The following is a 144,179-nucleotide window of genomic DNA, read 5'->3' as shown; positions in this document are numbered from 1 at the left end:
TATGTGAAATTATCTCTATTCAAACCACTGGTATGGTTTCTGTCTTCTGAGTGGATTCTGACTGATAAATTAGGAAACCCCCACTCGTTCAGGAAACAGAGCACCTGGAGATTGTGGTATTTGAAGCAAAATCTTATGAAAGACTGACATATTCCATCTGTACTGAGGGAAGACATCATTTTTATTTCAGCAGCTGGTATCATCCTAGGCCAAAGATGTAATTTACATTCATGGGAGAAAAATGGAAAATCGAGAAACTTCCCTCCACCAATTTTTTCTCTTGAGGACGTAGTTGCTAGAATTTTATTTTGGCAGGGAATCACTTTGATTCAGCTCAGAGGAACTCAGTGTACTTTAGTAGCAAAGTTAAGATTCTTTACCTCCTCCTGTTTTTGTTTTTGTTTTTTTTTTAAAGATTTTATTTATTTATCTTAGAGATAGAGAGCATGCAAGCGGAGTAGAGGTGAGGAAGAGAAGGAGAGGGACAAGCAGACTCCGTCATGAGTGCGGAGCCCCACAAGGGACTCCATCCCATGACCCTGAGATCATGACCTGAGCCAAAATCAAGAGTCTGATGCTTAACCGGCTGAGCCACCCAGGTGCCCAGATTCTGTTTTAAGAGATTAATCTGTGGGTGCCTGGGTGGCTCAGTGGGTTAAGCCACTGCCTTCGGCTCAGGTCATGATCTCAGGGTCCTGGGATCGAGTCCCGCATCGGGCTCTTTGCTCGGCGGGGAGCCTGCTTCCCTCTCTCCCTCTCCGCCTGCCTCTTTGTCTACTTGTGATCTCTGTCTGTCAAATAAATAAATAAAATCTTAAAAAAAAGAGAGAGAGAGAGATTAATCCCCCAATCACCATGCTGCCACACACATAATGGGAAGGTAAACTGCAGCCCAGGCAGTTATTACAAGTTCTGCCTCCTATTCCTGAAGTTTAAATGTAAAAGAGTCTGCTGTGTTCTGAAACATCTTTGAAAAACAAGAAGGCTACTTGGAGAGAGGCAACAGTGTGTTCTGAGACCAATGTGGAACTGAATTCAAACCTTGTTTTCCGGCTCAGTCTTTTTAATTGTGGCAAATTGTGACTTCCTGTTTTTTTCCGGGGCAGGGACATGGCTAATGAAAAGGCCCCATAAGGATACTTGGACATCAAATGACTCTTACAAAAGAGCATTTTGATGATTTAAGTATAAATAAATTAGAAACATACTACAGTATTTGATGTCTTTTAAAGTCCCCAGGAGGTTAAAAATGGAGAGCCAGCAAAGAACTCAAGAAAATGAGAAACTTAGTGACATGAATTGTCTGACATGAATAATCTTAGATTATTTGATGGATCTCCAAATACAGGCAGATTTGGGTAGTCTTAATTGATAGTGAAATTGTCTCAGGTTAGTCCTGATCATCACATAAAGCAAGTAACCGTTATAGTTGGAATCTCTTTTATCAAACGAGAATGTAAGTCATTTTATAAGTAAGTCATCCTATGCTAATTAATAAATTTTAAGTTATATGTAATGTTTCCTACAATTCCTAAAGGAAGTATCTTGTGAGGAAAGTGAAAGCACTTTTCTGTAATATGGGGCTTAGACGGGAAGAAGAAGGGAAGAAAAAAGAAGTGATTCTATTTGTTGGTTCCCAAAAGTTCTTGGGTAGTGGAAGCATTTGTTTCAGTGGATCAATTTCTAAGTTAAAACAAAGTAGATTATGAAGACCATTCCCTGTTTCATTTGTTAGCTTTTACGTCAGTACTTCTCATTCTATTAACACTCCTTCCCTGATTTCACAGAGGTCAATAAAATCAAGTCTCTTATTCTTTTTCTTCTCTAGAAATCCTGTCAATAAAGACACTTGGCGCTAAATCGAAGGTGGAAAATGAAGGAAGCCGTGTATTTTCACAACACCTGGAGTAGGTTTATGACATTAACCGTGCCCTTTCCCTTTCTGGACCATTGTGTCCTGTTCTTTAAGATGGCAGCCTGGGATTCCCTGGACTTTGAGACTTCCAACCTCTGGCATCTTGAGAGTTAAACATTTTACACTTAGAATTTAACACCCTTTACTTTCTCCCTGATTTCCTTTCCTCCTCATACATGGACTTTATTAATAGAATCAGATTAAAGGTATTAATAGTTTGGCCTAGTATTTGTTATCTTTAAATAAATTTTTACAGTTGCTTTGTTTTATAGCCATATTTATAACCTTTTAACTGAGCTCTATGTTTGCTACATTTCAGGAGTTAGCACTGGTCCTTTTATATACCCTGATGTCTTTATTCTTGGGTTCTTAGTCTTCTGTTGATTGGTGTAGATCTTCAAAATATATTTTGTGAAAAGTACAGATTTTCTGAGAACATACAATGTATATCTTTCTCCTGTGTTCACAAATGAATGAAATTTTGACTTGGTGTAGAAACTCTTGGTCAAAATTTTTGGCCTCTCAGTATACTTGTAGCCATTGCTCTGTTGTTTCTGTAAGTTTAATGACATGTAGAAGTTTGATATTATCTTTTTATTAATCTAATTCTTTTTTACTGTTAACCTAGAATTCTACCTGAACATTTGATTGATTATTTTCTTTGTGGTCACAATTTTAAAATAGCGTCAGAGTGTGTCTAGAAACAATTACCTTAATTTTACTTTTGTCTAATATGAGGCAACTGGCTTGATTTCTACTGAGAATAATGTGTGTGTGTGTGTAAGAGAGAGAGAAAGACAGATACAGAGGCAGAAAGAGAGACAGAGAGAGAATGTGTTTTAAAATTTTCTCTAATTCTGGTGTCCTTTTGAGAAAACCTAAAATAACTTTTTGTAGATAGTATTTTTTCATATTTATTACCTAATATCTTACTATTCTTTTTTAATTCGTAGTTTTACTTTTCTAAAGTTTTTGTCCACAAGACAGATTCTGTATGCATACTGTACATACATGTACTCATGTATGAGTTATGACCCCTTTTTGCTTCTACTGTATTATAAAAAAAATTCTGTCTTATTTCTTTGGCTCACCCTATTCTTTTGTCTCATTCTTTTCTCTTTTCATCTCATCCTATTTTCTCCTTATAGGCTTCACCCTCCTGTTCCCCCAAGCCCTTTCGCCTTTTGTTTTTTAAAGACTTAGTTATTTACTTTAGAGAGAGTGGGAGAGAAAGAAGGGGGGAGGGGCCAAGGGAGAGAGAGAGTCCTCAAGCCGACTTCCTGCTGAGCCCAGAGCCGAGATGTGCAGTTGGATCCTAGGACCCTGAGATCATGGCTTGAGTCGAAACCAGGAGTCTGAAGCTCAGTGGACTATGCCACCCAGGTGTCCCACTTGCCCCAGTTTAAAACAATCTTTTTTTTTTAATCCTGCAAAAGAAACAAAATACCTTTTAAAATTTTTCTTTTTCCCATCATAAATCATTTTAAGGAAGTTATCTATTTTCTGAGGGACACAGTTAATATTCATTTTGAGCTCTTCTGTAAAATTTTTCAACAGGACTAAGTTGACTTTTTCTTTGAAGTCTCATAAGGAAAGTTCCACACAGATATAGCCTCTAATGAGAGCGATTCTGCCCCACTGGGGTATAATGCTATCCTCCCTCACCTCATGACCATTGGCCCTTGGAACTGATGGAAGACATGGCCTTCCAGAGCCCAGCATGCATTGCTATCTGGCTCCTCCCCTTCCCCCCCCCCCCCCCACAACACCCACTGTCTGAGAGAGTGTGCCTCCCTTCCCAGGTGCACCATGCCGCTAACAGACCCACTCCCATGTTCTGACATGTGATGGCTTAGATTTTTAGCCCTCAAATAGGTACAAACCAGCGTTCTGATTACTTCAAAAAGCAACACTCATGCTACAGAGTGGGGTTTCCAAGTTTTCTGGTTGTTCCTGTCAGGCTTAATTTTCAGTGTTGATGGAGGTTTTCCTCTTTTTCTCTGACTTCATGTGCATTTTAATGGCAGCAGCTCTGGCTGCGCCTGCTAGCCAGATGCCATTGCAAAGCAGAAATAAAATTATTGGGCCAAAGAGTCTGTGCACTTAAAACTCTCCACACATATTGCTGAAGAAACGTTGCACTGGTCGGCTCCTCTGTCAGCCAGAAATGGTTTTTCCCAGGATTGCTTCTGGATCTAAATTACCGATGTTTCACAGAAATCACTCTTTTGGGCAAATGTTTTTATTATCATCTGCCGCATGGTCAGTCATGCTTGGCATTTGTATCTTAAAGCATCTAACTGACAAACTAGTCTTTTTGTTTTGCCTTTCTTAAATAGAGCGCCAATGTGCTTTAATGTAGAAAAAGCCCAGAGTTTGTTATCACGAGTGTAAGCCTCAGTTTCCCCATTTACCTGCTGTGTGATCAGCACAAGTTGTTCAAGTTTTTTTCTGCACCTCGTCTACTGAGGGCTGATTGACATTCCTGCGTGCATAGTTGTGAGGGGCAAATGCCTAGAGAGGGCTGGGAAGGTGCATTGTACCTGTAAATTCTGTAGGAATGTTGGCAGAGCGGTTGAGTGAGCAGGTTCCCCAATCAGAAAGGTCTCCCCTCAACTCCATCTTTGCTTCAGGGCCCTGGGCCAGATTTCTAACCTCCCTGAGATATGGCCGCCTCCTCTGTCAAAATGGTGAATAAAACACGTACATGGTGATAAGAAAGCGATAAAATGGTTTTAAAAACATATGCATGCCCATAGAGTTGCTGTAAGAATTATTAAATTAATTAAACAAAAAGGCCATTAGAAGGATATAGCTCTATTTCTCTAATGCCTTGGTGGCCTATGTAAGCAAACCAAGATCTAAGCCCGTGAATGCTTCAAGGTTGCAAAATCAAAACACAAAGGACAACCACTCACAGACGGCCAACTGGGCTGTAAGCTACAGCCTCTCAAATTATTGCCTTTCTCTGGTTCCTGAACTTTACATATAAGCCTTTCCCCTGGCTTCTGCCGGAGGAGAGTTCCTAACTATTTCCAGCTTGGCTCTGGCCGATTCCAAAATTTTGCTCGAATAAACTCTTAAAATGTTTAATCCACCTCAGTTTATTTTTTAATAGGATTAAATGGGGGAAATGAACGTAAAGGTCTCCGCAGAGTAAATGGCACAAAATAAATGCTCAGTAATGTGAGTCATTGTAATGATCATTAAATTCTATGGCAAGACACGCTACACATCACCCACAGGCACATATCTACAGGGTCAGAAATCTCAGTAAGGTGATGTTCAGCAATTTTATTTACTTATTTCTTTTCTGTCTTAACTGTAGCTCCATAGCTATTCTGGAACATTGCTGTAGTTCGTTTTCTTCTTTCTTCCCAGTCTCCCCGCCACCCCCCACCCGCTTTTGTTCTATTTTGTTTCACAGAAAGCCATCTGATGGTTTGTAACAGTTTACTTGCAAAGGGATTTCCTTTGTTTTCTTCATCTCACTCTCACAAACAATAAAACCAAAAATTCCCAAAGAAAAAAATCCAAACTTCCCACCCCCTTTCTTCTACACAAGATTCCAAATAATTCTTTAAAAAAATGATCCCACCGAAATATTTCGTTGGGTTCTCCTTTTTTAATCCCTTTGTCACTTGGCGGCAGCGAGATCTTTTTTTTTTTTTTTTTTTTTGCGAAGTTCCTTCTCGAGTCCCATGCTAGGAAATGTGTCTTAGCAGAGTCCCTGCCCCGTGGAGGGGGCTCACCTAGGATGCTGCATTGTTCTGTTCCTGTCCCTGAGCGCAAGGGATATAGAGCTGTGGGCACCAAGGCATCAGCTGAGGCCTCTGTTGGTGATGTCACTGCAGCCCACGTTTCTCCACTGCTCCCTGCAACTTCCTTCAGTCCACCATGGGCACTGAGCCTTCTGGCACTCTCCGGTCATCTCCCTGCAGGCAAATCTCTGAAGCAAGCTCTGAGCTGGCTTCTCAGGGAACCCAACCAGCAATACAATGCTCTCCTCCATAAAAGCCTCCGTGGGCTTTCTGTTGACCCCAGTCCTGAAGTTCAAGTTCTTTACCAAGTCCTTCAAGGCCCTTCTCAGTCTAATTCCAAACTACTTCTCTCACATCCTCCCTGAGAATGTTTCACTTCTTTCCTTGAGCAGCAGGTCCCCTCTCCCCCTTCCCCAATTGAATACTCTTGTCCTCTTTGCCTTATTCCATACTTTTCTTCTGCTGCTGGCTTTTTAGCCTTTATCTACCTCATAAATGTATTTGAAATATCATTTTTGAACTTCGAGTTAAAAAAAATATTTATTTATTTTTAAATTTTTTATCAATTAATTATTATGTTCAGTTAGCCACTGTATTGTCCTTCATTAGTTTTTGATATAGTTTTTAGTGATTCATTAGTACCTACATCACCCAGTGCCCTCCTTAACACCCATCACCCTGTTACCCCTCCCCCCACCCTAAAACCCTTGGTTTGTTTCCTAGGGCCCATAGTCTCTCATGGTTCCTCTCCCTCACTGCCTTTTCCCCCTTTGGATTTCCCTCCCTTCCCCTGTGATCCTCTGTGCTACTGCTTATATTCTGCATATGTATGAAACCCTATGATAATCGTCTTTCCCTGCTTGACTTACTTCACTTGGCATGATCCCCTCCAGTTCCATCCCTGTTAGTGCAAATGGTGGGTATTCGTCCTTTCTGATGGCTCAGTAATAGGGTTAGGGTTAAGTTTTACGTTGTTCTGCTAGAGTATTTTATGCTTGCTTTGGCACCGCACTTCATGTTAGGGGATGAACTCAGGCGACCATGACCTTAATCTACCAGTGACCCGTCCACCCTGCTGTGCAAACCCACTAAATGCTGTCCGTGGAATTTAGTGTTTGCTTATCCATCCTCCTTCCCTTGCCCTCGTCCTAGCCAGTCCTCCCAGCCCCGGTCGTGAGATTGTCCAAAGCTTTTGGTTTCTCTTGTTCTCTGCCTTAGTGTTGAGGATTCCTTTATCTTAGATTTGGAAACCAACCTTCATTCATTCACAGCAACTGCTTGACTCAAGCAGTTTTTGGGTTTCTTTCTACCTCTTCAGTATCTATGTTTTTTTTTTCTTATTTTTGGCTTTCCCATTCTGTCTGTATTGACAATTAGAATAAATCCCGTTGCCATTCTGCATCTGTTATTGGGAATAGGGGCCGTTTATAGTGTCTTGACTTCCATGTGGCCGTGGACTCCCCGAGTGGAGGGACTCTGATGTTTGTATCTTTGACCATTTCCTAGCTCAGGGTCCCAACGACCAGGTACCAGCATAGCGTGTTTGTGGGTTAGAAGAGCATCAGGTTGTGGGTGCTCCTCATCAGCTGTGGTAAAGTGGGGACCTGAAACAAAGACATTTATGGTGCTCACTTAATTGAACTGCTTGGAATCCAATATTCTGTCTACGAGATGTGCTAGTGCCGCACAGCATCATTGTGATGCAAGGGATATTCGGGGCAATTGGCAGTAAATGGTTCCGCGAGAAGGGTGGCCCATATTTCAGACACTGGGCTGAGTGTGATGGTGATTTAAAAATAAGATCTACAGGGGTTTTATGCCCAGTATGCTATACAGTCTTATATATATAGCCTTTTGCGGCTGATAAGAACTCCATCAGAAACTGGTTAGAGAGCTGTTAAGTTTTGAGAGAAAGCTGCTGGTCATGTGACCTGGGAGCTGGGAGAAAGGAGAGAGGATGGGGATCCAGGAAGAAATGGAATTGGGACTGAATTTTAGTTCATCACCAGACTCACTGCTCTGTGCTTCCCCAAGGCAAAAAGCATGTCTTATATTTATATGGGCAGTGCCCCCTTGCACACCTCCAACTAATTCCCTAGTAGAGAGCCTGGCAGGTGGCCAGGTTATCAAAAATATATGGTGAAGGACCATTGAAAGGCTAGGACTCAAGCTCAGAGGATGGACAGGAGTCCCAGAGGACTAGCAATGGCCGGCAGCCATGGGAATAGTCTCCTTAGGCCTTCACTGCTGGTACCAGTGGCCCTGAAACTTCAGGTCTGTGCCTCTGGGTTATCAGTGCTCTTGCCTCCTTTGTCGATAATGTTCTAAGTGATGCTGCATCTTTACATCACACCCCTGAGATTCCGACTTCCAGAGACGCAAATTCCATCCTCTGATTGGTGAGGCCAAGCCTAGTTCACATGCTGATGTCCCAGCATATGGGGGTGGCCCGTAGGAAGAGATGTTGATTTCATGGTAGAAGCAAATTCCTGCCTCTCCTGGGGACTTATCCTGCCCTGATTCCCTCTCCTACAGCCATGCCCCCAGAGAGAAAGGGCATCTAGACGCTGCCTGGCCAAAGATGACAAGCATTCATCCAGGGATGACAAGTTATGAGCTTAGGCTTTTGGGCAACTTGTGTAAATTTTCTAATTCTGCCAGTCGACAACGGGCTACACCCACAGAAAAGGCTTAGAAGTGGATAATTAGTTTCTCACATCTTCACCAGGGCTCTGACAGTTGGCAATATTTAAGTACTTTTAAAAGAGTGATCCATGAAGTTTGTCTGGATCTTTTTCAGATATGAAAACTAAATCCAGCTTCTTCCTGTTTGCCCACACATCTGGGCTGTGCAGTGCACAACCACAGAGACACCTTTGTAGTGTGAAGAGGTTTCTCCAGGGAGAAACGCACACATGGGAAACAAGTGAAAGAGCCAACGCTCAGTGGGCAAGATGGTTGGAATTTGGCTTCACGACCACCCTACACCTTCTGAATCACTGGAAGAGTCAGCTTCTAGTGGTAACAGACATGGTCAGCTGGTTATATCCTCCATATAATGTACCTTTCGTATGGGATTAAACATTTCTTCATATTAAGAGTTTATGCCATGTTTTCTTTGGAGTTCACACTAAGCCTTGTGGATTTTTGTGTCTCCAGTGAAACAGAAACCATTTTCAAGGATCAAGAAGTGGGTTATTTCTCTGGGAACTGATCATTGTGTGCAAAGACTCATTAATGAGCAAAGACTCATTAGTGAGCATATCAGCAAGTTCAGATTTTGCTCATTATGTTATGAATCATCCTAAGCAAGGACTGTGTTTTTATTAACTTCTCATACTGGGTCACATTGTGACGTGGGCTTTTTTTGTGGTTGGCGTCTGTACAGAGCCCTGCTTTTCGCATCTAACACTCATCTGTTTGGTCCTGTGAGGCAGATGAAGTGCCATACTATTGGACAGGTGGAGGAAGGATGCCTCACAGCAGTTAAAGGATTCGTTAAGGTCACCTTATGGGTACGGGGCAGGTTTAAGTCTAAATCCTAGATTTCTTATCTTCCAAGTGGTAGCTTTGGTAACTAACATCATAACAAGCCAAATAAAGTGACTGGTCATAAAATGATGTTTGGGTTGACACCTCTCATTTTATATTTTTACAAGGACTTAATGATATCTTTTACCAAAAGATGTTTTTTGAGTGCTCTTGGTAGTGTTTTGATGAAACATTACCGGATAACTCCTCTTTCCCTTTCACAAGTAGTGGAATTGGTCAAGTCCAGGCATTTGCATACTCAGTCACTGGGATAGACCAAGAAAGAACCTAGTTTTACCTTGTTTTACTTTGGAAGAAGCAAAGGCATGTTGGTGATCCTAGAGCATCAAGGATGCAAAGCAAATTTAGGAGGTCCCTAAATCACAAGTTCTACCTGGTTGACTATTTATATAATTGCATACTTAATAATGGAATATTAAAGATGTCTTGTTCATGTAGTCACTTGAGATACAAAGAATAATTTCATTAAGCTATTCGGTTGCTTTTGAGAAAGTCACAAATATGATTCTATGGTTGATATCAGCTTAATTAGCCATGAGCAGATTCAGCCAAGTTGGTTCCTTTCACCAACTCAGAATTACCTAAAATTGTAATAAATATGTTTACATACTGAATTATGATCTAAATGGGTGATGTGTATCTGTTACCTGTTGTGGAAACATAAATTAGTTCTTAAAAATTAAGTTAATCTTCGGAAATTATACAATGCGTACGGTCGTCACAGCCTGCTGGTCACCTGTCATTGTAAGCATTTGTAAATTAGCTGGAATTTTTTTTTTTTTTTCCTGTGATCATTCGATGCTTGCATGTTCACTGACTCAGGTGATTCTGTAAAAGCTACACTCAGTTGAACCTTAGCCATGAACATGAAAACTATAAAACTGAACTTAAAAGAAGTCTTTCTCAAGCATTTTATATAGAGGCCCTACTTTAACTATGGCAACATTCAAACTGTTACAGAAATATGAATGTCTACTTCCTTTCTTTAAAACTTCATCATTTGTTTTCAATAGCCACTGAATAAAGAGGTTTTTGCAGATACATAGGTGGTATACTCATCCCAGTACCCTGCTGGTACACTAGGAGTGCTTTTGCTCTTGAGCTTTTCCTGGCTCTCCAGGACTATGACTTGTTTTGAAACTTCACATCTATCCTTCAAAGTGCAAGACAAAACAAGAATCCATGCATTAGTCGCTCTTGGGAATGGTTTGGGTTTCATTCCCTCCCCGGGCTCTCCTCGTGCAGGGCAACACTGATTCCAGATGGTCGCAATGTATGTTGCTCTCCAGTGGTCTCAGGTGATGTAGGTCATTCATTCATGAAAAAAAAAAAAGTAAGAAAAGAAAAAGTATTTGAGTACCTACTGTGTTCACTGTGTTTGAGGCACTGTGAACAAGACAAGGGCTCTATTAACAGTAGAGTATATCGTCCACTTAGTTGCAACAGACACAAAAATAAAGTTAATGTATCAGGGGGTGAAAATTCCGTGAAAGAAAGTAAATCAGTATAAGGGGATAAGGAATGCCAGAAGGAAGGTGAAGTGACCAGGGGTGACTGTGTTAGGAAGATGCTGTTTGATCATGGGCCTGAAGGGAATGAGAGAGTGAGCAAAAGTGAATATCTGGGGGAGGGGTGTTCCAGGCAGAGGGCAAAGATCTTTGACCTCACATTTTCCCTTGGTCATTCAAGGAACAGAGTGGCAATGCAGGTATGGTTATGCACACCAACAACATGGTTCAAATTTTAGTTACCAAGTTAGAGTAATTGTTGGTAATTGCATAAAGTACAGACTTTGCTCCTACTTCTTCATTCCACAAATCACTACATCAATAACAGATGCTTCTCATAATCAGCGACCCATCACATCACTTCTTTCAAAGGCTGTCCGCGGTTGGACGCCATGAATATGTGACTTAGTTTACGTCCAGACAACAAGGTGTGCGGTTGTGCTGTTGTGCTGTTGTCTTGTTCCCCGGTGGTAAAACCATGCACGTATTACCATAAAAACCTCATGAAATTACAGGAAGACACACAAATACTCAATAGCATTGGAAGTCAAGGGTATTAATCTTCAACATAGATGGGTGGCTTTGGGAAATGGTCGGGCTGGTTCATGTCTAGAAACAGAACAGCTCCACCAGCCAGAAAGGAATTAGAAATTTCTCCCCCACCTCAGTTATACACCTCAGACGTGGAGACAGTCTCAGACTGGAGGATCTCACAGTCATTCCCAGGTCTGGAGGGAGTGGCCTTTTGGCGCAGCTGCAATTACAGCCCATTACCTGCCCCGTTGACCCGTGAGGGAATTCTTGTATTTGGTCAACCCTCCTTAATCTAAGCTACAACCACAATCCTGAGATAAATGTTATTAGTCTTTTACATTTGAAGAGTTTAGGACCCAACATAGTAAGCAATGGTATACTTTTATCTTTTCATTTCTTTGTTCATTTTTAAGTCTTTAACCCCTTAAAAGAAAACTAATAGGAATATGTTAGGAAGGCAAAAGTGTTAGTGTATTATTTTTCCTCAATATTTTAATGAAAAGGGATGCCTGGGTGGCTCAGTTGGTTGGACGACTGCCTTCGGCTCAGGTCATGATCCTGGAATCCGGGGATCGAGTCCTGCATCAGGCTCTCAGCTCCATGGGGAGTCTGCTTCTCTCTCTGACCTTCTCCTCACTGATGCTCTCTCTCACTGTCTCTCTCAAATAAATAAATAAAATCTTTGAAAAAATATTTTAATGAAAAATGTTATATAAGAAGTTGAAACAAAAATATAATAAATGCCCATATATTCTTAGATTCACCAATTGCTAACATGCCATTCTGTTTATTCTCCTCCTCTCTTGCTCCATAAAATTTTCTGTACCATTTGAAAGTACATCATGACACTTTTAACCTCTAAATACTTGGAAACGGACATCTAAAGAGATGGATAGTTTCCTACATAATCATAATACTATTATGAGTCAAGAAAATTAGCAATAATTTCATAATATCATCTAATATCCAGTCCAGATTTAAATTTTCCCAATTGTATAAAAAACATTTTTTGGAACTTTTGAAACTTTTTGGAAACAGAAACCAATCTAGGGTCCCACATTGCTTTCGGTTGTTATTTCTCTTAGACCCTTTTAAGATGGAATCACACTCCATACCCTACCTCCCATACTGTTTTTTGTTGTCGTTGTGGTTTGTTTCCCCGTGACGTTTTACATTATGGTGAGCCCAGGCTAGCTGTCTTACAGAATGTACTGCATTCTGAATTTCTCTGATTATTTTCACTTGGTGTCATTTAACTCATCTTTCTATCCCTTTTATTTCCTGTTAAATTGGAAATTATGTCTAGAGGCTTAATTAGATCCAGGGAAAACATTTTTGGCCAGAACACATCATAGGTAATATTGCATATTTCATATTGCATTACATCAGGGGGCACAAAATACCAGGTTGTCCCACTATGAGTGGTTAATCTTAATTAATTGAGTAGGTTGGTCACTGCCAGATCAGACCAACACTGAAGCTGAAAATATAGTACAAAGAACTCTTATGCCCTTCACTTGGATTCTCCAGATGTGGGTATTTTTAAATATTTGCTTTATCGTTTCATCTCTCTTTATATCTATCTATCTATCTATCTACCTTATGTAATATTTTTTTCCAAGCCATTTGAGATAAGTTACAGCAATGTTCAATTATTGCTGTATGTGCTATATGCTTCAATGGGCATTTTCTAAATTCAAGGGCATTCTTTTATATAACCACAGTATAATGGCCACAGTTAGAAAATTAACTGATACAGTATTATTATCTAGCCTACAAACCTTGTAATTTTACCAATTGTCCTACTAATATCCATTAAGAGCAAAAGCATGTATTTTTCTGGTCTAGGATCCAATCTTGAATCATACACTAAACTTGATTGTCATGCCTCTTTAGTCTCCTTTAATCGGAAACAGTTCTACAGTATTTCTTTGTAAGCATGGCCTTCACGTTTTTGAAGCGTACTAGTCAGTTGTTTTGTACAATGTCCCTCAATTTGGGTTTCCCTAATATTTTTCATTATGAGATTTGGGTTATGCATTTTTGGTAGCAATACCACCGAAGATATTTTTGTGCCCTTCTCAAGAAGTGCATCATATCAGGAGGCGTATAATATCTACTTTTCCAATTACCAGAAATGTTGTCCTTGATCCCTTCATTAATGAAAGTGGGTTTTGTGAGCCTTCTTCAAGAAAACCCTGTGGCCAGACTATTGGAATGCACTGATTGGCTAAGGCCTAGGATACATTCTCTTTCCCAAAAGTGGGTGTTAATTCAACTCTTTCCAATTCATTATTTTAGATTAATATGTATATTTTGGGAAAGTACTTGAGAGCACTGTATAAATATCCCATTTTTCTTCAAACTCTCACCTACTAGTATTAGCATATTTCAGTGATTTTTGTATGAACCGTTATTACTTTGGTGGTCGTGCAGTACTGATTTTCTAATTAGCTTTTTCCTTTTCAAGTTTTATTTCATCATGCACTTTATGTAAAAAAAACTTTTTTGCTATTACTGTAGTGTGACAAATGCCTGAAATGTTATTTTTATAAGAGGTAAACCACTAGAGTGATGTCAAATGTGCTTTACTAACTTATTTTAATATAGTCTCCCTATACTGTGAGCTCAGTGAGGGTCAAGATTTTTGTCTTATTTACTGATGGATTCTCAGGGAGCCAAACAAGCAGTAGGTGCTCAATAAATATTTTTAAAGTGTATTCTGTAGTTAAGGAAATGGAGACTTAAGGGGATAAAGTAACTGTAAAAAATGTCAGAACCAGGATTCCAGCCAAGCTGGCAACCTGTCATTGACCTCATTACTACAATAAGTGGGTGATGTTTATTTTGCACACGTTTCCTGAGTTTTAAGAGGCCACTACATTGTGTTTTGTTTTGTTTATTTATTTATTTATTTATTTATATTTATTTTTATTTGAGAGAGAGAAAGAGTGAGAAAGTGGGGAGAGGGGTAGAGAAAGAGAAACTCAAGCAGACTTCCCACTGAGCAGGGAGCCTGTCGCAAGGCTCCATCTCATGACCCTGAGATCATGACCTGAACTGAAATAAAAAAATCAGACACTTAACCCACTGAGCCATCCAGGTGGCCCCATTATGTTTCGTTTTAAATGACATTCTTTTTTTTTTTTTTTTAAAGATTTTATTTATTTATTTGACAGAGAGAGATCACAAGTAGACGGAGAGGCAGGCAGAGAGAGAGAGAGAGAGGGAAGCAGGCTTCTTGCTGAGCAGAGAGCCCGATGTGGGACTCGATCCCAGGACCCTGAGATCATGACCTGAGCCGAAGGCAGTGGCTTAACCCACTAAGCCACCCAGGCGCCCCTTAAATGACATTCTGATGCTTACGGACTACACCAGGAATAAAAATTAATGAGACAGAATCAATCATGTCGATTAAAAAAAAAGCAAGACTGGGACGCCTGGGTGGCTCAGTTGGTTAAGCAGCTGCCTTCGGCTCAGGTCATGATCCCAGCGTCCTGGGATCGAGTCCCACATCGGGCTCCTTGCTTGGCGGGGAGCCTGCTTCTCCCTCTGCCTCTGCCTGCCATTCTGTCTGCCTGTGCTCGCTCACTCTCCTCTCTCTCTGACAAATAAATAAAATCTTAAAAAAAAAAATAGTCAAAATCTGTTAGTCCTTCCCTTTATTAAAAATAAATAAATAAATAAAAAAATAAAAAAAAAGCAAGACTGTCTTACATAAGCCACTGGTGGATTATCCCCATTGTATTTCATGATGCCCGTAAAAGCAGCTGAGACAGGAGGCTTCTCCATCATGGGAAGCTTTTGTGCCTAATAGTGAGATTTCAGAGCTGGGTGTGCTTTCTGAGCACTAGATGTGGCTTAATGTAGAACAAACTCATGAGTGCAACACATTCCTGATTTCTTTCTCAGCAGAGTTGATGCATTGCTTGTGAAGTAAGGCAAAAGAGACAAGATCTAAAGAAACCGGGGGGAGCCGTAGGGCATATCCGTTGTAGTTACCGGTGGTGTACATGGAGTTGAAATGGTTTCAGCTTAGATAATGTAACCTCAGAGGAAAGTCCTTGCTTATATTTGCTTAAATTTATGTAGAGAAGGGTACAGGACTCCAGTCTGTCTTCTCCATGTGACCAAGTTCTGCGGCAAGACACAGTAGCTGGCTGGAGAATGGATCTCAGGTGGCTGTGACAGTCTGTCCGTTCTCTTGGACGTCTTGGTTCTTTACCTCCCATTGGTCTTGACAAAAGTGAAAATTAAGTTTGGGACAGAAGAGGAGTCTTTAAATTCAGAATCTTTAGGCCATGATAAAATACTCTGGGAATGGTAGTGTTCAGAAGCTGGTTAAATTTACACATTTTTATGCTTCCTGCCATGGAGCAATGGTTTGCTAGATTATAACCTATTTTTACTGCTTCCAAAAGAGTGAAAAAAAATCATCATAGAAGAATTTTTTTTTGTGCATCAGTTGATTTTTCAGATCACTCTTGCTATAAATGATAAAACATTTCTGATTTTAATATTCTTGATGGAAATTTTTTTCTAAAATTTGTTATATTAAATCATTCAGGGGATATACAGAATTATTTTGGCCAGTAAAATGAGGATAAACATAATTTATCGTCTTTTTTTTTTTTTTTAAACACAACCAACTTTTGCTCTTTCAAACCTTGTTAATTAAGATAGATACTCTGGAAATACATGGGCTTCAAGTCAAACTTGTGGTTAGCCTCCTTACTAGGTATTTGCTTGCTCTGCAAGGCATTTGAGATAGATTTTGAATCTGTGTGGGACACATCAAGCAAAGGATTTATATCAGTTAGGACCTCTTAGTTGCGAATGATAGAAAAATTTCATTAAACTGGCCAAAGCAAAAACGATTTATTTACTTACACAATGGAGAAGACAAAGGGTAAATGTGGTCTTAGGACTGGATATAGGGACTTAAGGGTATTAAAAATCAGTCTCTCCCCCATTTCTTCTCTCTACTTCTCCTTTGTGTTGATTCCATTCCCAGTCTCTCCCTCATAGTGACAAAATGGCTAACAAGATCTCTCAGCTCCTATCTATAAACTTCTGAATCTTGAGAACCTATTCCACAAATAGTTAGAAGAAAAAGTTCTGGGGCCCATTTTTACTGGCTCGTATTTGGTAACTTTTTTATCCTTGAACCAGTTCCTGTGTCTGGAGTAATGTAACGCACTAATTGGCTAAGGCCTCTGATACTTTCCCTTTCCTGAAAATGGGTACTGATTCAGCTCTTTCCAAATCACAGAGTATAAGAATGGGAGAGGAGCCGATTCTCCCCCGTAAAACCAGGTCAACAAAAGAAAGAGGGATAGATGAGGGATGGCCAGTGAACATTAACCTTTTATATCAGGTTGAACCCAAATCATAACACAAGTAGTTCTACTTGGTGTAACATTTTACATGTTTTGGAAATATTTTTACAGATGTTATTTAACCTAACCTTCAGGACAATTTCATAAGGGAAATTGAAGGGATCGTTAGTCCCATTTTATAGGTAAGTGGTTCGTTTGGGAGACGCAAGTGTCCCTTCCTGTCTGTAGCAGCCATATTAAGATCTCCTCTGATCAAATCCTTCCCTGTCTGCCAAAAGACAGTGACTGCTGTTTAGAGCAAAGTTTCTGCTTTGGTTCTATTTTGGTAACAGGGCATTTGCAATCTTTGGCCTCCTCACTGAGCCTGAACTTCTGGTTTCAGTTTTTGTAACAACCACAATACCTCAAAGAGGAATTTTTACTGGAATACGGGAAAGGGAAGAAATCCTCATTTGTGTTGTTTTATTGTTCCTGCATGGATTAAGAGCAACAAAACTGTCTTTACTAAATTAAGTAAATATGATGAATGCCATAGAGCCATTGAAGTCTGCAGCAGAAGAAATTGTTAAAAATCATTTAGCCCTTACATTCCCGTTTTGCAGAGGTGGAGACTGAGGACTTCAGGGAGGTCCTGGGGGCATCACTGGGGACAAAAGTGCCCTAATTCCACAGATGTCGTTAGAAGTAGAGCTGGGGAGGCACCTGGGTGGCTCAGTGGGTTAAGCCTCTGCCTTCGGTTCGGGTCATGATCTCAGGGTCCTGGGATCAATCCCTGCATCAGGCTCTCTGCTCAGCGGAGAGCCTGCTTCCCTCTCTCTCTGCCTACTTGTGACCTCTCTCTGTGTCAAATAAATAAATAAAATCTTAAAAAAAAAAAAAAAGAAGTAGAGCTGGGACTAAAGTCAGACTTTCTGGACTCCTAGCCATTGTTTCTCTCCTACTTGACACTGTTTATCTTTTTCTTTTTTAAAAATTAACATATAATGTATTATTTGCTTCAGGGGCATAGGTCTGCGAATCATCAGTCTTACACAATTCTCAGCACTCACCATAACACATACCCTCCCCAATGTCCCATCACCCAGCCACCCTATCCTTCCCTTCTACCCCCAAGCAACCCTCGGTTTGTTTCCCGAGATTAAGAATCTTTTATGGTTGGTCTCCCTCCCGATCCCGTCTTGTTTCATTTTTTTCCCTCCCTTGCCCCCATGAACCCCATCCTGCTTCTCAAATTCCTCATATCAGAAAGAGCAAATGATAATTGTCTTTCTCTTATTTGACCCTGTTTTTCTTACCAGGTGTATACCATGACGAAGAATTATAGTTCACTTATAGAACTAAACTGCTTTATTCCATTTACAATGGTATGCCCCCTAAAAAGAAAAACAAAACAAAAGAATGTGGAATGTTTTACCTCCTGAATTCTTCCCCATCCTGCTGTCCTCCAAAATGTGCCCCAGGAACACTCAAGAGACCAAGCTTTCCAGCCGTTGCTTTCTCACTTTAGGGTAGGATTATCAAATTAAGCAACTGAAAACATAGAGGGCCCAGTTCAATTTGAACTTCAGATAAACAGTGAATAATTTTTTGTATAAGTATGTTTCCTGCAATATTAGGACATGCCTAAGCTAAACAGTTATTTGTTGTTTACCTGAAACTCAAATTGAACTGAGCATCCTACCTTCTATCTGGTAAGATACTTTGGGGACTCACCAGATGAACTTGACTTTGTTGGGAGGGGAGAGGAGTTCATCAACGTTGACTGATGATAGTGTTCAGTCTCAAGGAAAGAGAAGATGGACTGGCTCAGAAAGACTTGCCTCTGGTCTCAAGCTTAAAGCCTTGAGGAAGAAGAGTTCAGACTGCTAGAGGAACGGAAGTGGGGTTAAGGCAGGATCTCCTAAAAAGAAGTGGAAATTACAACCTGTGTCAAGATGAACTGACTTAGGCAGTGAGCAATCATGGTCACTCCCATGTTTGGGAGAGGGAGGAAGGAGGCTGGCGGCTCTCCCCAGTGCAGCTGGGGTCTACGCAAGGTTGACCAGTACACCCAGCCTCTGCGCACCCACAAGCTCCCCTTGTCTTAAAATCAATGGTGCCACAGTTTATTAGTTTATTTCTTTAACACTTTTCTGATGAAGAAAACCCCTCAAAATTAGAGACTCAGTACAAAGAAGTAAGAGGGTAGGTCACGAATCTGCCATCTAAGGGATCCTGACTCTGTGCCAGATGGCCGTGCCAGCTGTGGGAATGTTAAACCTCTTCTTTCTTTCTTCCTTTTCTCCTTTAGCCTCTCACCTTTCTCTCCCTCTCTCACTTCTTTCCTTCCTTCCTCCACTCTCCTTTTCCTCCTCTCTTATAGGAATCCATCCAAATGTGCTTTCTCTGGATCCTTGCATTTGTCTGTGTTCCTGCAAAACAGCCATTGTATTTTTTTAAGGGGGGGGGAGGGAGGAAGGGCAGAGGGAGAGGGAAAGAGAGAATCTTTTTATTTTAAATATTTATTTATTTGAGAGAGAGAAGTTGGGGGGAGGGGCAAAGAAAGAGGGGGAGAGAAACTCAAGCAGACTCCACTCTGAGCTTGGAGCCCAACATCTGAAGCCCAAAGCGAGGTGATCTCATGATCCTGAGATCACAACCTGAGCCAAAACCAAGAGTTAGTTACTCAGCTGACTGAGCCACCCAGGCACCCCAAGACAGAGAATCTTAAGAAGGCTCCACACTCTGCATGGAGCCCAAGGCAGGGCTGGATCTCACAACCCTGAGATCTTGACCTGAGCTGAAACCAAGAGTCAGCTGCTTAACCAACTGAGACACTCAGGTGCCCCTTCATTGTATAGATGCTTTAAAAATTTGCATAAATATCATGATATTATACATCTCATTCTTTTTTAATTAGCTCCCTAACATCTATTTTAAGATCCATTTATATCGCTGTGCCTACATTGTTGAGGCAATTTGTAGGTTACTTTTAACTGTAACTTGTAGGTTACTTTTAACTGTAACTTTGTTGTGTGTGTGTGTGTATCCTTTATTTACAGTATGTACCTTGAAGGCCAAGGCTGTCTTATTAATATTAGAATCTCTAGGGCCAAGTTTAGAGGCTCGTACTTAAAAAGTGCTGAAGCAAATTTGAGTTGGGCTTAAAATAAGATATGAATGGTAGCGCTCAATTAAAATTTGCTGAATTGAGACGAATGAAAAGCTAATGAAGAAAGCAGCCACTTGTTACAGATATTAAGGATTCTCTTAGGAAGAATTTCCATGTTGTCAGAATCTTTGACGATCATTAGTTAGCATTTCTAACTTCAGCTTAATACCAATGAGCCGCAGTCATAAGTATGATTACCTTGGGACTTCTGAGTATAGTTGAGAAGGTTTTAACATAGTCTTATTTAAAGTACAGCTTTAAGGAAAACAAAGCATACACCCAGCATGTCAATTCCAACTTAACTCACAACTGGGGCAGGACTAGCCTTTAATGGAAATCAGTTAATAGCATTGCTCAAGTCCTATCAGTTGTCATGAAATGCAGATCCCTATTTTGAAGCAAATGAAATGTGGAAAATCCCACCTTCGTTTCCCTCAAGTAGGGTCCCTGAAGTAGGGTAACCTACCCTAACCTAACATTCAGGTGCCCTACTTGAGAGTAGGGTAGAGAAAAAGACAATGACCCTGGCAGTAACCACACAGCAATCATGGACCTAATTAAAGAAAAATAAATTAAAGTGAAAAATACCAACAATATTCGTGGATCTGTGTCTTGTTCCTTTGCAGTCAAATGCTGTTTGTTTAGTGAGGGAGCCCCAACATCCATTTGGCTGGGGAGCCTGTGGAGCTGTCAGCACAGTCATATGAGCTATGTATTGTGGAAGGAAAAACCAGGACATCACTGCATGGGGGCCAAGGGGCCTTTGGGAAGCAGGGTGCTTCCTGGTTGCTCTCCTGCTCTCCCCTGCTTGCACCTCAAGAAGAAAGGAAAGACTCAAAGGACACTTAGCTTGCACTCTGGGACTCAGGGACTGGCGGGGGGCTGTGGAGGGGGACACACAGCCCTCGGTATGAAGGGACACCAGGGCAAGTTCCTGCGCTTTCAGAAAGAAGCCATCTTCGAAGAAAAGGATTATTATATATTTCTTTTCAACATTACAGTAGAGTGCAGTCACTGAAGTCATGGCCTTTGGAGCCAGACCACCCTGGTTTTGCAGAGCTGGTCTGCCATGGAACAGCCAAAGGACCTTGGCCAAGTGGCAGAGCCTCTGTGAGCCTCTGTTTTGTCATCATTCAGTTATCCGAACCACAAGGCTAAACAGGTTTCCTTACAGCAGAACTTCTTAGGATCTTTACTGTGGTAATGCTCACTGTGAATCCCCCAGAGATTGTTAGAGTTGTGTAGGACTTCCAGAAGCATTCACCACAGAGTACTTTTTTCTCAGAACATCTCAGAGGGCTAACTTTCTGAGCCACACATTTGGCAAATGCCACTATATGAGGATGTTCTGGATATTTCATTCATGACTAGACAATAATTATTGACTGAAAGATTGTTTGAGTACTTACTACAGCTCAGGCACTGTTCTGAGCTCTTTGCACACAGTATATTTATTGGTATATATCACCTGTATAAGATAGGTACTATTATTATCCTCTTTTGCAAATGAGAACACGGAGGCACATGGAGGTAATTCACTAGCCTATGGTCACGTAACTCCCTTAGCTATCTAATTTGCTATTCAACCTAGATCTTGACTCTTCAGTTTCAATGGCCATATTTTTCATTTCTACAAGTTCTATTTGATTCCTTTGAAGATAACATCTGTTCTTCTTATCAGCATCCTGTATTTTCATTATAATGTCCATTCCTTCTTCTATCTCTTTAATCATTTATTTTTTAAAATAAATTTTAAAATAAATTATTTTTATTTATTGATTTTTTAAAAGGTTTATTTATTTGAGGCAGGGAAGGGGGGAGAATGTGAGGGGAGGAGACAAGGGAGAGAATCTCAAGTAGACTCCCCACTGAGCACAGAGCTCATGTTCATGAGAACATGACCTGAATTGAAACCAAGAGTCAGGAGCTTAGCCACTGAGCCATCCAGGCACCCCAATCTCTTTAATAATTTAAAGCATTTACTTTGTAGTGCCCAAGTTTGCTTTATAATTTCTGGTTCTTGGAGTGCAAATTATTCCATTTGCTTCATCTACTAAATATCGCAGGGGCTCATTCCCTTGTTCTAATTTACACATTTCTGCTAGTGAGTTCATCTCCAGGATACATGGTTGTTGCGCTAATTGCTGTTGTTTATCTCTGGGGCTTCAGGGTTGCTGAATTTAGCAAATAAAGATACAGAATGCCCAGTTAAATTTGAATTTCAGAAAAAATGACAACTATATTTTTAGTGTACCCCCACCTTACCCCTTAAAATAGTTTTGACCTGATTTCAACTTTAACTGGATGAACTGCATTTTATCTGACAACTCTGTTTGGGGGATTCCTACGTACCGTGCTTTGTGAAGTCCGTGTTGCAGTGTGGTTGTTGAGTCCAGATGAATCCACAGGAATTCTCAAGAGTCAGATCAATTTTTGCACACTTTCGTGGCTTGAGATTCCCATAAAATGTAGGTTGTGTAAATCTGGTTGCCGGGTGGTCATACTTTTAGGTTGGCCTGGGACGGAGGGATTGTCTGAGACACAGGATGTTTGGTGCTAAAACCAAGAAAGGGGGCGCCTGGGTGGCTCAGTCGGTTGAGCAGCTGTCTTCGGCTCAGGTCATGATCCCAGCGTCCTGGGATCGAGTCCCACATCGGGCTCCTTGCTTGGCGGGGAACCTGCTTCTCCCTCTGCCTCTGCCTGCCATTCTGTCTGCCTGTGCTCACTCTCTCTCCCTCTCTCTCTCTGACAAATAAAATCTTAAAAAAAAAAAAAAAACCAAGAAAGTCTGGGGGCAAGTTGGTTATCCTAATACCCACCCATGTGAAACTACCCCTCCTCCCTTTTTTCCTTTTCTACTTTCTGGGCCAATAGTGAGTTCCTTGATCTGTCTAATCTCCATAATTTCTGAACTAGATGTTATTATCTCTATTTTCTAAACCGAGTCTCAGTTTTCCGAGAATCCCAGGCTTCCTGAATCCAAAGCTTATTCTCAGAACCACCAAACTAGGAACAATCATTTTAAATTTTGGAGTAAAAGTCAGAAGTAAGTTAAGTAAAATATTAATGGTGATTGCCTTCAGAGGGTGAAATTGTAGAAGTTCTGCTTTCTTCTTTCATTTACCACAGTTTCAACATTTTCTTCATTAGCATGTTCTTAGTATCAGAAAATAAGTTCTAAATTTAATAAAAATTTATTTTAATTCCGTTCTTTTTCTTTTTTAGAGAAGTTCCAACTAATGGCATTGGTTTTCCTCTTATATTTGTTTGGCTTGAATTTTAAAAAATATAAACAATATTTTAAAAGATAACCCGTACACAAAAAAATCTTCATAACTTGAAACCTTGAAACCTTTTTAAAGGTAAGATTCATCTTTTTTTTTTTTAGTGTACAGTTCTACTAGGGCATATAGTATATAATCAAAATATGGTAAGGTTTGGGGCACCTGGGTGGCTTAGTTGGTTAAGCATCTGACTCTTGGTTTTGGCTCAGGTCATGATATCAGGGTTCTGGGATCGAGCCCTGTGTTGGGCTGCCTGCTCAGTGGGGAGTCTTCTTGAGATTCTCTCTCCCTCTGCCCCTCTCCTGCCTGTGGGCATGCTCTCTCTCTCTCTCTCAAAATAAGTGAATAAATCTTTTTTAAAAAGTGTGGTAAGGCTCCATCACTGTGCCTAAATTCCCTCATGTCCTTTTGTGGTCAGCTCCTCCTCTGACCTCCAGCCTCTGGTTACCACTGATCTGTTTTGTGTCCCTATAAGTTTTCTCTTGTCCTGAGTGTCACATCAATGGAGTCATAGATAATTCATTGCTTCCCCCCCCCCCAATATTGCCTTTTGAGTCTGGTTTCTTTCACTTAGAATAATGCATTTGTGATTCATCCATATTGTTGCATGTATCAGTAACCTTTTTTCTGAGAAATATTCCATTTATGGATGTGCCACAGTTCATTTATCTAGTCATTGGTTTAAGGACTTTAAGGTTGTTTACAGGTTTTGAATGATTATAAATAAGTCGACCATAAACAATCAGGCTCAGGTTTTTGTGTGAACATAGTTTTCATTAGTCTTGGATAAATACCAAGGAGTGGGATTACTGAATTATACAACAATTATGTATTTAACTTTGTAAGGAATTGCCAAATTGTTTTTCAAAGTAACTGTTAAAAATTTGCATTCCCACCAACAATGTATGAGGATTCCAACTGTTTGCATTTGTACCAGCACTTCTAGCAGTTGGTATTGTCAGGGTGGGATTTTTCTTTCTTTCCTTCCTTCCTTCCTTCCTCCCTCCTTCCCTCCCTCCCTCCCTCCCTCCTTCTCTTCACCCCCCCTTCTTCATTCAAATAGCTGTATAATGGTTATCTCACTATGATTTTAACTTTAATTTTCTTTCTTTCTTTTTTTTTTTTTTAGATTTATTTATTTGACAGAGAGAGAGAGATCACAAGTAGGTAGAGAGGCAGGCAGAAAGAGGGGGAAGCAGGCTCCCCACTGAGCAAAAAGCCCCATGTGGGCCTCAATCCCAGGACCCTGAGAACATGACCTTGAGCCGAAGGCAGAGGCTTAACCCACTGAGCCACCCAGGCTCAGTGACAGTGTCTTACTGACATTTAGTGTCTTCATATTTTTGCCATTTGTACTTCTTGTTTGACAAAGTATCTTCACATTTTTGCTTATTTTTTAAAAATTGGATTGCCGGGGCGCCTGGGTGGCTCAGTGTGTTAAGCCTCTGCCTTCGGCTCAGGTCATGATCTCAGGGTCCTGGGATCGAGCCCTGCATTGGGCTCTCTGCTCAGCGGGAAGCCTGCTTCCTCCTCTCTCTCTACCTGCCTCTCTATCTACTTGTGATCTCTCTATATATATCAAATAAATAAAATCTTTAAAAAAATTGGATTGCCTATTTGTTATTGTTAAAGTTTGAAATTTCTTTATATATTCTGGAAATAAGCCCTTTATCAGCTGTGTGTTTCACAACTATTCTATCTCAGTGTGTGGTTTGTCATTTCATTTTCCTTAATGATATCTTTTGAAGAACAGAAATTTTAAATTTCATGGGATTCAATTTATTGATCTTTTCTTTTGTGGATTATGTTTTGTTAATGTATGTAAGATATCTTTGCCTAACAAGGAGTCACAAAGATTTTGTCCTATGTTTCTTTCAGGACTTTTAGTTTAGGCTTTACTTTTAGTTCTATGATTCATTTTGAGTTAACTTTTGTGTGTTATGGATGGTATGTGTTCTGGTTTTCTTTTTGCATATGAATGTCCAATTTTTTTCTTTTTCTTTATTTCCTCTTCTTCTTCTTCTTCTTCTTCTTCTTCTTCTTCTTCTTCTTCTTCTTCTTCTTCTTCTTCTTCTTCTTCTTCTTCTTTTGAGTGAGAGAGAGAGAAAGAGCAAGCTAGCAGGGGGAGAGGAAGAGGGAGAGAGAGAATCCCAAGCAGGATCCATATTCAGTGCAGAGCCAGACATGGGGCTCCATCTCACCACCCTGAGATCATGATCTGAGCCAAAATCAAGTGTCAGATGCTTAACCTACTAAACCACCCAGGAGCCTCTGAGTGTCCATTTTTTTTTCTATATTATTTGTTGAAAAGGTACTTTCATGTTTGCTAAAAATCGAATGTATGAGTCTACTTTTGAACTCTATTTTATTCCACTGATCTGTGTGTCTGTTCTTTTGCTATTGCTACACTGTCATCGTTGCTACAACTTTATATCTTTTAAGTCTACAAATCCGATAATGTACGACCTCCAACATTGTTCTTTTCCAAGTGGTTTTGGTTATTCTTGTTCCTTTGCTTTCTACTGCATTAAATCTATAGATCAATTTGAGTGGACTTATCATCCTAACTATATAGAGTTTTCTAACACATGAGCATAGTATTTCCATTTACTTAGTCTTCTTTGATTTTTTTTTGTCTGCATTTTGTTTTAATATGTAGATCTTACACATATTTTATTAGATTTATTTCTAATACTTTATTTTTCTGGTGCTACTTTAAATGATTTTTTTCCAGTTTCAATTTGTAGTTTTCCATTGTTAGTGTATAAAAACACAACTGATTTTCATGATATTAACCTTGTATTCTATAATCTTACTAAACTCACTTATTCTAGTAATTTCTCAAAAGTTTCTTTGGGAGTTTTTATATAGACAGTCATGTCATCTATGATGAGAGACAGTTTTATTTCTTTTTCTATAATCTGTATTCCTTTTATTTCTTTTTCTTTCTTTATTGCACTGGCTGGAACCTCCAGTACAACAGTGCATAGGAGTGGGGACAGTGAACTATAAGGTGAGTTTTACATAGTTATAACTATAGCAGTTTAAAGTAATTGAAATTAGAATAGAATTTGTGTGTGTGTTAGGGTGACTGATTTTTGGTTTTCTCAAGACATTTGTAGTTTTATTAGTGAAAGTCTTATGTCCTGAGAATCCTGTCTGCCCCAGGCAAGTGCTTAGTCACCCTAGTGGGTATGCTGTGTGTTTGTGCCACTGGACGTGTGTGGGAGCATGTGTGGGGTGCCCAGTGTGAAGGTGAAGAGTAGGGGATAAAATGACTAATTCTCTCTCTACACCTACCTTTAAATCACGTGGTCACCTGTATTAATTAATACTTTCTTTTATTTTATGAATATGTATATAAGAAGAGAAGGAAGCTGGGGACAAAAAGAAGAGAAGAATTTATTATTCAGTTTGGGCACTAGCAAGTAATTATAATTAAACAGTAATAAATATTATCTATGAGTTTGTGTTCTAAAATGGGCACTGCTTAATTGAGAGTCAGATTAGTACAGAAGATTTAGGAGGAAAAAATCCTCTCTGGCTGCACCTTATATTTCATAAATAAACAGTCTCTGCTTTTCCTATTTGGTTAAAATGTTTTTTTTTTATCTTTATGTTTTCTGAGCAAGTAGTCATAAGAGGAAAATTCATGTAGCCATGTATGGCTCATGCCAAAGAGAAAAAAACAACTAATCCTGTAAACTTTTCCAATTTAGAGTTTTGTACAAATCTGTCATATGTCCCAGTGAATAAAATTAATAATTATTCATCCTAATATATGTTTAGTACCAGTCACATGCAAAAAAAAAAGTAGTTTTGGCATAATCTTCCATAATAATCCTTGGGACACTCATGAAAAACATACTCAAAAGTATCGTCTGAGTCATTTAGGTTTTCAATATGATTTGTGGAGTGATGTTAAAATAAATCTGAAATGAAGAAGCCCTTGGTTTTATTGACTACAAATATTATCATAGTAACTCATCTTTGGGGGCTTTTTTTTTTTTTTTTTTTGCCTTTGCATGAATCATGGGCAGTCAAGGAGAGCAGACACAAATGCGACTGAGCAAGAGTACTTTAATCCACCCTGTTTTACTGAGTCTAAAAACCAGACTCACATCTATTTTCCAGCATCTGTAGCAGAGCCTCAGTCCTCTTGTCCACACCATTTGGCCGGTTATTTCCTGCCTCATCCTCCCGATGTCAGGGGCCCACGCTCCACCGTCAACTGTACCGTGTTCTTCCCACCCTCCTTTTAATGGTGTGTCCATGCTAGATATGGCAGTCAGGCTGTGATCATTGTCTTTTTAAGGACATACCTACATCGCACATGTAATCTATAATTATGATTGGTGGGAGAAATTAAATTGAGAGTTGTCCTCTTATGCCTGTTCTTCTGAAATATTCAACTTTACACTTTGGCTTCTAGACTATGATTCAGCAGTGCCTACTTTGAGCCAGACATTGTTTTTCAGACTACGCCACACTACCTCATAATTTGCAGGGATTTAAAGAACTTTCTTGCCTTCCTTTACATCCTTTCCTATCTCCTTCCCTTCCCTGCCCTTGCTTGCTCTGACTTTACCTGTCCCTCCTCCCTGCTCCCTCTCTCCCTCTCTTCTTCCTAGCCAGTCTCTTCCTTCTTTCCTTTCTTCCATTTAATCTAATGCACAACGAGAAAGCCTAATAGCCTATCTATCTGATTTTTAATGCAGAGTTTAAAGAACAATAAACTACACTAATTTCATTTTTAAAGTATGACTTCCTCCTTCCTCATCAGCTCTTCCTCGTATATTCTCAGTCTCAGTTAATGACCCAGATAGAAACCACAAAGCCGTCTTTAATGTTCTCATCTTATTTCCTCCTCAGTCAACCAGATTCCTGACCATTTGCAACTTCATTTCTTCAGTCTGTCCTCTCCTCTCTGTCCATGTACCTACACCCTAATTCAGAAGGTATTTTCTCTCCTAGACCAGAGTAGGAACCATTTGATGAATCTCCCTGCATGTTTCTTTGGGTCACCATAACAAAACCATGACGAACATGGTTGGCTTAAAACAACAGAATTTTTAATCTCACAGTTCAGGAGCCAGAAGTTTGAAATCAAGGTGTCATCAGGGTTGGTTCTTTCTGGAGGCTCTGAGGGAGAAACCATTCCATGCCTCTGTCCTAGCTTTTGGCGTTGCCAGCAATTATTGGCTTTACTTGTCTTATTGCTCCAATGTCTGCCTTCATCTCCATGTTACCTTGTTCTCTCTGTCCTTTTCTGTCTCGGATAGGAGTTTCTCATTAGCTTAAGAGACCTCCCTAATCCACTATGATCTCATCTCAGTCCTGACCTTAATCACGTCTGCCAAGACCTTATTTCCAAATAAGGTCCCATTCTAAGGTTGCAAGTGGATATTAATTTTTGGCAGATAATGTACAACCCATTTATACACCTTGATCTCATGTCTCTTCATACTTTTATAATTTTTTTTAAACACAGATTTTATCATACTGTAATCCCTGCTTGAAACTCTTCTCTAACTGCCTACCAGCCAAAGAGTAATCCTTTAACTTGGAAATCAAGGATCTTTATGATCCAGATACAAACTTCCTTTAAAGTTTTGTTACTTTCTACTCCCTTCCAACTTGAAGCATCAGAAACTTTTGTCCCATCGAGACACTTTCTTTATGTCCCTTGGCTCCTGGTAATCTGTCTGCTTGGCTCTCTCCAGAATTCCCCTTCATGCACAAAATAACCCCAGCCGTGTTCCAGGCATAGCTCAAATGCCACCTTATAGATGAAATCCTTCAAGCTTTCCTTTCTGTTCCACCTCCTTTCCCAGCATTTTGTGCATCTCCACTATCGTATGTGTCACACTAGACATTGTAAAGAGATTACTAGTTAATTATATGATGAGGTTTTAAAGGAGAAGGTTATGTCCTTATGCTTCTCTGCAGTTCCACAGAGGAAGATCACAGTTGACATGTAGGAGTTGCTCTACCATAGCCATTGATTGCTTGGGCTGGAGACAGGTCACCTGGGTCTGAGTTTCTGCCCCACAGCTAGCTATCTGACTTTGACAAGTTACTTCTTTAAGTTTCAGTTTTCTCATCTATAAAGTGGGTGAAATCATAGTGCACACCTAACTGGATTGTTATGAGGATTTAATGAGTTACTCCATCAAATATGTGTAGCGCCATCTTCTACATATAAATATTCAATAAATGCTATCTCGTTATACGAGTTGCTCAGTTTGTTTTCATTAAGGGAGGACAACGTGAGTGGAGGAATGGATTGGGAGGGCACTAAATAAATGCATATATACACACAGGTTGATTTCTCCTTTTCTGGCTATATTTCTGTTAGTAGTTAGTAGTTCTGTTAGCTTTCTCCATTTTTGCCAGGCTTCAAACCTCAGGCATCTCCTCCTTCCCTTCACACGCATATTCATCTATCTGTGCGCAAATGCATCCAAACATGTCTTCATCTATTCATTCCACAAGGATTAGTGACTGACTAAAAGTCCTTGGAAACATCTTCTCCCTCAGTTGGAAATTAAGGGGTCAATTCTTATCTCTCAGCTTTTTGGTCTCATAGAAGGGGTACGTTGATCAAAATAGAAGGTACACAAGTGAGATAAGTACAAATAAAATGTGATCATCATCTGGGGCAGAAGGTAGATGTAGAGTCTCTTCATATGGGAATATCTAGAAACGGGAGTAGAAAAAAGTGATCTCTGAGATTTATTTCTTCATCTCATAAAGTTTAAAACGGGTGTTCCTGGTCAGCAAATGGCTCTCTGATGGCAGAATGTCAGGGACTTAGTCCCTTCCATCTTGTGACTCTATCACCTTCATTGCATGACTCCCAAGGTCGCCATGCTTGTTTGCATCAAATGGGCAGAGGGGGAAGTGCATAGAAGATTGATTACATGTGAGAGATTTTGATGACTTATATTTGAAAATGGCATCCATCACTTCTACTTAAATTGCATTTTCTCAAACCCAGTCTCTCATCCAAGTCTAACTGCAAGGGAGGCTAGGAATGTTAATATCAACTGTGTGCCAGAACAAGGAGGAAATGGTATGGTGAATAGCTAGCCAGTCTCTGTCTCAATGCATGAAGAATACAGAATGGCTTGTGTGTCATTCATATTCTATGGGAGAGTATGTACGTAATAGTTAAAGTAGTCAGCCTCTTGCCAACCAGGAACTGTGCTCATCAGGAAAATGCTTCTATAGGAGCACCCATGAGGAGTAGAAAAAATGAGGTTTTCTCAGAGGCAAGCACCAATGTTAAAGGGATAATACATTTTGGGTGCTAGTTCTAGGCAAGTATATTTTCAGAAAGAGAGAGCAAGTTCCTTTTTTATTTTCATGAAGCTCTTGTACAAATCTTCTGAGAAACCAGTTCATTCAACTAATGCCTATTAGATACCATTACATTAGCATTTCAAAAACATCTCAAACTCATAGTATCAAAAATGGAACTCATTCTTCTTTCCTCTGTTTTTCCCCTGACATAAAATTCATTTCATTTTTCAAAATAAAGGTGGGAAAAATCCAGCTATAAAACCCAGCTATAGATTTTTTTTAAAAACTTTTTCTTGAATCTTAATATACACATGTTGTCAGCGCACAAAATAAACACACCCATGTAACCAGCACTCAGGTCAAAAAGGGGAACCTAAGAAGCATTCTGGAAGTTACCCCGGGTCTGACTTCCTATCTCTATTTATCAACTCCTCCCTAGTCTCCCAGTTATTATCCCTACTTTTTTTTTTTAATTTTTCAGAAAATAGAGCAGAAGTTAACATTTCTTAACTGCTGCTGTGATGTCATGAATCAAAGACAAAATGAGAAAAGTACAGACTAGTTTACCTTACAAATACCAAGGGAGAAAATCCTTAACAATATAGTATCAAGTCAAATCCAGAAATAATCATCAGATACTTTTAATATACAAGTTTGTTTTGACAATCAAAAAATAATCAGTGTAAATCACAGTCTTACCAGTAAAAAGGGGAAATATATGATTAACTCAATAGGTACAAAAAGATGATTTGACCATATTTGCTAAGCATAGATTATGAAAACTATCAAAACTCAGAATAGGAAGAAGCTTTCTCAAAATAATAGTAAACATCTATGAAAAACATTCAACTAATACCATTTTTAATAGTCAAAGACCTAAATGCTTTTCCTCTAAGGTCAGGAAAATGCAAAAATGACATTCTCACCATTTCTCTTCACTAGCCTGAGGTCCTAGCCAATGCAAAAAATTAAGAAAAAGAAATTAAAAGCATAAAGATGGGAGACAAAGAAATAAAACCATATTTATTTGCAGGTGATTATAATTATGGGCATAGGAAATCCTAAGGAATCTGCAAAAAAAATGCTACAAAGTAAATAATTTTGTGAGATTGTTTGACACAAGGTCAATATGCAGAAGTCTGTTGTTTTTCTGTGTACTAGCAAGAATGATTTGCAACATGAAACAGGAATAATTTAAAAGCAATACTGACTGAAAACTACAAAACACTTCTGAAAGAGACCTAAATATATAGAGAAATAAATGGAGAGATATAACATATGTATATTATATTAATATAATATACATATAAGTATATGGAGAATATATGGAGATATATATAACATATGACACATATAATATATAATAAATATATAAATATATTATTATCCCTACTTTTAACAGCTTACTTTTTTAACTTTTAAGATTAGATTGACTTGTTTTTATGCTTCATATAAATGGAATTGTGTAGGATGGACTCTTTTGTGTCGATTTCTTTTGTTTCACATTATGATTGTGAGACTTATCCATATTGCTTTGGGTTATTGCAGGTCATTAATTGATTTATCCATTATATTTCTGATGGATATTTGGGTAATTTCCTGCTTTAGCTTTACTAATAATACTGCTACGAACACTCTGATTCTCTCTAGTGCCTTCTGGTGACCACCTGTGTGCTTTTTCTTTTAGGGATCTACCTGAGAATAAAATTGCTGGTCGTAAAGTATTAGGCAACCTTTCTGATCTTCAGAACCAGCTTCAGATAATTTTATGTATCTGGTTTTGTTCTCTGCATCATCTGACCTCCCCAAATCTAATATTCCTGCTTGAAGCAAGGCTAAAGAGGATTTTCCCACCCACTGTCTTACATTCCTTCTATCCTTCTTACGGATGGGAGAAACTAGTTGTTTCTTAGCCTCCATGGCTTGGAGTGATAGCCTCTGATATCTCTGGATGTCTTCTCACTCAGTCAGGAACAAGAATTGGGAAGGAGAAGGTACTGACTAGCTGATGATAGTGAAATCCCAGTGAGGAATGGGGCCTAATAAACTCTTTTAAGGATGAACCCCTTTTCAAAAGTATCCATCAATTGGTTTCCCATTGTTGTATCATCTACAGAGGTAAAATCCATATGTCTTCCCCTCAAATGCCCTCAGAAGGCGTGACTATGTTGTGAAGTAGTCAAAGAGCAAAGCGGCAGGAACCACAGCAGGACACAGTGCCAGAAAGATTGAAGTGCTGCCCTCTATCCTCTCGCTGCTCTTCCAGGCATCTGGTCACCCGGGCCAGGGATCTGGGAGACAGTCTTCTCTTTGCTTTACTTTCACATCTTATCAGTCATTAAATTTCATCCATTCTGCCACTGTTGTCTCTCAGACCCGTTCTTTCTCATTCATCCTGCCACAGTTCAGTCCCACATCATCTTTCTCCTTATGTCATCATTGTCTTAACTGCCCTTCTTCCTCCATTCCTTGACTCCTCTCATACGCCTTTCCCCCATCCATCACTTCTCTTTATCTGCCAGGAAGGAATGATTCTATTTTTTTTTAAATTTTTTATTTATTTGACAGAGAGAGATCACAAGTAGACGGAGAGGCAGGCAGAGAGAGAGAGAGAGGGAAGCAGGCTCCCTGCTGAGCAGAGAGCCCGAGGCGGGACTCGATCCCAGGACCTTGAGATCATGACCCGAGCCGAAGGCAGTGGCTTAACCCACTGAGCCACCCAGGCGCCCCGGAAGGAATGATTCTAAAATAGAAATCTGATTGAGACATTAGTTTGCTCCCCAACAAAAACTCTTCATTGATCCCCATGGCCATAAGTATAAAGCACAAATTCCTTGTTTGGGTATATATGACAAGGTAAGGACAAAGGATGGATACAACTGGATTCCTATTTCTTCAGCCCCCTGTCTTGCCACTTATCTCTCTTCCATAGAACCCTTTGCTCCAGTTGTACTGAACATCTTATCATTCTGGGAAATACCATACTACCTTGCATTTTGCATACATCACTCCCTCAACCCTCCCTCTGTACACCCTGCTTTCCTATCTATCTCCTTTCTTCTTTAGGCAAAACTTACAATACCAAGTGACTTCCAGCCAATCTCTGACTCCCTCAAAGTCAGGGTGGAGTCTTCCTCTAGACTCTAATAGATTTTCTACTCTCCTCAGTAACAATACATGGCAGTCATCTTTCTACCCCTTTCCTAGTGGTTCTCAAGTTTGCTTCTACTTTAGACTTCACCCCTATGCTTATAATTTAAATAATTATCAATAGGGCCCATCAGTACTTTTTTTTTTTTAAAGCCCTAGATAGTCTCAATGTGCATTCAGGGTTGACAAACACTCTCATAAGACTGTAAGTTCCTCTCATCTTAGAATCCTTTTTAACTAACTCTGTCTTCTCAGGGCCTGCTTAGAGTGGGTTCTCTAGGTCCTCAGTCAATATTTGTTGAATAAATGAGTATAGATCACGAAAGAGGAAGTTGTTGGGGCATATTTAGAGGTTCAGGAAGGGGACAGGTTATTCCAGTCTCCGCTCAAGAGCAAGCATCTGTCCTTGAATACTCATCCCAGCAAAGCCTAGCCAAGCTAAAGATGCTGGAAAGGTGCCAATCCCTTACCAGGAAGATGTTTAATCCTAGGATGTTCCATCTCCATTTGCACCTTTCAACCTCACTGGTCCATCAATCACAAACTTTCTATGCATGAGTGAATCTGTGGAAAGAGTGGGAGTTTCCTAGCTCTGCAGCTTATGGTGTAATACAATAATTAATAGAATAAACAGAGTTTATTTAAGTGGGAAGGCAGGGGATCGTGGCTGTTAAAATTATTTTTTATGGCTCTCCTCTAATCTTTCAGAGTTGCATTTAATAGAAGACATTCCTGTTACTCAAAGAGAAGCTATTAAAGTGGCTTATATCCCCCACCTTATGTACACTACAAATAAGAGAAAAATTAAACTGGTCATCTTAGCTGTGCTCACATTGAAAGCTTGAGTTCTAAACTCGTATTTGTCTCCATTATGTCTTTAAGACACAGAGTCTAGCAGCTCATTTTTGGGACTTCGTACACAGCAAATACTTAAACTCTTTCTGAATTCAGGGAAGAAAGAAAAGAAGAGGCATACATTTTCAGTGGATGCCAGCCTGCAGTTTTTTATTTTCCCTTTCTCTCTCTCTCTCTCTCTCTGCCTGCATGATGAATGCATCCTATTTTGTAATTTAAAACTTTTATTTAATGTTTTCATGATGAGAGTAAAAGCCTTCACTAAGTCTGAAAATGAGCTTGAAGTGAAATGCAGACCATCCAATGAAGACAGCCTTGTTTACAGTTCCGGTCTCCCTCTTGGCCTGGTAGCCTTCTGCAGATCCTGAGTACTGAGGCAGATTAGTGGTACTGTATGAAACCAGGAACTTCAACAGGACACAGGTTGTCATTTCAGGAAAAAGTGGAAGGAGGATAGAGATTTACACTCTCTTTGACATGAAGTAGATATTTCCTGGTAAATACTGCACAAATAAAAATAGGGCAGTGATGTGATGGATGGGTTCCCAAGCCTTTCATGTTCTGTGCTTTCTTTTTTTTTTTTAAAGATTTTATTTATTTATTTGAGAGAAAGCATGAGAGGAAAGAGGTCAGTGGGAGAAGAAGACTCCCTGCAGAGCAGGGAGCCCAATGTGGGACTCAATCCCGGGACTCCAGGATCATGACCTGAGCCAAAGGCAGTCGCTTAACCAACTAAGCCACCCAGGCATCTGGCCCTAGGCTTTCATTCCTAACACAACTTGCTGAGAATGGGCTCCTGTGCCTGAATATCATGTGTGGTTGCCTCTTGTCTTGGGCCCTCTACTATATTCTCCACATCGCTTCCAGAGTATTCCACAGAATAGATGATTTTCCCATTTTCTTGCATTTAAATACCTCTGAGACTCACTGACCACCCACAGGATAGCTACTCAACCTTTTCCTCTGGCATTGAAGACCCCCAAATGTCAGGCCCCAGTAGTCCTCTCCTGGAAGTATAAACATGCTTACTTGATTTTGGAGTTGAGTTTGAGGCCTGAGAAGTGAGTGACTTCCTCAGGATCACAGAGATAGCAATAGAGTTGAGGTTGAGCTGTCTGACTCCTGACCAAGTTCTCTTTCCACCACATTGCGTTGTCTTCACATTTAGCTTCTGCTACCTCATCTGTAAAATGGAGTTAATGACACGTCCCCTGAAATGAGGGGGTATGCCGGTGAGCCTCCATAATGACCCACATTAGCTTCACCTCCTGGCTGTTGTGCTGTATGTAGTCTCTTCCTACACTGGGTAGGGCTGGCCTGGGTAAGCCAATAGAATACTGTGGAGATGATAGTATGTCACTTTCAAAGCTAGGAAAACTTGCTCTGAGGGAAGTCAGCTTCCCTGTGTTGCGACCACTCAAGGAGCCTCATGGAGAGGCCACATGGAACTGAGGCCTCCTTCCAATAGCCAGAAAGGAACTTAGACATGGAACTGATAGCCATGCTAGTGCACCATTTTGGATGGGGGTCCATCAGCTCCAGGCAAGCTTCAAATGGCTTTAACATGGATGACATCATGACTGCAACTTTCTAAGCTCAAACCACCCAGCTACGCCACTTCAAAGTACCCGACCCATAGCAACTGTGAGATAATAAATACTTGTTTTAAGCCAATATGTGTTAGGGTGATTGGTTATGCAGCAAAAGATAATTAATATAGAAGTTAGAAGAACAACCTCTTGAGATCCTTTTTAACCATTAGGTCTGTGATTTTAGGAGAAAATGATGATTTGCCCTTCTAACACAGATAGGAGTCTATCCTACAGCTAAATAAGAAGGCTGCTCAGTGGCTAATGATTGATTTTCAATTCCAGAGACTATAGTTAATTTATCAAATTATCCCCACTTGAATATAGAGGTACTCATAGGCAAAAAGAGTCTACCCAAATTCCTCCTTTCACTCGTGCTCCTCGCACTGGTATGGATACCAGTGGATTCTGTCCCCTAGAGTACTCTTCTCTGTTCCTTCCCTCCATCTCACAGCCACAGCCACAGTTGAGGCTCTTCTTGTGTCCTTACCTCCTGCCTGATCTATTCCAATGACTTTCAAAGTCGTTGCCACTCATTCATCTTGCATGCTGCTGCCATGGCATTCCCAAACCCGGATCTGGTGATTTAACTGCCCTGTTAGAGAAAACTCTCTATCATCCTTAGGCCCCTCAGCCAGTGGCATGGTGGCACAAAGTCCACCATGACCTAGCTCTTGATGGCTTCTCCTTTTTTCCTTCTCTGGCCCTAGGCTTTAGCTTCACTGTGTTATTACCTACATTACTTTAGTTCCATACACTTCTTCATCCTTGCTCATGCTGTTTCTTCTACATGGACTGTCCTTCTCTAATGCCTAAACGCTTTTCTCTCTTTCCTGCCTAATAGTAGGTATGTAGCCCCTTCTCATCTTTAAGGCTTAGATCCTAGGAAAATTTCCCTTGGTGAACCACCAGGTGGTTTACGTTCTCTCTTGGGCCTGTAGGTACCTTGTGTCCCCTTCTTTTGAAGCACTTAACACTAATACACTAGGTAGGAATGCTTTGTTCACAGATCCACCTCTCCACACCAGACTGGGAATTCCAAGGAGTAGTTACTATGTTTTATTATTCATTTCAGTGTCCCCATTTTGGGCCTGGTATGGGACAGATGCAAGGTAAGTTTCTTTTGAGTGGAAGGATGGATGGAAGAATTAAAAATAGTTTCCTCCAGGGATATATCATATCCTTAGTTGTTTAGAGTACATCTGGACTGTTGAATTGTTTTTAGAAGTTGGTCTGCCTCTTTTATTCCCTGAAGCCTTTTGGACACATTAAATTTAGCTTTACTCTGTGAAAGCTACAAAGACCCTAAGTCCTGAAGAATTATTCAGGACGAGACTGAACAGGTTTTACGTCTGGGTTGGGTTTGGCTCAGGGTCTGGTTTGATGAGGAATCTGGGATGTGCCCTAGATTGGCCAAGTGAGGTGAGGCAGGAGCTAGGGATGGTCCTCAGGGATGCCACAGTGGCCAGGAGAATGAGATATGGAAAGAAAAAGGCAAAAATGCAAAAAGAGCCCCAGAGCAGTTAAAGCCTAGAGATATGGAGGTCCAGATTAGTGCATGGTCAGAGTGATACAGGGTGAGAATCCGGGTCAAGTGATGTCTGGAAATACAGCTAGACAGGGAGATCTATTTGAAGGGAGCAAATGTGGCCAAATCATCTAACTTCTCCATACCTTGCTTTCTTTATCTATAAAAAAAATACTACCTACCATTAGGTAGTAGGATTGTTGTGAGAATTAAGTGCATAAATAGCTCTTAGAAGAAGGCCTGCTACAGAGTGAGCATTCACTATCTTCATGGTCACATTACTGTGTAGTAGTATTAATGCAAGGTCCTAAGGATGCCAGTTCCTGGGGGACAAGTCAAGAGATCTAACAGGTTAAAGTGAGATAGAAGCCTACCCCTCAGGACTCAGTTCAGGCACAGGAGAGAAGACAGAGGCCTGATACTAGACCTGAGGCACAAAGTTAAGATTGGGTCTGGGGAATATGGCGAAAGGGCTGTTCTATTGAAAAAAGCAAAGCAAAACAAAACAAAAGAAGAGAGCACAAGAGACCTTTTATTGAAGTCTGCTTCAATCTCCAAATCCCCTTAAATCTCCAAATCCCCTTAAAAAGGTATTGGTAAAAGCGTATAAAATTACCATTTGTGTGAATCAATGATGGTGAAATATTGCTGATTTCATATAGTTCAACCTCATACATCACATGGTATACCTGAATAGTTTGGAGTATGATTTCTAGAATCTCCTATTTCCTAGCTGTGTGACTTGAGGCGAGTTATTTACCCTTAATGCCTCAGTTTCCCCATTTGTAAAAATGAGGAAAATAATACATATTACGCCTTCATTGGGTTTTTGGAGAGGATTAAGGAGAGTCAGAGGAGTACTGTGAAGATTCAATCTGCTTAGAAATGTGAACTGTTGTAAAATAACTTGTTATACAACAGACACAAGGAAACTTTTGGAGTTTACCCCCTGGATTGTTGTAGTGATAATGTGAGTGTACACATATGTCCAAACTCACCAAATTGTAGGCATTAGTTAAGTGCAGTTTTTTGTGTGTTTGTATAGCAATTACAGCCTAACAAATCTGGAAAAAGCAAAAGAAATAACTTGTTTAGAAATGTGCATGGCACATAGTAAGTGTTCAATAATATTATTAGTTTAGATTCCAGAAAACATTGCCATGTATACGATAGACAGTCAATAAAAATGCATCAATGAGTGAATGAATAAATCCATGTAGGGAGCTGTGCAGAGAGCCTGGCTCACTTTACACCCTGTTAGCTACTGTAATTATGTTTTCCCATTAAATCTCACAATGGTTCTATGAGATAGCTATTGTTGTCTTCGTTTTACTAGGTGAGATAAACTAAGTTATAAAGAGGTGAGGTAACTTTTCACAGGACAATGTGGTAATAACAGGCAAAACCAGCACTAAAACCATGTTCGTCTGACTCTAACATCACAATGGGCTCAAAGTCAACGTTTGGAGAGGCCAGAGGGTATTTAATGTTTCCTATTTTTGGCCCTGATTCTGGGGGGCAGGGCCTGAGCCTGGGGATGGGGCTGCATGCCCAGTGGTACATACAGGAAGCCAGGCCAAAGCCTTAGACTGCAGTTGGAGTCATCATTTATTGTCTAAGTTTACCTCTGGAAAAGCATTTTCCTATGAAAATCATTGGAATGAAAATAAAGGGAGGTCATTATGAGACTGTTGCTTCTGGAAGTCCTGAACAGCAGCTGAGGAAGGTTGGAAGGTTCCAGAGTGTACCCTGCCACCAGCCAGCATCTTGGTGGAGGGCCTGGTGTTGGGGGGGATGCACATGAGGTCCAAGCCAGTCTCCGACCGGCTCTGACTCCTGGGGACTCAAGATATGAGCTGATGTCACCAGTGTTCAGGCACAAGGCTCATTTCACCTCCCAGGCTCCTGAGATTGCGCCTAAGGATATGCTTTGTGTTCTGCCTAGTAGCATCCCTTCTCCATCCGAGCCACACAGGTACCTCTACAGTGACCCTCTCTCCCCCTTTGCTGAAACTGCAGCGCCCATCCTCTGTACCTGTTTACAAGCCTGAGCCCACTGACAGCTGCTTGGTTCAGTTATAAGGAATGTTCTTTTTACTCTGAACTCTGAACCTGGAGCCGTGTCTGTAGCAGCTTCCACTCACTGAGTGTGTGCTGTATGCCAGGTACGGAGCATTTAGGAACAAGAGAACTGAAGCTCCGATCAGTTCTTCTCGAACTTTCTGGCGCATGTGACTTACCTCGGGATATTGTTAAAATGCAGATTCTGGTTAAGTGGGTCTGGGATAGAGTCTGGGATTCTGCATTTCTTACCAGCTCCTGAGGGAACCCGATGCTGCTCATGGACTACACTGTGAGCACTGAAAGCCTCGCTCCTCAGTCAGAGTTTTTGTGTTTTTGCAAGATCCCCAAATGAGTCACATTTAGAGGTTGTCTGCCTCCTGACGCCAAATATGGGGTGTCTTTTCCAGCACCAATTCTGCAATTCTACTGATACAATTGGTTGTTCAGGAGTTCAGTTCTGTTCAGACACTACGTACCTGGAGTTAGCATTGGATTCCACAGGTTAAAGTTCTTGGTCCCCCAAGAGTGTCCCTACTTCTGAAGCCACCTGTAAATGAGGTGGGTGCCTACCACCCTCCATCAGTTTCCGTGGTTTGCTGGAATGAGTCACAGAACCCCATGAAAGCATTTTACTTATTGTTACTGAATTAGTATAAAGGATACGACTCAGGCATAGTCAAATGGTAGAGATGTGCGGAGTAAGGTGTGTGGGAAGAGGTGCAGAGATTCCCTGCCATCCCCCCACTCCCTGCACCCCGATATGCTCCCTAACCCTCTCCCTGCACCCCGATGTGCTCCCCAACCCAAGTTCTCAACCTATATTTCAGGGGGTTTTATAGAAGCTTCATTATGTAGGCATGATTGATGCAGTCACTGGCCACTGGTGACTAAACTCAGTCTCCCATCCCCTCTACCCTCCTTGTAGGTGAGGTTGGGGCTGACAGTTCCAATCCGCTAATCATGGCTTAGTCTTTCCAGGGACCGTCCTCCATCCTGAAGATATCTGGGGGCCTCTAGAGAAACACCTCATTAGCATAACCTCAGGTTTCATCTAAAGTAGCTTGTTATAGGGGCACCTGGGTGACTCAGTGGCTTAAGCCTCCGACTTTTGATTTTGGCTCAAGTCATGACCTCAGAGTTGTGAGATTGAGCCCCACGGCAGGCTCCATGCAGGGCATGGAGCCTCCTTAAGATTTTCTCTCTCCCTCTCCCTCTGCCCCCCATCCCATGGCTCATGTGTACTTGCTCTCTCTCTTTAAAAAAAAAAAAAAAGGAGGGGCGCCTGGGTGGCTCAATGGGTTAAAGCCTCTGCCTTCGGCTCGGGTCATGATCTCAGGGTCCTGGGATCGAGCCCTGCATTGGGCTCTCTGCTCAGCGGGGAGCCTGATTCCTCCTCTCTCTCTGCCTGCTGCTCTGCCTACTTGTGATCTCTGTCTTCAAATAAATAAATAAAATCTTAAAAAATAAATAAATAAAAAAGAAAAATATAAAAAAAGAATAAATAAAAATAAGGTAGCTTGTTATAATAAGAAAAGATACTCCTATCAGTTTTATCCTCAAGAAATTCCTAGTGTTTTAGGGACTCTGTGTCGGGAAGCAGCAACCAAGATGAAATATATAAATTTTCTATTATCTATATATTTATATTTATATATAATTTCTATTTCTATTTTATGACACATGTAAAGATAAATTTAAGGGTGCTGCATACTAACTAAACTCTCTTCCTGTTTCTGTGCTCTCTAGAAAGTGCTTTCTCATATTTTATCTTCTTTGCTCCTCACCAAGCCCCACTGCGATGTGTGTGGGGTAACATTAGCCCCATGGGTGTGTCAGTCACATCCCTAGTGTTCAGATAACTTGCTAGGTTGCCATAGCTGTGGATTTTAAAAAGAGCACCCCAAACAACCCAGGCTCATACACACCCCATTCATTTTAAGGAATGGCATTTCTTTAGAAAGAAAGGAGAGTGGAGAGAAAGTAATGAAGTGTGAAGTTGACTGGGATTGGCTTAGTCAAATCTTATAATGCTGGTCAGCACCCTTCCCTTGCCTGCACTGGGGCTGGGAGTACAAGGCTGGAAACAGAGCCAAGAGGACCTCAGGAGCTCAGAGAAGTCATATCTTATACTGATGAGAGGAGAGCTGGCAAATCTTTTCACCAAGGACTTATCCAGAGCTGCTGATTGCTGGTTTCGGTCAAAAGCCAAAAAACCTTTGTCTCACAAATCTCAATTCTGGGTATTTATTTTAAGGAAAAACTATACTCACATGTTACTGCAGCCTTTTTTTTTTTTCAAATTTTTTTGAAATAACATAGAATCGGGAACAAATCAAATGTCCAAATTACTAGAGGACTGAGTAAGTTACAGTATTTCATGAACGCTGCAGCCAGAAAAATTGCAGATTTTGTACCAAAAAATGAAATAAAAACATAACAATTTTATATCAACATGGAAAATATTTGCAATTGAGGATGAAGCAGAACAGCAGATTATAAAAATTTATGTGTTCTGTGATTGCAATTATGTAAACTGAAGATAGGAATGGGGATATAGTAAAAATAAATTGTTTTTGATGAAGTGTTTGGATTAGGGATGATTTTTCTTCTTTAAAATGTCCTTTAGCATTGTCATTGCTTTTGCACAAAAAATATAAATAGTCCTGGGACTCCAAATTCCCTGTATCCCTGAGTACCATACTGTGTCCCCACAATTTACAGTGAGGGGGATGAAAGCTATAACTTTATTCACCTAATATCATCTGTGTGAACAAAATCAATTTTCTGGGTTCTTTTTTCCCCTCGATAGGGTCCTATGAAAATGACTGGATAAATAGTTATCAAATTCAAAACTCTATCCGCGTAGCTCTGACTCAAAATGTCGGCCATGTGGACTCCATGGCCTTCCCTTGGAGAAGTCCTTATGTGGCAGCTCAGAGAAGTAGGCAATTAGAGCCCAGGGGGGGCTAGGCTGGGGACAGAGAAGACAGATCATCTCAGTGAGCCCTGGTCAAGTCTCACTTGACAGATACTTCAGACTTCAGGCCTTGATTAAACTGGGACTTCGGGTGCAATTCTGTGTGTAAAACTGACAATAAATTTGAGCAAGTACTTAGGAATTTAATGACAGAAAAAGAGTGGTGCCAGCAACACCCGGGATGCTGGCTAGTTACCTAATAATCTAAAATATCTTACATACCAAAAAAATGTTTCAATATCACAATTGAAAATAAAAATCCAAAAAATGCTTCCATGCCCTAAAATAGGGGCAGTTAGGAAGAAATAAACTTTTTTGTGTTACTCGTTTTAAGTAATCATTAGTTAATAATCATTTACTGAGGCGATGCTGTTGGAAGGGGTGTCAGCCTCAGTATTTCTCTACTGCCACATCCTACCCACCCAGCCCAAGAGTATCAGCTGATATTTTTACTAAAGGTGCCAACACAGGCCCAGCAGAATATACCAGCTTTCTAGAGGCTCCCATCAAAAGCACGAGTCTGGCCAATGCCACTGCGATCAAGCAGAGACTTGAGGACTGGATCTTGCCTGTCAGGGGCCTCCCGGTAGATCTCAACGACCTTCTGCCCAATGTTACTTGTCCCTTGGCCCCAACCAACCATGTGACTCCATTCCCAAAGCTCTGCCTTTGATTCCTTCCCTCTGCAGCCTCTCTTATGACCATTACTAATTGTGGACCAGTCAGTTTGCTGAGCCTATAAGACCTACGAACCACCATTCAGAAAATGAGATGATGTGTCACACCAAGGAAGGCATTTACATTTCCTTTTCCTTCCTTTCTTCCAGTGGCGAGTGACAGTGATTCTCAAAGTATTGAAAAATGAATATGATTAAACTGTAGCTCTCTGCGGATACATTATTGGTGGAAGAAAGTCTCTGGAAAGGAGACCCTAGCGTTTAACTAGAGATGCCTATAACACTCAAAACTCCCTTTGAGTTGCTGCGCAAGTTGGGGTATCTGGACATGATTTTTAAAGGATCACTTAACCTCATGGTCAACATCTAGCCCTGGAAAACCTCTAAACAAACAGCTGAGATGAGGTCACAGCAACATGTCTACCAGCGAAGGAACTGGGTCAGCTGGAAATAGTGGTGGATGCGTCGTGACGAGCAGGAGTGGGGCTCTTCCCACACCACTTAGAGGTGTTCCCACAGGGGACAGGTGCACTGTCTTCACACACACTATCTCTTCATCTTAGTGGTCCTGTCTTTTGCCGGCTTTGATTATCTGGCTGACACACCCGTTTGACTTGAAACACGCTGCTCAACTCTGGTTGGAGAACACTCGGATTCCTGTTTTCTTTCCCAAGGTCACACAGCGAGGAAGCAGCTGGGTTCACTCTGATTCCAGAACCCGTGGTTTTAAGCTCTGTGCTTTACCACCTTTTCCTTCAGCTATAAATGCTGTGGATTTCTGTGGAACTCCTGTCGTTTCTGTTCTCCGGGAAATGGTGATCTAGCCCAGGCTCCTTGGGGGATCAGAGTTGTCTGTCGGGGTGATTCATCTCTCTCTCTCTCTGCTACTTCTAATGAAAATGAAAATACAAGTGGAAAAAATTGGACTGGGGGTCACTAAATGAGACATTAAAACCAACGGCTCTCAAACAGTTTCTTAGAATTCTCACTTGGAGTTTCCTTTCCTGGAAGACAATTCCAGGGGTGGAGTCTCAGTTTAAAATCTCTTGGGACTTCTGCCTGCTCCCAATTCATTCTATGCAGGTTCCTCCCAGACAGTAGCAGAACTTGATTGAGAAAGTTTGGGATGGTGCTTAATACTGTTGTCTTTAATATCCTCCAAGACTTGGCTTTGAATCCCTGCTTCCCAGGTGTGTTATATCGGGTGACCTTCATAACCTCTCTGAAACCTGGTTTCCTTGTCTGTAAAGTGAGGGCAACACCCTTCATAGGGAATTGAACTCCCATGAGATAATGCACCATAAGAGTTACAGAGTGCTTGTGCACTTGACTCACCTGATCTAGGCCTGAAAGCCTGTAAGCGATGGACCCAGCATCTGCACCCAAGCCGTCTGGCTCCAGAGGCTCCCTTACTTATAACCACCTTGCTACGCTATGTGATGAGGGATCTAATGGCTCAGTGTATGGTCCCGTGGAAGAACACGGGAAAGACCTTTAGCCCAGGTCAGGAGGAAAGGGTTCAGGGAAACTTTCCAAGGCTGATGATATCCAAGCCAGAGGTAGGAGTTAACCAAAGAAAGGGAGGTGGGCTGGTGGTGGGAAGGTGGGATGTTGGGCAGCGTGGATGGAGTGAAAGATAATGTTTATTTATTTTTTAAAAAGATTTTATTTATTTATTTGACAGACAAAGATCACAAGTAGGCAGAGAGGCAGGCAGAGAGAGAGGAGGAAGCAGGCTCCCTGCTGAGCAGAGAGCCAGATGCGGGTCTCGATCCCAGGACCCTGGGATCATGACCTGAGCCAAAGGCAGGGGCTTTAACCCACTGAGCCACCCAGTCGTCCCAAAAGATGATAATGTTTAAATAGAAGGAACAGTAGGTACAAAGGCCAGACGACAAGAGAGAAGACAGCACATTGGATTGCTAATCAGCGGTGGCCAATCTGCACCACAGAAACATTGTTAAGCAGGGGCCTTCTGTGCCAGCGTCACCGCATGGAACCATCCTTTCTTGTGCAAAGAGGATCCTGGGCTCTCTGGCGCTTGGCCTGGTGGCTGCCTGTGGTTGCCTTATGCTCTGTGATTTCAACGTGATTACAAGCTCCTCGAGGGCAGGACCCAGTTCCTTCTGTTAGTTCCCTCTGCAGAACAAAGCACCTGCCAGGATCTCCAAACATGCAGGGTGAGATCTGCTGCTACGAATTTATCTGTGAATGACTTAGTGAAGCTGCCCCGTTGTTAACAGAAAACATCAATTAGTAGGTTCTTCAAGGATCCAAGGATGTGGAGTGGTGGCCAGAATTTGCTTTTATCCTCAGGGCACTCCACAGTCACATAGTTTGTGTGGACAGACAGTCAGTATCGGCATGTACTCATGAGTCAGGCGATGAATAGGCACTGCCCAGAGTTGGATGGCAAACTCAGAGGAGAGGTCTTGCTTTGCAGAGGAATGGGCGGCCATTGCTATTCTGCCCAGGGTCAGTAAGGCCTCCATCAGTGTAGTTCTGTCATGAAGCCCATTGTTCAAGCCACCAGGGAAATGATTATTGTCTTTCTTCTTCAAGCCAGGACCCTTAACATGGCCTGATGGGACTGACCATGTTCATGTTCATATCCAGAAATGAAACCTTTTGCTCTTTTGCCTTTTTCAAGGAAAAATGTGTAAGTTAATGATTTTGCTGTGTTTGATAGGTATCGATTTTCTCATTGCAAATTTTAGGATAATAGGAAATTTCTTTTCATTACAAAAGATTACAGCAAAACCGGTCGATGGCAGCACTCCTAGAAGGGATAGTGCCAGCCCCACATCAAGACATAAACACCAAGCTGGGAGGACTTTTGAGGTGACCCCGCTCATTGCTTTCATTATTGGGATTTTGGTTTTGTAGTAAATATGTGTGAAGGATGTCATGACTGTATTTTTGTGGATGTTCTTAAAATGCCCTCTTTTGCTTTTGAATGGAGAGTGGCTGTAATTTTGTGGTGCTGGCGGTCATCATTTGCATAGCTTAATTTTTTTTTCTTTTTATTTGGAAGAATTTCCAACTTACCAAAATAGAGCAGAGAACACTCCTACAGCCTATATCCAGGTTCATCTATCACTCACATTTTGCCCTATTTGTTTTATCTGTCTATATAAACTCTAAATTTTTTTTTTTAAAGATTTTATTTATTTATTTGACAGAGAGATCACAAGCAGGCAGAGAGGCAGGCAGAGAGAGAGAGGAGGAGGAGGCTCCCTGCTGAGCAGAGAGCCCGATGCGGGGCTCGATCCCAGGACTCTGAGATCATGACCTGAGCCGAAGGCAGCGGCTTAACCCACTGAGCCACCCAGGCGCCCCTAAACTCTAAATTTTTTATGAACAAATTAAGAGTCAGGTTGCATGTCTTGTTCATTTATCCTTAAATACTTTGCTGTCCATTTCCTAGGAAGAAAGATATTCTCCTCTCTGAGCACAGTTCAGTTATCAACCTCAATAAGTTGAATAGTGACACAGTACGTTTGTCTAGTGTATGGTCTATATTTGGATTATCAGTCGACACCAGAATGTTCCTTCCAGCATCGTCTCCTTTAGTACAGGTGTATCGGGTAATACATTTCACTGTCACATCTCTAGTTTCCTCTCATCAGAAACAGTTCCTCAACCTTTGTCTTTTACCACCCTAATATTTTTGGAGAATTCGATGTATTGGTTCATTTTAAATAAATAATTTTCTCACCTGGGATACATTTCCTATTTCCTCCCTGTTAGATTCCTGTGATTCATCTTCCTCTGGCTACACGACTTTTAAAAGAGACTCTGTCACATACAGAGTAATCTAATGGGTCATCTGGTCTCTAACTGGAAGTCTTTGTGAACTGTGTGTCTCCAATCTGGAGCCTGAGCTCTGCCATTGATTCGTTGTGCCATCCTGGGCTCATTACCCTTCTGGGCCTTAGTTTCCTCATTTATAAAAGGAAGAGATTGACTTAGATGACCTCTAGTAGCCCTCTGGATTAGATGATTCATGATTTTTTAGGAACCCATGATAACAAATGCTTATGTTCAGAGGCAGTTAATGCTTTTTTTTTTTTTTTTTTTTTAGTTAATGCCCTTTTTTCAAAAAATTTTTAACTTTAAACAATTTAATTTTTTTTTCAGTGTTCCAAAATTCATTGTTTATGCACCAAACCCAGTGCTCCATGCAATATGTGCCCTCCTTAATACCCACCACCAGGCTTACCCAGCCCCCCACCCCCTCCCCTCCAAAACCCTCAGTTTGTTTCTCAGAGTCCACAGTCTCTCATGGTTTGTCTCCCCCTTCTATTTCCCCCAACTTACTTCTCCTTTGCATCTCCCAATGTCCTTCATGTTATTCCTTATGCTCCACAAGTAAGTGAAACCATATGATAATTGAGTCTCTCTGCTTGACTTATTTCACTCAGCATAATCTCCTCCAGTCCCATCCATATTGATACAAAAGTTGGGTATTCATCCTTTCTAGCAGAGGCATAATACTCCATTGTATATATGGACCATATCTTCTTTACCCATTTGTCTTTTGAAGGGTATCTTGGTTCTTTCCACAGTTTGGCGACTGTGGCCATGGCTGCTATGACACTGGGGTACAGGTGGCCCTTCTTTTCACTACATCTGTATCTTTGGGGTTAATACCGATAGTGCAATTGCAGGGTCATAGGGAAGCTCTTATTTTTAATTTCTTAAGGAATCTCCACACTGTTTTCCAAAGTGGCTGCCCCAACTTGCATTCCCACCAACAGTGTAAAAGGGTTCCCCTTTCTCCACATCCTCTCCAACACATGTTGTTTACTGTCTTGTTCATTTTGGCCATTCTAACTGGTGTAAGGTGGTATCTCAATGTGGTTTTGATTTGAATTTCCCTGATGGCTAATGATGACGAATATTTTTTCATGTGTCCGTTAGCCATTTGTATGTCTTCTTTGGAGAAGTATCTGTTCATATCTTCTGCCCATTTTTTGATGTGATTATCTGTTTTGTATGTGTTGAGTTTGAGGAATTCTTTATAGATCTTGGATATCAGCCCTTTGTCTGTAGTGTCATTTGTGAATATCTTCTCCCATTTCGTGGGTTGACTTTTGTTTTGTTGACTGTTTCATTTGCTGTGCAGAAACTTTGGATTTTGATGAAGTCCCAAAAGTTCATTTTTGCTTTTGTTTCCTTTGCCTTTGGGGACATGTCTTGAAAGAACTTGCTGTGGCCAAAGTTGAAGAGGTTACTGCCTATGTTCTCCAGGATTTTGATGGATTCCTGCCTCACAGTGAGATCTTTTATCCATTTCGAGTTTATCTTTGCATATGTTGTAAGAGAATGGTCGAGTTTCATTCTTCTATATATACCTGTCCAGTTTTCCTAGCACCACTTATTGAAGAGACTGTCTTTTTTCCCACTGTATATTTTTTCCTGCTTTGTCGAAGATTATTTGACCATAGAGTTGAGGGTCCATATCTGGGATCTCTCCTCTGTTCTACTGGTCTATGTGTCTGTTTTAATGCCCTTTTAAAATGTGAAAATAGAGATGCCTGGGTGGCCCAGTTGGTTAAGTGGCTGCCTTTGGCTTAGGTCATGATCCCAGCATCCTGGGATCGAGTCTCACATTGGGCTCCTTGCTCTGCAGGGAGTCTCCTTCTCCCTCTGCCTCTACCTGCCACTCTGCCTGTACTCTATCTCTCTGACAAATAAATAAATAAAATCTTTTAAAAAATAAATGTGAAAATAATAAGAGCAGCTTGCTTAGTTGCCTAGAATTTTGGAGAACTTGGTCTGGATTTGCAAGCAAAGCTGAAACTTTAAACTAGAAAAGTCCATTGTATCTTGATTAGTGAGGGGGAAGATTATGTCTTGGCCTGGGCACAAAATATAGCTTATCTCATGCCGATAAACTTACACATTAACACTGAGGTTCCAAGATGCTCGCATATTTCAAAACATATACCTAGGAACGAAAGCCTTCTTTCTGGCTGATAACAAGATTCCTGTAATAACATGCATTTAGGGTATTTTCCAAATACCCAAAGGCACGCATGACTTTAAAGAACACATGTGCATTTCATTGCAGTAACCCACTTTTGTGGTTAAATTAATTAAATTCTGTTTGGCAGAAGTGGCAATTTGAATTCGATACACTATTATCGCATCACATTACCAATATGCCGTTCAGGCTCCAGCCCTGGACACCCCTGATATGAAGCACTCTGCAGGAGTAAGAAGGAGTCTGTGAAGCTGCCAAAAGGCAGGCTGAGCATTCCCCAGGGCAGCCCCAAAGATCCAGAAGAGGAACCTGAGAGCTCATAGGAGGCACAGGCTCATGGTGCCTTGGAAGGCTGCTCAAGTACCCCTTGCCCCATTGGGGAGCTCTTTATTCAATATCAGCAAATGGTGAAAGACCCTTTCCAGCATTTGTGCTTGGGCACTCAGTTAGCTCTGAGACATTTGTGTTGGAAGCTTTGTTCAGGCAAGGACACAGAACTGTGTGGCGGTTTAGAAAACATCTTCACGGAAGGCAGCCTGGAAAAAGGAAGACAGTGGGGAACAACTTAGGGAACAGAGACCCCGTGTTCAAAGTCCAGCTTTAATACCTCTTACTAATATGACCCTAGGCAAGTTACGTAGTCTCTTTGAACTCTTGAGTCTTCAAAATGGGCTTTATAGGGTATGCTCTTGTTGTAAAGATTAAATACGATATAGATATGCAAGTTGTCAGCCTGGCACAGACTTGGCACTTAAAATGTACTTCTTTCTCCTTTCCCCCTTTATTTAGAAGGAGGTAGGCACGACAAGTATTGCTAATTCTGTTTTATATGGCGGAAAATGGAGGATCATGGAGGTTGAAGGTCATTCGACTGCTAAGGCCCTAAGAGGGATTTGAGCTTGTGATTTTCTGCTAGCCCATTAAGGTTTATCTCCCTTGTAGATCTTTCCGTTGGAAGATGATTATACCACTGAGCTGGTTTCAAAAGGCTGACAGCACTTTGTTTTTTAATAAACTTATTTTAAAAATCAGAATAGCCTTACATTTATAGAAAAGTTATGAAAATGGCCCAGAGAATTTTATGTACTCCTCATGCAGTTTCCCTGATCATTGATGTCACTGTGCTATACTTGTCACAACTGAGAAACCAGCACTGGAACCTCACTACTTACCATTAATTACTGTGTGACTATAAATGCCATGTTTATTTTCATAAATCATTTTACATACGATTTCACTAGGTTTTTTCCCTAAGATCCTTGTTCTGTTCCAGGATCCCATCCAGGATCCCATGTCACATTTCATTTGTCGTGTCTCTTCTGCCTCCTCTGGTATGTGATAATTTCTCAGACTTTCATGGTTTTTCATGACCTTGACAGTTTCGAGGAGTACTGGTGAGGTAGATTCCCCTCATTTGTCTGATGTTTCCCTCATAGACTGGGGTGATGGGTTTAGGGGAGGAAATGTTTTCTGCCCCCAAAACATTTTTATTGCTCATTGCTATCGCCCTCCACTGGGATCAGTCTTGTGATTTTTATCTTACCAAGCACAGAGTGCAACTCTAAGATAAAAGCTCGTGGCCAGTCCTGGACCACTCAAAAGAGTCCCTCACATGCTATTTGATTGTATCTTTGGGTTGACTTTTCTTTTGTTTTGCATGCCTTCCGTCACCAGATTGCTCTGGCTGAAAACATCTGTGATAGTTACCTTTCTTACTGAAATGCTAAAAAGTGACTCAGATAAAATTTCTAAATTATTTACAGGGTTTAAAAGTAAGTTCCATTTTTGCATTAGATTCAGACATTTCCTTTTCTGTTCAGCCTTCCTTGAGCCTCCTCTTTGTTTTTTCTCTATATTTTAGACCTTTCACATCTACATACTGCAGGTTATAACCTAGGTTAAAACTCTACATATATGATAGCTACCTGAATAGGTCAGCACTGCTCATTTGGCATGTCTTGTCACCCAGATGTACCATCAACCCATCTCAGATGTTATGTCAGATTTTGATCAATGTGTACATTCAATTTTGCTTCAACTGCAAATATATATAATGTTTCAGAAAAGTGGTCCAGAGAAAAATCAAGCAGGATCAAAATGTGACTTTGTGTGCATTGGAACACACACAGTGCTTTGCCTCATGAGTGTATGAGAGAGGGCAATCAGAATGGTAAAAGTTCTCAATGGATCCTGAAGAGTGATCAGGTGAAAGAGGCAATCACCATAGGTATAGCTGAATTCTGGCAGGTGCCGTCGAAATTTGTTACCAAAATGTATTCGCGCACATAGTCTACAAGTTAATGTGGGTAATAGCTGTTCTAATGAAGAGCAGGTTTCTTTTCTTTTTTCTTTCTTTCTTTCTTTTTTTTTTTTTTTGAAGATTTATTTATTTTAGAGAGAGAGAAAGAGAGAGTGAGAACGAGAGAGAGCTCGAGTAGGGGGTAGGGCAGAGGGACAGGGAAAGAAACAGCTGAGCTTGGAGCCCGCCTCCAGGCTTGGATCTCAGAACCCTGAGATGATGGCCTGAGTTGAAATCAAGAGTCAGATGCTTAACTGATAGAGACACCTAGGCGCCCCCTGAAGAGCAGGTTTCTTAAGATAGACTTTGAATAACCATCTTTGCACTCCTTGTGGCAGTTAGCCCAGGGCTTTGAACACAGTAAATGTCCACTTGATGAGTATGTTTTTTTTTGACTCCTACTCTTTTGCAGGTACTCTGCTAATTACTGGCATGATAAGTAGATAGAAGACATAGTCTCCTGCTTTGAAGAGCTCACAGTCCACTGGGGTAGAGGATTAAGGAATCAGATAACTAGGTTTCAGTGGGATCAGCATTCTAGTGAAAGAAAGACATGACTAGCTCTTCCTGGAAAGGTCTTGATGCTTCCCAGTGGATAGAACTTCTGCACTGTGTCTTAAAGTCTAAGAGATCTTGAGAAAAGGCACAAGAGTAATCCTTGTGAAGCAACATCCTCTCTCCTTGAGAAACGAGTCAGGTATTGTGAAAGGAGAGACGATGTGGTGTCAGATGGAGAACTTCCAGCTGGTAGGTTGGGGCCGGGTTTCACCATGCTGATCAGTCTGGTACTTCATTCTGTAACATCAAGGGTTATCAGCAAGGGGTGGGGAATGACGTGATGAGATTTGCATTTTAGAAAGCACTTTGAGGTGATGTTTTGGAGGCAGCAGGAAGCAGAGAAACTTGACAAGAGTCTACTGGAGAGATGATGTGGGTGTGAATTCAACATGAACAGATGCCTATCTGTTGCACATACTTGCTTGGCCGTTTGCTTGGTGAAACACCTAGCTCGTGTTACGTATCCTAAAGACAATCAAATCATACACTTCTGAATGACAAATAATTTCATTTTCTTAGAAGCATCTAAGTGAGGGCAGTAAGCAAGTGTTTCCTTGAGACGCAAAGTGGGGGAGTGCCCAGAAATGAGGTAGACAGTGTGTGAAGCCAGCCTCTGGAACCCAGAATGTGGCCATCTAGAGCACAGCCGGTGCCCCTCAGAATTACAAGTTCCTATTTGCATTTCCCCTTCCGTTGCTTCCTGATCCCCATTCCTCTTGTTAATTCTGCCATCTGCAACATGCATGGGTGCAAAGAGCTAACCTGAGGAATTCTCTAATAACATAGTCATGCTTTTGGCGATCTGTGTTAGCCTTATTTGACAAACCATCAGGGTACAGAGACAAAGAGAGATCTTTATATTACAGGTTTAAATGTTAAACCCTGTCATAAACTGTTTGGTTATACTTCATAGAAAGAAAAATATATTTGGTGAACAATGGACTCAAGTTAGAACAAGAAAAAGAGCACGTTCTGTTCTTTGGTAAAAGTTCCCCTGCCAAGTAGAGAAGTTCCATGGTTTTCAGGTCAATATGCAAGGCTAGGGGCTTAAGGAGCCACACACAGGGCCACCCTGGTAGACAAATAAAATTCATGGAGTTGGTGACGGTTGGAAGGTGACGTGGTGGGTGATTGAGGAACATAAGTCAAAGAACACTTATAATTAGCTCTCTTTGGGGTTGAACATGGTATGCCTGGACATGTGGCAGTCCTGGACACATGGCTGTGATAGGAATATTAAGAGGCATCAGAGCAGAACAGGGAGGTCCTCGACTGAGGTGGGGGATCTGAGTTCGGGTTCAGCCTCCCACCCTAACCCCTGTGGACCCTGATAAAGTCACTTCAGCGATCTGGGTGTCATTTCTTCCACCAGTGAAATGAGGCTGTTGGCTTAGATCATCGTTGACCTCCCTTTTGCTCTGACAAGTCTTTTACTCCATGATGACTAATCCGTGAAATGTTACCAACAGCTTGTATGTGGTAGTGAGGGCTTAGCGTCCTTCTCTGTAAAACAGGGGTAAGATGACCTACCTCACAAAGGTGGTTTGAGGATTACATTTGAAGTGGTGTCATGGATCAAAATCGTGGGTCAAAGTCATTAGCACTGAACCTATCAAATAGTAGATTCTCAGTAAGTCCAAGTGTCCTTTATCAGGTCTCTCCAATCCACTAAAAATGTTTAATGAGCATTTACTATGTGTAAGGCAGTGTTCTAGAAGCTGTACCCATAGTAGTGAGTAAGACAGATGAGTTCACAGCCTCCAGGGAGCTTTCAATAAACAGACTGATGCACGCACACTAGCACAGCATTTCTCCCCTTGCTTCCTCCCTGGCGCCCTTTTCCTGCCTCCTCTTCAACCCATTTCCCCTCAGCTCCTGTTGCAGATCCTGGCTGACTAGAATCTCATGCCAGGAATGATAGATCAAAGGCTGGAGGACAGGTGTGTGAGACTTTGAATATTTTTACTCAATGGCCGGGGTTTAGTAAGGGTTGTGGAGAACTGAACATGAATGGTGACAAGAGTAGGAACAGAGATAATCAAAGTAGCTGGATACAAGGGCTGTGCTTCAGGACTCCCCAAATCTATAAATATTGATAACACTAAGCTGGTTACTTCTTTAGATGAAACACCTGGAAAGTCATACATACAGAAGAGGATACAAAGATGTAATAATAATAATAATAATAATAATAATAATAATAATAATAACCCTACGACTCTATAAACAACCAACATTCACTCAACACCATCTGGGGCAGGCTGGGCAAGGCGTTGACCTCCTAGAGGTGAATGATACTTAATTTCCGCCCTTAAGGAGCTTGTGTTTTCCTGAGGGAGGCAGACATGAATCTCAATGTACTGTGCTCAGTGCTTTTATAGATGTGTAAATACAAGAAGCTGTCCTATGGAGAACAAAATATTTTGACTTCATTGCTTCAACATGGCCATTTTCATCCTACTCAGGTAAAATGAAAAGTTCTCCTGAAGTTAAAGAATTTAAAAAATATTAATTTTATTTTTAAGTAATGAAATCACAACCAAGTGTCGTACGTAGAGATAGTCAATATAAAGTAATATTGATAATAGCAAATATGACGTATAACCGCACAGTTTACGACAGGGTTTAACCTTTAAACCTGTAATATAAAGATGAGGGACGCTGAGCATCTTTTCATGTGTTTGTTGGCCATTTGGATGTCTTCTGTGAAGAAATGTCTGTTTAGGTCTTCTGCCCATTTTTTAAAATTAGATTATTTGAGGATTTTTTTTGTTGTTTTTTTGTTTTTTTTGGTTTTTTTGGGTGTTGAGTTATATAGGTTCTTTGTATATTTTGGATATGAACCATCATTTACAAATATCTCTCCCGGGTGGCTCAGTGGGTTAAGCCTCTGCCTTCAGCTCAGGTCATGGTCCCAGGGTCCTGGGATCAAGCCCTGCCTCGGGTTCTCTGCTGAGCAGGGAGCCTGCTTCCTCCTCTCTCTCAGCCTGCCTCTCTGCCTACTTGTGATTTCTGTCTGTCAAATAAATAAATAAAATCTTTAAAAATAAAACAAACAAAAAATATCTCTCCCATTCAGTAGGTTGTCTTTTGGTTTTGTTGGTTACTTCCTTTGCTGAACAAAAACTTTTTATTTGGATGGAGTGTTAATAATTTATTTTTGCTTTTGTTTCCCTTGCCGCAGGAGATAATCTAGAAAGATGTTGCTATGACCAGTATCAGAGAAATGACTGCCTGTGCTCTCTTCTAGAATTTTTATAGTTTTAGGTCTCACATTGAGGTCCTTAACCCATCTTGTTTATTTTTGTGTGTGGTATAGGAAAGCGGTCCAGATTCATTCTTTTGCATGTTGTTGTCCAGTCTCCCCCACACCAGTGTAGAAGATACTATGCGATTCGTTTTGTGGACCCCAGAGTAATGAATAGAACACTGCTTACTCTGATTACTTGGTAAGGGCTTTGCTGAGTGAATGAAGAATGAATAAACAAATGAGAATAGAAAGATAATATAGCACTGACTTTTGAAGCATCACTAATCCACCTTTCGACAATAATACCTCCTATCCCTTTGTACTGTAATAGTCTGTTCTTATAGTTACCACTCCCCTTAGAGAGTGACTTTCTGAAGGGTAGCAACAATGTTTTCCACACATGTTTATATCCAGTGCTTGTAACTTAGCAGGCATTCAGAGAATGTTTGCTAAATAAATGAACGACAAAATTTTATAATAAGGATCAGGATTCTCGAGGTGTTTTCTTCTTATTTCATTTTGTCACAACCAAAGCCAGGGTTACATAGTCTGGGGGCTTCTAATCCCTGTAAAATCAGAATCTGATTAGGAAATGTACTTTGCAAAGGTAACACCTATACCATTTAGAGGAAAATATAAAATAAGACGATGTCTGCTGAGGGCTCTCCCCAGAGCTGAATTTTACTCTGCTCTTTCCCTGAGGACCCCTGGCTCAGTTTTGCTCTGTTCCTAGCACAGCTTTTGGCTGCAGCCTTGACAGCAGCTTGGAGGCATATAGGAACATTATTTCATGAAGTAATTCAGACACAATTTAAAAAAAACCAAAAACTCATCTTGGCACTAACCCTGCAAGAGCTTGAGTTTAACCTGTTATTATGACATTACAGGGAATAATAAGTAAGCTGCACACTGGAAAACTGCAGAAGCTTGGGAAGGAAGATCTCAAATTTGCACACAAGCCACTCAATAGAAAATAAAAGGATGCCCAAAGAATAAAATGTGCTAGTTAGTATAGAGTGCTTATATCCACGTGTAATCACAGAGAAAGCACTTGAAGAATTCCCTCTTTGCTCTAACTTCCAGAAAGGGTAGGTACTTGGAACTTCACAGTGATACAGCCTGTAGCCTGGGATGAAGTGTTTGATATTAGGCCAGAGGTTTGAGTGTCTGGACTTGGTTTATTCTTCTAAGGCCCCTTTAGAGCTTCCATGTCTAGTTAGTGGATCTCAGAAATCCACTTCATTCCCTAGCACTGGAAGGATGCTGGGAGGATGTGGGGGGTCTGCTGATCTGACCCAGGAAAAGCTAGAACTTCAGGAGATGGGAGCTAGAGAATCCAGATTTGTTGTAATACAGATGAGATGCAAATTATCGTACTTCTCAGAGCCTGGTCTCTTCATCTGTAAATGGCCAACTGAGGAAAAGCATGTAGAGCCTCTGGAACACAAGGCCAGGTACCCTGCAAAGGCCCCAAGCCTGTAGTTCCAAGCACTGAGGCTCAGAGCGGGCAAGTCACCAACTCCAGGTCTCAAGCGCACTCAGTCTGCTTCGTGATCCTAATCCAACATGGTTTTTATGTTTGTTTTTAAATGATTTATTGAGATGAAATTCACATAACATGGAATTAACCATGTTAACTGAACAAATCAGTGGCTTTTAGTAACATTTACAATGTTGTATAATCATCACCTCTGTCTAGTTTCAAAATGTTTCTATCACTCCAAAGTAAAACCCTGTACCCATTAAGCAGAATCTCCTGTTTTCCTCTTAACCCCAGCTACTGGCAATCGTGAGTCTGCCTGGTCACTATGGAGTTAACTCTTCTGCACATTTTATGCAAATATAGTTATTCATGATGTGACATTGTGTATCTGGCTTCTTTTACTCTGTATACTGTCTTAGAGATATCTTTCCAAAAAAATCCAGCAATCTGGTTTTTTAAAAAAAAATTTAAGGTAAAATTACATAAAATGTGCAGATTTTAAGTATAGAGCTTAAAAATTTTAACAAATGCAAATACTTGCTTACAAAATATTTCTTTCACACCCCCTAGATTTCTTTCTAAAATGAATTTAATTCTGAGCATATTGTTTTTGATGCTATTGTAAATTTCTACTTGCTTATTGTCATTATATAGAAATATCATCACTTAGGAGTACCTTGGTGTCTCATCGGTTAAGCATCTGCTGTGGGCTCAGACCATGATCCCAGAGTCCTGGGATTGAGCCCCACATCAGGCTCCCGATGCTCTGCGGGGAACCTGCTTCTCTCTCTCTCCCTCTGCCTGCCACATCCCTGCTTGTGCTCTCTCTCTGTGTCAAATAAATGAATAAAATCTTTAAAGAAAGAAAAATAATTAAGCATAATTATTTTTATATATCAATCTGATATCCGGTCACCATGGTAAATTCATTTCTTTGTTCTAGTAGATGTTTTTTGTTGTTGTTGTTGTTGTTGTTGTTGTTGTTGTTTTTGATAGCATCCTTAAAATTCTCTAGATAAGGGGCGCCTGGGTGGCTCAGTGGGTTAGGCCGCTGCCTTCGGCTCAGGTCATGATCCCAGGTCCTGGGTTCGAGCCCCACATCGGGCTTTCTGCTCAGCAGGGAGCCTGCTTCCTCCTCTCTCTGCCTGCCTCTCTGCTTACTTGTGATTTCTCTCTGTCAAAAAAAAAAAAATTCTCTAGATAAACAATCATGGTTTCTATAAATAAAAGGAAATGGGACTTCTTTTTGCACTCCGTAGAACTTTTGCTTCTTTTTTTTTTTCTTTTTTTAAATTTATTTGACAGAGAGAGATCACAAGCAGGCAGAGAGGCAGGTAGAGAGAGAGGAGGAAGCAGGTTCCCTGCTGAATAGAGAGCCTGATGCGGGGCTCGATCCCAGGACCCTTCGATCATGACCTGAGCCGAAGGCAGCAGCTTAACCCACTGAGCCACCCAGGCGCCCCTTGCTTCTTTTTCTTGCCTTATTGCTCTGGCTAGGACCATCAGTGCATGAAACTGGAGGAACGAGCATGGCCAGCCTGCCAAAGTAAGTATGGGAATGAAGCCCAAGGTGTTGCCATGATAGTGGCATGAGAGAAACAAAAGGAAGCAGAAAAGGAGAGAGAGGTGGAGGGCTACAGAGTCAGAAATGCCCCCTGATGCCTCTCGTCGGCATAGCCAGAAGACAAACCATTGCGTGAAGGATCCTCCCGCCCCTGCTCTTGTCTTTCTGGGTCTACCCAGACCAAGGGAGGACCTAGATGACTGCATGCCTGAAAGGTTTTTTGAGCAACTGTTAGGTACTTAGTCTCTGCTTCCCACACGTGTTGTTCCTAATTATAAAATCATCATGGACACCATTTAGGAACATTTGCTGCCCAGGAACTGTGATTTATACCCTGTGGTATGTGTTGCAGCTGCGTTTCATAAACTGATTTACCAATGTGATAGAATCAAATCTACACAGAGACTGGCAATTTTTACTGAGCTGGAGATCATCCAGTTTTTTCACTCCTAGGATTTTATTTTCCTTGGGCTTTAAGACATCCTCAAGAAGTTGGGAGTTTACCTGGACTTTTCATGCGCATAATTGATTTTTATTCCTCATGGAGACCCAAGTAAGCAAATCCAATGGCAGTTACTTTTCTAGTTAAGCACCTGAAGCTCAGAAAGACAAATGACTCCCCGCGATCACTCACAGGACAAATAGCCATGCTGGGACTGGATCCTAACTTCACTCTCCAAACCTATATGTTTTCTTCAACCCACCATCTCACAGAGATGAAGCAGAGACCTGGCCACTGCCTCCAGCTTCACAAAACACTAGGAGTTGGGGATTGGATAGGCTCTCAAACAAAATACAGGGGACTGTTACTCTAACGAGGGGTGTGTTGATATCATACAAGATAAACCATACTTTTCAATTGATGAGTACAAATGGGTAAGACTTAGTCACATTTTCACCCCCAACAAAAGAGGAGGGGAATGGTGTTTATGAATTTTGCTGCTTTGGCTGTTTCCAAAGTATAAAAGGAGAAATTAGGGGAAGTATCCAGTCAGAAGAGAGAAAAGACTTTAAGTAATGGGTGGTATGAAAAGTGACCTTGAGAAAAGGAATGGTTGATTGGGTGACAGGAGTCTGATCAAGTCTTCATTTACTGAAGTTCTAAGATATCTTCTTGGGGATGGAAACAATACTGAATGGTCAGCATATGAAATCGTGTGCAGTTTCTCAAATATAACCTGCTTTGCTGACCTCACAACTTTTCTTCATGTTTTCTCTCTTCCTAGATTTCCCTTTCTCTTATGAACCAGTGATAATCGCCTACACATCCATCAAGACCCAGGTAAGACAAGTAAGCCCCAGAGAGTTCTCTGTTCTTAGGCTCCATGAGTCTTCCCTCTGTCTTGTCCATATTTCTAAGAACTGAAGTATAATCTTATCCAAATATATTTAAGCTATTTGTATGTATCTAACCACTTAACTCTACAGTGCTTGAGGCAGAAGACTGTCTTCTTATTCCTTTCTTTACCCCAGGACCTATATAAATGCTAGCACACGGTGTATGGTCAAAGGTCTTTGCAGCAAACAGTGAAAAAACTTGCAACACTGAAAAATTCTTTTACTAAACATACCTTATATAGCTAGGAAAAAACTCATACACATTTGCGTATTGTCTCTAAGTCTACTAATAAGAAATAAACATCAGCATTTAATGAGATTTCTCTGCTTACAGTCATGCTGTGGAAGAGAACATTGCCACTGCTTGTAGAATTTATTGACATCCAAGATTATGTGTTGCTTTTGGAATGCACACCACGAATGAGAAAAAGAATGGCTAGGAAAATGTGAAAATGTGAACATGTTGGTAGAAAAAATTAATCTCTAAAATTATATTTGAATATATTTTTATTTAAATTAATCATAAATCATATAACTAAGTTACACATTCATCTAGATAACAACTTAGATTCAGATATAAATCTTGACTCTAGCACCTGTTTCCTCTGTGAGCTCCTGAGCATTTTTGAACCTTTTGTCTGTTAAATGGAGGCAATGTATATTTTTGGAAAATGGAAGCAACTTGTCATTAAAATGTTTTGATGTAAAGAGGTTAATTACCACCAAATCAATCCGTAAGTTCAACTCATTTCCAATTAAAATTCTAATGGAATTATTTTTAGAATTTGGTGAGATATTTTTAAGTTCATCTAGAAAAGTGTAAGAGATATTAAGAGATAGAAATGTGATTTCAAATTAGGAATAAGAGCAGAGATTATTTACTGCATGGATTGGCACAGTTGGCTAGTCATTTGGAAAGTATGGTAGCTACTCCTATGTGTCAGGCATAGCTCTACATATTTTATACCAATTAACATTTTAAATTTTCACAGGCATTCCATAAGTAGATACTATTATTATCACTATTTTACAGAGGAGGAAATTAGACACAGACAAGCTAAGTAATTCATCCAAGATCATACACGCAGTCAGTAGAGCTGGCACTGGAACCCAAGCAGTCTAGACTCTGGGTTCATGCTACGAACTATTATGTTTTACTGTCTCACAGCCTCATGCCTTGCACCAAAATATATTTCAAATGGATTGAAGTTTAAAAAGTATATTTAAACCCAAAATATTAAAAAAAATCTTTCTATAATTTTGGGATAAGTGAGGCATTTTTAAATGACATTAAAATCAGAAATGAGAAAAAAGGATAGATTTGACTACATAAACATTAAAAATATTTTAGCAAAACCAGCCAAACCAACAATACAAAATATTAAAAATTAAATCAACCAAACAATAGAAAAAAATCCACAGAAAATTAACACCATCAGATGACAAATTGGGACACATGTAAGCAATGTGGTCAAGTATTAATAGATCAACGAATACAGAAAGAGTTCAATGGAGGACTGATGAACTAACTCCTGGTACATCCATGTGCTGGGGACAATCACTGTTTTTAAAGACAATAGTATAGACTGTCCTTTATTGGTGTAGAAATATGCCTGTGCTACGTTAGTTAATGAATAGACAGTTATAAATTTATACTATGACTCTATTTTGTGGGGAAAAAAGCATGTGGGTGAATGCATGAGTGTGTTAATGAATGTATATATAGGAAAGAGCCTGAAGTGGTTAAACCAAAAATATCTCTGCGTAATGTGCTTATACATGATTTTATCTTCTTCTTCTTTTTTTTTTCTTACTTTTATTGATTGTCCGAGTTCCTTACAATATACTGTATTTCTTCAGTTCTGAAGTGGATTAATCTTTGAATTACCTTTTTCCATAAAGTCAGAAGTGGAATATTCCTAGAGCATAATAAATTTACATATTCCTAGATCACAGTAGTTTCTATGATATTTTGTGGAAAGCTTTAGGTTTAGAGAGACTGGCTTATGGTAAAAAGCCAGTGAGACCATATAAATTACTAATTTCTACATCTAAATTGCAGTGCACTGTGCTCTGAGAACATGACCTATATAATTTCTGCTTTGGGGAATTTATCTTGGCTTTATTTTTGCAGCTAAATATATGATTTATACATGCAAATGTTCCATAAGGCCTTGGAATGAAGGCATATTCTCTGTTTCTTCCCCTGAAATCACTATGTATATATTCACTTACTAACCTTATTATTCATATTGTCTATATCCTTGAATAGTGTTTATGTACTTGAATGGCCAAGGCTGGGGTGGTATTTTAGTCTCTTATGGTTGTGTTTCTGACATTTTGCCTGGTATTTCTAATATATAAGCATTTTTATTCTTGAAATCTCGGTGCTTTTGGTCAGTATGCAGAGATATTCTCTGTCCTATTTAATTCTACTTCCTGCATATTCTCTTTTGTCTGAAATTTGTATTGTGAGTCCTAATTCCTTTTTGTTGGGACTTGCTAAATCATAAGTATGCTTTTCCCTGTCTTTGCATGTTTAATCTTTTAAAATAATTTAATACTTTGGGTTTAGAGGTGTCTCTTCCTGTTAGGTTTTCATTTCTGACCATTTATTGCCCCAGTTGATATGTTTGGTCTCATTTCTATGATCTTCTTTCCATCGTGCTTCCACACTTTTTATTTCATCAGAGTTTTATTCTCCAAAGTGGGATGCATAAACCCCAGCTGGTGTACAAGATCATTCACTGGATACTCAGAAGAAAATATTATTTTTTTAAATTTAAAAACAAGAAAGATATGAAGTTTTACTAATATTTAATATTCATTGATACTGGTATTTTGCCCAGGCCCACATGTAAGGCAGACCCACTCTGTATTCCAAGTGAATGAGGTAGAAGAGAATGATTTCTAGAGGTCAGAGTGAATGATAGTGACACTTTTACATATTTTGCTCACTTTTCTTGACTCACTGGAGTTTAAGCATACTCAAACGGATTTAAAGGTTATTCTTTCATTTATATCTAAGGTAATTCATAAAATTGATAAGAACTTTAAAATGATTCCTCAGAAAAAGGGGGGGCAGGTTAAAAGTAATGTCCATTATGCAAACACAAACCAAGAGAACAATAATAACAACTCTCTCCCCTCAATCTTCCCTTCCTCCCCACTGCAAAAAAAAAAAAAAAAAAAAAAGGCTAGGTAATACTTTCCTTTTTCCTGGCAGGAATTCACCATCAGCCACATTATGAGGTAACAGAGAGCATTTTTAAAACGGATGTTTGGAAATGTTTCCTGGTGTTTCCATTGCTATCTGATGTTTGGAAATGTTTCCTGGTGTTTCCATTGCTATCTGATACATTGCTGAAATTGATATAAATGTTACATGTATAAAAAATAATCTCTCATATCAACACACTTTAAAAACTTGAAATAGAGTTTTTATCCTGTTCAAAAGTTTTAGAGGATTTTAAACCTATTTGTCAAAGCATAAAAATGTAACACATACTGATACCTTTTCAAGAACAATTGAAAGTGGAAATTTACTACCACTTTTCAACAATAACAATTACATAATTGGTGGAGGGGATATAATTATTTAGTGTAGCCAATGACATACTTCTCTGCTTTGAATTTGTCTAATCTCTGTGAAGGATCTTAATCAGTTATTAGTCACACAAACCAAGTTTGAAATAAAAATGGACCCAGAATTGCACCTTTAAATTGTTATAGGCAAGATGTGGAACCAAGATTTTCAGAGACATTGGAAGCAGGATTAATCATTCTGCTCTCAATAAAAGTTACTAAGTTAAGGAAAGAAAAAATATATATATTATTAAGAAATATAATAAAGTTTGTTTTAAATTAGTGTTAATTTCAGGTTTATTTTACCTTCTCTATGATTCAGTTACTGTATTTTCTATGATATTTGTGCATATACATGTACATACTATGGTACATGCATTTGTATATAATTAATTAAGAAATCACTGGAGTGGAGATATTGCTCAAAGTTTCACTGATAAAACTAAATAATGCAGTTTTTTATTTGGCCTATATTTTTGCCTTTAGTTTAAAAAATTTGAATATATTTTCTCTCATATTTGATGCTGAGAATTAAGCTGTAATTATTTCCATTACAAAAGAAGTTTAACATACTTGTGTGTATCTTCTCCCTCATATCCTAATTTTTATTGGTAATAATTTTTTACTTTGACCAAATTATTATCATTTTCATAATGTAGCTTCTCTTTTAAGGATTAATTTTAATGCCTATGTTAGGTTTTATTTTTATTTTTTTTTTTTAAAGATTTATTTATTTATTTATTTATTTGACAGAGAGAGATCACAAGTAGACGGAGAGGCAGGCAGAGGGAGAGAGAGAGAGAGGGAAGCAGGCTCCCTGCTGAGCAGAGAGCCCGATGCGGGCCTCGATCCCAGGACCCTGAGATCATGACCTGAGCCGAAGGCAGCGGCTTAACCCACTGAGCCACCCAGGCGCCCTCAAGGTGACTTTCTTATTCGGACTTACGGCTTCTTTTCAGGACCAAGGACCGACCCCCGTTTGGCATGGCCTCCCACTTGAAGTGGCCTTCTACTTCTGTCTTGAGCACTTTCTTCTTGAGGTGGGTCCTGGCTTAAGGAGAAAGCCTCCCAGCAGGACTAGCATTTTGATTGTTGGTTTTTTCCCACCCCAAGATCTCTTTTCTCCCCTGCACATTAGTTGGTCCTGTAGGAATTGTCTTGGTCCCTCTACTTCCTTACCATTCCTTCTCTGTCACCGGGCAATCATCAACTGAGCCAAAATGGTGCCTTGGGTTCATTACCATTAGCCTGTATGAAATATACATCCCTTAATGTGTTGGGCATATGTATGGCATCCTTCCTATTTTCCAAGGCTGATGCTGGTTTTTCCCTAATTTTATATCCATTGGTCATCCCATTGGACTGAGGGTGGAAGGCTGAGTGTTGGACGCCTGCACTTACGTCACCATCAGATGCAGAGGGATTACACAGCCTTACATTGAAATGCTTGTGGAAATTATATGGCCTGTGATATCAGTTTCTTTAAAACACCTTGTAAACTTTTACTTTTGCAGAACTGTCATAAATCTGTTTAATTCAGCAGTTTACACTAAGTACTCCAGTATTCCACTTAGAAACGAGGCGTCTTTCTGCTCCATTGAAACTGTGCACTGTTAAGAATACCACTTGTTGCCGTCTAGTTTCTCCATCTCTGATAATGAAAAATCGTGATAGGCCACTGTGCACCCACGTAGCAGGTAGTTCCCGAAGCTGCTTGGCCATTCTAGAAGAGGAGGCTGCTCGGCTGTTCTAGAAGAGGGGCCAAGCATTGGGGCTCAGGCGTCAGGAGTGGTGCTCCTGACTTCACACTGCTCATGAGCGTAGAGGAGCAGACGGTAATTGAATTAGTGGGACTCGGCTCTGGGATACGAACCATCACTCTTTCTTTCCTCTATCCCGCCGTGCACCTGACCATTCCTCAGTGGCTCTCACACTGACTGCAGGGAAAGCAGGACTGACTGGGTAAGAAGCAGCAGATGAGGTTTCCTTTTTCTTTATTTTTTTTTTCTCTTTGTTTTTTCTTTTCCTCAACCTTCAGCATGGGCTTTTGAGACACCAACACCAGCCTTGAGGGAAACAGGGTGGGAACTTTTATGCCAATGTAGGAAATCTGAGAAGAGCTATCTGTCTCACTTGTGGTTACGGCCTGATTGGGGAGTGGGAGGAGAAGTGACCTTGTGGAGCTGGGGTATGTGAGGTGGAGGGACAGACCTTGGTGTCCTTGAGGCAGGCAGCAGGGTCCACACAGCGGGCCTCTCTGGCTTCTTCAGCCCAAGACCTTGCTGAGCTGTAAGAAGTTCCCTGTGCTCTCTTTTCCATGGCTTGGGACAATTATAAACCCTCTTCCTCCTCCTCAAAAACAGAAAAGAAAAGGGCAAGAAAGGAAAAAAAAAAAAGGTGCGAAGAGTCATGACAATAGGGAAGAGAAAGCCTTTGAATTGGCTTTAGGGTTATGACAGGCAAGGGTGAGACACACTCCCTTTTCACAGACAACTACCATGTGAGATCCTGAGACAGATCTCCAGGTAGATGTTGCTGAGCAGAGGAGATGGTCCTGAGAGGGGCCAGCTGGGTAGGGCCCCACTAAGCAGTCTGACACCTGAAACCCATGTAGTTTCAGGTGAGGCCAGCGACAGGGTGTCTAATAACACGGGTAGACTGGCGGTGGTCGTGGGGTTTTCGTAATACAGATTTTGAACTCAGTGTGAAGATACCATCCAGTAAGACTCCCGTTTGTATTTATATGGAAAGCTTTTTTGAAGGCGTATGAACCACATCAGGTACAACCACATATTCAGTAAAAACCATCCTTAGTTAAAAAAATAATTACATAAAATCATGATCATCCTGGAAAACCCTAATGCCCAAGCACGGATTAGGGAAAAGAGGATGAACATCCTAAAATTAAGCATGAAATATCCATCATATATGTGACATATAAACATATTTATCCTTATAGGAAACTTATCATGGTTTGTGGGATCATGGGAGGGTTTTCTTTCTCATCTTTCAAGTTTCAAATAATGAATGTGTATTTTATTTACTTTATTTTATTGTGTTTAGAAAAAAATGTGATGATTATTCTTTTGAAAATAGGAAATTAAGGATATGCTCTTTTTTAAAAAAGATTTTTATTTATTTATTTGACAGAGAGAGATCACAAGTAGGCAGATAGGCAGGCAGAGAGAGAGGAGGAAGCAGGTTCCCTGCTGAGCAGAGAGCCTGATGCGGGGCTCAATCCCAGGACCCTGAGATCATGACCTGAGCTGAAGGCAGCGGCTTAACCTGCTGAGCCACCCAGGCGCCCAGGATATGTTCTCATGAACAAAATGTTTTCTCTATAAATTATCTTGGTTTATCTATCAAAATAACAACTAAGATGAATGCCTGAAATTAAGATTGTTTTAAAAATTATTTTGCTGTTTTGTTTTGAGGGGGAGATTGTTTTGTTTTGTCCAGCCCATTTTGAAACTATAAATCTGCCTCAAAAATTGGGCATTTTCATCATGACTAATGGCTTCTAAATACTACTGCTTTGAAAAAAGAAAAAAAAAGTGGTTCTTTGTTCTTGAAACCAAAGACAAAGTATCATATGGCTCCGTTTCCTCTACTTACTTCATTCAGTTTGACTTATTTTGACATCTATTCCATGTCCTGTTTCCGTAATCTGCTTGACATTGATCTCAACATTTCATTACGAATTCATAGTGGAAAGAAATTACTCTGAACATTTGTACCTTGTTCTTACAGTAAATGAAGTGTCATTTACATTTTATATCTTTTCTTGCTGAACTGTAACCCTTGGAAGACTTTGGTACTTTTCCATTATTAGCTCAAAAATATTTATTATCATTTTCCCTCTTGATTTATGCTGAGACCTCAATGATGGAGCCATGATTCTCAGGATCATTATATAAAATTGCATAAGTGATCCCTGAACAACAACAACAAAAATTCTTAAAATTTCTTGACAACAAACTGAAGAAGGAGTTGGATTCTTAACATTTCCTTTCGTGAAAGGGCTCTCTTACTAGAATGGCACAGTTTTGTCTACTGTGGTTTGAAATTCTGGGTGTGAAAACGTACAAATTTACATTCTAGAAATGACATTTTAGAAAAGAAAGAACACCAGCTTTAGAAAGGACAGACCTGAGTTCTCGTTCAGCACTCAGATAATTACTTGCTGTGCATTCTCAGGCAAGTTATCTCTCTTCTCTGAGTCTCTATTTTCTCATCTTCAAGTGAGATTAAAATGACAGCAGCAACAACAGAAGTTGTCTTTCCAGATTGTTCTGAGGATGAGAAATACACCCTGTGCCTTAGATGCAGTAAATGCTCGGTAAATGATGGTAACCGTGTGTTCAGGTCTGTGCTTTCTGCTCTGTCCATTTCCATGTTGGTGGAATGGCTGGCACATACCGAATGAATTACCAACTGTGGCTCTGAGTTTTGGAACTGAGGAATGCACAGTTTGGAAACTAGGAGCTCTTATCTGCAACAGTAGCTTTTGAAAAATCAGTTGAGAGTGTTCAGTCCTCCATTTGTGGAGATGAAGTCTAACAGCAGCCCTAAGTGACATCGGAACTACTCGGAAGTACAATCCAAATCAGGAGTATGGCTAATCATGTTAACTGTGAGACTCATTGTTCCCATTCATTCATTCATTCATTTTATGTTCAATAACCGTACTTACCAAGTACCTGGATACAGAGGAAAAAGGACAGGCAAGGCCCCTTGTTGCAAGCAAATGGTTTTTCAGTAGGGAGAGAGTTAAGGAAAAAAAAAAAAAGAGAAGTACACAAATTAAAATAATTGGAGCTTGTTGGAAAAGTTGGGGACTCAGTTGGATAGTAACAGAAGACGTATTGAGAAAGAGGGGTCCTACTCCTAGAAGGCCTGGGGCTAGGGCTGACATTTAAGCTTCAATGAGAAGTGGCAACTTTTGCAGAGAATGGGGGCAAGACTGGTCCAGGAAGCCAGAAAAGCCTGCGCAAAGCCCTCGGTCTAGGAACATGGGACATCTGGTGAATATCCAGGTTGTTGTCAGGGCCATGGCAAGTCTTTCTTCTCTCATCCCACTTGCTGAATAAGAACGGATGTGTGGGACTTGTGATACTTTGAGACCCTTGTTAGCTGTGTATTAAAATATCCTGGAATAGGAGAGTCTGGAAGATTTTATACAGGTGGGCATAATTTCTAGTAAGATAGGTTTACAGGTCACTAAATAAAAGCTATCCAGGGGCACCTGGGTGGCTCAGTGGCTTAAGCCTCTGCCTTCGGCTCAGGTCATGATCTCAGGGTCCGGGGATCGAGCCCCGCATTGGGCTCTCTGCTTAGCGGGGAGCCTGCTTCCTCCTCTCTCTCTGCCTGCCTCTCCACCTACTGTGATCTCTGTCTGTCAAATAAATAAATAAAATTTAAAAAAATAAAAAAAAAAGCTATCCAACCGTCTTGTTTGTTATTACAAATAATAATGATAATAATACCTCCATTTCTGTTTGGTACACTTGTACTTCACAAAGAGCCTACTAAATATTAGAATGTTGCTATTTCTTGGCTTTGCAAAAACTATTTTGAGTACTAATATTGGTTTTCCACTATGGTAGATGAGGCTTTACCCCTATCGGCATTGCTCATCTCCCCATTCTCTCCATTTAACTATGTGACCCTGTATAGATGATTTATAGCTGGGCATTCAGTATCATATGATTCCTTTTCTCACACAATATTTCATTGCCCTTGGAGTAAATCTTGTTTTTGTCCCTTACTTAGGTTTCTACGCCTTCATCCATTCATCTCTACATTTACTCCCAGTTGTGTAAATTTAAAACATATTAGATATTTTATAAATTTCATCTCCTTGAAGAACTTTCTTCTGAATTCTTTTAATCTGCTCCAACCTGGAACAGTGTGGAGGACATGGAGATGTGTGGGCCAGGAGCCCCTTCCAAGGGGAGAACTTTTTTCTTCCAGTTGCTGTCAGCACCTCACCTTCTACCTCACCTGCAGAGAGCTGTCCCTCCCAAGGGCATGGCCTTCCCAAGGTGGCCTGTATCCCATGATTGATGATGGAGAGAGTACAAGGGTCACTTCTGCCCACTGGGGGACAACTCAAAAGTGCTGTGGTATTGCAGAGCTCCCTGGGGAGGTGTTACTTTAGCCGAATCACAATGCAATTTTTCCACCTGCTCAATCTTGCCTCTTCCCTCTCTTTTCTTCCCATATTCTGAGAATTACTATTCTCTAATAAAGACTCTGCATGCCAAACTCCTCAGCATCTGCTTCTGGAGAACCAACTAAAACAAGTTACTCTCTAGGGTTTCTGCATAGGAGTTTTCTTGTATTGTCCTCTCACTATCATCCTGGAGATTCCCTTTGATACATTGTTACACCATAGTCTCTATTTTCCAGATCTTAAGCCTTCTTCTCTTTGCTTTCCTCTCTTGTTTTGATGGAGCACATCCACTAGTAGTTTCTCAAGAAGAGATACAGGAGAAAATGATTTTTTTAAACCCATCTATTTGAAAATGTCTTTATTCCTATCAAATTTAATTAAGAGCTTAGTTGGGCACAGCCTTCTGGGTAGGAAGTAATTTCCCTTGGAATTTGGAAGGCGTTGCTCAATTTTATTTTGGTTCCATGATTTGTGTTAGGAACTATGATGCCAGTATAATTTTTAAGCCTTTATATGCAAGCTGTATTTCTTCTCTGTAAATCTGTAGGATCCTGTTTACTCTCATTGTTTTGAAATTATATCTTTCTCCAAATTAGGAGAAATGTATTACTAGTCGTCCAGTTACTCTTCACCTTCCCACAGTTTCTTGCTCTTATCTCCTCTGTCTTCTTTATCCTTGTGTATTTATGCTTTAAAGCAAACAAACAGGCGGACAGGCAAACAAACAATAATAACACATTATAGTGCCTGATGGCACTGAAGTACACCTTTGGGGACAAGGGAACAGTTGATTAAAGATGTGTGTTCAGTCTCACATTTTTAAGCAGAGGTTGGATTTAGTTTTTGTTTTTGTTTTTGTTTTTGTTTTTCAAGGAAAAGTTTATCTGGTAAAACTGCTATATCTTTTTTCCCTTTCCTCTTCCCTTTCTAATGTGTTTCTTTGGGTTCTTTCCCACTAACACTAATTGCATACCTGTACTCTGTGACAATTTGTACCTATAAAGTCATTATTTTGGTGCCTTTGACTCTACCTGTCCATAGCCAGGATAGAGATCGCTCTGGTCTCTTCTGATTCCAGTCCTGCGTAGACGATGCTAAGAGTGAACAAGTGGCTGTTTATACGGAGGAGGATTCATAATTGTGCATTATAGTTAAGTTGGGTCACCTGTGGATCTCCTTAGGCCTCGACCTCAGGAATGTCTCTTTTCAGTAAGTGTAGAGAGCTGCAGGTTTCTTTAGGAATTAGAGTTAGTGTAATAGGTCCTTAAGTATACTATTGAAACTTCTTTAATTGTGGAATTACTTTTTTGCTGGGATGACTGACATGGTGCAAACAGCACCCCTTGGCTGAAACTAACGAATAACTAGTCCTGAAACAGAAGAGAGAAAGTGGATCCCAATGAATCAGTTCCTGAGTTCTTTACATCCTTTGGGATTAGATATGATCTAAATATGCGATACATTATATGCTATTATGTGCTAAATAATGTTAATTCATAGACCATAATTCTTATCAGCATTAATTAGTTGGGAAAGTGAGAAATAAAATTAAAGGCTCTCACCTTCTTGTTCTATGTGTTCTAGTGAAGAGAGCCCTAGGCAAACAGATACCCCAACCCAATGTTTTAAAAAATTTCAGCCACTGTGCTTAAATAGCTTTATGACTTAGGGTAAGTTACTTTGTCTCTCTAAGATATATGTTCCTTATTTGTAATTTGGAGAAGATATTAATTTCTTCATAAGGTTGTTGTTAAAAAAAACTGTGGGCACGCACGTGTTATATATGGTAGATATTCTCTTAATGGTAGTTTTCTTCCCTTGGGTCATCTGAGTTTGACCAAGAACATTGTCATTTTTATGTGCGATAAAATTTGGAGGCCAAACTATTACTACTCTTTTGAAAAATTGACAAGATAAGGAGATGTCATCTATATTAACCAAACTGTGAATTCAGATGGGCCTTAAGCCCCTCCATACACCTTCGATCCTCAAATGAAGGCCAGTCAATTTAAGGTGGCATGAGGGCCTCAGAATCAAGGAAGATTTCATAGCTGGAGTTAACTGCAGTGAAGAAAATGGGGGTCTGTAAATAAGAACTGACAGCTAAAGCAAAGATTAATCTTAATGGCATGCATTAACAATATGCAATTTGAGATTGGCAGTGGAGAATTCTCCCTGAGAACTGGCATTCGGCAGTATGGGTCTTGACATGGGAATTCACATGGGCATGCACATTCATTCAATATACCTTTTCTGTCCTGAAGACATTAGCATACCCAGAGACCCACAAGATCAGGGAAAGTGGCCTATTTATTCACATCAAATCATCATATGTACAGACTGTTTCCATTTAATATAATTGTCATTCAGCAGTAAAGACTCACTTGGTATAACTTAGAAGTGACAAGGAAATTGGATGGAGCTTCACATGGTTGACTCTAGAAAAACAATGAAGCAGTGACTACAAAACTTGAAATTAAACCCTGATGTCTATGAAGATTTTGGCGGGGGCGGTGGTGTCCACATAAAAAAGTGATGGCAGAATGGAACCCACTAAGGTTATTGGGAGCTTTCACTGGACTTGTTTCATAGGATCCTTGTCTTGGGTCAGATTCTGGACTGAAGGATGATGTCACTGTGACCACCAGCTCCTCTTCATGATTGTGGTTGGTGAAGGGCCAAAGGGCAGAGGAACCGTGAAGTGCCTGCTTCAGGGTGTTCCAACTATTGTTGACTTCTGGACCAGTCAGGCAAACATAACTTTTTTTTTTTTAATGCCTCATTTGAGTTGATCTGGTTACAACTACTCTTGTCTCTCCTGATGAGAAACTTATAAAAATTCGTGGAAGTTATCTGAAAACCTTAGGAAAGGGAATACATAAAAATAGTACAATTTTTACATTTCAAAGGTACATTCAAGTTATAAACTGATAAAAAGCTTATTCTATTAACTATACTTTCTTAACAGCTAAAAGATAAATATCTTTTCTAAGTTTATATTTCCTAAGAAAATGCATTTCCCCGTATATTAAAAGTGCTCTTCTATTCTTCTGTTAAATAATAGGTTTTGTTGCATAGAAGATTATATTTTCTGATACTACATATCCTGTATTCAGAATGTCTTTACAGAAAGTGCACATAGGTGATATGGTTATTGACTAATCAGGTATTTCCCATTTGGGCATTATCCCAAGAGTCAAAGGGGAGGTGGGATGATTGTTGTGGAAGGCAGGGAAGGTTCACCTGTGGACTTAGGACAAGATTTGAGAAACTGGTGCAAGTCCCAATGGGTAACTGTACATTGAATCATTAGCACATATTGCAAGTGTACCTGGGGTATTGCAATAGCACAAGGACGTTTTTCACTTTAAAATGCCCTCACATTTGCGAGCTTTTGTAACCACTTTTGTGCTCTGAATTTTCAAACACAATCTGTCTGCTATCTTGTCTGGCACAGACTGTCACAAACAGGAGAGAGGGCTACGGACCGTCTCCACAGTCTAGATCCCTCAAGCTCATCGAGGCTCTGGCATGTGGTCAAGACCATGCAGCTGATTAGAGATCGAGCCGGGTTAAAAACCCAAACTGGTCTGATTTCAAAGCCCAAACTCTTTTTACTGAGAAAAGCAACTGCCACGTTGCTTTTCTTTCTTTCTTTTAAAATATTTTATTTGTTTATTTGACAGACAGAGATCACAAGTAGGTAGAGAGGCAGGCAGAGAGAGAGAGAGAGAGAGAGAGAGAGAGGAGGAAGCAGGCTCCCCGCTGAGCAGAGAGCCCGATGTGGGGCTCGATCCCAAGACCCCGAGATCATGACCTGAGCTAAAGGCAGAGGCTTAACCCCCTGAGCCACCCAGGCACCCCGCCCCCCACGTTGCTTTTCAGTGGAGCAGCTTTGCTTTCTCATACCAGACTTTCAAAGATCCAGTTCCCATGTGGACATGGAAGTATCTGTGTGCACAGGGACGTGGGACTATGTTTGCATATGTTGGTCTGCACCTCGGGAGTCAGCCACTTAATACAATGCAAGAGACAGGGTTACATGGCTTCCTGCAGGGAACAGGAAAAGTGAATGGTCCCAAGCTAGCAAGGAGGCTTTGGAACAGCACGCGCGTTCTGCCTAGGGAGTCAGGAGCTCTCATTTCTCACAGCAGGCCAGCCGTCAACCTTCCCTGTGTCCTGGGGGGACGTCCCTACCCTACCCTGCCCTCAGTTCTTTCATTTGTAGGATGAAAAGGAGAAAGGTAACCTCCAAACACACGGGGTTTCTGCACTGGCTTCCTGATCCAGATGTGGACAACAGCCAGACTGCGGAACAAAATCGGACCCGAGGCTTCATTGTTATCACTGGCTGCGTTTCATGAGCAACTAATTTAACTTAATCTGTTTTAAAGGAATCCATTTTCCACTGAAATTATATTGATGAAGAAATCACAATAAATATTTTTTCACTTACTTTGCCTAGAGGCAAGTGGTGCTGGAAACCTTATTTTCTGACTCCTTAACATCGTACTGATTTTATTGTCGAAAAAGAACAATGGGAATATGTACACAGAAAAATTACCGAAACTTTCTTCACAAATCAAAAATATTATGAAATAGCCACAGGAGAAACCGTGTTAAGTCAAATGGGCCCCCAGGACAAACCATTAATTTTATATACATCATTCAGCATAGAATTCTTTTTCTTTTTTCCCACCATAGAATTCTTAATGAGACTTTAAAGGCGACTTACTGAGGAATATACTGTACTTTACAGGCAAAACCAGCTCAGAAGTAGCATATTAAACAAATTGAGACACAACAGGCCAGACATCACTAGAGCTCATTGGTACTACCACTGAGGGTGCTGCTAAGGAAATTTCCGTAGGTTTCTGACTCTCGGGGGATGTGCCAAGATTGAGGAGCCTGCCCTGGGGCAACCCTCAACTTCCGAGGCCATGGTGATGAAGGGGCAGGGGAGCTTGCTGGAGCCCGCTCTGTGGCCCCTCCAGCCATGGGGGACTCTTAGGGACCCTGTACAGCTGTCTTCATGTTGAATTGTAGAAAAAAAGGAATAATGTAGAGATATGATTTTTTTAAAAAGATATTATATATCTATTTGACACAGAGAGAGCAAGGGAGAGAGACCAAGAGCAAGCACAAGCAGGGGGAATGGCAAGCAGGAGAGAAGCAGGCTCCCTGCTGAGCAGGAAGCCTTATGGGGGGCTCCATCCCAGGACCCTGGGATCATGACCTGAGCCAAAGGCAGATGCTTAACCCACTGAGCCACCCAGGCACCCCCTATACATACGATTTTTGTCCTAAATTATCTGAGATTAAAAAGGTTGCTCAACACTGACAGAGAGGAACAGAAAATGTTGAATCCAAGTGTTTGATATAGCTAGAAAGAAGTTCTGGAGCCATGAAGTTTTATAACCATAGGAAATGGATAAAGTATGCATGTGTGTGACTTTCTGACTTCCATAATGAGGGAAAAATCAGGGAGGGGATGGAGGCAGAGCGGGGCCAAGTAGATAGTCAATTTCTTGTCATTATTAGGTCTTGGTAAAGAAGCCAGAAAAATGAAAGCTTCGGTTAGGAACGGAGAGATTGAGAGTGAGCCCAAGACCACGACCACCACCATCAGTCAGTCAATCATTCAGTCGGAAGAATGATAACAAAAATAGCCTCTTTGTATCTTTTTAGACACACAGCATTGCCCTAAGATGGACACACACACACACACACACACACACACACAAAAAGCGTTCAGGAAGATGGTCTTGACTTGCATCCTCTTCCCATTATGCCTGCATACAAAGGGGACTTTTCATCTGATAAATAAAATCTAAATTTGATGGAGTTCCTCTGCATTGTGCAACTATTGCCCTAGAGCACTCTGCAAGGGGAGAGAGTCCCTGGTCTTATGACCGCTGCGTGGAAGTGTGTGGTAGTGAGAACCGGGGCCCTGCGGTTTGATCCCCAGGATGTTCAGGGAGAAAACTGCTCGGGTTCTTCAGGCAGTCTCTCCCTCCTGGTTCAGAAAAAGCCGTTCTCTGTCAGAGTCCTTATGTGTCAGATGAGAGGTCACTGGTATTATCTACCTCATCTGTCCTAAAGGGATTTTAGGGGGGTAAAGGCAGACCAAGGGTGACGGGCAACCCACAGAACGCCTGCTTTTCAGTACTTAAGCCAAAGAAACAGTTCTGTCGAAATATGACGGAGGCGAGAATTGCTGAACTCGGGCAGCCCATTTCAAGGAAACAGAAAAAGAAGTGAGTTTGCATCCCATCTGATAAAACGGATAGATTGAGGCCAAACTCCAGGGAAGAGCAATGGGCCATCCCCCATGACCCATCACATCTTTCCCTGGGCTGCTTCCTCCCTTCTTGGAAGTCTAACGCTCCAGACAGATTGAGTTTTTGTCCACACAATGGAATTTCTTCATATCGTGAGCCAGCCTGGCAGCTCCTTCTCCCACATGGAATCCAGGGAGATGGCTTGGACTGGTTTCTGGAGGACCAGGCTCTTCCTCCAGTGGCCACGGCCGTGCCCAACAGTCACGTTGTTGTTGGCCTTTGTCAGCCAGTCTCACCGGGTGCTCGGTCTTGGTGAGCCTGCAAACCGCCAAGCCACTGCAACATGGAAGTCACCATCCCTTTTGGAGAATGTGGGCTTGAGACAAAGACTCCCCAGGTTTATTGGTTAACTCCTCCCGACTGTGCAGAAGCACGGGTGGGGATCTCCTTTTCCAGGGAGTCCGCCCCAGCGTGGAAGCGTACCGAAGAACTTCGTGCCAGTGGGAGTAGTTCAGTCCTCCCAGAGCAGCCATCCCTCTCCTCTGTCAGAGAGAGATGTGAGAAACACAGTCGGGCTGCTTGATGATGGTGAGATGGTTCCCTTTGGACACCTAAGAAGTGCTTCTCTGTATCTTAAGGCAAAGCTCTGTGAAGGCGTTGTGGTTTTTATGCGGACACTGTTGACCCAGTTGGGATGTTTTGGGTCTAAGCTCCTTGTGTGTATCAGTGTTGAAGTTCCAAACAATGGGAGAGAGCAAAGCTGTTTTGGAGGCCTGAACATCTTTACTGGAAAATGTGCCACCCTTGGTAATTGTGCAGTTGACTGCGTATTTATTTTTTCTCCAGCTACCATTGGTTCCTCTAGCTTCCATCAGCTTTAAGAAACCATAATCATGGGGCGCCTGGGTGATTCAGGCATTGGGTGTCTGCCTTCAACTCAGGTCATGATCCCAGAGTCCTGGGATCAAGCCCCGCATTGGGCTCCCTACTCAGCGGGAAGCCTGCTTTTCCCTCTTCCACTTCCTCTGCTTGTGTTCCCTCTCTTGCTGTGTTTCTCTCTGGGAAAAAAAAAAATACCATAATCATAAAAGCCCCTGGCGTGGGCAGATGAGTGGAAGAAAACGCATGTGGTAAGGACAGCTTGTTTGGGTTTCCAGCCAGCTCTCAGAAGAGCTCTTCCATGTCTCCCAGTCCATTGGGCAGGCACAGGGCAAGTGTTTCCCAACCTCAGTCTCCTCATGTGTAAAACGGGAGCGATACGAATAACTTGTGGGAAAGCAGGTGCATGCTGGGCTGTTCTGAGAGTCAAACAGGGGGTGATGTGTTTAACTTCCCAGAGCAGCATCTGGTTAATTCCATCCTCTCCTCTGTCTATTTTTGAATTAGAACCAATCTGGATACACTGTAGAATCGATCTCTAGATCCACAGTCTTCTAATCCTCTCTTCTCTTGGGGAAAACAAGAAAAGTGTAGACTTTTTTCTCCCATAAAATGGCAGCTCTTTATGACAAGGTCTGACTGAGCTCTCCAACCTGATCCCCATCTCACTGTCCCCTCTGACCCACCGCTCTTGCCCTGAACACCGCTGTATTAATCGTACCTTCTCCTGGGCCCCCCCGACTGCTGTATTAATCGTACCTTCTCCTGGGCTCCCCCTGACCGCTGCACTGTATACCATGTGAGTCACCGTGTACTCTGATGAGTCATGTCTACGTCCCTCCCAGGCTGTGAATGTCTTAAGGGGAGAGACCACGTCTTATTTGTATTTGATAGCTAGTACCCACTAGGTAACCAGTAGACTTTTAGTTAATAAAGCATTAAGCCAGACTCCGGGGGTTTGTAAAGATGGCCTGAATATTTTGGAGGGATCCTTTTGGTTTCTTTGAAGATTTCCCACCAAATAAATACATATGATTTCATTTTAAGAAGAAGGATAATTGATTTTTCTCTGTGAACAAGGAAGACGCTTCCTCTTTTTTTTTTTTCTTCTTCTCCCCTTAACTGATGTGTGTTGAAGGACATAAATTACACAGGAAACAGGACACAAAGACATAAACCTGCTTAATCCAATTATATGTTTCAATACCAGACAGTCCCAAGAGAGGAGAGGGTGAAACACAGGATGGAGACCACTGCAGGGGAGCTAGGGAACTGTGCTCTTCACTTTTTATTTTTCTTGCAAAGAGAGAGAAGCCAGGAGAGAAGAAGGAAATCTAGCAGTTGCCATAGGAAGTGAGAATCAGTGTTTAGTCTTTAGAATGTTAAACAGTGGATACATAGATGATTTTCTGAAGACAAATGAAAAGAAGCAAAGAAAAAAAAAGACACACATAAACAAAACAAAACAAAGAAACTGAAATGAGGAATACAAGAACCAGGCCCTTGAGAGGAAAGGCAGTGTAATTATAGCCACTGGAGAAAAGTCAGGTTCGATGTCGTGTTGCAGATGGTGCACAACTTCTCGTTCTCGGGAGCAAAGGCCTAAAGAAGGCCCCTGGGGCAGAGGAGACAGAGAGACCCTGGAGACACCGATAGTTAATGAACCAAGCACTTGAACTTCACATACTACACCTTATTTAGCCTTGACTACAACTCTGTAAAGCAAGTCTGTTGTTTCCATTTGCAGATAAACTGACATTCAAATACAAACTATTTCCAAGTCAAGGTTTTTTGTTTAGCTGGTTAATGGTACAGGTGAGATTTGAACCCATGTCTGCCTGAGTCACCTTCAGCATCTCCTGTGCTCCATGCTCCTTCCACAATGGGATGCCATTCGTAAGACCCCTCTTCCCTTGGTTCCGGGCTCTAGGCTACTTGCAGTGTTGGATTTGAACTCCAGGGCAGGGCCTCACAGTTCCTTTTATTGTGTTATTCCTAATGAAATGTCCACTACTTACACTTGTAGTAAAACCTCTCTCGTGCAAACAGCCTGTCCCCTCTTTCCTGCACTAAACTCTTTGAGTGTTTATCTGGGACCCAGAGTGATGGGGTGATCATCACCTGAGACCTTGCCTGTCACCATGGGAGGGGACAGAGAGTGGCCTGGAAAGTCTCAGACAAGCAATTAACAAACTCCAGCTGGAAGTGACACCACTTACTACTGATTCGCAAGAGCCAGACAAGTGGAAGGCTGATCATAGGAGATATCCAGTGAGTGTATCAATGACTCCTGCCATATTTGTTGTCTTTAACATATGAGATGTTCTATATCCTTACCATGTTTATGATCTGTCCCCCGTCTAGAATGTTTGTTCCATGAGCATAGAGGTCTTTGTCTGTTTCATTCACAGCTGTATCTTCAGTACCCAGAAGAGTGCTTGGCAAAAGCGCTCAACGCACCTCCTGAAAGAGTGAAAAATATTGTTAATTCTTCCTTCATTGGCTCAGGGGTCTTGGGCAAGTGTTTTATATTCTCTGAGCCTCTGCATTTCCTTTTAGAAAATGAGGAAAGTGGGATAATCTCTTATAGGATCATGGTGGGAATTAATGAGATGAGCAGACGAAGGGACTCTTGTGAGGCCTTGCTCATGGAAAGCTCTGGATGAATATTGGTTTCTTTTCACCTCCAGAGGCCAAACTAGCCCTCTGACTTTTTTTTTTTTAAAGATTTTATTTATTTATTTGACACAGAGAGATCACAAGCAGGCAGGGAGGCAGGCAGAGAGAGGGGGTGGGGGAAAGCAGGCTCCCTGCCAAGCAGAGAGTGGATGCCGGGCTTGATCCCAGGACCCTGAGATCATGACCCAAGCCGAAGGCAGAGGCTTAACCCGCTGAGCCACCCAGGCACCCCAGCCCTCTGACTTAATGCAATTCTTAAGCGAGTCTAAATGGAAAGACTAGAGCGACTGCACAGTTTTAAATACATTCTCTAACTCTTCTGTTCTTTCCCAGCATGCAGAATCAGACCGATGTTCCTCTTGAAAATGTTTTCCCTGCAATAGTTGGAAAACTCTTAAATGGAGCCCGCTCTGTAATGTAGGGTGGGAGTAAAGCAGAGTACCGCCACTGGCCAAGCCTTTCAAACAGCATAACAAATGATGTGTGCGCACGACTGGGGAAAATGCACACATTCTCCCTGGGTCTGGCGAACTCATGTTTGGCCCCCAGGTGCACTTGACCTGTTAACAACATTTAGACAGATTTATCAGCTGTAAAATTTGCGCCATGCAAAGAAGAAAAAAAAAAAAAAAGAAAGAAATGCTTTTTTTTTTCTCTTTCTAAATGTATAGCAGAAAGATTTGCCGGCAACAGAGCAAATCAAACAAATTAAGTAAAAGGATTGATTCTCTCTGCCCCTCAGTGGCCTGATTGAGGCACATGGACTCCAGGCGTCAAATTCACAGAAAACTGGGGAGTTCTTGGGGGACAGTGTGGGTATGGGGTGAGAACTTCAGTTAGGGCTGACAAACTCTAGTTTTAAGAGCCTGAGCTGAGTACGAAAGGGAAAGTGCGTCCTTAATTAACACCACAAGAAAGAGGGAAAAAAAGAAAGAAGGCACATACCAAAAATTAAAAAGAAAAGAAAAAAAAAAGGCACATAAAACTTCCCAGAACTTTGTGTGGTTCTCTATGTATTTTATGAGATCATCTGCTTGGAAATGTGTTGTTTGAAAAACTAGACGGAATTAGTTTTAAAAAGACCCAGATCAAACTGATTGCAACAAGACTACCATAAGCCTGATATTATGAAACATCTTTCGTGATATGGGGGAACGAGCACGGGATTTGGTTTCAAGAAGTGAGTCCACGCTCCACAGTCTCCTGGCTGTGTGACTCTGGGAAACCACCAACTCTCTAGACCTCAGTTTCTTCATGAGCAACACGGGGGTGATAAAGCCCAAATCTGGGAACAGTTGTGTGAACTTCGTGAGCTCATGTGTTCGTGAAATTGTGTTACTGATTTTAAAGTGTAATGGTGGCATTCATAATCTTTCTGGAAGATTATAAATAATTCAAAAGAAGTTTCCGCATTTGTCCTTGGAGGGGAGGTGAAGACTCATCACCCCTTTCTCTCTTAGCCTCCCTCTATTTTCCAATTAGTGTATGTGTGTGTGTATTATGTATATCTTTATGTATAATTAGTATTGCATATAGTGTATACTCTATACACTAGGATTAGTATGTATTAGTATATAATTAGTAAATATGTATCTATATACAGAGTATATATAGAGAGATGTATAAACCCTCTATATAATATAGGCTTATATCTGTATCTAGAGAACATCCCTTCTTTAGCATTTCTGCTATCATGTATAAGCCCTTTCTGTTGGTTGTCTTTGTACTCTTTCTAATCTGAAACAATCAAAATTAAATTTTTATTTGGCCATGTCACCTTACTGTAGGAGCCTCTAATCCACCACATAAAGTCCAAAGCCCTTAGTTAGTCCACTGGCTCTCAACCAAGAGGTTTTGCCTCTCAAGAGACAGTTGACAATGTCTAGAGATGTTGTTGGTCCTCACGGCGGGGAAGGGGATGTGTATATACTACTGGGCCCCGGAAGGTAGAGTCCGGGAATGCTGTTGAATATCCTTCCGTGCACAGGATAGGCCCCCACAACAGACAACCATCCTGCTCAATATGGTGGGAGTGGTGAGGTTGAGAAACTCTAATTCAGCCCAGGGGATCTCCCTGAGATCTTTTCTATTTACATCAACCTGCAGCTTCATCGCTCCCCTCATGCTCTGGCCTCTAGCTGAGGTGAATTACTCTCATATCTCCGGCTCATTCCAGCAGTTCCCAAAGTACATGACATCTCTGGGCCCCTGTCTGGGCTGGCCTTCCTGGTTTGAACGTGCATCCCTTCCCTTCTTCAGCTGGTGAACTCAGCCTTCCCATTCTATTGTGTCTCCCCCTGCATCTCTCTTTGTCCTTTAAGAAACCTTCCATACACCCTTGGCCCCCTGCTCTGTGTATCCACAGCAACCCTGCCTCCCTCTTCCACTTAACTTTCCCACTGTAATGAGATGTAATGAGATGGATCTTACTGTGCCATGACATCTGTTTGGATCTGACTCTCTCCCATGCGTCAGTGAGTTTAAGAACAGTGGATGAAGGAGGGACCATTCCTCCTTCATCTTTGTAGTCTCAGAGCTGAGCACTAGGTGGGCACATAATCTTGGTAGATGTATGTTGATTGACCCAGAGAACAAGTCCAAATCAGTGACTGTCCTATAGTTGAAGCTACAGAGTTCTTTTGCAGTGTGGTGAGGTGAGCCGCTTGAGCAAAGACTGTGTTCCGGTCAGTCCTGTGGCTACTCTGCTCCCTAAATAATCAAGGAGAGTCCCAGTTCACTAATGGTAATTGAAACTCACTGATTCTACTGTGCACCAAGAGTTTGCAAGGGGTCTCTATTAAATTCTGATTCTATTCTGTCTTTGCTCTTACACAGCCTCTCATTATTTCCTGTTTACAGATGTGGAAAGTGACGCTTGCAGTCACGCAAGTGATACAGCCCAGGTTGAATCCAGGCATTCAGACCCCAGAGACCACCCTGTCTGGTGCTGTGTCTTATCAGTCCAATGTCCGCTCCACTGTCGATCGATGGTCGCCCGGAAATTGTTTCAGTGAGCCTGCATTTTTGAGATGAAGAAATAGACCTTATAGGAGATAGTTACGACACATCCATATAATGCCCAGGCCGGAAATGGGTTAGCAGTCTTCCTATAAAACTGTAGTTCAAGGATCCTCTAGTACTCTCTCAACCGAACGTATGTTTGTTCACATTTGCCCATCTACTGGGCAAAGAAGCCTGCATCTGCTGATCTCCTATGAGAACAGACCCCAGGAGTCTTAGTATCCACCTTGGGGACCTGCTCAAATAGATCTTTCCTAATTACTTAAGCCCCTAGGAATCTTTACCAGATCAGGGACAGCTTTGATTCCTGTCTGGGTCGAGTTCTACATCCTGGGAGGTCTTTGTGCTGAATCCCATTTGCTAAAGATCTCTAAAAGCTTCCAGGCTGCTTAACTCTTCCCAAACTTTTTGGTTTCAAAATGCATTCCTAATCAATGGGTCTGGGTGCATTCTTTGTGCCTAGAGAATGCTGTTCTCTTCAACTTTGGAGGCCAGTGCAGAGCAGAGACCAAAATATGTGACACTCCATTTCCAGACTGAGTGGGCTGAGAGCACAATGTGGGTGGAAGGGGTTCCCACGCAATTCTGAGTAGAAGCTTTTGCCTTCCCAGGGTGGTCCAGTGGTCTTGGATTGCAGTCAGCCCCATTTGCTGGGATTCTTGGGGAAATCTCATAGGAAATGTATTGCCGAAATTCTCATTTTTACTTCCTTTACTTTAAGGGAGATCTTTCCCAGGCCCTACAACCTCCTTTAAATGTATGTAGTTATCACTCATCATTCCTGACTGCTGTCATTCTTTTCATGTATTCATTCCACAAGCGCTCACGGAGTGGCCCTTACATGCCAGGCACCCTGGCAGGTGCCAGAAATACAGGAGTGCAAATGCAGGCCCACTCTCAAAGTACTCACAGTCTAGTGGGAAAGATAAAATGAGACCAACTAATGATAAGCAAGCCTAGAACAGAAGCTTACAGATCTGGGGTTACAGACAAGGTAGATCCTGAATACCCCCCGGGGATCAGAGATAATTTTCCAAGTAAGAGCTAACCTGACTCAGAAAGAAGAGAAGAGATGAGTATTGAAGGCCCTGGAGGAAATGGGAGACAAGAATTCCAGGAAAGAGAAAGAGGATATACAAAGTCCCCGGGGCAAGAGGGACTGCAGGACATTGGGACATGCAGGTGGTTCAGTCTGGCTGGAAGGTAAAGTACACAGGTAGGGACTAGTTGTGGCAGGTGGAGAGCAGATTGGAGAGAGAGGAAATTAGAGAGGTTGCTATCACCTGTGTCCCGTGGGATTTTGCAGGTCATGCTAGGGATTTGGGACCTTACCTTGAGGTCAAATGAAGATTCTAATCAAGAGCATGACATGGTTAGGTTTGCCTCTTTTGAAGTCCAGTTAGGAGGGAATTCAGCAGACAGGCCCCTGGCCTTTGTTTCTGAGTTTTTCTTGGAACAGAAACTTGTTCCTGCCTTTCTCGTCCCAGCAAGCTGCAGGGAACACGGGCAGGCTGATGACAGAAAGTTGAGGCAAAGCCTGGGTGGACCCTGCAGATCCAAGCAGAAGCAAACCGTGGATAGTAGCAAGCCCGGGGTGCAGGAGGAATGCAAGACCCAGGAAGAGAGAGAGGGAGGGAGCTGGGGAAAAGTCCTCATCTCTGAATGGAGATCATAATGCCTGCTTCCCTGGACTGTTTTGAGGGTTGCTTGACCAGAGTTTCCCACAACGTCTGGCACATAACAGAACCTTGTAAATAAATGATAAGTCAGTGTAGCCATGATTATTATGAATACCCCCCTCCCTGAAAATCGAGAAGATGCTCTGTCTTAAGCAGCTTTTATAATTTGTGTAAGTGGGGACGTGGAGTGTTCCTCTCATTCCTCCAAGATATGTTGGGATAAATCGTATAGCTCATGAATAGACTATATAATTTTGTAACTTTTTTACAAGCAAAACTTGTAGCATGCTTATTTCACAAGGTGGTGTTAAGGATTAAGCAGATTGGGGCGCTTGGGTGGCTCAGTGGGTTAAGCCTCTGCCTTCAGCTCAGGTCATGATCTCAGGGTCCTGGGATTGAGCCCCGAATCGGGCTCTCTGCTCAGCAGGGAGCCTGCTTCCCCCTCTCTCTCTGGTTACCTCTCTGCCTACTTGTGATCTCTCTCTCTCTCTGTCAAATAAATAAATAAAATCTTTAAAATAAAATAAAAAAATAATAAAAAAAGAAGATCAACCAAACAATGAAATGCCTTTGTAAACTGTGCTGTGCATATTTCTGTTTATTTTACGATTTTTAATTTTTTAAAATCAGATTTCTTCTAGAATACTTGACATACAGTTCTTACATTTCAAGTGGATGCTTTGATGAGTTTTGACGAATGTATATACAAGAATAACCACCACTTCAGTATGATATAGAACATTTCCATCACTCCAGAAACTTCTCTTGTGGCCCTTTACATTTGATGCCCCCCACCTCCACCTCGCCATAATCTTTGCCTTAGACAAACACTTATCTCATTTCTATCACTATTAGCTAATTTTACATGATCAAGGACTTCATATAATCGGAATTCTATTGGATCTGCTCTTTCATATTTGGCTTCTTGCACTCAGTGTAATGTTTTAGATTCATTCATGTTGTTGCATGTATCTGCAGTTAATTCCTTATTATTGCTGAGTAGTATTCCATTGTTTGACTATGCAACAGTTCAGTTGTCTACTCACCAGCTGGTGAACATTTGGATTCTTTCCAGTTTGGAGCTATAATGAATAAAGCTAGTTTGAATATTCACAAAATCTTTTTGTGAATATGTATTTTCATTTGTTTTAGGCAAATCCCTATGATTGAAATCACTGAGGATTTTCATTTCTTTTAGGCAAATGCCTATGTTTGAAATCACTTAGCATATGATTAACTTTAGGGGAAGCCACAAAGTGGTTTTCCAACGTGGTTGCACCATTTTGTCATCCATAACAATATATGAGTTGCCCACCACTCATCCTTCCTTGTCAACACTTGGTGTTATTGGTCTTTTAATTCTAGCCATTCTTGTGTTTGCATGATGATGAACAATGTTTATTACCTTTTCATGTACTTTTCGGCCAGTTGAATATCTTCTTTTATCAAGTATCTATTTGAACTTTGGGTGCACTTTTGGCTTATTTTTATTTTTACTTTTCTTACTGAGTTGGAAGAATCTTTATATTCTAGTCCCTTGTCATATGTCTGTATTGTGAATACTTTCTTCTGGTCAGTGACTTACATTTTCAGTTTCTTAACTGTCTTTTGAAGGGCAGAATGTTCTAGTTTTGATGAAGATAGATTTATCACCTTTTTTTCCCTTTGTAATACATGCTTATTATGTCTTATTTAAGAAATCTTTGCCTCCACGAAGATTATAAAGATTCTGTCCTATGTGTTTCTCTAGAATTTTTATAATTTTACTTTTTATGTTTATGTTTGTGATTTGTTTTAAATTAAATTTATGTGTGGCCTGAAACAGGAGCTGAGATTCTTCTGTGATGTTTTGTGTATGTGTGTGTTTCGGACGCGAAGGTCCAGTTGTTTCAGAAACTTATGTTGAAAAGATTCTCCATTCCCATTAAACTGTGTCAGTGCATTTTTCAAAAATCAGTTGGCCATATATGTATGAGTTTATATCTGGACTCTGTAGTCCTTCTTATTGATTTACAACTCTATTTTTTGCCAGTAGAATAATCTCTTACTTAATGAAGTTTGTGGTAAATGTTTGCATTAAAAGTTGTAACTCACCAATCTTTGTCCTTTTTTAATACTGTTTTTGCTATTCCTAGCCCTTTGCATTTACATATAAGCTTTAGAATCATCTTGTCTTCTAGAAATTTGGTTGAGACTTCACTAAATCAATGGATTAATTTGTGTAGGATGGACCTGTTAACAATATTGAGTTTTCTGATCCATAACATACATTTATTTGGTTTTTAATGTGGAGGCCTTATACATCTTTCATTAATTTAATTCTAAGAATTATGTGTTTGTGATGTTATTACAAATTCTATTTTAGATTTAATTTTCTAATGAGTTGTTCCCAGTTTTAAGGTATAGACTAGGAGAACTGGTCTGGTACCAGATAGTCGGTCATAGGCCAGAAACAAGATTTAGTTTTTAATAATAACCATGAGAAAGTTGAAGGATCTCCTTATGAGCTCATATATTTCTTCTTTTTAAAATGTTTCTGGGGCTCTATATAAAATAGATGGTTTGGGGGCCTCACATTCCAAAGTATTAAACAGATGGGAAGACTGTGCATGTGTGTGTGTGTGTGTGTGTGCGCGTGTGCACGTGTGTGTGTGTGTGTTCATGTGCTGCTGTTACTTGTATTTCACAAACATTCTAGAGAAATTTACCATATCACGTTAAAAAAAAAATTGGCACTAGTAAACTAAGCTCAGTATTTGTGAGCATAGCAGGTATAATACTATATTTGGTTCCTTCACAGGTCTGGGAAGCATCTCAGGCTTCCCTATGGCCAGTTTCAAGGCCCTGCTAAAATATTAGCTGAATGACAAAGCTGAAATTAGAAAGCACATAAAAGGGTAAATATTGACTGGTTCAACAAAGTTGTCATGTTTGCACTCAAGGCACTCTTAGAGGCTTGAGGAAGCCCATTTACCAGAAAAATGAATCAGGCTGAAAATAGCCTATTTGCATAAATTCTTAGGAAGATTACAAGTTATTAATAATGATATATTTTTGTATCCTACTTTCTGCTTTTTATTTTTTTAAATTTTTATTTTTTTTTAAAGATTTTATTTATTTATTTCACAGAGAGAAATCACAAGTAAGCATAGAGGCAGGCAGAGAGAGAGGAGGAAGCAGGCTCCCTGCTGAGCAGAAAGCCCTATGTGGGGCTCGAACCCAGGACCTGGGATCATGACCTGAGCCGAAGGCAGCGGCTTAACCCACTGAGCCACCCAGGCGCCCCTACTTTCTGCTTTTTAAATAAATCCTTTTCAGATTCCACATTGAACAGATGTTCCTCTGCACATGTGCTGACTCTGCTCCTTCTGCCTAGAACACTAGCTCCTTTCCTTCTCTGAACTTGGTGTCATTCCTCAGCCATAATCTCAGTTTGTTCCCAATCTCTCCACCTCCACCTTCATACCCGGTGTGACTCCCATGTCAAAGTCCCTCCTGCTGACCTAGTCCACACCCTTCCACTGGCCCTTTTACCTTCGCTTCCATCGTGCCCGTGCTGCTCAAGGGAGAGTGTGGTTGAAACTTGTCAGGCATAGGAGTGAAACCATAGGATAATTGTCTTTCTCTGACTGACTTATTTTGCTCAGTGTAATCCCCTCCAGTTCCAACCATGTCGATGTACATGGTAGGTATTCATCCTTTCTGATGGCTGAGTAATGTAAGAAACAGTGCAGAGGATCATAGGGGAAGGGAATGGGAAGTCATCAGAGAGGGAGACAAACCATGAATGACTCTTAACTTTAGGAAACAAACTGAGGATTGCTGGAGGGGAGGTGGGTGGGGGGATAGCGTAACTGGGCAATGGGCATTAAGGAAGTTATATAATGTGATGAGCACTGGGTGTTATATGCAACCGATGAATTATTGAACTCTCCATCTGAAACTAATGGTGTACTATATGTTGGCTAATTGAATTTAACTAAAAACATCAATGAAAATAAAAAAGAAAGGAAGGAAGAAAAGAAAAGAAAAAAAAAGAAAAAGAAGAAAAGAAAAAGAATAGTCATTTTCAAACACTCAAGGGAGCATTTGTAGATATTTTCCTTCCTTTCTGTAAGTGTAATCCTGTCAGCATTTAGGGATTTGTTTTCTGTATCTCCTCTTACCACATTTAAGGAAGGAGAATCAACGCTAACTACACGTGGGCAGAGGTGGCAAGATATGCCTGAGATCACATGGTGATTTCTGAAACAAAACTAGTTCAGGGGAAGCCCTGGGGTTAGGAGTGGAAGGAGTTCAAGGTCCAAGGTCCTGGGTCCCGCTCTTGACTTTGCCAACAACCAACTCTGTGAGCAGCCCAAAGCTTGCCACATGGCAGGTATTCACTGATGAGTGAATGAACTTGAAGATGTCATTTAACCTCTGTTGGCCTCAGTTTCTACATCTTAGTCTAAAGGAGTTGGGAGTGGGTGGTCTCTAACTTCATTTCAGTTTTTATTCAGGAACTTTTATGATCCTTCAGCACCAATGTCAATCACTGCAGTGAAGCTTACTGTTTACATTAATTTGGAAAGGAGACTAGAAGTGACACTTACGGAATACCTACTATGTATTAGGTACTTCTACTGCCTTTGGAGGTGCTTAAGTGTTATGAATCATATTGATCCTGTCCTCCTATGCCCATAGGTTCTGTTAGACTTTCATTCATCTTTCTAATTTTTCCAGATCGACCTTCAAAGTGAGCACAAGGGTTAAGAACCACTCTACAGGGTAAGACAGAGAGGGAGGGAGCTGCTCTGTGACAGGAGAGGAACACCTCAGACTTTGGTCCAGTTGTTATTTACACACAGACACGCATTTCTAAGGTTCTTGAAGCCAATCTAAGTAAACATGCCATTTCCTTGAAGTTGATTGACTGGCTTCTTCATGATCTCATTTATACTTCGTATAAAGAAAAACTTTAGCATAAATCTCTCACAAAATTCAAATAAGTGGGAGGTTTGGATGAATGAACTCTCACTACATATGCCAGGCCTATAAGGGTAGAGACTAAGGATATTTGATAGGACAGACATTTTCTTGGGCAAGATCGTCTTTGGAGAGGGGTTGCTCCATGAAACACGACTCTGTTCCACAGCTGCCAGAATGAAATCCAGCGTGCTGCGAGGCCACTGTTCTTCCTTTCCGTTCCTTGTGAGGTTGATTACCTTGGCTTGGGCTTCTTCCGCAGGGAGACTGGTCAGTTTCAATCATGTCAAGTGACATAAAGCACAAAGTTGCTTGCACCCTTTGGGTGCTGGGTTTTATGATCAAGGTCATGGTCCACATTGCTTTCTGGATCACCCTGTGTATGAGTTTTCTAGGGCTACCATAACTGAATGCCACAGACAGGATGGTTTAAACAACAGAAATTGATTTTCTCACAGTTCTGGAGGCTAGAAGTCTAAGGTCAATGTCTGGCAAGTTTGGATTCCCCTGGGACCCCTCTCCTCGGCTTGCAGGTGGCTGCATTCTCTCTGTTCCCTGTATGGCTCCTTCTCTGTGTATACACATGCCTGGTGTCCTTCCCTCTTCCTATAGGGATGCTAGTCATATTGGATTAAGACCCTACCCTTACAACCTCATTCAGCTTTAATTATCTCTTTAGAGACCCTATCTCAGGCACCTGGGTGGCTCAGTTGTTAAGCGGCTGCCTTCAGCTTGGGTCATGATCCCAGGGTCCTGAGATCGAGGCCCACATTGGGCTCCCTGCTTGGCAGGAAGCCTGCTTCTCTCTCTCCCACTCCCCCTACCTGTGTTCCCTCTCTCTCTGAGTCTCTCTCTGTCTAATAAATAAATAAAATCTTTTAAAAAAATTAAAAACTAAAAAAAATAAGGACCCCATCTCCAAATAGAGTCACATTCTTAGGTACTGGGGATTAGGACTTCAACTTATGAATTTGGGGTTGGGCACACATTTCAGTCCCTAACACCCTATGAGTATCTGAGCTGATCTAATAACACATCAATTCTCTCATGTCTCCCTCAGCAGAGAAAGTTTCAGGCAGATTATGTGTGGTTTATGTTACAGCCAGACCCCCAGGTCACTGAGAATAAGAGATTCCTGTCTCCTGTGAGAGGAAACACAGAAAAAAAAAAAAAAGGCCATTCCCCTGTCTTTATACCCTACCATGTCATATGGGTGATGTCCAGAGACCCTCCTGAAAGACTGGCTTGGCTTGGGAAAAGAAAGCAGCCTGGTCACCGTGTTTAGAGACAGCTCTGGAATTCTGGAGGGTGCACGACAACCTGTAAGACAGAACTAACGTGAAGAGAGATGGTCCAGGGTCCACAGGGAGGGGTGTTGGTAATAATTCACACCCATCCTGCTGTGTTCACAAGCACGTGCCTTTGTCACCAGCTGGAATCCGCTTCCATTACTCTGTGGCGTGTGTGTGTTTAAGCATAAATCCATTATACATGCCCTAGAGAGGTGGTTGGAGTCATCCTAGGTCTGCCGCTGTCAGACACGCTGGAGGTCGATGGTCTGTACGCAGAAAGCCGCAGTGGGGAGGGTGAGACAAGGTTAATAAAACCTGTATCCCCAAAGGCAAAGCTTGAGTGACTTTGTTTGGCTGTGATGGCTACCTGTGATCGGAGGCAGGAGATTTGATGGATCCGGGAGGCTCCCTGCCCTGGGTGGAGCAGAAGCTCTGGTTTCATGCAGGCTGGTACCAGAGGTGGCTGCAGGGTTAGAAGACCAGAGGCCTATGTGATGCTGATGGCAAGGTTGCTGGATAGGCATATGGCTGGCCTGTGTGACTAATTGTCACTTTTTTGGCAATTTATTTGGCTTCCTGTAGGTCTCTGTTTACTCCTCCATAAAATAGAATAAAAGATCTCAAGGGCACCTGGTAACTACAAATTGCCCATTGTTCAGGCAGTAATTCTCATAAAGTACCTGCAAATTGTGGAACAAATGGATTCATCTGCAAGTTGTTCAGGACCCCAGAATCCCATGAACATTACTAGATGGGAGTTTGTGTTTAAAGTGCACTGATTTGAGAAATCCCTCTCAAAATTAATTCTTTGGTTTTAGCATCATATTCAAATGGAATGATAGGGAAGTAGTCAAGCATTCCTTTTCTAAAAAAGCTAATTTTTTAATAGGGCAGATTATTGGCACTTAGTTTCTCACTAGAGTGCTTACTCATACAATGACATTTGGAAGTTGTTTATGTAGTGGACATTCTCTGGGTCTGGAAAGATGAGTAAGTCAGGAGACTACACACATGTGCACGTAAGCTACTTATTTCTGCACCTTTTGTGCTGGTCCAGAATACATGAAGAGGACAAAACCTCTGTCACCTTTAGGGAAAGATCAGCTCAGCTTCCTTCTTCTTCTTCTTCTTCTTTTTTTTTTTTTAAAGTAGGCGCTATGCCCAGCATGGAACCCAAACTGGGGCTTGAACTCATGACTGTGAGATCATGACCTGAGCTGAGAAGAGGAGTCGGACTTAACCAACTGAGCCACCCAATATCCCAAGCTTCCTTCTTTTTATCATCACTAAAAACTGATGATTTCATTCGGGCACTTAAAACAAAGATCATGAGAACTTTTTAAAATTCTACCTATAACACTAATAAAAACAAGTTAATAGTACAGTTATTATTCATGAAAATGCCATATTTTTATGAATTTGTCACTAACAAAATGACAGCATTAAAAATTACTATACAAATCCAATCAAGAAATGGGCAGAGGACATGAACAGACATTTCTGCAAAGAAGACATCCAGATGGCCAACAGACACATGAAAAAGTGCTCCATATCACTCGGCATCAGGGAAATACAAATCAAAACCACCATGAGATATCACCTCACACCAGTCAGAATGCTAAAATTAACAAGTCAGGAAATGACAGATGCTGGCGAGGATGCGGAGAAAGGGAAACCCTCCTACACTGTTGGTGGGAATGCAAGCTGGTGCAACCACTCTGGAAAACATCATGGAGGTTCCTCAAAATGTTGAAAATAGAACTACCCTATGACCCTGCAATTGCACTGCTGGGTATTTACCCTAAAGATACAAACGTAGTGATCCGAAGGGGCACGTGCACCCGAATGTTTATAGCAGCAATGTCTACAATAGCCAAACTATGGAAAGAACCTAGATGTCCATCTACAGACGAATGGATAAAGAAGATGTGGTATATATACACAATGGAATACTATGCATCCATCAAAAGAAATGAAATCTTGCCATTTGCGACGACGTGGATGGAACTAGAGGGTATCATGCTTAGTGAAATAAGTCAATCGGAGAAAGACAACTATCATATGATCTCCCTGATATGAGGGAGAGGAGATGCAACATGGGGGGTTGAGGGGGTAGGAGAAAAGTAAATGAAACAAGATGGGATTGGGAGGGAGACAAACCATAAGTGACTCTTAATCTCACAAAACAAACAGAGGGTTGATGCGGGGAGGGGGTTGGGAGAGGGGGTGGGGTTATGGATATTGGGGAGGGTATGTGCTATGGTGAGTGTTGTGAAGTGTGTAAACCTGGCGATTCGCAGATCTGTACCCCTGGGGATAAAAATATATGTTTATAAAGCTGTAAAAAAAAAAAAAAGAAAAAGAAAAAAAAAGAAAGGATGAATACCCAAGTTTTGTAGCAACATGGACGGGACTGGAAGAGATTATGCTGAGTGAAATAAGTCAAGCAGAGAGAGTCAATTATCATATGGTTTCACTTATTTGTGGAGCATAACAAATAGCATGGAGGACAAGGGGAGATGGAGAAGAGAAGGGAGTTGAGGGAAATTGGAAGGGGAGGTGAACCATGAGAGACTATGGACTCTGAAAAAAGATCTGAGAATTTTGAAGGGGTGGGGGGGTGGGAGGTTGGGGGCACCAGGTGGTGGGTATTGTAGAGGGCACGGATTGCATGGAGCACTGGGTGTGGTGCAAAAATAATGAATATTGTTATGCTGAAAAAATAAAAAAATTATTAAATAAAATAAAATAAAATAAAATAAAAATTACTATACATTAATTTAATCAACGTGCTTGCTTTTTATCAACATAAATGTTCTAAATATTTCCTCTGTCCAACAAATTGATTCGTCAGTGGGTGAGAATGCCTTTTAAAATAATTTCCCTCAAGGGGGTGCAGGGCTGGCTCAGTCAATAGAGTGTGTGCCTCTAGAGTTGTGAGTTCAAGCCCTACTGTGGAGGTAGTTTACAAAAAAAAAAAAAAAAAAAAAAAATTTCTCCCAGAGGTATCTCTACCATGAGTTTCAATCCTACATTTTTCAAATAAGTGCTTTTCTATCATGTCAGTGCAGATGAAGCTCACCTCTGCAGTTTCCTCTTGGTCACTGGGATGGCCACTTAGTCACTCAGGCTCATCATTTTCCAGACACCCCTAACACTTCCCTTTCCTTTTGCCAAATTATTTTATTTTTTTAAAGATTTATTTATTTATTTTAGAGAGAGAGGGAAATGAAGAGTGCTTGTGAGTTAGGGGAAGGGCAGAAGGAGAGAATCCCCAAGCTGACTCCCCACTGAGCCTGACCTTGGGCTTATTCTCAAGACTCATGAGATCGTGAGCTGAGCCAAAACCGAGAGTTGGGTGCTTAACTGACTGAGCCGGCCAGGGGCCCCTCCTTTTTCCAAATTAAATTGGCTCTGCTCAAATGTACCTTCTCTTTGCTGTTTGCACTGTAACTGCCCTGCCCTGGGCTCTCCCTAACATTGTTTAGTTGAATCACCTGTCATTTATAGCTCGAACTTCCTAAAGAATGAGTCTGGTCACTTTACTGTGCTCATCACCTTCAACAACTCTCCAGTCATGTGGAATAAAACCCATATCCCTCAATTTGTGAACTAAGGGCCTCTATGATCTGATTCTCCCTAGATTGCTGATTGTATTCTCCAGGACATTCCCCAGTGACTTGCAAAACATGGTTCCATTGCCCTAGTCACTCTTCTCCACTTGGGACTGTGCCCATGCTGTCCTCTCTACCTAGAATGGTTTTGTTTTGTTTTGTTTTGTTTTGTTTTGTTTTGTTTTCTTTACTTTGCCTATTGAGAAACTTCTGGTTCTTCAACTCCTTCTGAGCGTCCAATCTGTAAGACAGAGACCACAGTAGTTGAATGTAGGGTATTTAACCTGGGGAACTAGTCGGGAACTGGTTGGAAGAGCTAAAAAGGCCAACAGAGGATGGTGAGGCAATTATGAGATGAACACCCAGAGGAAACTACTAGCACTGCTGTGGCCAGGGCTGGAGGGACAGCAGAAGGAGGTGGTAGTCCTGGAGACCCCATCCAGTGAGCTGAGGCATGTTGGAGATTCAGCCACTGCCAGAGATGCCACCTAAAGCATAGAGAGAGAAAAATACCTGGCCTCCTGCCTTCCTCCAACATCCTGCCCGAGTCTTCCATTGACCGAATCTAGCTAGTTGGCAAAGGAGCTTGGGAAATGAGTTTTCAGGGACCAACCCTCCCCTGATCGAGTGCAGAGCATGGAGAATGGTGAGTAATGGATCTCAGAGCAAAGAGGCAAATAAATACCGGGGGTCCCCTTCATGAAATCATTCCTTTTCTATTGGAATTACACTCAATCCTAATCTATTTGTGCTGCTTGAACATCTGACACTCTCTAATATCTTTTTTTAAGATTTATTTATTTATTTGACAGATAGAGATCGCAAGTAGGCAGAGAGGCAGGCAGAGAGAGAGGAAGGGAAGCAGGCTCCCTGCTGAGCAGAGAGCCTGATGCAGGGCTTGATCTCAGGACTCTGAGATCATGACCTGAGCTGAAGGCAGAGGCTTTAACCCACTGAGCCACCCAGGTGCCCTGACAATCTCTAATATTAACCTCCCCTATATGAGATTTACTTCTTTTGCATGTGCTTATCTGTGTCAACAGATCGGAAATGAGTTGAAGGCAGGAAACTGTTGCAACTCTAGAACTCTGTACAGTCTTTGGAATTTGGTAGAAACTCAGGACTATTCCAGACTGAATGAGATAGGACACAACAAGAAGGTTAACAGTAAGAAAGATCTGGGGATAATTGATTAAGGAATATCCCCTGCTCTGAGGAGAGAGAAATGAGATGAAGTAAGAAGAGTGAAAGAACTTGTAAGAGCAAAAAACAAAAAACAAAAACCAAAACAGAAAACAAACTCGTAAGAGCAGAGTAGAAATGAATAGTAAAGGACTGGCAAGCCCTGGAAATCTCATGGCTTGTGAGAATGTTCCAGTGGTCTAGAATATCAGAGTCTCTTTACGTTTCAGTTTTTGCCTGGGTGCAATCCCCTTTGCATCGCATTTGCGCTGGAAGATTCTGTTGCAGGGCTGCAAAATATCACACGTAATTATGCTCTCCAGTGTTCTTTGTGACTTGTCTAAGGGAGGAAGCGCTTATTAACTCTTCCTAATTACCAAAGCGTGGTCTGTAGGGGGGAATTGAAGGCAGAGAAGGAAGCGTGGGTCATTTCTATGAGCCTTCATGGGGATGATTCAAATTGGGCTTCTGATGCCTTTTATAAATAAGTTAGGGATAAGCTTCCAAAATCTGCATTGAGAACTTTGGTCTAGCTCTCCCTTCCCTGAGTCAGCATTCCCTCTGCTTAACATATACGTTTCCTGTTCTGAGGAAATGAAAAAATCAGGGAATAATTGATTCGTGTTTCTAAAAAAAGAGTCGTTTTCTGATTATAAAATGAACACATTCACTACATCATATTTGGGGAACACAGAAAAGTACATAGAAGAACATAGAAAAATTCCACCATCAGTGATCATCACTGTAAAGAACTTGGAATATATACTTCCAGTCTAATTTTCTTTTCTCTTTCAAAACGGTGTCATATTCTATATGTGATAGGAAAAACTGCCTTTTTAATTTAAAATTATAATATATACATTTTCCAATTTCAATAAATATGAATCAATACTTTTTAAAAAGGCTGCATTGTGTTCTTAACTTAGTTATTTAATCCCTGGTTATTGGATACTTGGATTGTCAATGTTTTTGGTACAATATGTGACATGTTGTATTAGTTTCTTGTTGCTGCTGTACCAAATCATCACCAAGGAGAACTCAGGACAACACAAATGTATTTTCTGACGGCTCCAGAAGCCTTAAGCTCAAAATCAGTTTCACTGGGCTAATGTCAAGGTGTCAGGGGGGCTGGTTCCTTTTGGAGGATCTAGAGAAGAATCTCCTTGCCTTTTCTAGTTTCAAGAAGCTGTGTGTGTCCCTTGGCTTGTGGCCTCTTCCTCCATCTTCCGTGGGCATCAGTCCCTTCACCATCTTCACACCACATGGCCTTCCCTTCATCCTTGACTCCTCTTGCTTTCCTACAATAAGGGCTGTGGTGATTATAGCAGACCCAGTTGGACGATTCAGAATAATCTCCCCATCTCCAGATCCTTAACGTCATCACATGTGCAAAGTCCTCCCCCCGCCTTTTTAAATCTAAGATAACATTCACTGGTTCCAGGGATAAAGCATCTTTGGGGGCCCTCATTCAGACGACCTCACTGCTCTAAACAGCAGTGAAGGAACTTTTCAGACATCAGCCAGCTCTATCACTTTACGGTGAGTCCTTTAGAGGAACAACTGAAATTATGGTAACCTCAGAAAGATGTATGAGATCAGGTGGAATAGTAGATAGGAAAAACTGAGCGTTGGGATGCTGGGGTCGCCCTCGATCTAGTACCGGCTTACTGTCTGTATTGGGGATCATCTGGGCTTTTTTTCTGCTGTCACATCATCAGTGCCTTCATCTGTAAGGTGAGGGAATTGGAGATGCCTTTTAAACTGCATTTTCCACGATTCTTTGAATGAAAGCACTGTAATTTATATAAATTAAAAACAACAAAGGTGTGTTAATAAAAAGATTGATGGAAGCGATATATGTACACTATCCTCGGGCTAGACATACCCTTTTCATAAAGCATGTAAGCATGTTTTAATAATTACAAGTGTTGGAAGAAAGCATCACTTCAGCCTTAATTCATTAACCATTTATTAAACATGCACTGTGTACGAGATGTTTTATATACATCATCAATAAAAGACCTCATAAATTAAAGATACTCTGCTTACTTTCCAGACAGTTTAAGTAATCCGTTCAAGGCTCCACAGTCAGTAACAGAATGGTCATATCCATTCGGATCCAAGCACAGGCTCTTTCTCTTAGATCCTGCTTCTCGTGCGAGTGGCACAGTGATAGAATTAATTGCAACAGTGGTGTTAAAACGTTCACTTGATATTTCTAGAATAACTGGTAACATCATTAGGTTTGGGCTTTTTTTTTTTTTTAAAGATTTTATTTATCCATTTGACAGACAGAGATCACAAGCAGGCAGAGAGGAAGGCAGAGAGAGAGGAAGGGAAGCAGGCTCCCTGCTCAGCAGAGAGCCGGATATGGGGCTCGATCCCAGGACCCTGGGACCACGACCGGAGCCAAAGGCAGAGGCTTTAACCCACTGAGCCACTCAGGCGCCCCAAGGTTTGGACATTTTTGATTCAGTGAAGTGGTGAGTTCTCTGTGAACCTGCCCAGCATGGGGGAAGAGCACACTCTTTCTCTCGAAAGCCACTTCTCCTGCGTGAGACTGTGCAGAGGGACTGGGGGAAATTTCTTCATCTTCTTTGGCCCCTTTTACTGGTGCTCGTGGTCAGGGTGTGCACGTGCTGCTGTTACGTGGCCAGCCATTCGCCAAGTTCCCTTGCGTTATGGAAACCAGATGGAAGCTGGAGTCGAAGTTCTCAGCCACAGAAGTGAGGCTGGGCTGCTCTCTGGATGGAATCTCAGAATTTAGGAGGCATAATCCTCTCTCCTCTCCCTCCCCCTGCCCCACTTCTCCTTCCAAAAACCAAGAGTCAATTTCAGAGATATAGCCTTTCTCTGTGTGTTGCCCAGATACTTTTTTTTTAAATTTATAATTGCAAGTTTGTTTGTAGCAAAAGCTCTGTTTGGTTGTCATAAATTGTAACCAAGAGGAATAATATCCACAAAACAGTCAGTCCTAGCATATGCTTTGAATAGCCTAGATTGATAATGTGAGGTCTTGCGCAACTTCGCTAACCTCTACTGGCATTTTGGGAGAATTAAACAAATGCACGGTACAACAAACAAACAAGTAAAAACAAAAACAAAAACAAAACAAAAGCCGGGAGAGTAGGAGGGGAGGTTTGAAAAATGTTGGTCACTGGCAAAACTCAACAAAACTCAAGCCTTACCCGGGAGTTTCCAGGGAATCAGCCTTTCAAGAGGAGGAGGGGTCTTAAAGCTTACCCAGTTACTTATGTTAATTGTATTGGAAGGGCCTAGAAAAAGCCCAGTTGTCGTTCTGTTGTGAAATATGGTTGTCGTAAAAATTCCCACTTGCTAGTTATTAATTTTTATAGTAGCAGGAGGAGTAGTGATAATTATAAAAGTAGAGGAATTGGTGGAATGTAAGATACGAAGGGTTGAGAATTTCACAGTTAAATAGGCACACTCCAGTTACATGCTTTCGGGAAAAGTCCAGCGCTGTGGTAAGAATATAGACTATGAGTCAGAAAGACCCTGCACTCTCTTACTGGCTGTGTGGCCTTGGGTAAAGTATTTAATAACCTCTCTGAGTTTCCATTTTGGCATCAGGAACACAGAATGAGTTTAAAAGGTGAGGTAGCCAAGGGCCAGGAATGCGGTATGTGCTTAGGGAGTGGTAGCTTCTGTGTTTATTCCTCTTTCCCTAAATTCCCCACCTGTGTACGGAGGTCTACCCTTGAGGTAAGCTTGCAGCAGATGACTATAGGGGAATAGATCTGTGGACCTAACTCCTGCTTTCCCCCGAAGGCCCTGCCTCTTCCGGAAGGTCATGGTCTTCTCTGAAGGAGTCTCAGTATGGTGGAAGTTGGATGCAAAAAGGCTTGAGCTCAGTCTCTGAGCTGTCCATCCTGAGCCAAGTCACTTAAAGGAGAGCCAGGCACACTGTAGATGCTAAATAAATCTTAGCTGAATCAATGGAGGAGAAAATGAAGTACGGTTTTTTACCCCTTTCTACCTGGAATCAATCTATCTTCCTTCCTTCCCTCTTTCCTTCCTTCCTTCTTTCTTTCTTTTCTTTTCCTTCCTTCTTCCTTTCCTTTCTTTTTCTTTCTTTCTTTCTTTCTTTCTTTCTTTCTTTCTTTCTTTCTTCTCATTATTCAAGGCTCCATTTGCATTACTTCCACTGGAGACTTCCCCCCAAACAGGGACAGACCTGTCTCACAGCACTGGTCCCAGACTGTGCACCTCAGTGACACATACATGAGGTTCTCAATGACAGGGCTGTGACTTTGCTTTCCCTGACTGTAGCATGGCTTCAGGAAATCGATTGTCAAAGAAATAAATGAAAACGAAATGGGTAATGAAAAAAAAAAAAGTAAATGAAAAACAATTCCTAAAAACAGCATACCAACATCTCTCCTTCTCCCCTCCCTTCTGGGCTTCCTTCTGTGGTTCCCACAATCCGGTCCTTTCAGAGAATTAGCTGTGTGTGCTTACTTCCTGCTCACCGTGCAGTCTCAGTCACTTACTGCCAATTCTTGTGCTTGTCTTGTCAGGAAGGTGACCCAGAATATTTCCTGAGTAGAAGCAGAAAGCCATTGCCAAGGTGTGTCTCAGAGCTTTGCAGTTTCCAACGCAGATTGACTGATTAGGCCAACATGATTTGGGCTGAGCATTTTCAAGACGTTGGCCCATGAAGGACTTGTCCCTCCACGGATTCAGAGCGTGTTGCTCTCCAACCCCGATAGTTCTTTTCTCATAATTTCCCAATTTCTTTTTTTCGAGGAAGTAGCTACCTTTCGGTCAACAGGAGCCTGCCCCTTCTCTCTTTCTTCCCCCACATGTTAGATCGGTTATCAGACACCACTATTTCTAGTTTGTTAACCGATAGGGATTTGCAGTCTTGTACTTAGGAACTATTTGATTGAGGGTGAGTCTTTTGTATTCTCTGAGTTTCTTCATAACTAAAATGGGAGAGTGGCCGAGACAATCTTCTGCCCACAGGTGTCCTCAGAGTAAGATGTGATCGAGGAGGGAAAGGAGCTTGGGCACCTATAAGACACTGATGCTGCTAGTGGTCACTGCCTCCGTGATCTGACCCCCGAGAGGGACCAACCATCCGAATTCACCCCGGACTACCCTGCTTGAGTGCTGCAAGTGCCACATTCTGGGAAAACACTCGGCTCTGTGAACCCACAACATTCTCCCCCTTATCTCTCTTTCTGCCACCTCTTTCCTGGTTCAGTTCCTTCCTACTGTGCCCATGTGCCTTTCTAAGACCTCTCGGGTCTGTCTCCATCCAACACCGCCCACCTGTCACCATGGGCCTGATTTGTCTGCAGCGCTGTGTAGATGGAGAGAGTGACTCCTGTGCAGTGAAGCCAAGGTCCTGCCCTAAGGGGGAGAGAGGGAAGGAGGGGGACAGCACAGGCATGACCAAAGCTGCCACTTGAGCTGGAAGAATGGGGGATGTTGTCCCCAGCAGCTGGTGAGGAGTCCCAGAGGTGTGCAGTGAGGCTGCCAAGTTCTTGTCTGGACTTCTGGCATGTGGCTGGCTGAAGCCCTCTGACCTCACACTCACGCTCTGCTTCGCATGATCCCCAACCTTGTGGGACATCATAGGAAACGAAGGCTTTGAGGTCATTCTGGTCTGGATTACTGGCAGAGAACGTAGTTGGCAGAGCTCATGGAAAGAGAAAACACGCTGCCCCAGCTGGGAAAGTCAGTCTCCCCTCCCCATAGGACCATGGTCCCGATGGCTGATGGGCAACCTCTGTGCAGGGACACTCTGCTAAGTGGGTGGGGTGAGTAAGGGGACCCCACTGAGTTGCCTGCTGGACGTGATATGGTGCTGCCAGCCCAAGGCAAGAACAGCTTTGCCCCATAGATAGTTGCTACAGGTGCGTGCCTGATGTTACCCATGCCCATGCCCCAGGCCTGACTTGGCGTAGAGGGCAAAAGCAGAAGGCGGGCCTCTTTCTGCCAGTAGGACCCTGCGGCTGTCCTGGGTGGGAGGCCCAGTGTAGTGGGTGGGGAGCAGATGACTGGGCAGCTGAGAGCCGGTGTTGGGGAGCAGGAGGGAGAACCCAGCTGGGCAAGCAGGGAGGCGGTGGGAGAGGAGAGCGTCCATTGATTTGGGGGCTCTCAGTTCCCAGAATGTGCATGGTGGTCCTATCAGGCTTCACTTATGAACTCAAATTCAGAGATAAAATTATTAAAAGATGAATTTTTTCATGAAAATGATAACAAAATGTCATTTACAATGATCATTTCACAAGATGGTGACCCCCGGGGTCTTTCTGAGCAGCAGACCTTCTGTGACTGCACCCTTAAAGCCAGCTGGTTCCAGGTCTAGTTCACCTACCCTGGTGCTTAGAGCAAATCACATCTCCTTTCTGCCCTCAGTCTCTTCACCTGTGCAATGGGCTACCTATACCCACCTCTCACGGCTGCCAGGAGAGATAAATGGGATTTTATATGCTGTGCAGGGCAGAAGCTCCACGTACACTGGTTTCCTTTCTTTTCACACTGGCATACAGTTTAATAAGAATTTCTAGCTGCCTTTGGTCACATTAATCTCACTGAAAAGGCATTTCTTCTTGGGACAAAAACAAGGTCTCACGCAGCTTCAGGATCCTCAGAGCCAGGCACAACAGCACCCAGTAATGACACAGAAATTGGGTTAATGAACGAGCAACTTCTTTTCATGCTTTTTTTTCCTTTTTTTTTCATGCTTTTTTTTAATATAAATCTCTTCCTTCTTTGCATCTTTTCCTTTTTTTTTTAAAAAAAAAAAGCTTACTTAATTTGTAATTTATTATTTTATCTTATCCTGTTATCCTTGAGTTGTAAAAGGAAGTTTAGAAAGCCCTAGCTGAGGGTACTCTAATAGAGTATAAGTTAAAACAGTGCCTACCTTTGAGAATAGAGGAAGCCCTTCAAAATAAGAAAGCAATAGAAAATTGTAAAGAAAATAACTACTTTATTTGACTCTAAAATATAGGAAACTTGACTACATCATTTGTTACATGTAATAATATATGAAAAGAAAGAAGACCAGACAGAGGTTTACCAAAACTACCACAGTATTCATCTCTAGAAATGGGAATTGGAGTTTATTTGCCTTTTTTAATAATTACTGTATTTTCTAAATTTTGTGTAGCTAACATGCATAATAAGTTTATAGTGCATCATTTCCATTATTTTGCCAATACAGAAAGCATCCTCTCAGGCCTAGGATACATGATATTTCTTCCATCTGACAATAATACATTATCTTCCAATCTTTGCTAACTTTATATATGCCATAACCCTACGAGGTGAATATTCTTATAATCCTCAATTTTCAGGTGAAAATGCTAATGTTAAATGATAGTGAAAACCTGACCAGGGTCACATAGCTAGAGATGACAAACCTGGCATTTCAATTTTTCACAGCCAGGGACCTTACCTACTACGTTCTCTTCCAAACTCCTTTAGTGCTTTGTACCTCCTTTAGTATACTCCCCTCCACTGTTTAGTTCTCTGGGTTCTTATCTACCCCTCCTTTTATTTTATTTAATTTTCTTAAAGATTTCATTTATTTATTTGACAGACAGAGATCACAAGTAGGCAGAGAGGCAGGTAGAGAGGGTGGGGGGGTGAAGCAGGCCTCCTGCTGAGCAGAGAGCCCGATGCGGGGCTCGATCCCAGGACCCTGGGATCATGACGCGAGCCAAAGGCAGAGGCTTTAACCCACTGATCCACTCAGGTACCCCTCTACTCCTCCTTTTAGAATGAAAGTGTTGTGTGTTTAGTCAGCTGTGCTTGGGCTCAGAGGCAGGACTCCATAGGAACCCCATGCTGGTGTAAATGAATGCTTGGAAGTGAACGTAGGTGGACTCCCCGCAGTATGCCAAGGAAGAGAGTGGCCAACACCAGCCCTGCTCTTCATTGCAGCCTTCTCCTGGGAAGACTTAGATTTTCTGCCTGCAGGTCTGATTGTGGATGCCTGCTTCTCAAAGCAAAAACAGTTGTATATTTTTAAAAGTTGTTTTTTTTTTTTTAAATACCAAAGTGGCAGATACTGAACTAGAGGCCACGTGCCCAAAACTCAATGCTGTTCTCTTTTGTTTTGACCCGGTCTGCTCCAGGATGAATTAACAAGTGCTTTTAATTCTTTTAAGTTCCAGAAGCACTGTGACAAATCTTAGGTGTTATTGGACCACAACGGAAGAGATTTTTTAAAAAATAAATAATAATTTAGGAGTTTGGGTCGATGGCCTTGAAAAGCCCTTATAGCTTTCAGGAGGTGTTTGTGGAGGCAGAACAAGGGCTTGTCTGAATCTAGAAATTACAGGAGTAAGATTCCAGTACATTCTAACACAGACAATTCTTTTTGTGGCCTTCTGCCAACTGGCAGTAAGCTGTCCTCATTGGATGCACCACGATCTTGGCATCTCTGGCCTAAAAACTGAACATAGTACAAAACAGTGTTCCGTCAAATATGATTTAGGAATTTTAGTGCATTGCGTTTTTTAGGATAAAATGGTTTCTTTCCTCTCTCCCCTCCCTATTTATTTCTCTTTTAAAAGTTTAGAACTGACTCCCAGTGATTCTTTGTAGCCCCCAAAGAAATGTGACTAATCCAGCCGATCGCATTAAAGATAGCTATAGACTTTTAAAGCCTTATTGCAGAGAGAAGCAACACCGAGTAGGAAAATAATGTTTGTCCCTCTTGAGAGAAAATTCGAGATTGCATGTGTTGAGTTGCAGAATATCTCTCTGCAGTCGCGCGGAATGACAGCCACCTACTGCCTGGGCAGACAGTTGGGCACTTGGCCCCAGGTGATTGGACCCGGAGGGATGCCTAACCCAGCCAGACTCTCTGCCCTGAAACTGTGACTAAGAGATTCATTTCAGTCTGGGATATCTGTTTGCATTTGGATAATGAAATAAACTTAGGAGCTTGAGTGAGGCAGAGAAAGGCAGTCAGTGGGAAGGGAAGAATGAAGGAGACACAAGGAGTGAGAGCCTGAGAGAGGCTGTGTCCCAGGTCTTCCCAGCCCATCCCAGGGGGCTGCTTGCTCCCAAAACTGTGACTTTGAATTTAACACAATATTTCCCCCTGCCTGCAAATTCTGTCTCTTTCATGCTGCTTCAGATCAGTTTCCGTCACTTGCAAACCAAAGAACCTTGTGTATATGTCTGTCACCAATCTTACCACTTCGTCTTAAACTGGTCCCTGGGTCACTTTACCCCCTTAAACTGAGACTTTCCAAATTCACAGATCTGTTTCTTCCTATCCTCCACACTTAGCATACGTCTGGCACAGAAAGAAGTTCAGGGACTTCTTCAGTGAATGGATGAGGGCATAGAGATGGTACCCTGTCAGCTTCATCCACTGAGGAGAGCTTCATATTACAACAGTATACATAGTATACATAGGTGCCAGTAATTTTTAGAAGGTAGATTATGTATATATTATATATTATATAATATATTTATATAATTTATATATTATAAAACTTATATATAACATATATGTGATTTATTATATAGCCAACTTTTACACATATTATGTTATAGTTAATATATTACATATTATATATTTTACATATGCACACACATCTATGTATATGTATTTACACATGTATATGTATATACGTACATATGTATATGTATTTATATGTATATGTACTTATATGTATATGTATGTGTGTGTATATATATTATATAGCCAACTTTTATTACACATTATTCTATAATTAATATATTCCATATTATATATTTTACATATGCACACACATATATGTATACATTTATATGTATGTGTATGTATGTATGTGTGTGTATATATATACACACATATAAATGATATATTCCCCAGGATCCTAGGAAACCACTGTGGCAAATAAAAGAAATCATTTTTCAAATGCAAAGTAGATTTTAGAGAGATAAACTCAGTAAATTGAGATGCATATCTAGAGGGACTGATTCTTAAAAGAGAATCGAATAGAGAAATTGGCCTGAGGCTAGATAAAAGAGGAATGACCTTAGGCCTACACTGAGAAGACCTTATTTCCCAGAACTAGCTCCAAGAGGACCCCTGAGTCCTCAGCATTTGTTGTGTGACATTGTGAAGTCCTCCAACACCCAAGGGGGTGCTCTCCTCACAGGGAGAACTCCTTCTGGCTGTTGGTGTGGTTCCCTTGGGAGACGGAGGGTAGTCAGGAGCTGATTACCATGCCCAGGCACACTCATGTGAGTCTGCCAAACTTAATAGCTAAAGAGGCCTTGACATGTTTCCATTTCTGATTCTGCCCTTATAAAATGTGTTGCTAATTAAAATAACTGCCAGCTCAGACTCCTGCAAGGAAACCCATCCACGTGCTCAGAGTCAAGTTGTTTTCTAGCTCTGGTTAAATAAATAAAAACTATAAAACCAGCAGCAGAACCCAGCTATCTGGGACAGCTTAAGGGGGGCCTGGCCTATATGTAAGCAATCAGTCAATGCGTTAATTCAAACCCCCCTGCTCTAGAGAAGAAAAGGGTTAAGTAGCAGATTATGTTCCTTCTACACAGTGCTATAGGCATGTTTGATTTGGCAAGTAGAAAAAGAAGCACAAAAACACATGTCCTGACAAAGTCAAGAATTATCAAATCCAACTCAATACACTTACCAAATTGAATTTGGAGTGTGCGTCTTTCTTCTTCCTTTGAGCCATAGTTTGCGCAATCGCTTAAAAATTCATTTCTACTCATTTCACTCCTTGCTGTATCTCCTTCATTGGCTTTCCATTATATCTTGCCTAAAGTTTAAACTCCTTTATATGGCTAGAAGATCTTTTGTGAGTCACACCTCACTTACCTCCCTTGCTTCTGGTCTTACTGCTCACTCTTTAGCCACACCAAGCTCCTTGCAGTCCCCTGAAAGGGTCACATTCTCTCCTTTCTCTGTGCCCTTGCGTATGCTGTTCCATGAGCCTAGAATGCACCCTTCCCCCACCCCCACCCCCTGCCAATCCCTATTCCTCTGGCCAACTCCTAAACAGTTCTGTAATCTAGGTCAGGAGTCTGCTTATTTAGGAAGTCTCTTCTATTATCTCCACACCCCCTCCACCAAACCTGGAGAGTTATCACCTTTGGGTTTTCCTGGCTCTGTCCTTCTCTACGGCACCTTCCACCTTGTAGTTGACATGAATGAAGAAGGAATGCACTTCTCCATAGCTATATTTAGAGCCCAAATCTCAGGGCACCCTAGACCCTAATGTTGCAGAATCCTGATTGATAAAAGAGGGTTTGCGAAGCTGAAACTGCATGAATGACTGAGGACCAAAACCACTAACCTGTCTTAGAAATGATGTGTGACTAGAACTAGGAAATGATAAATTCACTCACTCACTCACTGGCTCGCTCATTCATTCTCTCAATTATTTTTTTATTAAGCACACTTTGTGCTAGATCTACATGGAATGCGAGGTTTATACATGGTTCCTTATAGCTGGAACTTAACAGCTTAGTTAGAGATATGGAGATATAGATAGATATAGATAGACATACGTACAATTGCATAAATAGTAATTTAATCACAAACTTGATTAGACCTACCAATTAAAAGCAAGACATTAAGTGAGTACTCTAATAGGGAGATCGAGCCCAATTTGCCCAATCAAGCCCAATCAAGAAAGCACCCTTGAGAAAGTGCTGTTCAAGGTGAAAATAGGAGATCTGTGCTATAAAGCAGAGTAGGAGGAAGAGGATTCCAGACGGAAGGAACAGCATATGGAAAGGCTCAGAAGCAGGAGAGCGAGGGACACATTCAAGGAGGAAGGGAAGACAAATTAGAGTTAGAGCTGTGTAACAGGCACGGAGGAAGAGATGAGCCTGGAGAAGTAGATGGGCTGCAGATTAGCAGAGCCTTGTCAAATAAGACAGCACCCTGAGATCTTATCCTAAGTATAAGCAACTGAGAGTGTTTAAGCCTAATTTTAAATCCGACTTTCAGTCTTTAAATTATTTTGGCATCTGTGTGGAGAATGGGTTGGAAAGGGGTAAGAGTGGAAGAGAGTAGACCAGTCGGGAGGCCATTACAATATTTTCTGGAGAGATGGTGGCTTGCCCCAATACAGCTGGGGTAACGATGCAGAAGAGCGCATGGAATCACGAGATCCTGGGGAACTAGCATCAGTGGCCCTCGGGACTGGTCATATGTCAGGGCTGAGGCTGAATGAGTTATCAGCACTGGACACAAATAGCCTCATTCAATGGACAAACGGCTGTTAACTGCCTGTTACGTGGCAGGTAAGCTCACTGAGGATGGTGCCTTACACAGGTCTCTGACTGCCTTCTCTCCAACTTCGTAACACAAATCTGTTTGTAAGAAAGCATTAAAAAGTTTGCTTTACTTCTGATGCCTAATTGACTGTAATACAAGCTTTTAAAAGAAAGTCTCCCGCTAAGCTTTTGCCAGCTCCTATGCTGAGCTGGTCACAGCCCATAGCCCTATTCCCACCCACTGCCATTGAAGACAGTTCTCTTTCCATGAGCGTTTCTTATCGTCGAGCTTCTGTGCCCCATCATATACTTCTGGTTGGCCTCTTAGGGTATTCTGAGACTCCGCCCACCAGCCCCTTCCCCTCGCTGAGCCGCAGGGGCAGGCAACACATTGAATTCCACCTCGTCTCTTACTAACTGCATGCTGTTGGGCACGTTACCAAACTCCCTAACTTTAGAGTTCTCCTCTCTAAATAGGGTCAATTTAATTGATCTTGGTACCACTAATATCTTCTATGGTAAATCAGGAAAAATGTGCTTCCTACTGTGATTTAATGTGAAGGAAAGCAACTCACCTATGACGTATTCTTGCCACAGACTTTTAACTAGAATATAACTAAACCTGCAGATATAACTTCCGGCTTACTGGAAACGCAAAGAATAGACAGCATGAGGAAACAGCACAGTAAGAGAACAAGTCCAGAAGGTGGACATTCCGCGTAACAACTGGCCTGGCACCTTCAATGGGCTCGGGGGAATGGGGAGTGTTCTAGATTTTGAAAAGACTTAAGAGGAGGGAAGTTGTAACTAAGTGCAATGCATGGTCCTTGATTGGTACAAGCTTGAAGGTATGACTGGGAAAGTTTGGAAGGCAATTGGGAAAATTTGCATATGAAAACTGTAGTAGATGATGTTAGAGAGTTACTGTGGTCTTTTTCAGTTGTTAATTTTATTAAGTATTATTATTTGAAGGAAATTGCTCTTACCATTTAGAAATGCACAACAAAGTGTTTAAGGCAGAAATATCCTGGTATCTGTGTTTTAGTTTGGAAACCGTGTGTGTGTGTGTGTGTACACGTATGCATGTGTATACACATATGAACTAAAATGTGATGACATGTTTTTGCCATTTAAATCAAAGTGATGGGCCACCTGGGTGGCTCAGTAGGTTAAGTGTCGTCTGCCTTTTGCTCAGGTCATGGTCCCAGGGTCCTGGGATTGAGCCCTGCATCAGGCTCCCTGCTCAGTGGGGACCCTGCTTTTCCCTCTTCCCTCCCCCTGTTCATGCTTTCTTTCTGTCTCTGTCTGTCAAATAAATAAATAAAATATTTTTAAAAAAATAAAAAAAAATCCAGGTAATATACATAGAGGTGTTTATTATCCTTTTCTCTCTCTACTTTTCTGTATTTAATAATAAAAAGTAAACTAGACAGAAATCATATGTATATCACAATGCTATATGGGTGAGGGATAACATGTCGCCAAAGACCTAATTTGTATTAAATATCATTAAATAAATGAGTATTCTCTTTCAAAACCATTTTCTTCCAGTCAGTGCATCAGAACCTCACTGGAATCTGGAATCTCACTGCATTGAGCAGCCATACATCAGCAGAGCCAGTTCAGGAATCTCTGGAACCCCTTAGAGGGTAATAGGGATGTGAGCTGGCAGCCCGGCATCATGCTTGGTGGGATAAACTTTTATTTTTTTTATTTTTTTTTAATTTATTTGATAGAGAGATCACAAGCAGACAGAGAGGCAGGCAGAGAGAGAGGAGAGAAGCAGGCTCCCCGCTGAGCAGAGAGCCCGATGCGGGGCTCGATCCCAGGACCCTAAGACCATGACCCGAGCTGAAGGCAGAGGCCTCAACCCGCTGAGCCACCCAGGTGCCCCGGGATAAACTTTTTAAAATTTCTGGCCTCTTCACTACCACACACAGAAATACTACAATCCTTTTCCCACTTGAAAATCAGAACTCAAATAACATATTCATGTTTGCGAGTGCAGATTTGTTAAAAAATGGAAAGATCTTTGCCAAGCTGGCCACATGGTCCTTACATACAAGGTGGGATCCCATCCTCAACATCGTTCTAAAACTCACATTTAGAAGAAGTTTTACTAGACTCCCAGTCACAAGCCTGTTTGTCTGACTTCCTCTCTTTCTCCCAGCTCTGCCCTAGACACAAAAGAGGAGTGACATGTGTCCAACACATTGGGGAGTGGGGAAAGCAGCGTTTGGGGGCACAGTCGAGAGGCATCAGCTTGCCATGGAACGTGGATGCACAGTACACAGACATATCCCACTTTGACTTTGCTGCTCTGATAAGTATAGATGTCACCTCCTTTCACCCTCAAAAGTGTCCTGCTTCAATAATATGCTATCAGTCCTCCTAAACATACAGCCTCTTCCTCTCCTGAGTTCTGTGAACTGGCCCTTGATTCATTCCCAGTCAGTCCCTGTCCTGCCAACCCCTCCCCCACAACCGTCTCCCCACTGCAGGAATCTAACCTCATTGGGCTACTCGAAGGTGTACCCATGAACTATGCTCTCTCCCCCACTACAGTTGTGCATTTGCTGACCATTTGCAGAGGATGCTCTCAAATCCTTCTCCATCTTTCCCCGCCAGGCTAATTTCTTCCCTTATCAGAGGCTTCAGTTCAAGGTCATCTGCTCCAGGAAGCTTCTTGGACTCCATAGAGAGGAATTGCATCTTTCTCCTCTGTGTTTTCCCCAGGGCCAGAACAAAGGTGCAAATGAGGTGCCTTGGGCACAAAATTTAAGCAAGCATTCATTCTCTGTGGTGGTACAAATGCTGACTCTGCAAATCCCACAACCTTGACAGTAAGTGATTCCTTCAGGCTGGCCTCACCCTGTCCTGGCCCTGCTTTCAACATCTCCTATATCCCGTCATCATGATCACACTGTAGAATGTATTCATTGCTCTGTCTTCCTGGTGGAATGGGAGTGCCTTTCGCTGAGGGGCTGTGTCTTACTCATTCCTATGATCTCAGTCCCTAGCACTGGGCCCGGCACACTGAAAGTGTTTTTTTGTTGTTTTTATTTTATTTTATTTTATTTTATTTTATTTTATTTTATTTTATTTTATTTATTTATTTGACAGAGAGAGATCACAAGTACGCAGAGAGGCAGGTAGAGAGAGAGGAGGAAGTAGGCTCCCTGTTGAGCAGGGAGCCTGATACGGGGCTCGATCCCAGGACCCTGAGATCATGATCTGAGCTGAAGGCAGAGGCTTTAACCCACTGAGCCACCCAGGCGCCCCAGAAAGTGTTTCTAAATGACGACTGAAATAGAATGATGGGTAAGTCAGATGTTGGAAATGCACATAGAATTAGAGATTATCAAACTATCAGGGACCAAGCGGCCTCTGCTAGGGAGCTAGAAGAAGATTCAGAGATGGAAATGCGGGATAGAGTATAAAATTTGTCATTTGAAATATTTGTTGCAACCAGATATTGGCAAGCTGCTTAATAATATTATCTGCCTTCTAGGGAAGCCTGAAGCAAGTTTCTTTGGCACAAGGTCTAAAACATGAGCAAAGCTTTGAGTAGGGTGCAGTTAGATGGTCCACTAAATCCACGTTTCCTCCATATTGGGAATCTCCCTTAATCCCCTCTGTCCTTGGCACTATTTACATGATGTGTCCCCAGGGTCAGTTCAGAGGAATGGCATGGGTTGGACTTTAGGAAGCCTCTTTCACAAGCCCATCACTGTGCTACGCCCTCCACAAAGACTGTAGCATTTGATCGCCACAACAATCAGTGAAACAAGAGTTCACGTCCCTGGTCTATGGGAGGGAAAAGCCAGCCAGAGCTGTTGGGTTAACTTGCCTGAAGCCACACAAGCTAGAAAATGGATGAAAAAAATACCTCCAATGTTCAGGGCAATTAAAACTTCATCGTGCTTATTGTAGCCCTATTCCCTACCCCACAGAAAAGTGGTCACCGACTAAAAATATAAATAGATTAATGAAGTGCTTGTATTTTTTCATGTAAATGTTTGAGTGCCTACCACGTACTTTACTGGGGGTGTGAAGTCCTTGCAAGAAGACTTTGTTAGGTTGGAGGGAGGGGAAGAGAAGGAAGACAGATACTGAAAGATCCACACATAGATTTAGAAGAGCAAACATATTCTCCTATAAAATATTCTTCAGGAGAGTAGGCATCAAATTCAAAGTGCCATGATTACAAAATGCCAAACGCTGCAAGACCAAAGAACTCCAGACACCAAAATGTCCCCTCAAACTTTCCCAAAGACAAACACCAACTGGGCATCATGCCTGTAACTACCCATAATGTAGGTCTCTGGGTGTGGGTTAAGGCAGAGAAAGAGACGTTTGTGCAGTAAGTTCTAGGAAAAGAAGTGCAATTGTTTTTTAGTGTGTGGGGGGCTTTTTTTGGTTTTTTTTGTGTGTGTGTGTGTGTGTTGTTTTTTTTTTTTTTTTTTTTGGTTGGGGAAGGAGCACACTTTGAGGGAAAAGGAGCTAAAATCTCAACTTCATTTTCACAGTGTAAACAGAGCCTGAGCCTTCATCTAGCAGACCCACTGAGGCGTGACTTCAAGCCCCCCATCTGGCCTGTTTGATTTATGTGTTTCCTGGACACACTACTGTTGTGTAGGAGCCTGTGAAAACTTCAAAAAGGTCATTAAGGCTGAAACGTTTCTCAGTTCATTTTCAAATTACTCAGTCATCATTTCTGAAAGCCAGTGACAGGAGAGCTCAAGTGATTTCAGTCAAGTTTTCCCAACTGAAGCTCCACTTTCTATGACAGAGTTACAAATACTTTTTTAGTTCCATTTTGCATACATTCTAGAGAACTTCTTGGCAGGATCTGTCAGATGTGTTTTCATATTTTTTGGATTTCATCTTTGTAGCATGGCCTCATGAAAAAAACATCACATTCCAAGTGTGACTGGGAAGCTTCATTCACCACAGAGTTTGCCAATAACATGTGGGGAGTCTACTGTCCCTCCAGCAGCTCATCATGTCCAAACAAAATGTGTTCCCTTCAATTCAATCAGTCGATTCATTTCTATAAGATACAAGTTGGTGCTATTTGCTAGATACCCAAAGGCCAATTTAAGAAAATAAACTATGGTGGAATTAAATATATAATAGTTTTTTTAACTCAATATGTATCATTAGAATCTTATCAGGAAACTAATGGCACACTCAAAAAGGCTTGGCTGAATATAATGTTGTGAAGAGAGTATTTACAAGGCATGGGTACCATTAAGGGAATCCACAAGGAAAGGTGAGGCACCCAGGAGTTGTCAGCATTAGGAAGCTCTTACTGCCCCAGGTAGAAGGGGCAACAGGTAGGACTTGGACTCTAGGGAACCCTAGAAGGGGGGTGGCCCCACAGGCCCCATGGCTCAAGGAATGCAGCATGGATCAGTAAAGCAAGACTGGGTGGAAATAGGAAAATGAAGGTCCCTACTGCTCTCTTTTTGGACCCTCCAGTCTCCTGCTAGTGCTGCCTATTTGCCAAGCCCAACCAGATGCCACAGGGTAAGGAGACTGGGAATACTCATCATTGAGGTCAGCCTGCTGGGGTTCCATGATGGGCAGAGAATAGCAGAGACTTGTCTTGGGATAGCCTGTACCAATTATATTTCAGATTTTACTCTGAGAGATGGGGTGGCATAACTTAATGAACAGAGGTTTTGGTGTAAGAAAGATCTAGACTCAAATTCCACCCACTAATGGTCATATCTTGGGGTCTTTTCTGGAGAAGAACTGTTGGACAGCTTCAGGAGAGTTCTAACTTACTCCCTCTGTGTTGCAGTTTCTTCACCCAGCAAAATGGAAATAATAGCTACCGACTTCCCTACCTGACTGAGTTATTGTGAATATTCAAGAGGTTGCCCAAGGAAAAGAGCTTGACATAATGTTTGACACATGGAACGTGTTTGGTATTTGTTGGTTTCCTCCAATTAGCCCTGCATTAGTTAGCCCTTATATGGTGAGATACCTGCCCTGTGGAGGTGGGGGAACCAGTCTGACCACTTAGGCTGGGAGTCCCCTGTTGACTCACAGCTGGAATGGTGGGTGGGACTGTGTTGCTCCTAAAAATTTGTTCACTGGGGTCCCCTTGTCAGCAAAGACGCATCCGTTTCCCCGGTGTCACTTTTTGAAGAAAACCTGTTGGGATAGGTTCAGGAAAACTCCAATTTTCTCTCTCTCCAGGGACACTGGTTCTCAGGGAACTGGGCCCTGCTTTGCTCTATGAGCCTTTGCCGTTTCTTTAGCAAGTTTCATTCCACATTCAGAGGCTGATGCTCAAAAAGCTTGTCCTTCCCCCCCTGGTGTGCATTAGTTGGTGACAAGGCATTGGCTGCTTTTGCAAGAACTCAGTCAACTCTATTCCTGTTGGCAGGGCCATTTCCTTCCTACTTGATGTCATTAGGGAGAGTTTTGTTTGTTTTTTGCTTTTTTTAAAATTCAGTTAGCCAACATATAGTACATAATTAGTGTTTGGTGTAGTGTTCAAGGTTTTTGTTTGCTGTTGTTTGCTAGTTTGGGAACAGGTGGGGATGTTTGGTTCATTGTGAATTTTCACTGGACCCTTGGAAAGCTTCCTGGTGATTGAAACATACAAGGCCACAGTAGTGTTTCATTTACTATTATTGGCTCAAACTAGGATTTACGCGCTGTGCACAATTCCTAATTCTCATAATCCCCATTGGAAGGGAGTGTCTGTCTCCTTTTCAGTCGAGGAAACTGAGGCTCAGATAGTGGGATGCCATGTCCAGCTTCTAAGAGGTAGAGCTAGAGACCACAGCTCTGTCCGAATCAAAGCACTGTTTATCTTTCAGAGGGTTACAAAGAGTCAATGGCAATTGTTTCATCCAGCTGTGGCCATTTAAAAATAAAAATCGCAAGGCTATGAGTTCCCTCATGATGAGGCATAAGTCTTATTCATCTCTCTCTCCTTGCTGCTGACCACTGTCCTTGCCATAAACTAGGTGCCAGATTAATGTTTGTTGAATGAAAAAATGATTGACTGAATGAATCTTTGATACAAAGATACTTTTGTCTCTGTGTAGCATTTTCTAATGCATATTTATATTTCATTTGACAGTATTTGCAAATTGCATAATATTCCCCTTCAGTATAACTTGCAGTGTGGAAATGCTTCCATATGCTGGATATTTCCCCTCATTTGATTGAGGAAGAAAAAAAGGCTAAGAAAAACATCACGTAGTGGCTAAGCATCCATATAAACATGGGTTCTAGAACACAGTGTTCATGAATGGTGTATTTTGGAAGGGTGATTTTACAAAAAGATTGAAGTAGACGTTCAATTTGGATTGATAAGGTTTATAAAATGTTCTTGTGCTGCTAACCATACCTTTATATTAATTCACTATGTTGTAGGAGATAGAGAGCAGGGGAGAGGTGCGTGGGTCCTGGGGCAACTGACTATATTTAAGTCCAGGCTCCACTCATTAATCGCTGTATGACTTGGGCAGCTTAATAAATCTATCTGTGTCTTAAATCTACCTGTGTCTCCTTTGCAAAATGGGGATAAGGATATAGTCTCCTTCATGAGATGGTTGAGAAGGTTAAATGAGTTAATACAGGGGGGATTTTTAAATCTGTGCCTGATAAATGGCAAGGGCTTAGTAAGTATTATTAATAGCCCCAATGCCATGGAGTGTAGTTCAGAAAAGTCCCATCTTTTTCATCTCCATCCCCATTATTTCTGCCCTTTTTTCAGGAGGTCATCAAGTTTTGTCTGACTACTTTACTCTCCACTTCACTCTTCATATGGTCAGTGAAGTCAATCTTTGAAGACTCCCATTAAACCAGGCCCCTTCCCTTCTTCGAGTGATGCCATTATTCCTAATCAACTTCAGGACTAAGTACAACCCCCTAGCCTTACATTCAAGGTCCTTCATTAATTCACTCCTTTTTCCTCTTCTGGCCTCATCTCTTGTCACTCCCACATACATGCTATACTACAAATGCCGACAAATGCCCAAAGTGGAGAAGTGACACCGGCTTGTTGGGTGAGTGATACTTGCGTAAGAAGAGTAAGTGGCTAATTTTGCTGATGGATCATGAAAGGCTTCAAGGAAGAGATATTTAAGTTGTAGCTTGAAGACTAAGTTGACATTGGCCAAGCAAGGGAGGGCAGAATGTCATTAGGTGGATCACCTGGATTAAGGGAAGGACTTGGGTACTAAAACAGAAAAACAAGGTATATTCACAGAATGAAAACTTGTCTAATGCTGAGAGGAATGAACTAGGTGATGCTTCAGTGTGGAGTCGGGGGGGAGGGGAGCATGAAAAAGAGTCCTTCAGTCTGGCACGAATGCCTGGATGGAATGGTGCGTTGTTAATGGAGATGAGAAATACACAGGAGAAGAAATGTGTGTGGGGTGTGTGTGTGTTTTCAATTGGAAATAATAGATATCTGTTTTGTACACATGTATACAAAAGCCACCTGAGAATAATTAACACTAAGCTCCTGATCTTGTCCCCAATCCCACCTCCAGGCCTGTTTCCTGGCAAATTTCCCCTTAGCAAATGGCAACTCTGTTAGAGTCCTCCATGGTTTCTCTTTCTTAAATCCTATTTCTGATCCTTCAACAAATGCAATTTGCTTTTTCTTTAAAATGTATCCAGCCTTTGATCATTTCTTCCCATCTTCATGGCTACCATTCTTAGCAAAGCCACGGTCATCTTCTATGGGATTACTGAAGTAGTCCCCTAAATTGCCACCGTGCTTTCCACCTTGACGTCCTTCAGACTGTTCCCAACACAGCTGCCAGAGTGGTCTTCTTAAGAACTCAGGTCATGACTCCATTGTTCAAAGCTTCCATATTCTTCCCATCTTGCTCAGAGCAAAATCTCAAAGGATTTACAGTGGCGATTTGCAAGACCCAAGCCTCACAGCCCTTGGTCCTATTTCTGCTTAGACTCCCCCTTCTACTCTAGCCCTCTCGGGCATTTCTCTGCCACACTGGACTCATTAGTGTTCCTCAGACATGTCCGTCATGCTTCTGCCTGTGAGAATTTCCGGTGACTATTCCCCTGCCTGAATGGCCTTTCCTCAGATGCCCAGCTAATCAACTCCCTCACTTCCTGAGGTCTTCACTCTAATATCATCTACTCAGTGATGCCTCCTCCAATTGCCTTACTCAAACTGGTGGTTCCGTCTTACCTCTGATTTCCCAGTGCACTCCCATCTTTTCTACATTTTTTTCTTTAGCCCATAATCCCCATCTATCTTTATTTTACAATTAGATTTTATTTGTCTTCCCTCACCCTCTTGCATCCTAATACACATATCATGAGGGCAGTGATTCCTGTATTGTTGCCCTTTTCTGTTCCCTATACCTGAAGCAGTGCCTGACTACAAGTTGCTCAATAGTTATTTGCTGAATGAAAGACAGACTCCAAGTGGGGACATAGCAGTTGCTGCAAGGATCTGGGACTCAGGAGGCAGATGTGGGGTAAAGATAGATTTGGGAATCCTTAGCAATGGATCACAGATGTGTGGGAGTAGCTAAGACAGACCAAGGAAAAGATGTTTTGTGAGATTTGGAAAAAAGACCAACATAAAACTTGGGGAAAATGTAGTAATGAAAGATTATGCAGATGAGGTGGCAGAGTTGAGAGCAATGGCTCTGGGATTATGACTTGAGTTAAAATCTTTGCTCCACCATTTACCAGCTTTATGACCATGGAGAAGTAACTGGATGATTCATGGCCTCCATATTCTCAAGGGTAATTGAAAAAAAGATCTCCATGTCAGAGGGCTGTTAAGAGAATTAACCAGTAAAATGCACAGATCAGTTAGCAGCCCGTAACTAAGAGTATAGATGATGGTGGTGACTGATGCTAGCATCACTATTATCATTAAAATCCAGGAAGGAGGGGCGCCTGGGTGGCTCAGTCGGTTAAGTGTCTGTCTTCAGCTCGGGTCATGGTCCCAGGGTCCTGAATCGAGCCCTGCATTAGACTCCCTGCTCAGCGAGGAGCCTGCTTCTCCCTCTCCCTCTGCCCCTTCCCACCCCCTGCTTGTGCTCTCTTTGTCTCTCAAATAAATAAATAAAATATTTTTTTAAAAAATTCAAGAAGAAATCTTGAAAAATAAAAAAAGTAGGGGAGTTGTTATGGAAGAAAAGTGGGGAGAGGTCTTCAAGAAAGAGAAATAACTCTGTAGACGTTGCCCTGAGGTCAGGGCTAACTATCCTAAGGAGTATGTAAGGCCTCAGGGGAGAGCAATTTGAGAACATAGTTTCAATTGCATCAAAAAGTCATAATCCCATATTTTAAAATGAGCGATTGTTTTGTGGAAAATAACAATAATTGTCCTAGAAAAAAAAATCAAATAAAAACAAAATAAAACAACACTGGGCCCTCAATTGTATCCAGCTGAGAAATGTAGGAACATGGTGACCCAAAAATTTCCTTCTCTCTGGTCTTTGGGAGATTTACTTGCTCACCAGTCAGAACTAGTTTGCTGGTTTTATGAGGTTAAGCTATTGTGCAATACTATTCAGCTGGCTCTGTGGGTGTTTATTTACAGATGGCTGCCATCTTGATTTATTGTCTGTCAAATTATAATTATTAACGATGGAGTTAATTGTCATTTCAACCACCTGGTAATTACCCACTGTGCTTTCATGTGGTGACAAATCTGTCCTTTAGATCAAAATTGGTAGGTTCGTAAGACATTTCACTTCCCAAGTTCATCTCCATTCATGGATTGTTCAAAATAAATGATTAGGGAAAATTATTGATTCTTTTTGATGTAATTTGTGGGCCTTCAGGTAAAAGAATTGCCAATTGTTGTAAACTTTTTTGAGTAGTAGGGCTGGTATAACAAGAATCCAGTGATGTGAGTTATAATAATTGAAATTAAAATAACAAGGCATGCTCTTTCAAAGACTGATGTAATAAAAAATTTAACAATGCACTCAGTATATTCTATGGTGCATCACCTAGAATGATGGTTTATAACCCTCATTATTTGTTTGCCCCATTGTTTACTAAAGCCACTTTGTCCTTATGGCCTTCTGAACTTTTAGGATAGAATTTAGCACAGTGAGTTTACCTTAGTCTTATAAGGCCTCAATCACCTTGATTCAGAGTTATGAATGGGATTGTCTGCTTGGTCACTCTTGAAGGAGACACCTGGTAGAACCAATGGGATTAAAGAGGAGGGCATCTAGACATATCATAGGAGCCACACCCCTTCTCCCATTTTTGGTGTCTGGAACCTTTGTGTACTTTCCCTTTTTCAGTTTTTCCCAGTGGTTGCATTTTCACGAAGGCACACATAATTTGCTACATTAGTCAGCAGAGGATTAAGTGGAAGCTTTCCCACCAAAGCAGAGATTTGGAACATCACAGTGGCCTCAACATCTCTTTCCTCTCCGGAAACCCATCAAGCAAGCATTCTGTGTCCAGCTTCCTCTAGCTTTTAGACTAGGGACATAGTGGGAAGAAGGCTATGTTCCTGGTTTCTCAGGATTTCCTTGCGGAGTCACCTCCTAATGGACAGTTGCCATATCATAGTCCTTGTTAGCCATGAGGTCTCACCTTGGCACTTGTTCTGCAGTGAGACTCAGGCAAGGCTGAGTTCTGCTAATACAACTTCCAAGTCAGAGAGCTGGGCATCCAATGGATCCAGAGAAAACTTACGAGCAATATCTGCTTTCTTTCACTCAAAAGACTGAATCAGTTTGTTAAGAAAGGAAAATTCAGGGGCTAGCGATAGGTGTCTAGGACCTCCCTCTGGTTTGTTACCAGGCTTGAGCATTTCCTGATCCCGCCTAAGAAATGCTGACCTGCTGGATAGGATTTCCACTTCCTGAGCAATTATCTGTGGTCAAGTGCCCTGACTTAGTTTCCCCTGCTCTCCCTTCTTCCTTTCTACTCTATAAGACCATAGCAAAGACCTCTTCTTCCCTATAAGATCTTTTTTCTTCCCCCCCCTTACCTATAAGATCTTAACTTTAATGCCTTCAGCTTACCCTTTGTATTGATGCCTGAGAGAGTCCTCAGATTCTTTTTGGTGCCTCTTCTTAGAGTCTGAAATGTTCACCATGACATTCAGAGGCCTTTATCATTTGTCCTTTACCTATACCTCCATTCTAATGTCCCCTCTGTTGGATGACAGTTCAAGGCCTTTGTGTTGAAAGATCCAACTGGCTTCCATGTCCTTTCCTTTTCCAGGTCATTCATCTGGAGCATTCCTAATTATTCTTCAAAACTTACAGTCAGCAGTCACCTCCTGAGTGGAATCTTCTATGATCACCCCTACTCCCTTCACAATTCTTTCTCTCTTTGCATTATTTTTGTAACTTACACTACTTTCTACTATTGCTATGTCACATCATATTAATTTTCCCCCTTACCCGTCCATTTCCCTTGTGGGATCCTCAAGAGCAGGATCTAAGATGGAAATAGGTCTGTCATTATACACCAGGAATTAAGTTATAGTTGAATAAATTTTTGTTCAATGATTTGTACATCTCCCATTCCCTAGGACAGTGCTGAGTATTCAGTAGATGCTAAACACATAGTTGCTGATGGATCCTTATTAAACATAGCTAAAATCTTGACTATTATTCTTGGTACCAATGTTAGTATAGTAGATAAGTGTCTTTATGGAAAAATAAGAATTAGCTCCATGGAGAAGAAGCTGACCCTTTATCCAAGACATACAGGACAGCTGCTGATTGGAATAAAAGTTAATCATATCCAAATGGAAAGTAAAGAACTCTTTGGTTTTGGTTAAGGGAAAATATTTTTTACTAAATAGTAAGGAAGTGGAATCTGAATTTCTGTTTTTATGGCCCATGTATATTTTTCTTTTGTATGAGAGATTTCTGTAGAATTCAAAGGTTGTCTTTTCTTTCCTTCTCTTCCTTCTTTTGCCTTGCCTTACAAAAGATAGGCAATCTTGGGCAAAAACATGGGGCTGCCAGCTTCTATAGAGAAAAAGTGGAAAGTCTGTTATTATGTCAGTGCAATTCTTCTGATGACAGATAAGCCCATTTCATCCTCAACCCAAGATGGTAACTGAGGCATACGTTTCTGTGAAATTCTTCTCTTACTTAGCATCAAGCTCATCATGGGCTTCCTTGGCCCATGAATATCTGCGGAATTTTTTCTTAGTTGAAATTGAACAAGAACTGTATTTTCTAAAATCAAAAAAAGCTCCGTATGAATCTCGAACAGTTCCCATTCTGCTTTGTTCTATTCTGAGATTACAGGGAACTTTTGGAGGCAAAGTAGACACCTAGGTTTTGGAGTGGTTTGAACATTGTACTAATAGAATGCAAGACTCCTCGAGGTCCTGTCATTCTCTAGGAACTATTAATTACTATCATGATGGCATATCCATATATATAATCTTCATATCAGAAAAGTGCTGTCCAATGTGTGCTTCACAGTCTCGTGAGGAAAGTTACAGTCTATACACGGAACAGTTCAGTGAGAAGAGTTTCCATGACAGGCGAAGGGAGAGAGCTGTGCTGGTCGGCTTTAGATTCTCCCTGGGTCTTTCCAATATTGAACCATGTTTCTGGGCACAGAGCCTCTTTTTTTATCCTCCTTGCCACTGTACCAACACGGAAGTTAAAAAAAGAAGAAATTAACAGAATAGCACATTTAAATTTCTCAGTAGGAAACCAACTGTATCTATCCCATTTTCTTTCCTCAAGCACCAGGTCCTAAAGCTTGAGGAAACAGCATTACTGCACCTGACAGGAACACTTTAGTTTTCATTATGGCCAAATGATGGTGGGAAGAAGACTGATCTAGAGTCTATGGACCTTGGGTCCAGTCCTCATCTGGCACTGGTCATATCACCTTGCACAACTCACTTATTTTCTTTAACCTCAGTTTCCCTCTTGATATGATGAGGTGGTTGCTTCTCCCAGGTCTGGATTCTCTGAGAAATTGAAAGCTTCAGGAGAATGGGTGAATCACTCCATGAACATCTTTAAGTCCCGTGCACACACACCCAGTGGTGTGTCTGCCAAGAAGTCTCCTCTTATCACCACTGCTTACTTTCTGGGAACTTAGGAACTTACTTTCAGGGCTGTGCTTTTGTTTGAACCCATTGAATTAGTAATTCTACTGCCGGGAGCTTGTTGTAAAGAAATAAATTCCTTAAGGAAAAGGAAAAAGTACATGAACAAAAAAATGTCATTTGTCTCATAATTCCAAATTTGATGTAAGCTCCATGTCCAGCAGTAAGAGAAGGGATCAGGACGGTTGACAGCCTGTTTCAAAATCCTGAGAACTGCATGGATAAATGCTTTTGATAACGCAAAAAGCAAACCGTATTGGCCCTGTGGATTGCAAATATGTTTATGAGCAAGAGAAGGTGAGAGGAGTGAGTGAATATGGTCCACCCTCAATGGGCTGGGTGCTACGCTAGGCACTTGGTTACACTGATCACCTAACTTATTCTTTTGAACCGCTATGAGGATAGGCACTATTATTACCAACTGACAGTTAGGAATCTAGGGCTCAGAGAATGATAGCCATCCCCTCAGCTGCTGCTTTTAGTGGCTTAGTACTCAAGATTCAAGCCCAGGTACACGTGATTTTCATTATTCATGGTAGCTGTAAAGTGTCTGTGAAGGTTAGATTAGAGACTATGAGCCAGTGCTCCTAGGGGAGATGCAGGGTTAGGTTCTGTGAGTCTCTTCATCAGCCAATCAGTACAGAACCTCGTTTTATGTATGTTTCTGTTTAAGGACAGCTTACTTAATACATGTTTTTGGCTCATCAACATTGAACTCATGGTCTAACTCATGCCTGGATCGCGCTTATCTACACGTATTCTCTCTGTAAGGCACATCGCAGCCTTCCTGCATGGGGGATCATTAGACAGCATCTCAACACAATGCTTGGGACCATTTTAAATGGTGCCGTCACCAACAGAAAGCACAAAGGTGTGCAAAACGTGCCACCAAATAGACGGCCAACAAAAGAGAGCTGAAGCAAGAAGGCAGACCATCACTTCGCTCAACCTCTGCTGGGAACAGGTGCCTTGGGTGAATCGGACTTTTCACCACTCCACACCAGTCTGTGAATGACCATGAAATTGTCTAAATATTGATTGGGGGGTTACAGGCAAATTCTGGGGAGCAGGCAAATTTACAAATATGGAATCTGCAAATAACGAGGATTGACTGTATATTCACTCGTTCGGCAAGTGTTGACAGTGTATCTGCCACGTGCCAGACACTATTCCAGGAACTGCAGATTTAAAAGTGAGCCAGACAGAGCCACCCCTGCTCATGGATCTAGGATTTTGGAAAGGGATGAATGCAGGTATATCCATCAGTCAGATGGTCGGGTAGACTAAGCTTGGGGGTGGGGGCATGAGGAGGGTTGCATGGAGGGTTTGCCATTCATCATACGGACCTGTCAGAGGGAAGCCTGGGATATAACACTGGAACAGACACTCAAAGGGATCAAGTCCCAAGGATGTGAGAGGGATGAGTGATCTGGAAAGTGGGAGCAAGCAGTATGCAGATGCTGAGCAGGAGGCTGGATGGGAGAGGAGATCCAAGTGCGCTGGCAAATGATGTTGAACTCCTTAACTTCAAAACCTGGGCCCTTGGAAGGAAGGCAGCTTGGGGATGCAGAGTGCTTCCTGAGTTGTCATAATGTTGGCAAAAGAAAACACCCCTGTGCATCGTCTCTTGTGAAAGGCTCAGGTAAGAGCCAAAGAGAAGATCTCTGCAGAGGGATGGGGGCTTTGCCAAACTCCCCCAGATCTCTGGGGCATCCGAGGCTTGGTGGCCGGGTTTAAGGAAGTGACGGGAAGTTAGCTTGGACACGGGCGAGAGTCCCTGGGAGAGAGAATGTGGCCTAGGGCTGCAGTATCCAGGACGGATTGTAGTGCATCTGAGGAGAGCCACAACAAACAAACCATCCCCAGGACAACAGGAGGAGTGGAGGCGAGAGACAAGTCCACACAGTGAGAATTACTGGGTGGAAAAACGCTCCTCCCCCAATGCCGAGCTCGGCTTGCAGTGTCCGTGAGAATGTCAGTGTTGTGGCCCGTACTGGAGCCAGCTGCCAGAGTGGTCTGGAGTCAGAGGTCCTCAGAGTCAACCCTCACTGGTGACAGATAGGGAAACTGAGGCCCAGAGGGGGACAGGCTTGGGCTCCCAATCAAACACTGAGGGAGCAGCCGAGCCAGGACTGGAATTTAGCCTTGTCATTCTAGACAGTTATGACTAGAATTTAGGAGGGGAAGAAATGTGACAGAATTCTCAAGTTTGCAGAAAGGCTGTTGATGGTACCAGCTGCTGCGTTTGTGGCCCTGCCAGGAGCAGCCGCCGCTGCTACAAGTCAGTTCAGGGGACTATGTTTCCCACCCTCTCAGCCTGGTCATTCAGCATCTGGCTCTAGGAGTACCCCGTGGAAATTTCTGTGGCTCTGATGCAAACCGGTCCCCAGGGAAATGGTCTCAGTCAGCAAAGATGATCACTATATAGATGGAAGAAAGTCAAGGGGAATTAAAATCCTGCTTCATATTCTTTAGCTCTGATGGGCGCAGTTCCTTCTGTAGCTTTTGTGTGGAGGCCTGTGGCCTATAGGGGTCCCTGGCTACAAGATTCTGTCAATCCCCTGTGAACCACTGACTCCCAAAAGAGGTCAAGTGTGATTGACCAGGAACAGCAGTGTGCTGGTAGATCAGCCGTCTGGAGGGTGGGGACGGGAAGCCCTGATCTGTTGTGTTTGCCGATGACTGTGGTGTAAATACTGTCATCACGGCAGATTTCAGGCTCCCAGAGACTTAAAAACCAGTTCGCCAAATTGCTGGAAATCTCTCGGTCAGCTCTCCTGAGACGGCTCTAGCCCTGGTCATCCCACCTCTATGGCTCTCCAAAGGGAAGGAAGGCCCCAAAGATGGGGCCGAGGTCCATCCTGCTTGGTTCTGTGAGGTCAGACCTCACCTGAAGGGGTGTCTAGTTTCAGAGCCCGGGTTATAAGGGGAACATTGACAAAGCGAAAATAGTTCAGGGAAGTTGAGGAAGGAAGGAATAGTTGAGGAAGGAAGAACTTGATTTAAAGCAAAAACAAAATCATATTGGGAGGGAGGACTGCAGATGGGATGAGAATACAGCAGAAAAACACAGGGTATCCCAGTCCTTATTTCCCAGTCTGTGTGGGGCTCTGGGTCGCTTTTCCTGGGCAGGAAGGGAAGCTGATTTCAGCTCAACATAAGAGCTTTCGGATAAAGCTGCCTAAGGAAAGACCAGGTTGCCAGGCTCTGGGAGGCATTTTGGTCATGAGACTTAGGAAAAAGGTTGTGGGGGCAACCACTAGGTGGGGCTGTGGCAGTGGGACGCTGGGGCCCCTTCTAACCTCTGGGGTCTAATTCTGCTCTGTGGAGTCGTCTTTTTCTCTCATTTACCCAGTTTAATCTTCTCACTTTTCTCTTTCTCCTCTCTTCCCGAGGCTCACTTTCTCACCTGGTTCAGCTCCCTTCTGGTGCAATGACCTCTCCATCTTCCTGAAAATATAAGACCAAGCCTCTAAGCTTTCTCCCAGTGGCTTGCATCCCAGGAGCAAAACACAAGCCCTCCTTTTCCCATCTTCCTTTGCCTTCTCTCCTCTCTTCCAATATTTTCAGCTCCACATTCGTGACTGAAGAAGGGCAAATAAACAAATTGAAACTGAAACTGAGCGTTGGCCATAAAGTGAGGACATCTGGGAGGCTTGCTAGGAAATTAACATGCTTGTCGGGTTTCAGGTTACATATTTTGTGTTGCCTGGTAACTAGCCCTACAGTTTCCTTTCATGCTTTATTCTCCCCCATCCCTTGTTTATAGTGTAATTACCACTGTGACATCATAATCCCCCATTGAACAGCTGTCAGGGGGGCCCAACTGCTGAGTAAACAGGGCTTTACAATCTCTCCTCCTACAGGCTGGTTTACTAAATAGATCAACATTTGGTTTGTAGGCACAGGGATTAGGAGGTGGAAGTGTCTTTTGAAAAAGTCCTCTCTCTTCCCGGGGCCTCCAGTGCACCTGAGAATGCTGGAAAGAAAAGCCAGGTTTGTGGACAAAAAAAAAAAAAAAAAAAAAAAAAAAAAGAATCACCCAAACTGCTTTTCACCTGCCTGTGATCACCCAAGGAACAGCTTGTCTTTAAGAAGTGAGACCTATTTGAGAATTAGTAATGTCTTAGGCTCTTTATTTTTAATGCGTGGAGAATTCCACTTTCTTCTCTCCCTGCCTCAGCTTAGCTCCCCTTTCTCTATCCCCAGTCCTGTTTGATTTAATCTTTCTAAATGGATATTATAGCCCCAGGGACTAAAAGAATGACACATGGATAAACAGGAACTAAGCTCCTGAAGATCTCCTTCTCCCCGCCACCAGCCTCCCCACCTCACTCTAGGATTAGAGGCAGCACAAAGAGAACCACCTCTGAGAATTCTTTGTCAAACCAGAGATTGCTCTGCGAGAGCTTGGGAAAGGACGATTTAGATCTTGCCTCTCCTGGGTCCGGAGAGTGTGGCTGAAACACACATAGGAACAGAGATCTTGGAGCCTGAGCCCTGGGAGCCATGAGGGTAACCCTGGTGCATACTATAATTTGTTATGTGACCTTGGACAAGTCCCTGGTGGCTGCAGCATTGGGATTGGGGGACAGGGATCTCTAAGGCCTCTCCCAGGGAGACAAAGTGGGGCCTCAGACTGAGACAGGTGTAAATGATGGTCCTGACTGCAAAGCCCCCTATACCACATAACTCCCTGGAGTTGCATTTGCTTAACTGAAAAAAAAAACAAAAACAATGGGGAGAGACTTAACCAATCATTGTGCAGATTAAATGGGATAGTGTATGGGACCCAAGTAGCTCTGGGCATGAGGCTCAGTCTTTTTTTAAAGCTAATATGTGCAGTTCCTGTGAAAACTGAAACTATGGTAAAGAAAAGCTTGGAGGTGAAAATTAAAAGGGAAAAGTAGAATAGAAACAGCCAACACTCGTGTGACCTGTCCCCAGCATGCTAAGTGCCTTTCCCATTTATGCGCATCTCAGGTAGTCTTCCAGTGGCCCCAGAGAAGGAAAAGGCACCACGTGTACTGATCTCCTCCAGTGGACCAGTTTTTCTCCTGGCTTTGTGTAAACATCCTCTCCCTTAATCTGCACAGAAGCGGCAGGTTCTTATTTCCCTTATTTCCCAGATAACTGGGGTTCAGAGAAGTGAAATGACCTATCCAAGGTCACTCAGCCGGTGGCCCTGAACCCACGCAGGTCCGGCGGGTTCTAAACCTCTTGTGCTTGCTGCCACCACCCCCCATGCCACAGACGTGGCCAGATCACCGTGGAAAGGGAGGCCACCAAACAATGAGGTGCTAACAGTTAATGACCTGGGTGAAGGAAAAGAATATTTACACAACATCCAGTGCTTCCTTTACAGTCGTCAAGCAACACCACAGTGCATTGCTGATTCAGTCGTTTCGCAGGGTAATTACGGTTGGCCTCTGAAAAAGCAGAACACCGCAGCTGGCTGCTGTCTCTTGGACTTTGTGTTACTTACTTTGGACAGGTGATTGCAGAAGGCCTCTACGTCTAGCATGTCCCCTGAAGGCTGTATTTACCCAGACTGGAGGGAAAGGAGGCTATGGGCTATGTGGGGGGAGAGGTCAGCCTCAGACAATCCACAAAAACTCAGTTCCTGATTTTTCTCTGCAGGGTATAGCCCGGGCGTCCTGGCGCTCCTCTGCTCTCTCTGGCTGGTGGCTTTCCCTTAAAAGACTATACAGTTTCAGTTCAGTTTCATAGAGATCTGTGTGTAGATGTGTAGAGTGATAACATTCCTCCCTGCTAAGTCTGTCCAAGATATCTAACCTGTTTCCAAGATCTAATTTTGTACGTGGGAATCTTGTCTTGTCCTGATTTCCAGACCCATAGGCAGGCTTGGCATGCAGTGGCCGGAGGAGGTCCCAGGTTTGTCCTGGTGCCCTGAGCACGGCTTCCTCCTTTTCGCTATTAAGCAAAAGCACCCGTTTTGCAACAGGAGGTACTGTTTTTGTGTGCAGAGCTCAGTCTCCCTGAGGGGGATGTGGCTTAAGACTTAAGGCCCCTTGCATATATCAAAACCTGTGTTGATTTGCTAATAAATAGGCGTTCCTGGAATGTTCAGTTGGTTAAGTGTCTGCCTTCTGTTCAGGTCATGATCCAGGGGGGTCCTGGGACCCAGTCCTGCATCAGACTCCCTGCTCAGCGGGGAGTCTGCTTCTCCCTCTCCCTGTGCCCCTCCCCCAGCTGTGCTCACTTGCTCTCCCTCAAATAAATAAATAAAATGTTTTTTAAAAGAAACTTATCTACCAATAAGTAAAATAAATCTTATTGCCAATAAATAAATAAAACGGCTATTTCCAAGAACTTCTTTTTATCAACCTCTGTGCATTATACCCTGGGAGGGAAAAAGCTGTAACCCTCTGGACACCCCCTAAACCAGTAGTAGATCTGAGGAGGCGTACATCAGATCCCCGGGAGAGTCTGTTCGAGCACAGGTGATTGGGCTGCACACCCAGAGTTTCTGCGTTAGTGGTTCTGGAGGAGGACCTGAAGCTCTGCATGTCTAACCAGTTCCCCGGTGATGCTGCTGCTGCTGATTGGGAGATCACGCTTGGGGAACCCCTGGTCTAAACCACTCACTCTAGCTGCTGAAGTCCAGGGAGCTGCTGGTAGCTGATTTTTTTTTTAAAACCATTTTTCACATTCTTTCAGTTGGCCATTTTTCTGATCTTTCCTTCCATCAAAGAATTTGGGGAGCGGCTTTCTCTTCTTAAGCAAGAATGCAAGTCAGGTTGCCCTCGCTGGCATCGTTCTCCATATCGTCTTGCAGCATACATCGTTTAGGCTTTTAGATAAGTCCCCAGTCGCCTTCCCTCCCACAGCCCTCATCTGTGGGCACTCTGGTAGTTCTCTGGGCTGGAAGACCTCCCTTGCCCTGGTGAACACTGAATTGCATGTCAAGACGGAACTCATGATGTGGCCTCTGCAGGGTCCTCCCTGAATAGTCTACCCAGGCCGAGAAAGTTTTCCTTATCTTTATTTACTCTTATGGCTGCTCATACCAACTGGCACCCTAGACCTTGGCACACACTAATGTAAGGATCTCTTTGCTGGCTTTCCCTGCCCGCCAGACAAGGAGCAGCTGAAGGCAGAGACTAGGAATGACTTCATTCGAGGTTCCCTGAAGAACCAAGTATTTTTGTGGGATCCACCATGAGCTTGATCCCACCAGTCAGCAGCAATGCACAGGGCTCCTGCTCTCATGAAGATTGAAGCCTAGTGAGTGAGACAAACCCATCACTCAGAGCAATGTCATAGCACACTCGTGGTAAATGTCATGAAGGAGAATACTGGGACTCAGGGAAAGGGACGTAGTTTTGGTTTGTCATATGGGAGGGTTTGACCAAGGGTTAGAGATCAAGGATGGTTTCTCTGGAAACAGCCAGCTGACCGGAGAAGAGAAGGATGAGACGTTCACTGAGTAAGGGGGGAAAGGGAGAGCGTCTGAGGGGAGGGAGCTCTAGGAGGCAGCTAGAATCAGGGCCTCCCTGAGCCACATTTGCCCCAAGGCTCTGGCTTCTCATCCTCACCTCAGCCTTTTTCTCATCAAGATCCCCTTGAGGCAGCAAGTGGGCTCCAGAGAAACATGTCGTATGTGTGTACGTGTACACACCCAGGCACGTATATACAGACACTAGATGCATGTGTGTAAACGTACGTCGTGCACACAGAGACACACACACACTACTCTTTTGCCCAGATCAGAGTGGGACCCACTGCTCTGGGCTGTACCTAGATGTCAATACCTCGGGGCCCCTTTCTCTAGAAGGCTCAGAACAAGGTTCAAATGCAGAGGTCTCACTGGCAGTCCGGAGTCTGACAAATGGTGTCACGCTACCACAGCAGTGCAGGAGAGGTGTGGGGTACCCAGATAGCCAACAGAGGGGAGCTGAGAGTCTCAGTGCCCAGAGCTGTGGGTATGCTCACCCGCACCCAGTCGCAGCTACACTTTTTCTTTTTCTGGAAAGACCAGAGGAAGGGTTGGGGTGCCCTGCCGCTAGGCTCCAAGCCTTTCTGTTTGCAGCTGCAAAGGCTCATGTTACATCACTTTTTCCTTTATTAAAAAGCATATTTTTAAGTGGTGGGGGGGGGAGCACTTTTGTTTTACATAGTGCATAGTTGATACCAATTAACTTGGCCTTGAAGCATTGCTACCGACAAGAGCCTGTGGCTATCCAAGGGGGAAGCAGTTCATGCTCGTTTGGGCTAAAGCACAATTCACTAAGCTTTCTGTTGTGGGACTGCCTCTCTGTTTTTTTGGCAGTGTATTCCACAAAGACAAATTGATTCAAGAAGTAAAAGCGATGGAAAGCTGTGCACGTCATGGTCTTTCAGAAACAACAAAAAATTGATTAAAGTACTAGAAGTTTCAGTAAAACAGGGACAGAGGAGATAGGCCTGCTGTGTGAATTATAACTGTTGCCATTGCTTAAACACTTCTTAGGTGTTTGATGAATGTATCATGTGTTCTACTTATCTCGGGGGCCGTTCCCACAAAAACACTGATTTTAGAGAAGAAGCTGAAGTTCAGAGAAGTTAAGTAACTACCCCCAGGTCACACAGCTAGTACATGGGATTCAGATCCACCTCATTCTGAAGCTCATGGTATTTTCCAACATTATAATCACTTGGGTCCTCTGCACCTCTGTTTTCTCATGTCTAAAATGGGTAATGAAATAGTCATCCCTTTATACACCTTGTGGGGATGGTGGGACAGTAACTGTTCTGAGCAATAAAAACACCTTTAGTTTATGTAGTATTCAGTTTTATATCCTTTGTCCCATTTGAACAGTACAACAAACTATGGCATAGGTATCATCATGCCCATATTCCAGATGAGGAAGTTGAGGCTCAGAAGAATAAGGGGATTTGCCCAAGGTCACAGCTCGAAGAATGCGAGCCCCAGAAAATGGGTACCAAGGTCAGTGCTTGGTTTAACTAACATCAGCTCTCTCTTTAATTAGCAAGATAATTGTAATAGACTCAAAGTTCCCCATGAAAAGGAAGGATTCATGGTATAATATTATATAGGGGCTATTATCACAGTTGCCAAAATTGTTATTAGTTGCCGAAGGACAATTGTCATGTGTTTGGTCTGCGTTACGCTCAACAGATCACCTTCTCTCTCCTGTTAGTCAAACCTTTCCCTCCTTTATCTCTCGGTCCTTGGGACCACAGCATTCATATCCAGAATTGCTCGTGTGCTCCTATGGCTCTCGGAAATTAGCGTCAGAACACGGTCAGGTGCTTGGTGGCTATTCGGGAGCTCTTTCTCCTATGAGTGAATTGGAGGAAGTTGAGGTTTTCAGCAATTTAATTAACATCTTTGATATGTGAATGGCAGCTATACTCATTAAAGTGGCGTCTCATGTAAATTGGCATGAGAACAAGCCCTTGGGAAAGCTGGATTGTAATTAGGAATGTTCTTGACCCTCAGGGTGGGCCAAATGGGTAGGTGAAGGCCATTGAAGGAAGTACAGTACATTCACTCAGGAGAGAGGAATAAACTGTTTACTGAATAAGAAAAAAGTACTCCGGAGCACCCGGGTGGCTCAGTCCATTAAGCCTCTGACTCTTGGTTTTAGCTCAGATCAGGACCTCAGGGTCATGAGATCAAGCCTTGTGTGGGGCTCTGCATCCAGCGGGGAATCTGCTTCAGATTTTCTCTCTCCTTTCTCTGCCCTTCCCCCTACGCTCTCTCTCTCTCTAAAATAAATAAATCTTAAAAAAAAAAGAGAGAAGGAAGGAAAGACGTGCTCAGAGTTATAATAGGTCATAAGTTACACATCAGACAGTGTGGAGAAAATTTCTCCATTGTTGGAAAATCTATTCTCATATAGTTAATCTTAGCCACCACAGTTATCTGTGAGGATCCTTTGGCTTAAAAAGTATGGAATTTAGAGAAAATCTAGGGATAAGATGACAAAAATAATCACTGGTTCTAAAAAAAGAGAACGTGAGGAAGAATTAAAGAAACCTGGTATAGGGTGATAAAGATTGGCTTAGAAGGAGGCCCTCTGCTTGGTTATACTCTGAAGGAGAAATTTATGACAGGCCTTTCTTAATAGGTTCAGAACTCAAATGGGAGAGGTGTGATTACTGGTTCCCTAAGCACCCCACCCCCACAACCACCACCAAAAAAAAAAAAAAAAAAAAGCCACTGCAAGCAGAATTGTTGTTTACTTTTGGAGAAACTTCCCTCATGATTATGAGATATAGGTACACATAGATCATGCAGGAGAAGAAGAATCTTCTTTGAGACAAAAAATTTGAAGAATTAAAACAAATGAATGTTGAAAGGATTTTTAAGTGCTGCACTGAAGGGTGTGTGGGTGGCTCAGTCAGTTGAGCGACTGCCTTTGGCTCAGGTCCTGATCCTAGAGTCCTAGAATCGAGTCCAGCATGGGCTCCTTGCTCAGCAGGCAGTCTGCTTCTCCCTCTGACCCTCCCCTGTCTCGCGTTCTCCCCCCCTCTCTCATTCTCTTTCTCTCAAATAAGTAAATAAAATCTTTAGAAAAAACAAAAAAAGATCCTTCTTTTTAAATAAATAAATAAATGCTACAGTGAGGATAGACCCTCCCAAGGCCCCTTAAGATTCTGTTGTTTGACAGATAATTAAACTCAAAGAAAAGTCCCCTGCAGAAATTTGTGCATGTGCCTTGCTTCCAGGGAGGCTGGGGGGAGCAGGCTTTCCTCACGGGATCATAGAAATATCTGTAGTGTCTGTGCACTTCCAGGTTGAAGGGACCCTCGGTGCTAAAGCAATATGGAGGAACTCTCGCTGGCCCAAGAATTGCATCTGTTGTCGCCAACGTCCAAGTGACAAAATTCCCCTAGAGTGAAAGCCATCAGAGAGACAGATGGGTAATCAGCTTCTCCGTTCCCATGAGCTCACTCCTCCCCAGAGCTGTAATCTAACCAGATTGGTTATCACACTCTGAGGATGCGCAGCCATTTTGCATCTCACAGAAGGAAAGGAACTGGCGTGCCAGGGACTTACCTACATTATATTACTTAGTCCTAGGAGCAGGTGGTCTATCCCTGGCTTACAAAAGGGAACACCAAAGCTTAGGATGCGTGAGGTGCTCAAGACTAGAGAATCTGTAAGTGGTGACAATGGGTTCCACTCTAAATCTAACTGATTGTAAATTCCATTTTCAAACACTCTGCTTCTGCTTTTTCTTTTCTCTTTACATGGAAGGTCTTCATTCATTCATCCATTCAGTAAGTATTTGTAGAACGCTTAGATGTGCCTGGGAATTAACTCAGCTCTGGGAGAAGAGATGAACAAGAATGAGCTGCTATCTTCTAGAAGCATAACATCTAGGGAGAGACAGGTATGGTCAAGAAGAAATAAATGTGTTAAATTTTGTGGGTGAAAACCAGACAACACTTTGAAATCATAGGCAATGAGGCAATAAACTCCATGACCTGGAGATGGGGGTGGGGGTGTTAACAAGCAAATCCTCGACAGGGCGTTTGTGAGATTAGATCCACGCAGATGTTTACGTGGTATCTGACATAATAGAAAACAGTAAACAATTCACGTGCTAGCTTTTAAAAAATTAATCCAGCAGATATTTATTAAGAGGACACTTGGGGTGCCTGGGTGGCTCAGTGGGTTAAGCCTCTGCCTTCAGCTCAGGTCATGATCTCAGGGTCCTGGGATCGAGCCCTGCATCGGGTTCTCTGCTCAGCAAGGAGTCTGCTTCCCCCTCTCTCTCTCTGCCTGCCTCTCTGCCTACTTGTGTTCTCTGTCAAACAAATAAAACCTTTAATTTTAAGATTAAAGATTTTAATCTTTAATTCTTACTTGATAAGAATTAAGAACTGCTAAGAACTGGTCCTTGGCCTCATGGAGCTCATGTCTTAGGTGGAATGGTCAGATGCAAAGTAACAGAAAGCTCTGTACCCTAATGTCAGGTGGTGAGTAATGTAGTAATAAGGAACAAGGCCAGACATGGAGATGGGGGGAGAACAGCTGCTATGGTAGGTAGTCTGGCCAGGGAAGACCTCGATGAGCCCTTTGGGATAGGAGCGTGAACCGTGCGGACCTCCTGGAGAATGGCGCAGGCTGGAGAAGGAGCTAGGCTCTGACATCAGGACATGCTGTGTGACATTATAGGCATAGTAGAAAGGCAGAGAAGGGACCACTGATGGTAGATGAGGCTTCCTGGTATCACATAGGGCTTTGGAGGCTGTGGGAAGGCTTGGGAAGCCATTGGATTAATTCATTTAATTACAAATCTAACATAAAATACATTTAAGCATATATTTTATTGGGCTGGTTCACCCCATTCTCCAAATTCCATCAAAACCAATATTCCTAATCTCTGGTTGATATTGGTTTTAGAGCCACTCATAGGTGGGGTGTTGATCATCGGAAGCATAGGAAAATTGTCTTTAGAAAGAAAATTTTGAGTTGGAGAAATAGGCCACAAAAATTTCACACAAGCCAGGGGAAAACTACCAAAGGATCAAGACCAGAAACCATGTTCATCCAGTCTTTAGTTCGGTTCCTTTTCCAGGTTCCTTTTTTCAGTAAACCTATGGCATTTTCACAGATATCCTGGCCTTGAGATTGGTTGAGGAAGCCCAGGACTGAAGGAAAAGCCAGAAACCAAAGGCCTCAGGGTCTCTTGTTCAGGTTCTCAAGGGCCTCAGTTCTAGCTGAGCCCTTCTCTTGTTTTGGAGCGTTCATGGAGTGTTCACAGCTGGGCTTCCCGTGTGAACACAGACCTTGGAGGTAGCTATGGGACCCCTTGCAGAGCCAGAGAGCCTGATTTAGGGCTCCCGCAGATGGGGTGGGCATCGAAGGCTGCCACCCACCATGAGAACTATGCATTGTTTCCCAGTCCTGGCTCTGCTCCCTAGCAATCCTGGGGCCATGAACATCAAGAAGATCCTTGACTCCCTGCTGTTCCTGAGGAGACTGAGCCAAAAGGGAGGGGTGGGAGAGTCTGAGGCAGTCATTCGAGACTTATTAAAGCAAACATTCGTAGAGTAGGAATCAGGGGGAATGGATGGAAATCCCTATCATCTTCCCACTGTACTTACTCCCCTAAGGAGCTCCCATGTAATTCTCATTTCCCCAAACTCATACTTGCACTGACAACTGCCATTCTCCCACATAGGTTTACATGGATGTCTCTTCCTGATTCTGGAAGACTTCGAGTTGGGGCCTAGAAGTTTTCCCTAAGCTAGACTCTTCTCCTGTTGCTATTACTGGGGCTCTGGAGGGAGGAAGCCAGAGCTCAGCAAGTGAGAGCGAGGTATTTGGGGCCTGAGGGTGGGTCCAGTCCTTCATTGGTCTGCATTGCTCACTGTGAACCTGCCCAGGTCCTTCATGTGTCTCAGGTGGGTCAGTCCTTTCCTCCGATTGGGGACGTCTCTCTTCTTTGCCCAGGAACATGACTCCTGCTGATTTCGGGACACCTGTGTTCACCTCCAGTCTTCTCCTGTTCTCCCAGTGCTGGGAATTGCTCCCAATTTCATTAATACTCACATGAAGCACTGCCATGTCCTTCACAACATGACAATTGAGAAAATTGAGGCCAGAAACAGGAAATGGCTTGTTTTAAGTTCTAGACCTATTGCTCTCCTCCCTTCGTTTTTGGAGGAGCTATTGTGTGGAGGAAGGTTACAAGCCCAAATCCTCCTATAGTTGCTTTCCCATCAACGCTTTGAGGGACCTGTAACACAGTGGCTTCCTCTTAATTGCTCTTGGATAAAACACCCAAGCCAGGTGGCTTCCCTGGCCCCAACATTGCCTTCCTCAAGGGATGCCATATTCCCTCATTTTCCCTTCCCAGGGGAAGAAACACTTGAGCAACCTCTGTGGAAATGAGCATTTGGAGGTCTAGAAACAGGTGTTGAAATGTGCCAACTACAAAGGAAGATTTTGGAAATTGATTTTGCTAGATTAACTTAATTCTGGATTTTTCATTAGAATTTTTAGGATAATTCTGGTTGTGTAATCTTGGTAAATATTTTAAATGGCTTCCAACTCATTTTCTTAAAATTAGACAAATACAGGGACACCTGATGGTTCATTGGTTAAGTGTCTGCCTTGGGCTTAGGTCATGATCCCAGGATTTAGCCCAGCATGGGGCTCTCTGCTCAGCAGGAAGTCTGCTTCTCCCTCTTCCCCCCCACCCCAGGTTGTGCTCTCTCTTTCGCACTCTATCTCAAATAAATAAATAAATAAATAAATAAATAAATAAATAAATAAAATCTTTTTAAAAATTAGACAAATACACATCACACACACACACACACACACACACACCCCTCAGATGCCACACATCTTTCATTCCACATGCTAGATGCAATTTTATTTTTCAGTGCATGGCCTTGTAATTGAAAAGCAAATTTTTTTTGGAAGACACAGTTAGTTACAGATGGCAGGGAGCAGGAAGCTCAAAGAGCAGTCCCTGGTATTAATCAGAGACCATTTGCATGACCACGTGGAAATCTTGCTGAAGTTTCAAAATAATAAAGGGAGAATGCTTACGAAATTGCCAAGAACAATTCTCTGCTTGAAGCCATCAAAGAATTGGTTTGTCCCCGCAAGGGCTCAGGATGGATCCCCTCTCCCCTGCGTCAACCTCCACCTAGGATTTATGGAATTTTAGGGCATCTGAGCTACAACTCATTGTGTACAAATTTATTTAAGTTCCTCATTGTACAAATAGGGCAGTCAAGTACTCAAGAAGGAAAATGACCTGACCAGGGTTGCACAGGGAACTAGATATGGAGTTTGACCAGGGCCCCATGGCTCCTGGATCTCAGCCTAGATTGTTCCATTAAGGGCTGCTCCAATTGAACCTGAGTTTGGAGGTCGTTTTTCAGAAAGATGCTTCCTAAGCCCGATGACTCTAAATAGGGGAAGCTAGGCAGTGGGACAAGCAGGTGCAGGCAATGCTAGGAGTGCCTGGAGGCGAGAAGACTCCAGTCTATTATGTTGGGGCCATGGCTGAAGGAACAGGGGACCTTCAGAAGAGCAGGTCTGCCCCTCGGAGGCAGAGCCCATGCTGTTTTTATTTCGGTAAATATGGTATTCTGATGAGAGCCAAAATAAAGAAACTAGCGTTTAATGTGTCCCTATGATGCAACTGTTACCCCTGTCTCTTAAATGAGAAAACCGAGGCTCAGAAAAAATTGTGCCTTGCAGAACATCACTTAGCCGGGCACCAGTGGGGCTATAGGTCAAATAACACAGGCCTTGACTGCTCCAAAGCTTATGTGCCTTCCCTCTGACTCTGATGTGTTTGCCAAACCAGGGCAGTGGATGGAAACAATGAAGGTAGATTTCAGTTAGGTTAACTCAATAATGTAAAAACCATCCCAGATGTCTGGAAGTCAAGCTGGCTGCGTTGCATGAGGGCAAGTACCCTGTTCCTGAAAATGTGAAAGAGGGCTGGGTACACCTGTGGTGGGGATGTTACAAAGGATCTAATCAAAGGAGGAGATGCACAACTAGTCGGTCAGGGAGCAAGTATTTTGTCTGCAATCTACAGGGCTTCCTTTTGGACTCGGCATAAGCCAGCTTCCCATATGGTTGGATTATTTGTTACTGTGGGGGTGGTGTGAGGGGTGCGTGTGTGTGTGTGTGTGTGTGTGGGTATGTGTGTGGGGGGGTGTGAGTGAATGTGTCTGGGCGTGTTGTGTGTATATGTGGGGGGTGAGTGTGTTTGTGGGTGTGTGTATGGGTGTGTGTGAGTGTGGTGGGGTGTGTGTGTGGTGTTGGGGGTGGGTATGTGGGTGTGTGTGATATGTGCAGTAGAACTTTCTCTGGCTTCCCTGTAGGTCTCCATGCCTGTGTCCTTGTTCCTCTACAGATCATTCCTGACACAGTGGCTGGGGGGAAATGGTATTTCCCAGTGCTCTTACCTCCCTCTCACTGTCTAGCCAAACTATCTAATTTACTCATTATGCTTATTTTTTGTCCATGTCCCCATCCGGCTCCCAGAACAGAACCCAAGCCCCACCAGGAAGGAGATTTTTGTTTGTTTTATTTACTGAAGTAACCAAATACTTGGAACTTTTGCTTGGCACAGAATACACTTTCCCTAAGTGTTTCTTGGGTAAGCAAATGGATGGGTGTTCCCGTAATTTTTCACAAGTACATCTGCAGAAAGGGTCTCCTTTTTTTTTGTTGTTCCTGAATACATGACTGATGCCATCTTGCACTGACATCTACTAAGGGTGTCTAAGAGAAACATATTTACAGGTGAGAATTTTGGACCCTGGACTATGGCAGTCCAACAGATTTCAAAAAAGGTAAAAAACAGAGATTTTTGAGGTTCAATTCTGGGGATTTGAGCTATTTCACATAAAGATGGGGCAGTGTTCTGAGGGTGCTGGACTGGGAATGAGAATACTTGAATCTAAGCCTACAATACCCTTTTCACATTTGTATGTCATCCATCCATCCATCCACCCACCCACCTACTTTCTCACCTACCCAACTACCCATCCCTCCGTCCACCCCTGTCATCCATCCCTCCAACCATCCCTCCCTTCCTACCCCCACCCACCCATCCAACAAATATTTTTGTAATAAATTGCTATGCCTCAGGCATTATTTTAAGAGGTAGGAACACAGCGGTGAATATGACAGTAAGGGTCCAGCTTTCATGGAACTTATAATCTAACAACTGAGATAGAAAGAGAGTCTGGAAACAGTAAAATTATATACTTTGAAATCATGATAAGTACTCTGAAGAAAATAAAGCAAGGAAAGGAAATAGATATTGTTGAGTTGCATGATTTCAAAAGCCCCTTCTTGCTCTGGCATTCGTGAACCCAATACAGTTAATTCCTCTGTCAGAAAAAGCACCCCACAATTAAGCCATCCAAATAACACCAAATAGAATTCAGGAAATATTATGCCTTAAAGCCCTTCAAGTACATTATAAAAAGTGCTATCTCTTCACTAGGATATGATAATTATGCTTTGGCATTTTTTATATTAGCTTCGTTGAGTTTAAGCAGTAATCTTATGTAATTGTAGGCATGTAAGGTAACTTAACTTTAAGAGCTTCTTGTTTTGACTCAGTAAATATTCACTGAGCACCTCCTACATGGTGGGCACTGTGCTAGGTGCCCTTTAAGAGACGGAACATCTCCTGGGCATATAAACAAATAGTGACAAAACGCCAAGCCAAAGGTTTTTTTAATTTAATTTTAATTTTTTTTTTTTTTTTTTTTTTTTTTTAGGATGGTGTTTACACAAAGTCCTGAGGGAGCACTGTGGAGAAAGTGTTTTACCATAAGGGGGTGGTAGGGGAATGTCAGGGAAAGTTGCAAAGAGGACTTGACTTTTAAGATTTGTCTTAGGGAATGGAAAGCCTCGCGTGTCCTCACCATTCAACTCTATTTGAATTAAGTTAAGATGATGCAATGGGAACATTAATCACTCCATAAAGTTTTCTGATATGGGAATAGATTGTCCTGGTTCTCAAAGAACAGCATGGTCATTTCGGCAGCAACAAGCCACAACACGAGAAAGAAACTTCAGCAGCTCTGAAAATGTATGAAAAATAGGTGCAACTTCAGTGGCTTCATACACTTTTAAAATTTTTATTTATTTTTATTTTTCTAGTTTTATTTATTTATTTGAGACAGAGAGAGAATGAGAGAGCGAGCGCTTGAGAGGGGAGAGGCCACAGGAAGAAGCAAACTCCCTGCCAAGCAGGGAGCCCGATGTGGGACTCGATCCTGGGAGTCCAGGATCAGACCTGAGCCGAAAGCAGTTGCTTAACCAACTGACCCACCCAGGGTACCCTCATAAACATTTTTAAAAAGAAGAAATGAAATAGAATCAGCTTCTAGGAAAAACTGGCAAAGTTCACGAACATTTAACAAATGCCCCAAATGCCTTTCACCTCAGGGAAAATTAAGAGACTTCTGTAAGAGAGGGCCTGCTGGAGTCCTAGCTCCATCTGCTATGGTGACTCCTCCACTGGTCATTCCAGCAAAAGTGTCAGAGGACATAGAACAGCGCAGCAGGTCTGTCACTGCTGGAGAGAGGAATGTGGTCAAGGAGCCCTGAATGGACACACTTTCCTTCTAACTGAGCACCCCAGCTCAAACTCAGAGTAAATAAGATTGTGCCTCTAGTTTGCACTAGCGTAGAGATGAGGGTCGAATAGTCCTCCCAATGGCCTGTGAAGTAAGATCATCTCCTCCTCCATTTATTTGCAGGGAGCTGAGAAAAGGGCAAGTGAATTGACTTGTCCCATTTGTAAGGTCAGAAGACAGTAGAACCGAGGTCCTAAATCAGGTCTTCTGAGGATCAAAAGAAGAGTTGGGAATTTTGGAAGTTACTAAAAAATGAGAAATTTTAGGCAAGTCAAATTAGACAAGACAAATTTTTGTGCAACAAGATGGCAGAATAGATAGGCAGGGAACCACTCCTCATAGAGGTAACCTAGAGACTTAGAGCACGTCATTTTGTAAAAGCGTGACTGAGCTCATGGTAAAGTAAGAAAAACACTTAGAGGAGAGAGATACAAGAAAGTGGGATGCCAGATATGTCAATAAGGGCAGGTTGTAGATCTTAGGTCCTTTGTTTTTATAGGTCAGGAAAGCAGACCAGAGAAGATAAAGTCTAGGGCTTAAGCATTGTGAGAAGAGATGATAGAAATTATGGTAAAGAACTAGAAATCCACCCAGATGTGCTAAATGTGTGATATAAGTAAAACCTGCTCCACAGAGGAGAGAGCACCATACTTGACCTTTTTGGCCTTGACCCTAGGTGGAGTGGCTGGGCAGAGAGTTGGAGGAATGAGAGCATGTGTTTCCCTTGAGAATATCTAAATATAAACGTGCCTATACTCATATGTCTAGAATTGACTCTACCTCTGTGGCCCAAAAGCCCCAAAGTATCAATTTAATTTAATGTGGCCCCTGGTTAGTAGTATCCAATATATGTCTAATTGGGGTTCTGGAATGAGATCATAGAGACTTAGCCAAATTTGAAGCAATAATGCCCGAGAGTTTTCCAACATTGGTGAAAAAACAACAACAGCAACAAATGCTCAGTGTCAGATTCAATAATTTCAAGCAAGATCAATAAAAAGATACCTGCTCCTGAAATTTCAGAGTACCAAAGATGTAGAAAATATCTTAAAAGCAATTACAAAGAAAAGATCATCAACCAAGAATTGACAGATTGGTAGCTGACTTCTCAGCAACTTCTTCCTGCTGTTGATCTATGTCAGTGACTTCTGAAAGTGTGGTGACTTCTTTCCTTGTTTGCTGTTCTCTTGGTATGGGGATCCTAAAGTGACTGGGTGGTAGCCAGAGCTTAATGTTCAATGGGATTTCCATTGTGTTCCCAAATGGAACTATTTACCCTAGAGGAGCAGGATCTCTAGATCTGTAGAGCCTAAGACTGCAGGGATAGGACGTATAAATCCTCCAACGGCACCTTAGAGGATCATGGTAATTGAGTCTGGTTTAGATTCCATCTATCTCTTGGCTCCTAGATCCATGTCTTCTATATATGGAGGAGATATCACCATATAAAGATCACTGATTTAGGGTGCAAATCCTCCTCCTGGAGGACACTGACTCATCTTAGCAAGATATCTTCTCCAAGATGGCACCCCAGCAGAATCTTCAAGAGTCTATCCTACCATTCTGTTAGGCTGGTGGGTTTTGAGTGGCATGGATTATGAAAAGAATAGGGGATTCTCAAGGTTATATGCCTACTTTGAACCTCCATTCCTAGAAAATGGGACCTTTGATTTGGGACAGTCTTGTGTGGTATCCCATGTTGGTGGATCAAATATTGTGATTTCTTAGATAATTGTGCTGGCTAAGACTCTGCAGGCAGGGAAGGCAAACCCATTTCTAGAAAATGGATGGACCTCCGTCAGTATGAATCACTACTCTTCCCACAGTGAAAGGGGTGGACTTGTAATAACATACAAAGCAAGGTAGTCAGCTTACCTCCAAGTGATTGACTGGTTTTCTTGAAGGGCAGTACCACATTAGGGGCTTGTCGTTGGCTTCTGTTTCTAGATATTGGCAATGGTGGTAGCAAGATCTTTTTTTTAATTTTTTGAATTTTTAAATTAACATATAATGTATTATTAGCCCTAGGGGTACAGGTCTGTGAATCGTCAGGTTTACATACTTCACAGCTCTCACCATATCACATACCTTCCCCAATGTCCATAACCCAACCACCCTCTCCCTAGCCCCCTGCCCCCCTCCGGCAACCCTCAGTTTTTTTTGTGAGATTAAGAGTCTCTCATGGTTTGTCTCCCTCCTGATCCCATCTTGTTTCATTTATTCCTTTCCTAACCTCCAAACACCCCACATTGCCTCTCAGCTTCCTCATATCAGGGAGATCACATGATAATTGTCCTTCTCTGATGGTAGCAAGATCATTCTTGATGAGGCCATGCTGTTGGGCTCGGTCAGAGACTCCATAGAGACTCCTCTATGGCACTCCTTCCCTTTTCAGCCCTTCCTTTGTGTGAGGGGAAATATGCTGGGGCTTCTTTGCAGCCGTCCATTGAGTAATCCATCTTCGGACCTCATTTTGGAGTGTGCCTTTTAGGACCATTTCTAGTGTCAACTGTCTTAGATTCGTTTCTCAAAAAATAGAGTCTGAGATAAGAGTTGGTTAGGAAATGCTCTCAGGAGTTACACTTGTAATCACACAGTGAGGCAGGCAGGATTGGGAAAGGGGAGGGCTGCTCCTCAGTGTGGTTGCCAGTGATGCATCAGCCGGTCCTGGGGAAGCTCTGGAGCTAGAATGGCTCTTCAGAGTTATTCCAAACTGAGGCAAGGGGCGGGGCATTTGTAGTCTTGCATTGCAGTGGACCAATGAGAGAGGAGGTAGCCAAACCAGAAGCAGTTTCCGGAAGCAGAGGGCAATCCGCAGTGAGGGATGTAGCAACCTCCCCATCTTCTAGGGAATGATGCTTTGACTCCAAAGAGCACTATGGCACCACAACAATTCCCTGTGCCTATCCAGATGGGGCAAAGAGGCGACATTCACTCCACAAATGCCATTTTTAAGAACTCATAGGTCAGTTGATTATCTGTTCATTTCAGTTATGCTTCCCAGGACGTGTAGCCACTACACAGGTTCGACTGTCTACTGGTATGTGTATCTGGTCCTTTAAGGAGCAGACATTTTCTGTCGTCCCTCACGGCTCTGTTTGGAATTTAGAATGCATCCCCATACCAGTCAGATTTGTGTTAATGCAGTACTGAAACGAATTTGCAGCAGGAATGTTTAATACTTAGCAAGCCGCAGGATCCATGTGCCATTTATTTGTAACATTTGTTAGTAGTATATTTAGCACCTCAATTTTGCAAATAGGGAAGTTTTTTTAAATATGTGTCAGGGTTGGGGGTAACCGTGATGTTTAAGAATACAAGAACTGTGGATTTTTTTTTTCTCTTAAATACAGGAATAGACAAAGCCAAAAGAGATTTACTCTGAAGCTGTTAAAATGTAAGCTACAAGGCTATTCATTTGCTCACACCTCTTTTGCATGGTCATATGATTTATAATATTTGCAAATAAAGATTTTCTATTTTTTCATGATTTCATTCCTCATTCCAAATAAATCCCCCTTTTCTAATGTATGTTGTACTCATAACTCAGTATTATTTTTCTTAAAAAGCGCCCCTCCAAGTGTATAAAAATAACAATGGAATCTACCCCTAGACAAAAATGAGCCGAGATTTGCTCCTTGCCTAGTTGTAAGTATTTGAGAGACAGGCAAGTCGGTGCTTATTGGCCTGAGACTGCCTCGGCTGAGTTTTTGAATATTAAAATGTTTCCAGGCTCTGGCTGACTATGCTTATAATGGCTTATCCTTTGAATCAAAAGTGTGTTACTAACAACTTACATATGAGCAGTATAAATACCTACGTCATTGCAGTTGGAGTCTCTGAATAACGGACGTGTTAGGTATTATAGATGAGGAAACCAAGAATTAGAGTGCTTTGATAACTGGCCAGATGTGAGGGGGTGGGAGATAGCCAGCTGTAACTCAAAATTAGCCTCTGACTCTTCCCCCAGGGCTTGCTGCTCTGCTACAGTATCCTCTCAATGGAACACGTTCCTAGAGCTCTGCGACGGTGCTTATCTTTTTACTCTATTAAAATATCGAGAAAAAATTCCCAAACATGTCTCAAGATTGATGTATTTTTATATCAGGGCTTAGTATTAGAACTGAATTATGTAGAATCAGTCTGAGCAAGAAAGGTTCAGATGGCAGAGACGAAGTGGGTGTGGGGAGGAAGACGGAGGGAGATTTAGGAGGTGGAGTTTGTAGAATCTGATGGTGAGTTAGATATGGGGGGTGAACAAAACTTCAAAGATGACTGCAAGTTACTGGCTTGGACAGCTAGGTGAAGAGTAGTGTCATTGGTGGAAAAGAAAGCACAGAAGGTGTGGTAGGTAGAATACTGTTCTGCCTCTCCCCCATGATGTCCATGTCCTAATCTGCCAAACCTGTGAATTTCACCTTACATGGCAAAGGGAACTCTGAAGATGTTATTATAGACCTTGAGACAGGGAGATTATCCTGGTTTCTCTAGGTAGGCCCAGTGTGATCACAAGTTTTTTTGTAAGAAGGACACAGGAGCATCAGAGTGAGAGAAGGCAATGTGATGACAGGTGGGGAGGTCAGAGAGAGGGAGAGAGAGAGACAAAGATGATGTACTGTTGGCCTTGAAGTTGGAGGAAGGTGCCATGAACAAGGAATGCAAGCTATATCCAGAAGCTGACGGGGCAAGGAAACATTTTTTCCTAGGCATGTAGTTGGGCAAT

At 42.0% G+C, this 144,179-nt stretch overlaps 1 long non-coding RNA gene across 1 annotated transcript; it reads left to right on the top strand.

Annotated features, from left to right (window-relative positions):
- The first annotated feature begins 50,462 nt into the window (after window positions 1-50,462).
- Window positions 50,463-109,633, top strand: LOC125084078 (uncharacterized). The gene is made up of 3 exons (XR_007122462.1): window positions 50,463-50,509; window positions 59,559-59,623; window positions 109,433-109,633. It is a non-coding gene; the product is annotated as an uncharacterized LOC125084078 (long non-coding RNA).
- Window positions 109,634-144,179: the final 34,546 nt, after the last annotated feature.

Source organism: Lutra lutra, chromosome 13, assembly GCF_902655055.1.
Source record: "Lutra lutra chromosome 13, mLutLut1.2, whole genome shotgun sequence".
In the NCBI taxonomy this organism is placed as follows: Eukaryota; Metazoa; Chordata; class Mammalia; order Carnivora; family Mustelidae; genus Lutra; species Lutra lutra.
This window is presented reverse-complemented; position numbering and strand designations above follow the sequence as displayed.